Here is a 144,179-nt window from a genome sequence, read left to right on the forward strand (position 1 = left end):
CACAGTAATCAGACATCTGCCTGGTAATCAGCTGTGCACCTATGTGCTCATCATATGAGTGAATGAGTGTTTGTTGCATCCATTTGCAAATATGAATTGGAAAATATGAATTCTGAGAGCAGATGAATGCATGTGTCTGTATATACTGGATTAAAGTGGTTAAAAACTGTGAAACACATACATGTTAGGTATTCCTGTGTCCGAAATCGCCCGCTCTACAAATCTATAAAAATATTTTTCCTGTACGGTAAACACCGTAGCGGGAAAAATAGTCAAAAGTGCCAAACCGACATTTTTTCACTGTTTTGATTCTGATAAAAATTTGAATAAAAAGTGATCAAAGCAATAGCATTTCCCGAAAATGGTAGAACTAAAAAGTACACCTGGCCCCGCAAAAAAAGACGCCCTACGCATCCCCGTACACTGACAGCTGTACGTGTACGGCTGTCAGAATATGGCGACTTTTAGAAGAAAATTTTTTTAACACAGTTTTGGATTTTTTTTAAGGGGTTAAAATGTAAATAAAACTATATAAATTTGGTATCCCCGGAATTGTACCAAAACACAGAATACAGGGGGCATATAATTTTGGCTGCACAGTGAACGCCGTAAAACCAAAGCCCGTAAGAAAGTCACAGAAATGCATTTTTTCTTCAAATTCACCCCATTCTGATTTTTTTTCCAGATACCTAGTACCGTATTTTTCGGACTATAAGACGCACCTTTTAGAGGTTTTAGAGGAGGAAAATAGGGAAAAAAAAATTTGAAGCAAAAAATGTTAAAATATTTAATATATGGGAGTTGTAGTTTTGCAACAGATGCAAGGCCACATTGACAGGTGACCCTGCAGCTGTACGGGGACGCATAGAGTGTTTTTTTTTGCAGGGCCAGAAGTACTTTTTAGTTATACCATTTTGGGGAATATCTATTTCTTAGATCACCTTTTATTGAAAAAAAACCCGGTGGTTTATGATATATGATTTTCTACTTTTATATATATATTCTAGGGACAGGAGGTGATTTAGAACTTTTATTTATTTCATATTTTTATTATATACTTTTAAAGCTTTTTTTTTTTTTTACTATTTTATTCCCCCCCCCGGGGCTTGAACCTGCGGTCACTTGATTGCAAGTCCCATAGACGGCAATACAACTGTATTGCCGTCTATGGGACATTCTGTCTATTAGTATTACAGCTGGTCATAGAGACCAGCCGCAATACTAATACAGCAGTGACAGGCCTGGGAGCCTCATTAGGCTCCTGGCTGTCACCCGAACAGGTCGGCTCCTGCGATATCGTCGCGTAGGAGCCGGCCTGCAACTTTACAGGTACGGGGCTGGTGGGGACCGGCCCCGGGGGAGAAGGGGCCACCGATACTGACCCGGCATCCGCTGTACTAGAGAGGAGGATGCCGGGGAGGGATAGACGCCGGGGCCTGAGACATCGCTGCCCTGCATGAAGCCAGCGGCGGGGGGACGGAGGAGCGGAATAGCAGCATCACTCCTCCCGCTGCTGGCTTCATGCAGGGCAGAGGAGCGCAGCGATGTCGCAGGCCCCGGCACCTGTAATGGCGTCTATCACTTGCCGGCTTCCGCCTCTCTATTACAGCAGATGCCGGGCGGCCACATTCGGACTATAAGACGCACCCTTCTTTTCCCCAAAAATTTTGGGGAAAAAAAGTGCGTCTTATAGTCCGAAAAATACGGTATATTATACAGAATAATTAATGGTGGCATCATGAAGAAAAATATGTCCCGCAAAGATTAAGACCTCATATGGCTCTGGGAGCGGAGAAATAAAAAAGTTATGGGGTTTAGAAGGAGGGGAGTCAAAAACGAAAATCAAAAAATGCCATTGGCGGGAAGGGGTTCATTTTGGCATATCTTGAGACACTGTTTTTTTTTCCGAACCAACTTTGAACATTCAATCTGTGTTTTTTAATTCTATTGCGTATACACATGATGGTGTGGCCTACGTACTAGAGGGTGCAAGTGCATGTTATCATATAGACAATGTAGTTAGATGAACAGTCAATCTATTTTTTATTGGGAAATTTTCCCCTGTGACCATGCTGTTGACACTTGGTTGATTATGTGCGAAATGCAAACAGCACTTACATCTTGTGCATCCGCACTTAGAACTACCTTGAACATTAGTAATAGCTGTGGTGGCCGTTTTCCCCGAGGGGTCTTAATCTGCTGGGTGCTACTATGTTCCTGATTGTTTGTGCTCTCCTATATGTAATACTTGGTTTTTTGGGGACTGGTTTGCCTAGATGTCTGTCATTAAGCAAAATATGCCAGTGTTTAACCCCTTCCCGACATGCGCAGTACGGCGCATGTCGGGTGTATAACTATGGCAACCGCCTGGGAGCCGGGCGGCCGCCATAGCCGCCGGGTGTCTACTGCTTTAAGCAGTAGACAACCGACTCTAATGCGTCCGATCGGTCCCCGGACCGATCGGAGGCATTAACCCCTCCGGCGCCAGGGTCAAAGGCGCCGGAGGCGCCATTTTCCTGGCGGTGCATGGGCGCCGCCATTTTGCCGGTGATCACCGGCTCCTGGAGCATGCTCCAGGGCCGACGTCACGTTGGCATGACAGCCGGGTGCCTTTACAAGGCTCCCAGGCTTGTCTTCAAATTCTTTTTTTTGCAGGCTGGTCTATGCAGCCTACAAAAGAAGTTATGATTTTTTGCAATGCATTAGCATTGTAATGCATTGCATTAGTGATCAGACCCCCTGGGGTTCAACACCCCTAGGGGTCTAATAAATGCAATAAAAAAAAAATATATAAAAAGTGTTAAAAATTCAAATAGTCAAAATAGTATAGGGAATAGGGAAAAATTGTCAAAAGTGCCAAACCACCGTTTTTTCACTGTTTTGATTCTGATAAAAATTTGAATAAAAAGTGATCAAAGCAATAGCATTTCCCGAAAATGGTAGAACTAAAAAGTACACCCGGCCCCGCAAAAAAAGACAGCCTATGCATCCCCGTACACTGACGTATAAAAAAGTTACGGCTGTCGGAGTATGACGACTTTTAGAAAAAAAAAATTTTAACACAGTTTTGGATTTTTTTTAAGGGGTCAAAATGTAAATAAAACCATATAAATTTGGTATCCCCGGAATTGTACCAAAACACAGAATACAAGGGGCATATAATTTTGGCTGCACAGTGAACGCCGTAAAACCAAAGCCCGTAAGAAAGTCGCAGAAATGCATTTTTTCTTCAAATTCACCCCATTCTGATTTTTTTTCCAGCTTCCTAGTATATTATACAGAATAATTAATGGTGGCATGATGAAGAAAAATTTGTCTCGCAAAAATTAAGACCTCATATGGCTCTGGGAGCTGAGAAATAAAAAAAGTTATGGGGTTTAGAAGGAGGGGAGTCAAAAACAAAAATCAAAAAATGCCATTGGCGGGAAAGGGTTAAGCAAGATCTGACGGATAGAATTACGTGCTGTGTTATATTGTGTGATGAAGTTGTGCCTATATTTTTCCTGGGGTTTGGTAAAAGTTTTGAGAATTAAACATTCTTTCTGGGTAAGTTTTTTAACTCTATCGTGTGCTTCTTTTTTTTTTTTTTTGAATCAACGTTTATTTGGTTTTTACATAACATTTGTAAAAGAACATATCAGAGGTGAATAGGAACCGTAAATAGTACAAGAAATTACGGGAAGACAATCATGTGCACGAGACAAAAGTAGACACATTAGATATTGTGATGCTTCTTGTCAGTTGTGTATAGTGGTACAATGAGGTAATAGTTAGAGATGAGCGAACACTAAAATGTTCGAGGTTGGAAATTCGATTCGAACAGCCGCTCACTGTTCGTGTGTTCGAACGGGTTTCGAACCCCATTATAGTCTATGGGGAACATATACTCGTTAAGGGGGAAACCCAAATCTGTGTCTGGAGGGTCACCAAGTCCACTATGACACCACAGGAAATGATACCAACACCCTGGAATGACACTGGGACAGCAGGGGAAGCATGTCTGGGGGCAGAAAAGTCACTTTATTTCATGGAAATCCCTGTCAGTTTGCGATTTTCGCAAGCTAACTTTTCCCCATAGAAATGCATTGGCCAGCGCTGATTGGCCAGAGTACGGAATTCGACCAATCAGCGCTGGCTCTGCTGGAGGAGGCGGAGTCTAAGATCGCTCCACACCAGTCTCCATTCAGGTCCGACCTTAGACTCCGCCTCCTCCGGCAGAGCCAGCTCTGATTGGCCGAAGGCTGGCCAATGCATTCCTATGCGAATGCAGAGACTTAGCAGTGCTGAGCCAGTTCTGCTCAACTACACATCTGATGCACACTCAGCTCTGCTACATCTGATGCACACTCGGCTCTGCTGCTGCATCAGATGTAGCAGAGCCGAGTGTGCATCAGATGTAGCAGAGCCGAGTGTGCATCAGATGTAGCAGAGCCGAGTGTGCATCAGATGTAGCAGAGCTGAGTGTGCACACTCGGCTCTGCTACATCGGATGTAGCAATCTGATGTAGCAGAGCCGAGGGTGCACTAGAACCCCTGTGCAAACTCAGCTCACGCTAATAGAATGCATTGGCCAGCGCTGATTGGACCTGAATGGAGACTGGTGTGGAACGATCTTAGACTCCGCCTCCTCCAGCAGAGCCAGTGCTGATTGGTCGAATTCCGTACTCTGGCCAATGCATTCTATTAGCCCAATGAAGTAGAGCTGAATGTGTGTGCTTAGCACACACATTCAGCTCTACTTCATCGGGCTAATAGAATGCATTGGCCAATCAGCGCTGGCCAATGCATTCTATTAGCGTGAGCTGAGTTTGCACAGGGGTTCTAGTGCACCCTCGGCTCTGCTACATCAGATTACTACATCTGATGTAGCAGAGCCGAGTGTGCACACTCGGCTCTGCTACATCTGATGCACACTCGGCTCTGCTACATCTGATGCACACTCGGCTCTGCTACATCTGATGCACACTCGGCTCTGCTACATCTGATGCAGCAGCAGAGCCGAGTGTGCATCAGATGTAGCAGAGCCGAGTTTGCATCAGATGTGTAGTTGAGCAGAACTGGCTCAGCACTGCTAAGTCTCTGCATTCGCATAGGAATGCATTGGCCAGCCTTCGGCCAATCAGCTCTGGCTCTGCTGGAGGAGGCGGAGTCTAAGGTCGGACCTGAATGGAGACTGGTGTGGAGCGATCTTAGACTCCGCCTCCTCCAGCAGAGCCAGCGCTGATTGGTCGGGTTCCGTACTCTGGCCAATCAGCGCTGTCCAATGCATTCCTATTGGAAAAAGTTTATGTCACAAAAATCACAATTACACACCCGATAGAGCCCCAAAAAGTTATTTTTAATAACATTCCCCCCTAAATAAAGGTTTTCTCTAGCTATCCCTGCCTGTACAGCTATCCCTGTCTCATAGTCACAAAGTTCACATTCTCATATGACCCGGATTTGAAATCCACTATTCGTCTAAAATGGAGGTCACCTGATTTCGGCAGCCAATGACTTTTTCCAATTTTTTTCGATGCCTCCGGTGTCGTAGTTCCTGTCCCACCTCCCCTGCGCTGTTATTGGTGCAAAAAAAGCGCCAGGGAAGGTGGGAGGGGAATCAAATTTTTTTGGCGTTTGCCACGTGATGTTCGATTCGAATCGAACACATCGAACAGCCTGATATCCGATCGAACATGTGTTCGATAGAACACTGTTCGCTCATCTCTAGTAATAGTCATTAAACATAAACTGTTAGCGATTGAAACCATAAAGTGGCAATAGTCGAACAGTGACACAATTTCCTAGCATGCACTAGAAGAGTACAGTATATTACAGGGCGAAGAGACATAGGAAAAAAAAAAATAGTAGTTGAATAGCAGAAGAAAGGGTAGAAAGGGTAGAAAGGCCAAGGGATAAGGAAGGCGTGCAAAAGGCTTGAGAGTAGGTTGGAGGAACAAAGGCGGAGAAGGATCTAGACTTGCGTAGGAGAGAGGTAGAGGGGAGGAAAAGAAAAAAGAAAAAAAAAAAAAGGGGGGAGGGAGAAAGCGGAGAAAAGGGAAGAAAGGAAAAGAGTAAGGACCCACCAAGAAACATGGAGAAAGAGGTAGGTGAGGAGCAATAATGACAATCAGACAACAGTCTGAGCCTAGCTAATGTTTATGCAGGATCCAGGGAGTCTAAGTCTTCACATATCTATCATGTGAGCGGGTAGACCAACACATCAGTTCGTCGAAGCGTGCCACCTGGTTGACCCTTTCTATCCATAGCGAGATAGGGGGTGCGACAGGGTTTAGCCAGTACAAGGGGATGAGCGACTTCGCTATCGATAGCAGGTGGGTAATCAATCTGTCCTTGCTGGGTTTATAGTCTTCAGATGGCAAAAAAAGAAATATCGTCTCCGGCGTAAGCTGAAAATATGGGTAGCTGACAGCCCGGATAACTTCTTGTATCTTATCCCAAAATTCGCGAATAAGCGGGCAGGTCCACCATATATGCAGGTACGAACCCTCGCCTGACTGACATCTCCAGCAGCGGTCAGAGTCCTGCAATCCTTTGCTGTGCAACCACATCGGTGTCCTATACCATCGGGAGACCAACTTGTAATTGCACTCCTGCAACCTGATGCACGGGGAGAAACCGTGCGAGTGCGACAGAACAGAATCCACCTCTTCCTCAGTGAGCGTATGTTGCAACTCCCTTTCCCAGGCTGCTACAAATAAAGGCTTGTAAGGCCGCGATGGGTCTATGAAGTGAGAGAGAAAATCGTGTGCTTCTTTAATGATTGGAATGGGGTAATTTTTCTGTTTAAATCTTTCAACCATAGTTATGTTCTGTGTGGTAAAGTCCTCTTCTTTCATGCAGTTGTGTGCGAGACAAAAGGTATATTTTTTCTCCACTTGTGATAGTGCAGATTGTTATAGTCTCACAGGCTTTTACAATAGACCTTTTTGTAGTAGGTCTTGGTTGTTACTGTATTATCCTCACCTGTTAGTACTAAATCAAGGTATTCAATCTCTTGTGAATTTATTTTACCCGAGAGTTCTACACCCCAATGGTTACAGTTTAGGTAGGACGTGAACTCCCAGAAGGATTCTGGTGTCCCTTGCCAAATAAAGAGAATGTTGTCTATATATCGTCTGTAGAATCTGATGTTAGAGGACCAGGAGTGAGAACTGAGAATAAATTGTTCCTCATAGCGCCCCATGAATAAATTTGTGAATGAAGGTGCGAATTTTGTCCCCATTGCGGTCCCTTTGGTTTGTATGAATATTTTCTGTTGGAATGAAAATACATTATGTGTAAGTATAAATTCGATACCCTCTAAAATAAAAATGTTTTTGCTTTACAGGCATGATATTTTCTTCATTCAAAAAATATGCTACAGCCCTTAGTCCTTTCTGGTGAGCAATATTCATTATTATTATTGTTTATTTATATAGCGCCATTAATTCCATGGTGCTTTACATTTGGGGGTTACATACAATACAGAGAATATACAGGTAGGTATAATATTAACAATGACGGACTGGCACAATGGGGTAGAGGGCCCTGCCCGCGAGGGCTTACAATCTAAAGAGATGACACATCCAATGTGGCCTAGTGGTAGTTAGATTCCCATTTGAAGGGTAATAGTGTTTCAATAAGACTAATAGAGTCTCTGAGATATGACGGTAATTGGACTACATATTTTTGGAGCTGGATATCGATGTAATGTGAAAAATTCCTTGTGATGGAATTTACCCCAGAAATAAAGGGGCATCCAGGTGGGTGTATTGGATCCTTATGGATCTTAGGCAAATAATAACATAAAGCCATAGTGGGGTTCTTAACCAGGATGTAGTCTCTCTCTCTCTCTCTCTTAGTGAGTATGCCATTTTTATAAGTTTCTAGTATGAGTTTTGTGAAATCTAGGTAATGTTCCTTGTTTGGATCTTCTTTAATTTCTCTGCAATAGGACTGATTCACTAATATTTTGAAGACTTCCACAATATAGGCTGTCCTGTCTTGGATGATTTCCCCCCCCCTCCAACTTCTAATCACTATTTCTTAATTGATTTTAAGGGCAGAGAGGGCCTCTTTTTCTTTGCGTGTAAGACTAGCTGCTGTGTCCAGCTACCCTATATGCCCGAACCACTCCTGAGCAGATTTTGGTCATTTGGTTGTGCGCTCGGTACCCCCTCCCCCCCATCTCGCTACCAGTCTTAGGTCCCAGCTAATCCTGATTCTACATCATGGCCTGTCCTCTGGTAGTTTTTGAAATTGCCACTGGACAATGTCCCCGCTGGACTCATCACAGATGTGGCCCTAAAGACAACAGGAAACTTCTTTGCATTGTGCACTGGGGAGGAAGGATTTGGCTACAAGGGATCCATCTTCCATAGAGTCATTTCAGGCTTTATGTGCCAGGGGGAGACTTCACAAGCCACAACGGAACTGGTGGAAAGTCCTTCTATGAAGCAAAGTTTAAAACAAAAAGGAAGAGACGCCGAGCGCTCTGAGTGTAGTATTATTAGTAATTATAAATAAAATATCTTATCAAATACCAGTAAACCTCTCACCTGGGAAATATGTGTCTTTGTTGTCATATGTGAAGTGAAAATCCAGGTGAGAGTGGCAGCAGAACCAACAGAAACACCGGTGAACCGGAGAAAAAATTGGAATATTGAGAAGCAGGGGTCTGCGCTCACTGGTAGGACTTGAATGACAGCCAGAGAGATGAATAAAGTGGTAAATAATGGATTTATTGAAGATAAAAAGCACGACGCGTTTCGGACCACCCCGGGTCCTTTCTCAAGTGCAAATTCTGCTGAGTCAGCCGGGCTGAATACATGTATTCGGGGTGGTCCGAAACGCGTCGTGCTTTTTATCTTCAATAAATCCATTATTTACCACTTTATTCATCTCTCTGGCTGTCATTCAAGCCCTACCAGTGAGCGCAGACCCCTGCTTCTCAATATTCCAATGAAGCAAAGTTTGCTGATGATGAGAACCTGAAGCACATTGGACCTGGCATCCTGTCTATGGCAAACGCTGAACCTAACACAAATGGCTCCCAATTCTTTATCTGCACTGCTAGAACTGAATGGATGGATGAAAAGTGTGTGGTGTTCAGCAAAGTTATTGAAGGCATGGATGTTGTAAAGAAAATGGAAGATTGTGGCCACAACAGTGGGAAGACAACTAAGCGAGTCATCTTTAAGGAACTCTTCCTCTACACTGGTCTTAACATTGCAAGTATTCCTTTTCCCTTTGACGGCTTCGGATTCATTCAGCTATAAAAATGAGGCTTTGTGGGCTGCGTAACATTACACACTCTAACATCTTTTTGTTTTTGATTATTTTCCATAAGTTCCGTGGTCTGCAGAACATGATCAGACATTCAATAAAAAAAAAAAAAGAAAACTTTTGGGCCCACTAATTCCACTGCAGAGGGCACAGACTGGGTTGTCGCTAAACCAGGTGTGGACACATGCATGGTGGAACTCGTGAGTACAGTCAAGACGAATGATGGTCTCTCCTACCTCATAATCCATGAGGCATATCACACAATTCTGTCTGGTTGTAGTAGAGTCCACAGTGTAGGTGGGCAGGCTATCAACGGCTTGAAGCAGTCTCCGAACAGCCTGTCTAGTTCTCCTGGCTGGAAATGACTGTTGTGGTTGTCTGTCTGGCTGGGTATTCAGAGGAGAGCGGCTTCTCCCTCTGCTTGCTTGTTACACAGCTGGTGCCTGTCTCTGCCTCTGCTCTTGAGGTCTATTTCGTGAAGGAAAGCCTCTCGTACGAGCAGCACCACAATCAGGTGGCTGCTCTCTTGGGGGGGCGACCTCTTGTATGGGCAGCATTACTGCCTAGGGGCACCCGAGGTGCCTCAGGTGATCTGGAAAGTCTTCCTCTTCTATTTCCTGTTTTAAATAAATCACAACAATTAAAAAAAAATGTAAATATAAAAAGGCCTACATGAATTTTTTTGTAGATTTCATTCCACCTTTCCAAATGATATAGACCTGTTGTAATAACATTGAAAACAATGTTGCACTTGATCAATTCTAAAAGGGTTTGTCCAGGATAGCCTGTTTTTAACAAGGAGGCGGGGGAAGGTGAAAAAAACCCCAAAAAGAAAACATACTACCCAGTGCTCAGGTGCCTCCCACTCGGTTGTGCTGCTTCAGGGTCTTGTTTTGGCAGAAGTCCGCACCATAAGTGACCCCTGTGGCCAAACATCAGCCTCAGGAAAGGACATGTGACATTTACTTAGGCTGCTGAGGACACTGATTGACCTCAGAGGTCATGTGCGGTGGGAACATCCACCAAAACAAGATTATTGGATAGATTTATTGAACTATCGACCACAGCAACCAATCACAGCATGGATTTCATTTTTAAGAAAAATGAAACACTATAATAAAAGTTTGTACCCCCTCTCCCATAATGCCTCCATTCATTGGTATTACCATGTGAATATATTATTCTACTTAATATAAAGTATATTCTACATTCTATCACCAATATCACTTATCAATTAGTGAAGAATTTTCTCTCCAGTCCATATCTATTATTGCTTTTGCTCAGAAAGTTCAGAATTCTATGATATCTGCAAAGGTTTTGGGGTAATTGCTGATCTGCTCCTCTATCCAGAACAGTGGTAGCACAACTACATGGAGATTCTGCTGCTGAGATTTTTTATAGGACTTCTGCTTGATGTTGTCATAATGGACATGGAATCAAGTAATGTGTCAGGTCAAGTGATGATGAAGAGACCCCAGTGTATAATAATTTCCATTCCAGTTCTATTTGAACAAATTTGGACTGAAATGGGTGTCTGCTTTGTCTGAACACAGGACGAAACAAATGGTCCGGGGTTCGCCCATCTGTAGCCCATACTGACTGGCTGGGACTTTGCATATGTGCCAGATATGGACTGTTGGCAGACAACTTTATATTAGAAATATTCTACCCTGAGGGCATTGTCCCATGAGGGATCATTGTATCTGTTTACTATTAAGTTCTGTGTATGAACAGTATACAGTAAGCTTATAAGCTCCCCCTAGTGGTGGCCAGAGACAGGCAGAACTGTATCTTCCATATCTTGGGCTACATGCACACGACAATACAGACTTGTTGACCTATTTAAATTAGAGATGTGTCACATGACAACCAAAATGACATAATGGGGTTTGCTGGGTTCCAACAGGGTGTCCATCATTTTACAAAAAAAAAAAAAATAGGTGACTAAATCTGTGAATGAGACTTCTGAGCGCAGTCCCTTTAACATTACTGGACTGTTAAATGAAGAAATATCATGTTTACTGCATTTGCCTTGGAGCAATAATTTTATGGACAGTTATAGGGCTCAGTAACAGAATATGGAAAGTGAGTATTAAAGTTAGAAAAATTGATCTATCCAGTCCTAGGACAGTTCTCTCTCAGAATAGAGTGGAGCAATTCAGTATTAGACAGTCGTCCCAATTAGCAGAAAGTCATAAGTAAAGAGAGCAACTAGAGAATTTTTTACAATCTTGTTCATTTGCTAGATCAAAAATTTCTAAGCAGATAAATAAAATATATTTATATGAGTTGTGTTTGTATGAATGTAGTATACAGTTGTCTCCACTAGGGGCATACATGACATGATTTTAATCTTTCCCATTGGGTCTCTAGTGATGAACATCCATGGACTGCCTATGTGCTGAGAATGATCTTAGTTCCCAGGTCACATCTGCATTGAAGCCTCTGATGTAAATTAGTTAAAAAATACTGAACAAGATAGCGCAGCATGCTACACTATGTAATGGGATAAAATTCTGGATCCCATGATGGAAATCTGACAGACTCCATTATAGTTAGTGGGATCTGGTAATTCAATTACTTTCATTGCTCTGTTCCTCTATTTACATAGATTGGATTTTCTGCAGGTAATCAATCCAGGCTCCATGTGGAATTTTACCAGAAAATCTGCACCAAACTGCTAATTTTGGCACAGATTTCCTGCAGCAGATTCCAACAGTTTACAGGGTGCCTGTAATGTCTCTGCCTGTTCGGGCCTCTGCAACACCCTCCGCTCACACGCTGCGGCACAGGAGGTGTGTTCAGTCTGATTCTTTGCTTAAGAGTTTTTTGTTGCTCTGTGTGAACACTGCTCTATTACATCTATTGCTGTCTGTAATAGATTTTCCACCACAGCCATCTCCTGCACCTCACTTCCCTCTGTTCTTCAGTCTACAAATCAAGCATAGGACAGGTCCTGGGCTTCATATATCAGCCCACACAGGTTTGATGGTTATTGTGACTCTCTCCTTAGAATATGTCCCTGCTAAGTTCCTCTCTCAACCACTATGGTATTACTGACCTCTGATCTTTGGCTTCCCCTATGACTACTTTCGGATTACGATTTTGTACTGCTTTGTCTCTGTGGCTTTGACCTTTGGCTTGCTAAGGGCTAGTTCACATGGGGCCATAGTGGCGGATTTTGACAGCGGAATCCACGTCATAATCCGCCCCTTTACAATGGTGGTCTATGGAGACCACTAGCATTCTTTTTTCCACTATCGGCAACTGCCGATAGCGGAAAAAAAAACAAACGAGCTGCCCTTTCTTCAGGCGGATTCCGACTGGCAGCCGTAACCTCCGGCGTTGGCCCATTCATTTTAGCCAACTCTGGGGTGTGGGGGAAGCTGCGACCGTGACATCGTGGCAGGCGGGTTTTGACCATATTTAGACTTGGCTCCCCGAGTCAAAATATGGTCAAAATCTGCCCCACTGCCCCCCGTGTGAACGAGCCCTAACAGCTCTATCTTGTCTTGTCTGTTTACACTTATTGAGGGAAGGAAACGTAGCCAAGTTGCTCCTGTCATTAGGACAGTGTGGCAAGTAAGTAGGAACAGGGGCTGGGTCAAGTTTAGGGCTCTCAGTCTCTGTCTTTCCTTTCTTCCATTGTTCCTGTAGCAGCACTAGGGAATTGCCCGACAAGTAATTCCCTTACAGTACCTGAGTTTTCTTTGCAAGTTGAGATATTTGTGGGGTCTTGCTGGGCTATGTCTATATAAACCTTCATATATGGTGTCCTATCAGTTTTTCTTTTGCTAATAGTGCCATTATGACTGCAGCACATTTTGCATTTCTCCCTAAGGCAGAGGATATATAGAGAAATAACTGTAAAATAGCAAACTATATCTGAAAAGCCCAAATAAACAAACATTAGAAAATTCAAGGACACTTTGACAATCTATTGTATATGGGGTTATCCCCAGTGGCAGATTTGAACAAGAACAATCCTTTGGTCTTATGGGAAATAAACTGCCATCAGAAGTTCTTCTCCCTATTGATATCCCATACAATATGCATTCAAGCTGAGTATGCATGTATATAGGGGTTTGGCTGACAGCTATATCCTCAATTCTCCCATTTAAGGGTTAATATGCAATAAATATTGAGCAAATTTTGCAAGTTCTTTCATTCAGCATTTTTGTTACTGGAATGGCTGTTATTATTCTCCGGGGTCTCTTCAGACTCTGGACCATAATAATGGAAAGCTCAGGGGAGGTGCAGAAACTTAACAGACAGTCCTACTCACTTCTCTTGGGCTCCCAATCACAGTCCTTAGGCATACCCAGCGCAATGTTACTTACATCTCCTGGGCTCCGGCATACTCCTCACTGATGTCAGCCAACTTCAATGGTGTACGGGACATCATGTGAGCTTGCGTCGCATAAGGACACAAGCCCAGCTCACGTAACGTCTGGGACGTCACCCAAGTAGGCCCGAAGCCTTCCAGAGCCAGAAGTGGTAAGTAACAGTATTTTTTAATAGTATTTTGGAAATGTATGGTTAAGCTGGTGTTGGGCTGGGTTGGTCATAGTGCTGCAGCCATGAGATATTCTGCAGCCGGGAGATCCCTAATCACTAAAGAATTGTGTGCAAGAAACATGTGTGAGGGGAACGTTAAAATGACCCCTGCCTGTAGTCTCTGGTCAGACAGGGCATCCATTTTGGATTTGCTATTAGATTCCTGTTCTTCCATACTATAACCTGTCCTTACAGAGCAGTGATGAGGTGAGCGAGATCTCCTTCTACAGATAGTCTGTGTATATCTTCTCTTTTCCTGTCAGTGGTACTATAGAATAGGGGGTCAAGGTTCCAGGAGGAAAATAGAAGATGCGCACAGGCTGTGTGAGAGGAGGAGATACCGCCTGGAACTGTGACTCCTATTCTATGTTTCCAGTGGGAAGAGAACACAAGATGCGCATAGGCTGTGTGTAAGAGGAGGCCCCGCCCACCCCATCAGGGCTCTGTAAGTAATGTATAAATAAACAGAGCTATATATATGGAATGGTATGATGGGGACTAGTGGCTGACTATTACAGTAATAGTGCCCCCCACAGGTAACAGCATTACTTATGTGGGGAGGGGCTACTACTAATGGAGGGAGGTACTATTACATGTGGGGTGGTCCTCAAACCTAAATCCCGCCCCCAACCAGCAGATCAGTGGCCTCTGCGGTCACAGATAAAGACCTGTGACATCATCAGTGACGTATGCGAGTGACATCCCAGGTCCTTTCCTGTGACCACTGAGGCCAGCAAGGACTTCTGCCAGAACAAGACCCCAGGTGACACTGGACACAGGTGAATAGAGATGAGCCGTTTCAAATCGCACGCACCCATAGCAATCAATGGACGCAGCCGTCATTCATTCCTATGGGAGCGGCTATTTGAAATGGCCATTTCGAATAGTACTCACGCATCTCTACAGGTGAATTTTTTTTGTGTGTGTGTGTGTGTTTCTCCTTACCCGGTTCTGTATTTTCTGGACAACCCCTTTAAAGGGATTCTAGCATTAAAACTTTTTTTTTTTGTGGATAAGACGTCGGAATAGCCTTTAGAAAGGCTATTCGTCTCTTACCTTTAGACGTCGTCTCCGCCATGCCGTTCCTTAGAAATACCGGTTTCTACCGATATGCAAATGAGTTCTTCTGCAGCGATGGGGGCGGGCCCCAGCACTCAAACAGCAATGAGGGCATCCCCACCGCTGCCAGAGAAGTGTCTCCAAGCGCCGCCTCCTTCTTCGTCCACTGCGTCATCTTCAATGTCTTCCGGCGCAGGCTCGTAACTTCTAGCAGAGCAGACTGCACAGGCACACAGGTCACGGGAAAATGGCCACATGCACAGTATTGTTATCGGCCATTTTCCCGTGGCCTGTGCGCCTGCGCAGTCTGCTCTGCTCGGTTACGAGCCTGCGCCGGAAGAAGACATTGAACATGACGTGGCGGACGAAGAAGGAGGCGGCACTTGGGGACACTTTTCTGGCAGCGGTGGGGACGCCCTCATTGCTGTTTGAGCGCTGTGGCCCGCCCCCATCGCTGCGAGAGAACTCATTTGCATACCGGTAAAAAACAGTATTACTGAGGAACGGCGCAGCGGAGACCACGTCTAAAGGTAAGAGACGAATAGCCTTTCTAAAGGAGTTCCGCTGAAGCTTGATTGTGAGTCTCGAGACTGCTGACCACTGAGGCCAATCAATCCCACTACTCCTCCTCTCGTGCCACTCCCAATTTAGGATGATGGGGGTTACAGTAGGGCAAGGAGTCCTGACAGTGATGTGGTTACCTGGAGACTAGGCCCAAATGAGTTTCTCCTGTCATTTCCTCCATTGCTCCTCCTGACACGGCTGACAAATGTCTTCTCAGAGATGCAGAAATAAATTACCTGTCTGAGGGCTGTCTCTGGATGAGCCTGGGGCAATAAGTAGTCCTCCAAGGGCTGTAATGGACGATCCTTGGCCCAGAATCCAGCTGGGGTGAAGGTAAGCTCTGCACATAATCAACTCCAGCACTCAATTGCAAACTATGGACCAGGGATCACCATGGAGACAGGTCTCCTACAACCCCGCCCAATGGCCTGTGATTGGCCAGGGCTGAACCAAGGCACTGGATGAACTGCATAGGGGGAACATAACAGGGAAAACTGCAATAACATGACACATAACATAAAGGACGGGACATACCACAGAGCCCCGAAGCACAAGAGACAAACACAGGAATAGCCAGATCCTTCTGGGATGTTGCATACATATTGCTGTACTGTAGAGAGTGGTGATTGGCTGCAGCAGCCCAACACTATATACTGCTGTACTATACAGAGTGGTGATCGGCTGCAGCAGCCCAACACTATATACTGCTGTACTATACAGAGTGGTGATCGGCTGCAGCAGCCCAACACTATATACTGCTGTACTATACAGAGTGGTGATCGGCTGCAGCAGCCCAACACTATATACTGCTGTACTATACAGAGTGGTGATCGGCTGCAGCAGCCCAACACTATATACTGCTGTACTATACAGAGTGGTGATCGGCTGCAGCAGCCCAACACTATATACTGCTGTACTGTAGAGAGCGGTGATTGGCTGCAGCAGCCCAACACTATATACTGCTGTACTATACAGAGTGGTGATCGGCTGCAGCAGCCCAACACTATATACTGCTGTACTATACAGAGTGGTGATCGGCTGCAGCAGCCCAACACTATATACTGCTGTACTATACAGAGTGGTGATCGGCTGCAGCAGCCCAACACTATATACTGCTGTACTATACAGAGTGGTGATCGGCTGCAGCAGCCCAACACTATATACTGCTGTACTATACAGAGTGGTGATCGGCTGCAGCAGCCCAACACTATATACTGCTGTACTATACAGAGTGGTGATCGGCTGCAGCAGCCCAACACTATATACTGCTGTACTATACAGAGTGGTGATCGGCTGCAGCAGCCCAACACTATATACTGCTGTACTATACAGAGTGGTGATCGGCTGCAGCAGCCCAACACTATATACTGCTGTACTGTAGAGAGCGGTGATCGGCTACAGCGATCTTGTCAATTTGACCAGTGGCGAAACTACTGCCATAGCAGCAGAGGCAGCTGCCACTAGGCCCGGGACATTAGGGGCCCGGTGGCAGCCGCTGCCGCTGCTATCATTATACTCGGGGGTCTTTTCGGATCACGAGTATAATGATCCGCCGAGAGGTAAGAAACATAAAAAACACTGTTACTTACCTCTCCACGATCCTGCCAGGCCTCCTTCCTAGTTGTCTGACGTCTCTGACGTCACATGAACCCGGCCTGCGTCCCGGGTCATGTGATGTCCGACGTCATTGAACAAGGACGGCAGCAGAGGCCGACAGCGTAGGAGCTGGGGGACAGGTAAGTAACAGTAATTTTTTATGTTTTTATTCCCCCGGGTCTCCGATTATTATACTCTGGGGTCTGAAAAGATCCCAGAGTATAATAATTGTTTATGGGTGTCCACAGTGGGACATAATACTGTGTGCAGGAGCCACTATGGGGGATAATACTGTGTGAAGGGGCCACTAAGAGACATAATACTGTGTGCGGGGGCCACTAAGGGACATAATACTGTGTGCAGGGGCCACTATGGGGGATAATACTGTGTGCAGGGGCCACTAAGAGACATAATACTGTGTGCGGGGGCCACTAAGGGACATAATACTGTGTGCGGGGGCCACTAAGGGACATAATACTGTGTGCAGGGGCCACTATGGGGGATAATACTGTGTGCAGGGGCCACTAAGAGACATAATACTGTGTGCAGGGGCCACTAAGGGACATAATACTGTGTGCAGGGGCCACTATGGGGGATAATACTGTGTGCAGGGGCCACTAAGGGACATAATACTGTGTGTAGGGGCCACTATTGGGGATAATACTGTTTGCAGGGGCCACTATGGGGGGATAATACTGTGTGCAGGGGCCACTAAGGGACATAATACTGTGTGCAGGGGCCACTATGGGGGATAATACTGTGTGCAGGGGCCACTATTGGGGATAATACTGTTTGCAGGGCCCACTATGGGACATAATACTGTGTGCAGGGGCCACTATGGGGGATAATACTGTGTGCAGGAGCCACTATGGGGGATAATACTGTGTGCAGGAGCCACTATGGGGGATAATACTGTGTGCAGGAGCCACTATGGGGGGATAATACTGTGTGCAGGGGCCACTATGGGGTATAATGCTGTGTGCAGGAGCCACTATGGGGGGATAATACTGTGTGCAGGGGCCACTAAGGGACATAATACTGTGTGCAGGGGCCACTATGGGGGATAATACTGTGTGCAGGGGCCACTATTGGGGATAATACTGTTTGCAGGGCCCACTATGGGACATAATACTGTGTGCAGGGGCCACTATGGGGGATAATACTGTGTGCAGGAGCCACTATGGGGGATAATACTGTGTGCAGGAGCCACTATGGGGGATAATACTGTGTGCAGGAGCCACTATGGGGGATAATACTGTGTGAAGGGGCCACTATGGGGCATAATAGAGCACACAGGAATGCGTAGGAGGGGGTTGGTTGAGGTCTTCGGTGTCGGTCGGGGGGGGGGGCATGTTAAAAGTTCGCCACGGGGCCCCGCCATTCCTAGTTACGCCACTGAACTTGACATCAGTCCTGCAGCTGCTCCGTGCACAAAGAGTGCAGTGAAGGTGATGGTATGCCCAGGGCAGGGTGCAGAGGGGGGCTGCACGTAAGTGTCAGTGCATTTTTATTTATAACCCTGTCCTGCTGCCTGCATTAATATTTCTGATCCTGAATAGTGTTGAGCGAATAGTATTCGTCGAATACCTCGCCGACATAGGAATGCGTGTAATCGGCCGAACACCAAGGGGTTAAACGCTTTGAAGATTCGATGTGTGATGCACAGGGCCCAGGATGCTGCTGGAACAAGAGAGGCGCGAGCAGGAGCAGGGTGAGGTAAGAGATGCAGCCAGGTTCCCCCTAGTTTTGCAATCCAATAACCTTATTCATATTATGTGCCTCAGACATTGTGCGGACTCATATCAAACAGCAGGTGTAGAGTACAGACAGAATAAGATGAAGATGAGAGAAATGAGGTGTGGATGGGTTACATATCAGCATGTGGCAGTATCTATATAGAAACAATGCAATTGGTGGGTTTTAGTGAAAATGACCTCATTGGTCTGTATAATTGTAACAAAGTATACACTTCATTGTAACTAGGTCACTGTCTGCCTAGTACTGCGGAATGAACCATTGTATATATTAGAAAAGATCATGCTTCATGAATGATGAATCTATTAACACTCATGTCAGTAGATATGATATACGAGGGCACATAATATATCCACGGTAATCAATGATATATTCAGCTTTCTGTGTTATTTAAGCTTATGCTTGATTCAGGCCGCTCATGGTGATGTTCTGGACAATGATCGGCAGAAGATGAATATTATACATCATTTGTCCGCATTCGCATACTTACCGCCGTAGTCTTCAATACATGGCCTCAGAGGAGGGGACGGAGACCTAGTGATAGGAGGTGGACCAAGTTTCACTCAGTCAGAAGGAGGTGTGGAACTCTGATTGGTCCGAGCTCTAGTAGCCACGCCCCCTGATGGGCGGATCTATGGATCAGCACTTGGCTATTTCAAGCGCAGCTCTGGCGGCCGCATTCTGCGGTCACACTAGTACCGAACCAGACAGTAGGCAGATGGCACTGGATGGTGGTCGCCTGCTGTCTGTCTTGACAAACAAACCTTTTTTGTAACAACCCCTGATGAGCTGATCAATGATAGTCAGCGAAACGCGAGGGAATAGTTAAGGCAGTTATGGTTAGGAAGTTATAGACAGGAATGTTACCTGCTAGACAGCGTCTCGGGGACCCTGTAAATATAGGAGCAAACAGCTGATAATAGGAGGATATACCAGCCGATACTCGGCATATCGGCATCTGAGGTTGTTTTGTTATATGTAGGTGCACTTTTGTGTACCAAGGTGGTTGCTCCACAGGTTACAGCCAGTGGGAACAGCTGACGCTAGGTTCACACCAGCGTTCTTCTTTCCGTTCTGAGCTTTCCGTCTTCTGCATGCCAGAAGTCGGAAAGCTCAGACTGGGTCCGGCCGTGAGCGGCGGTGAGCGTTTTATGCTCTCCGCCGCGAAACCGGATTTTTTTATCCAGACACAGAGTACTGCATGTCCGACTCTGTGTCCGGATTATAAAACCCGGTTTCGCGGCGGAGAGCATAAAACGCTCACCGCCGCTCACGGCCGGACATCTCTCTCACCCATTCAAATGAATGGGTGAGAGAGACTCCTGCAGGTTTCCGTCTCCTGCCTCTGTTTTAGGCAGGAAACGGAAACCTGAACTACGGAGTTCACAACGCAGATGTGAATGAGCCCTGAGTAACAAAAATCTTTTTTTTTTCTCTAATAATCAAGTGCTGATTCTTAGTGGTTTTAATAGTTGTTACTATAACACAGCCTCCATCACTGCCCACACAATATTATGACCCCATCACTGTTCCCCATACAGTATGGGGGGGCCATAAATTTTTTTTGGCTCAAATAACCCCTTTAAAGAGGTTGTCCATAAATTGGAGTGATCACTGTGGTGGGCGCCAGGGAGGTGTAAATTTTATTTTATTTTTTTTAAAAAGCATACTCATCTGTCCGCAGCAGCCCATTGTCCCATGCCTGTATCTGTTCGGTCTCATGGCCTCATTTCTGGAAATCCTGAACCTAATTGGTCTCAGCGGTCAATTGAGGTGCAGGACTCCCAGCAAGAAGGCGCCAACATGACACTGAATGGACACTGGTAGTGGACAATAGAGCGCTGGGGACAGGTGAGTATGCTTTTTTAATTTTTTTAAATATTATTTTACACCTTCTGCTCACCACATGGGTGGCTCCAATTCCCGGACAACCTCTTTAAAGGATTTATCTATCTTTCTAATATTGATTGTCTTTAGGATAGAGCATCAATATTACATCTGCGGGGGTCCGACAGCCAGGACCTCCGCAGATCAGCTATTCCAGGACAAATGCAGCAGCTACAGGTAAAGGTAACAATTCTAGGAGCCATGCTGTTCACTTGCCATACAGAGCCTAGCTTAGTTTAGTTTAGCTGTAGTTTAGATAGTGTAATGGTGCACATCATATGGCGGGTGAGCAGCATGACTCCCGACATCTTATTTCTTTTAGCCGCCCTGTCTCGGTACAGCTGATCTGCAGGGGTCTTCGCGACAGGCCCCTAGAAACAATTCCACTGGTGAGCCCTAGACACCCCAGTCCGACAGTGGCAGTTCAGATGGAGGAGATGAGAAATGTGAACGATTACAGTCAGAGATGTCACCTGTAAGTCACAACATTTTCCTGTACTGTATTACTGTGTACTTAAACTGTATGCAGAGCCTTATGTACAGCCAGTATATCCCCATTTAGATATATTTGTCCCCCTGTGCCAAACCCCTAGCAAACGCTATTCTTAATCAGTAAGACAATGAGCTATCCGTAGTTGAAACATTTTTAACGTCTGTGAAAACATATTTTTTTAATTTTCTTTTGTATATTTGATATGTCTCTGCATCTATGAAAATGGATGACACATTCTTTTCACTGACCCAGTGCTATTTAAATAACCTCATTGACATGAATGGGTACGTATGGCATCCACGAAAACTGCAGACACCACATGCACATGAACTGTGTAACCGTGATCCTTATGGATCAAACAAGTTGCAAAGTAAGTGACGTCACTATATTGTGACCACTGCTCATAAGACACCAGGAGAAGAGGCAGGAGCCATATAGTGAAGCAGGTAATCGTCCATTGCATTAAAGGGGTTGTCCAGGATAGAATAAAAATGAACCCCTAAACTAAAACCCCTCTCCATCTAAATTCTAATTTATTTTGTATAATTACCCAGATCGCCAGGGCAGTCATATGACCGCCCCATACACACTTTCTAATTGTCCAGTAATGTTCCATTTCCGAAATGGAACATTACCAATATTCCCCCCCCCCCCCCCTTACCACTCAAACTCTACTGTGTAGGTGTCAGAGGCACTTCCGGTCTGTGCATGCACCATCAGAAATGCCATCTCTCCTACGCAGGCGGCTCGATCCAGCACACAGCCAGGAGAGTGAAAGAAAAGGAGGAGCTGTTCTAGAAGGAACGAGAAAGACACGTAAATGTGATGGGATGAAGGGGTGGGCTGAGTTAGTTAGATGGGAATGGCTATTAGTGGGTGGGATAGCTAGGGAGACAGAGATGTGAGATGGAGGTAGTGTGGAAGCTGCACAACAGAAAGCTTCACCTTGTAAACAATTGCAGAGGATGCCAAGAGCCCCCAGAGACACCAATAAATCACTCCAAACACTGTTAAAGATATTTAGATGAACTTATTAACCCATTAATAACAGTATCAGACCCTTTTTTAAAATAAGATTTTTTTGCCGAGAAACCTCTTTAAACTTAAAGGGGTTTTCTGGGCAAAAAATGTTTTAGGTTTATTTTTTTTAAAATGTCTATTGGTGCTATTAATGGGTTAATAAATGTACCAATATACTTTTTAGTGTGTTTTCAGTGATTTCTGGGTGTCTCTGAGGGCCCCTAGGGTCTCCCACTTTTGTTTACTTCTTTCTGCTTCCTGCTATGTAACTTCCTAACCCCTCTCACTTCTCTCCCCCTCCTTCCTCACTTTTCTGCCTACCATACGCCCCCTCCCTGACCCCCTCCCTGACTACCTATCCTTTCTATCCTATATGTCCTAGCCTACTTACTAAGCCCAACCGCCGACCCATATTATATACTTACCCTCCATTGCTTCTTGTTGTGAGACGGCATATTCTACTCCTGTACTGTGTCCACCGTCACCTCTACTGTGCATGCATAAATACGCAGTAGAGAGGATTTACTGGCAGCAGTGCACACACAGTGCCAGAACAGGAAGAGGACCCATCTCGTCGGAAGAAGCCATGGATGGGTAAGTATGAATGAAGTGGATAGGGGGAGTAGTAGTGACAATCCATTTCAAGAAATGGGGAAAATGATCGTCATTGGATTATCAGAAAATGTTTCTGGGGTGGTCACATGACAGCCTGAGGGATATGGGTAAATATACATTTTTTATTAGTAATGTTACTTAGAAAGTAGGGTGTTTAAATTAGGTGTAATCAAATTTTATTGAAAGATTTTTTAACAAGAAATAAGAAACAAATAAATCAAGCAAATAATGAGGATAGGAGAACCCCAAAATGAAACAGGGGGCCACGCAGGGCCCCAGGGTAAAGTATACGCAAGGGGGAACGTCCTCTCAAGAAGGACACAGTCTTCCTAAAAATAACAAACCAAACAAAAACAAGGGAAGAAGACGGAAAGAAGAAAGAAGAGAGAAAGGAGGAAGGAAGGAAACAAGAGAACGGCAAGTCCACGCACTAGGGACCAGAAGAGGAGGGGGGGGGGAGATACCAGACAACCGCATAAAGCGATGGGGAATGACAAAAACCAGGAACCACCACAGGAAGACAGACAGCAAAGACCGGGGAAGAGACACAGTGGGGAGATCAGGCAAACAGGGCAGAGAAGTCTAAGGATTCCTGGAACTCCACCCACGGCCGCCAGAGGGCATCAAACTTTAAGGAATCTGGTAGATCCATCGCCACTAAGTACTCCATCCTACGTATAAGGACAAATTCCTGCAACCATTCCAACAGCGAGGGAGGGGTGGTGCTTCGCCAGTGGCGGGGGATAACCATCCTGGTGGCCGTAAGGAAGTAGCGCAGGAGATCACCTTTAACACTGGAAAGTTTGCCTGGGATAAGTGAAAGGAGGGCTACCTGCGGGGAGAGTGTCAGAGAACGGCCAGAGACCTTCTTGTACAGGGAGAACACAGACTTCCAAAAGGGTTGAATTTCCCCACACTCCCACCAAATATGCAAGAGAGAACCCTCCGCAGTACCAGAGCACCAACACCGGTCAGAGACCATAGGGTAAATTTTATGGAAGAGGGTGAGGCACCGATTAGGGTGTTTAAATTAGTATAGGGATTTCCATGTATCCCAGATAACCCCTTTAAGTGTGTCCAGAATCTGTGACAGTCCAGCCAATGGCGTAACTAGGAATGGTGGGGTCCCAAGGTGAACATTTGACATGGACCGCCCCCGACTGACCAAACACGCCCCTCCATCCCGACCGACCCACCAACCCAAACCACCCTGAAACGACACCCCGAGTATAATAATAGTGGGGTTTGCGGGCCTGCAGCCTTAATTACTGATCCACGTCTTGATCACAGCCTCCGCAGAAGGGGAAGTGCTGGTAGCCGTGAGCAGGAGCAAGGATCAGTAAGTAAATAGGGCCCATTACCTGCTGGGGTTCTCCAGGCCCTCTAATATCCTGGGCCCTGTGGCTACCACTGCTGCCCTGGTAGTTACTTCCCTGTGTCCACCTGAATCTGGGACGGATGGGAGGTATACTATACACTATCATTCCATCAATCATGGCATATGAGGTTGTGGGGAACTGCATCAGAGAGCTATTGTGCTCTTTATAAGACAATGAAACAGAACAGCATTCGTTGCTGACTTGAGGACGTAAACATTGCTGCCACATTCTGGCTGAATGTACATAGTGCAGTAACAATGACCATTTTGTCCACTAGGTGGTAGCATAGCAGTAGATGTAAAGTATCTATAAGCGATATCTGCAAAATAATCACAGTATTGTAACATCAACATATAAACATAAATCTCACATATTTTTCACAGAGTAAACCGAGGGGATCCTTCACTCCTTTCATAGTTATGGCATATTTATTCACAGAGGCTTTTCAATAGGCTTCTCTATAGGATATATAAAATCCATCAAAATCCATATATAAAAATACTTAAAAATGAAACAAATTCATGACGTTTGTACAAGTCTTGTAAGATGAGGACATTACTGCAGGATATGTATGTACCTTAAATATTGCCAAACTTAAATGAATTCTCCATGAGACCAAACTGTGTGGAAAATTGTAAAATAATATCTAAGCATCATTATATGATTTACTCCCCTCATTAAATCAAGTTTATGGGCTGTCATTTGTCTGATAGATTTTGATTGTGCTGCATAGGGAGGGGACAATGGGCTGTCTGTTATTCATGGGTCACTTATTAATTAAGGCTTTTAATTACACACCCATGCCATATTTTATTACAAAGGGTCATTATGTAGAGCAGCAATTACTTTAACAACAACACAATTATATCAGCGTGGCAGCATGCAAAGAAAAGGCTTTTGGGTGTCTGCACCTATTTGGCTTCACAATCCAATTTGTTGCTGGTATGTTGAATCTGTTCATAGAACGAGTGATTATGAAGATAATCTTGTTTCCCTTAGTCCTAACAGCGGCACAATGTGGGGTATTTCTGCCCCTGTGTGCTGGTAGGACAGGCGGATATTTAATTAGCCAATCAAATGCGTGGCAGGCCCTATAAGAGGGCACAAGAACCTCCCCTCTGCGTGTAAATACAAAAGTACCTCCATTACATTTATATACAGTTTTATACATAAGATATGATTCCCAGGGTGGGAAATCTTGTGCCGCTGTTAGGACTAAGGGAAACAAGATTATCTTCATAATCACTCGTTCCCTGTCGTCCTCAACAGCGGCACAATGTGGGGATATAGCAAGCAGGTCCCCAAGATGGGTGGGACAAACCCATGACCGAACTTAAACTGGTCTGGGCAAAGGCAGTGGAATCTGCCACTTGGTCCTTCAGGCGGTAATGCCAAATGAAGGTGGATTCAGATGCCCAAGAGGCAGCTGCATATATTTGGTCCACAGACAAAGCACTTCTTTCTGCCCGTGAAGTGGACACTGCCCTGGTTGAATGGGCATGAAGGAAAGATGGAGCCGACAGCCCTTGGGCGGTATAGGCGACTCTAATAGTCTCGGTAACCCACCGGGATATTGTAGCTTTGGCGGCTTTGGCGCCCTTGTTTTTCCCCGTGTAGCTGACCAACAGGTTTTCAGTCCACCTAAAGGGGCGAGTGCGCTGCAAGTAGATCTGCAGGCATCTAACCACATCCAGCTTGTGCCATCTTTCTTCTTCAGCAGAAGAAGGGAACGGAAAAAATACTGGAAGGGAAATCAGTTGGTTCCTGTTTACAGCAGATGGCACCTTGGGACGAAACCCAGGGAGGAACCTAAGCTGTACATGGTCAGAGAAAAAGGTGGTATATGGCTCCTCAGCGGACAAAGCTTGTAGTTCACTAACGCGTTTGGCAGGTGTGACTGCCAATAGCAGCGCCATTTTGCCGGTTAGCGACTTGAGGGAGACCTCTTCCAGAGGTTCAAATGGCTGGCCACATAGGGCGTTCAGGACCGGAATAAGGTCCCATTGGTGGACAGGGGTGTTTACCACCGGTCTCAGCCTAGTTGCCCCTTTAATAAAGGTGCTCACTAAAGGATCCTGAGACAAACGCCTCCCCAGATAGGCGGACAGGGCCGCTACGTGTACCTTGAGTGTGGCCGCAGCAAGACCTCTGTCTAGTCCGTCTTGAAGGAAGTCCAGGATCGCCTCCGTAGGGGGATCGGTGGAGTCCACTTGATGCTGCAGACACCACGCATTAAAGATGTTACCTATTCGACGGTAGTTCCTGTTAGTCGAATCTGCTCTGGCGCTGGATAGGGTCTTCAAGACGGCTTGTGACAGTCCTCTATTTCTCAATAGGGACTGGTCAACCTCCAGGCTGTCAGGTTGAGTCTCCTCAGATCCTGGCATCTCAGCTCTCCTTGGGTTACCAGGTCTGGGAGTGGGGGAAGCCTCCAATATATGCCCTGACTCATTTGTATGAGCTGAGCAAACCAAGCCCTTTTTGGCCAGAACGGGATTATGGCTATTCCCGAGGCTTGGTCCTGTCTTATTTTTATCAATACCTTCGGTATGATTGGAATTGGAGGGAATATGTAAAACAGCCTGAACCTCCATGGGATGGACAGGGCATCCACCGCCAAGGGATTGTCCTCCTGGTACAGAGAGCAGAAGGTCCCCACCTTGGCGTTGAGTCAGGTAGCCATAAGATCGACCTCCGGGAGACCCCATCTCTGGACGATCTGTTGAAATACGTCTGGATTGAGAGACCATTCTCCTGATACGGTAATACCCTGACTCAGCTGATCCGCTACTATGTTCAGGGAGCCCTTTATGTGAACAGCGGATAACTGGACCAGATTCTTCTCCGCCTAGGCAAATATGAGATTCGTCTCTCTCAGCAAGGTTGGTGACCTGGTGCCCCCTTGTTTGTTTATATAGACTACCACCGTCATATTGTCTGACCGGTTTTTGACAGACTTGCCTTTCAATTCTGGGGCAAAGTGTACTAGGGCCAGGTACACTGCTCTGAGTTCCTTGAGATTGGATGACCCCAGCTCCGGACATCTCCATCGTCCTTGTACAGTTTTGTCTTGACAATGGGCTCCCCATCCCCACTGGGATGCATCTGTTGTCAACAGGGTCCACACTGTCGGGACCGTGGACCTTCCGTCTTTCAGGTGTATCCACCATCTGAGGGAAAGACGGGTAGCGGGAGAAAGGCAGATCTTCTTGTGCAATCCCCGTGGAGACCTGTTCCAGGTTCTCAACACTTCCATCTGCAGGGGACGCAAATGCCATAAAGTCCAAGGCACCGCCCTGGCCGAGGATGACATCAGGCCCAGGACTCTCATGGCGGTCCGGATGGTTACCTGCCAAGTGCGCAATAGGAATCGTGCACTGGCTTGGATTCTTTCCTTCCTTGGACTGGAGAGGAAGATCTGCATCGCTTCTGAATCCACTATAAATCCGAGGAATTTTCTTCAGGTGGATGGAACGATTTCGGACTTCTCCCAATTGATAATCCTAACTCCTGTAGGAAGTTGATGGCAAGGTTGAGCTGCTGGAGGAGGGCAGCAGGAGACTGAGCTTTCAGTAGCCAGTCGTCTAGATAAGGGACGATGAAAAGACCCTGAAGTCTGAGGGCCGCGGCGACCGGAGAAATCACCTTGGTGAATACCAGTGGGGCGGATGTGATGCCGAATGGCAGAGCTGTGAATTGATAGTGCTCCCTGTGGCCGGCCATAGCGACGGCAATCCTGAGGAACTTCCTGTGGAAATGAGCAATGGGGACATGTAGATAGGCGTCCCTCAAATCGAGGGTAACCATCACCTCTCCTGGCTGAAGAAACACAGCCACGGAATCCACGGTTTCCATTCGAAATGACCTCTTCCTGATAAACCGATTGAGGTACCTCAGGTCTATTATCATCCTCCAGCCCCCGGTGAACTTGGGGACCAGAAAGACGGGGGAGTAGACTCCCAGACCGAGGTCTGAGGCTGGTACCTTCTCCAGGGCGCCCTTGGTAACATATTCGGCAACCAAGGCTTCTAGACTGGCCTGCTGAGAAGGTGGAAGAGTTTGGGTGGAAACGAACCGATCTGGAGGTGGAAGATGAAAGTCGATGTGATACCCGTGTTGTATGATCTTCAACACCCATGGGTCTTGGATATGGGTGAACCATGCTCTGGAAAAGGAGGAAAGACGTCCTCCCAGGAAGGGGGGCCACAGGGAGCTGCCCCACGTCAAAACTCAGGCTTCCTCTTGGTGTCCTCCTTGGAAGCGCCACGACCAGCTCCCCTAGGGCGATATCTAAAACGCCGTTGTTGGGAAGGGCGTCTATAATTAGAGGAAGAACCTCTGCCTCTAGAGGGAGCACGTCTGCCCCTGGATGCTTGAGGTAGGGACCTTCCCCTACCTTCAGCTAATCCCTCCATAATGGCGTCTAAGCTTTGGCCAGACACCCTTCCCGGCTCAAAGGGGAGAGCACAGAGTGCTGCTTTAGACGCAAAATCTGCCCGCCAAGGCTTTAGCCAAAGGGGTCTACGGGCCGCAGTAGACAACGCCATAGATTTGGCGGAGATTTTTAATTGATGGCAGGAGGATTCCGCCAAATAATCTGCAGCCCTATGAACTCTTTTCATAGAGGCCAGAATCTCATCTCTGTCTATGCCCAAGTCTATATCCCGCTCCAAGGCGGCTAAGCGGTTGCGCAAAAAGTCACCAACCATAGAGGAGGCTATGGCCACAGAGGCTTGCGCGGAGGAAGCTGAGTAGACCTTCTTCAGAACGGAGTCCGCCCTACGATCCAGAGGGTCCTGAAGATTTGAACCATCTTCCAAGGGCACCAGGGTTCTGCGGGACAGCTTTGCTACGGCCAAATCCACCTTCGGGGGAGGCCCCCAGGAATCCCACTGGGTAGTGTTAATAGGAAACAAACTCTTGAAGATCCTGGAAAGCGAATGTCCTTTCTCTGGCTGTTTCCACTGCTGCGCCATAAGGTCGGTCAGCGTGGCGTCCGCATGGAAGGCAATATGTCCCCCAGAGGCAGACGTGGAGGCTTCCCCGTCAACATCTCGGCCCACTGTAGACCGGATGGACTTCAGCAGCCTGCCCGTTTGTTCATAATGGAACGCAGTTCTGCTGGAATAACTGAGTCGTCCTCGGAGGAATCATCCTCTGCCACCCGCAGGTGTTACAAGGGGGGGGGGAGAGACGAGGAACGGAGCTCAGAGCATGGTCTCCTGGTGAGCTGAGACAAGGTGCAATGGATCCCTTTGAGGGAATCATCCTGCAAAACAAAAAGGAGAGTACAAGCAAGGGAAAAACTATTTACCCAAGCGATGCCCAAACTCACCATCTCCTTGACCCAGGCCATCATATCTCTGGGAGAGGGCTCCACAGGTGGAGGACCTCTGCACCCGCGACAACGGGCCCACTCATAGCCTGAAAATAGGCAAGTTATAGGACCAGTAGTACCCCGCAGGGCACAACCTTTCAAGCCGCTACCTACCATCAGGGAGCGGTGTGTCGCAATCGAAGCAGGAAAGATGTTTCCTCTTGGAAGAGGTTTTCCTCCTACCATCCCCAGGAGGGGTAGTAGAGGATGACATATCCTACAGAGAGAGATAATAGACCATGCAACACTGTCACCATGACATCATACCAGCTTTTAAAAAAAGGGTAAATCTTACCAGGTCCAGTAGACCGGACAGCGAGGTGACTTGGCGCCCAACGTGCGACTCGAACCCATGACCTTGAGATTAAGAGTCTCATGCTCTACCGACTGAGCTAGCCGGGCTGGCGCTGTGAACAGGATCTGAACCTGTGCGGGGAGACCCCATTGGATTTCGAGTCCAAAACCTTAACCACTCGGCCATCACAGCCGGTTCCCAATAAAGTTTGCAAACTGGAAAAGAGTTCAAGATCAATGAACACCACAATCGCACGCCTTCAGCAGATACTGCAGGAAGGTCTCTGACACCAGGCCAGCCAGCCTCTTAATTCTGGCCGGCTGGAAGTGGGCGGAGCCACAATCAAAGCAGGTGAGGCAACCTGCCCAGACAACTAACCCTGTAATCAGGGGTCTGCAAAGATATACATTCCCCCCCACCAAGAGGCCCTTAACACGGGCACTTACCCCCACATCTCCCCGTCTTTTCCGGCCTTTAATAAGGCCTGAATCTTCCCTGAGTGAGCGGCCGCCAGCGCCAGGCCGTTGCCATGGCGCTATGATACTTCCGGCGAAACCGGAAGTGCGCGCTTACAGCGGCCGGTGGGGAACAGGATACACAACAGTGTGGTTCCACCCGCCGGCAGTCCGTGCGGCCACCAGAGGCGGCATGCGGAGTCCCCGGACTCTCACCAAAATGTCAGGTAAGTCACAAGGAGCAGGGGAAGCGGAGGAGAGGGGGGGCAGGGGGGATAGAGGGGGGTAGCCACACATGGCTAACAAGCACCTTCTCCCCGCAGGGCACAGAAGGTGACAAGAAGAAAACAACCGCTCAGGAGGTGAGTGATCCTGCTGAGCTTCTCAAAGAGGACACAAGTCCTCCCACCTGTCCTCTGTCCACACAGGACAGAAAAAAACACGCAGAGGGGAGGTTCTTGTGCCCTCTTATAGGGCCTGCCACGCATTTGATTGGCTAATTAAATATCCGCCTGTCCTACCAGCACACAGGGGCAGAAATACCCCACATTGTGCCGCTGTTGAGGACGACAGGGAAAGTAGGATTATTATAAGCAAATCCAGTCATTTGCAGGGAGAGTTGACAAAATTCCAACGTCAGTGAATGCCAGCAGAGCCCTCCAATTCTCCATTCTTAGGATAATGAATGCCCATTTTTTTTGCAGGACAAGCTCCATACATTCCATATACATCTGTGTGGTCCAGGATCAAGATACAGAGGAAACAAGTTAAAGCATTCTGGATACGATTACAAAATATTAACAAATTTGTTATAATTTTTGCACTGCTCAAAGTACAACGTTTGCATGCTATGGCTTGATACCTTGTAGCAATGCCAGATAGGAAAGTGTCCTTTAAATGGGGCTTTCCTATGCCTTTCAGGCTTCTGTCTGGAGCTCCATTTCCAACTTTTACAGACACTCATCAGTGCAGAGAGTCTGTGTCAGTTCTGGGCTTTGTCACAAACCTAGGCAAGCACCTGGGTGAACAAGCAGATTGCTGGGTGTTGTCATGTAGCTGCTCCTTACACCCTGTGAGAAAGTTGCTGAGCGACCACTAGACCACGAGAAGCTGCTATGTTTTTTCTTGTATTCCAGTAACTGGTTTTAACTCCTTCTGTGTCCGAGCAATTTCTGTTAACTTCTACTATAAAGCACCAATGATAATGAGACCTGCAAGTAGCGTGCGTTTTTTTCTTTGGCTTACTTTAGCAAGCACCAGAGTAAGTGGGAACCCAGCTGCCCTGTCCTTGGGTAGGAGCAGTGGCGTAACTACCGTGGTAGCAGCAGTAGCAGCTGCCACAGGGCCCGGGACATTAGGGGGCCTGGTGACAGCCGCTACCGCTGCGTTTTTTGTTTTTTTTAATAGGCCGTTACCGGCTGGAATTACTCCAGCCGGTAACGGGCCCCATATACTTACTGATCCTGGCAGGGGCCGGGATCGGTAAGTGACACCGCGGGCCCCTCAAGCACTGTTATACTCGGGGGTCTTTTCGGACCCCCGATTATAACGATCAGAGGCCCGGAGAGGTAAGAAACATAAAAAACACTGTTACTTACCTCTCCAGGCTCCGCGCAGGCTTCGGCCTACTTGCGTGACGTCATATGACCCGTGACGCAGGGCCCTGTCACATGACGTCCCGGAAAATGGCCGACGGAGAGGAGGGGAGTCGGGTGAAAGGTAAGTAAGAGAGTTTTTTATGTTTGTATCCCCCCCTTGGGTCTCCGATTATTATACTCTGGGGTCTGAAAAGACCCCAGAGTATAATAATTGTTCATGGGTGTCCACTATAGGGACATAATACTGTGTGCAGGGGCCACTATAGGGACATAATACTGTGTACTGAGGCCACTATGGGGCATAATACTGTGTGCAGGGGCCACTATGGGGCATAATACTGTGTGCAGGGGCCACTATGGGACATAATACTGTGTGCAGGGGCCACTATGGGGACATAATACTGTGTGCAGGGGCCACTATGGGGATACAATACTGTGTGCAGGGGCCAATATAGTGTGTGCAGAAATGCGCGGGGGGGGGGGGGGGCTGGCGGCGGTGGTAGGGGTCAGTTGGTCGAGGTCTTCAGCGTCGGTCGGGGGGTCGGGGGGGCCATGTCAAAAGTTCGCCACGGGGCCCTGCCATTCCTAGTTACGCCACTGGGTAGGACAATGTACTGAGGAAACTGTATTCATGTGTCGATGACGACAGGCAAGTTCATAATTCGCTACAACTGTCTTGCATCTAAGTAATCCAGAATTCATTACTGGATCTACAATAAAAACTTTTTGCTTTTTCCAAAACAATATTGGGGCTAGAGTTAGGTTTGTCCTTGAAAACCTAGGTCTTAAAAAAAAAAGATTTCCGGAACAAAGGCGTAGAAGTACTATTCCTACTGCTCCAAAAATTGGACTCAAGAAAAAAAACAAAAAACAAAAAAATAAATAAATATATATATATATATATATATATATATATATATATATATATTTGTTTTTTATACAAAAGGCATGCACACTATAAAGGAAGTCCTTCTATATCTCCCTACTGCTTAATCCAGTCCTGGCTTTGGCTTCAAACTGCTGAAAAATCTGCAACAAAAATCAGTTTATCTGCAGGGTGTAAGCCTTTGGTTAGTTTCACACTTTCTTCCAGGAGAATGCAGCAGTTTTTGGGACAGTGTGTCGTGCAGTTCTTTGAGCCAACGCCAGAAGTGGAGTCAAAAAATGTAAAATAAAAAGATATGACGTATACTTCTTGCTGGATCAATTCTGGCTTTGGCTCAAAACCTGCATCAAAAGTAGCAGTTGCTTTGTACAAAAACACAGAGACTGTGCAGCCTGAATACAAATAAGCCGCACATACATACACACATACATACATACTGTAGATACACACTGTGTTCCCCCGCAATAACATATAATAATTATTAGCCACACTATGTCCTTGAGTATTAAATTAATGACTATTTTTTTAATTTTAATGGATCATATTCTATTTTTATCTGTTTTCAGGGATCCCTCAGTGCACTCAACTGTATAAGGAATCTGTGAAAACATGTATATTTTTCAAAGCTGCTTTGGCATGACTGAGGTAGTGCAGGAGAACTGTGCTGCTCACTTGCCATACAAACTATAGCGGCTGGGCTAGGAACTGCAGTGCTGCACCATGGACCTAAGCGAAATAGTGCTGCAGTACTTACACTCGCTGCTACAGTATGAACAGTGAGTGAGCAGCATGGCTCTCCCGTGCTGCTTTGGTACTATTGATGTGCTGGGGTCCAGATCTAGTATTATTGGCCTATCCTAAGGATAGGTCATGAATCTTAGAAACTGATAATCCCTTTAACCCATGTACTGCTGCTAGGTAATTCAAATGTAATTTGCAGGTCATTGATTCCTATAACCTGTATTTTCATGTAAAAACGCAAATTTGTCTGCTATGGTTGTCAATCAGCTCCAAAAATTTGTTTTTCCCTACTTGACATACAACCATGCATGTTACGTCCTAAGTTTAATAGACACAATAAGCTTAAGGCCCCATGCAGCGGGCTGCAGATAAAAAGCGTTGCAGAAATGCATTGAGGTTTTTCACAGAAAGTCTGCAGTTTTCCTCTGCAGACATTCTACCTCAATGAGAATTTTCGTAGGTATATTTGACATGCAACTATTTTTAAAAGCGCAACAGTTTTGGAGAACTCAGCATTTCTATTGTGGTTATTTTTCTGCAATGGGACTGTGAAATGCAACTAAGGCCCAGGCCGGCACAGGAAATTCCCAGCAGCCTCCTCTCTTCTATTATCTCCTATGTGTGTGTACAAACAGGAAGCTGAGTCATCAGCAGCAGCAGCAGCCGCCTGTGCTGTATACACCCATAGGAAACAATAGCAAAGGGGGTGCACAATGCATCGTGCACCAGTCTATTTAGCATATGAATAAAAACGGACTTATTCAGAAACCACTGAGGCAATTTACATACTAAAGGTAGGTGTGGAATAGACTTTCTAAAGGCTACGCAAGGATGTGATTAGTTAAAAATGACTTTTTCCAATGATAGAGCCCCTTTAAGGCGAACATTGCTATGAAGTCTCCAGTGTAAATGTGAACATAGCCTAAGCCTACATTACCACAATAGAAGTGTAAAATGACAGTGTAAAAGGTCAATTTTTTACAGCTGTTTTGTACCTGAGGGGTTACCATTTTTCTTGATACATATATGTATATGGTTGAATAAAAACGGACAAAGTAGAGCATGAACTATAGTTTATGGGCCCGTTCACAGGGGCACAGAGGGGGCGGCTTACGGCGCGGAATCCACGTCATAATCCGCCCTCTCACAATTGTGGTCTATAGAGACCGCTAGCGTTGATTTTTCCACTAGTGTTTTTTTCCACTAGCGGAAAAAAGAAACGTCATGGCCTTTCTTGGGGATGTCAGGAAGTCAGTAGAAGTGAATGGGAGGCGGAAACCGTGACCAAAAACCGCGACGCGTTTTTTTACGGTCCATTCACTGTCCGGGAGGGAAAAACCGCCTGGTGTTTTCTGAAGCGGTTTTTACCAAAACCCGTTCCAGAAAAACGCTCTAAAAAATGCCTTAAGGTCCAAAAACCGCTTCCTAATTAGGAAGCCTTTTTTTCCAGACCAAATTACGCCACACGGTATACACGTGTGAACTAAACCTAACAGTCCAAAATGGGCAAAATATCTGTCATGGTGACCAGCCACTATTCAGAGATAGCGAAAGTAATGCGACCGCGTGACAGCTGTTAACATGACCATTGTTGATGTTCATGTGAATGTAGGCTGAGAGACAGTGGCGTAACTAGGAATGGCGGGGCCCCCGTGGCAAACTTTTGACATGGGCCCCCCCCCTGACCTCAATCGACGCTGAAGACCTCGACTGACCCCCTCCTACGCATTCCTGCGTGTTCTATTATGCCCCATAGTGTCCCTTTCACACAGTATTATCCCCCATAGTGTCCCCTGCACACAGTATTATGTCCCTTAGTGGCCCCTGCACACAGTATTATCCCCCATAGTGGCCCCTGCACACAGTATTATGTCCCTTAGTGGCCCCTGCACACAGTATTATCCCCCATAGTGGCCCGTGCACACAGTATTATGTCCCATAGTGGCCCCTGCACACAGTATTATGCCCCATAGTGTCCCCTGCACACAGTATTATGTCCCTTAGTGGCCCCTGCACACAGTATTATGTCCCTTAGTGGCCCCTGCACACAGTATTATGTCCCCTAGTGGCCCCTGCAAACAGTATTATCCCCAATAGTGGCCCTGCACACAGTATTATCCCCCATAGTGGCCTCTGCGCACAGTATTATGCCCCATAGTGGCCCCTGCACACAGTATTATCTCCCATAGTGGCCCCTGCACACAGTATTATCCCCCATAGTGGCCCCTGCGCACAGTATTATCTCCCATAGTGGCCCTTGCACACAATATTATGCTCATAGTGGTCCCTGCACACAGTATTATCCCCCATAGTGGCCCCTGTACACAGTGTTATCCCCCATAGTGGCCCCTGCACACAGTATTATGCCCCATAGTGGTCCCTGCACACAGTATTATCCCCCATAGTGGCTCCTGCACACAGTATTATCCCCCATAGTGGCCCCTGCACACAGTATTATGTCCCATAGTGGCCCCTGCACACAGTATTATGTCCCATAGTGGCCCCTGCACACAGTATTATGTCCCACTGTGGACACCCATAAACAATTATTATACTCTAGGGTCTTTTCAGACCCCAGAGTATAATAATCGGAGACCCGGGGGAATAAAAACATAAAAAACTACTGTTTCTTACCTGTCCCCCGGCTCCTATGCGGTCTTCTACGCTGCCTTCTCCGCTGCTGTCCTTGTTCAATGACGTCGGACGTCACATGAGCCGGGAAGCAGGCCGGGTTCATGTGACGTCAGAGACGTCAGAAAGGACGTCAGGAAGGAGGCCTGGCAGGATCATGGAGAGGTAAGTAACATGTTTTTTACGTTTCTTACCTCTCCCGGTCCGCCAATCATTATACTCAGGGGTCCAAAAAGACCCCCAAGGATAATGATAGCAGCGGTAGTAGCTGTCACCTAATGTCCCGGGCCCTGTGGCAGCTGCCTCCGCTTCTATGGTGGTAGTTACGCCACTGCTGAGAGAGGAAACTTGAATGCTCATGGTGATGCAGAAATGCCATATTTTCATAGTGACAAATCCATTGTAAGATCTCGATTCAGTGTTAGGAACCCTGGTAAAAAAAAAAAAAAAACCAGCTGGTGAATAATGTAAGTGACAATAATGAAGTCTCCAGGTGTCACCTCTTTATTTAGTTGCATACATGTTCAATAATGTGAATAATAGATGATATGTGGCGTAGTACTTTAAAGCTATTTGGAATACCATAATCTTTGCTTTAATTGCAGCACATAGCTTATATTGGATGAAGTATGGGGATAATTATGGTTTCTTATGGAATAGATTACAGCTGCAAAAATTGGCTTATACTACATTTTAACCACAATCCATCTTTGCCTAATTTTACAGAATCTGAAGGAGAGAGGGAGCGTATTCCCTTAGCTCTTTATTGGCTCTGCTATAACATGCGTTTACATTGACATTCTTTGAATGTACCCCAAGAAAAGGGTTCATTGTGCACTTCAGCTATGAGATTACTACAATATGTTTGGTAATCTCACAGTATCTCTGTAAGTATACATATAAAATGCATATATTATTTTCAGATTTTAATTTAGGATTTTTATAGGTAAAGTGCCAAAAATGTTGTTCAATTCCATCCATAACATAAACACATAAACTAGAATATTTAGAACACATTTATATTGTGTCTATGAGAACTCCTGTGCTTGCTGCTCTGTATTCCTCTATTTGGTTACCTACGTAAGACTTCGCTGAAGTTCCAACCCATAATGCAATAAACTTCACTGACTGAAAGATTGAAAAAAAAGTAACTTTTTACTAAAAACTAATGGCTCACACTAAAGATTATATACAATGTGATCCACTTATAGTCACACGTCTAAAAAAAAAAAAATACTGCTTAATATTATGCACAAATCCAGTGTCTTTATTGCACATTAAATAGCACTAATGTTTCCTCCAAATATATCAGGAGAGTGGATGCTGCTCACTAATAGTTGGTGTATCCATGTCAAACAAACACAGTAGAGCAGAGGTTCTTAACCTACCCACTATTCCCACAACGAGAGCCACCCCTACCATAATAGTAGTTTGTGAGGTTAACCACCCACAAACTACTATTATACTCTGGGGTCTCTTCAGACCCGCAGAATATGATTATCGCCGGCTTAGGGGGAGGTGAGTAAACATAATAAACAGTGTTACTCACCTTACCTGGACTACAGTGCAAGTATCAGTTCTCTTCTGGCCTCCTGAGTTTCGCCAGAGACCGCTGAAGTGATTGGACTTCTGTGGTCTTGTGGGTCACAAAGCGTAATGATCCACGTGACCACTGAAGCCCAATCACAGGCCGCAGTGGTCCCAGACGAACCCAAAATTGTTATAAAATCTTAATAAAATAGGGGCCACTCTGAGACATTATACTGTGTGGAGGGCCACCATCGGACATTATATTATGTGGAGGGTCCTCTATAGGACATTATACTATGTAGAGGGCTGCTATGGGACATCATACTGTGCGGGGGCTGATATATTCTGTTAACAACATCTATCAACATTTTGAAGTATTCGCTACATTGAGGGTACTCGATGCAAAGTTTTTCACTTGAAAAGGTTGAGAAATCCAGCTGCATTCAAAATAAACTAAAGTAAAATGGCCTCTGCCAACTAGGCACACAGCCACAAATTTGTTTCCCAAATAACAACAAGTCTGTAGCACTTACAGGTCAGGCTATGTTCACATATGCTCCAAAGTCTCCGTCGCAATATTCACCTGAAAATCGGTAGAGGTAAAAGCTTTGCACGATCAGTTTTAAAACGACAGACACCCGATTGACCCCATAATAGTCATTTGGGTCCATTGAACTCCATATGTTACCGCTATTTTAGCGGGTTGCCTATCCTCTGGTGGACCAGAACAATGGAGAGGAGATGCTAGTGTGAACTGAGCATCATCAAAAACTAATTTCACCTATGTTTTTGTTATAGTGTTAGAAATCGGATAGATTGGATGGCTTCCTAGGAGCCATAACAGTGTTTTACATTATGTTTTAAGCCAATTTAAGCCTTGGTTCATACCAAACTTGTTCTAAACAAATTTTGGTCCCAAACCACCCCAAACTAAACAAAACGTGAGATGTTCGCCCATTTCTAATGCTTAGCAATTGTTCTAAGTTAAGCACTGATCAACACAGAATTTTAAGACTGTAGTCATACTATATAGCATCCATATGAAACAGACACTATAGAGCATTGACACTCAACAGACAGATCGGGGTCTGAACCCTTCTGCCTCCTAGCCATTTTATTAGGACAGTGGTCAGAAGAAATACTCATACATGACCACTGTCACCCTAAACCCTAGTGTGCAAGGGGTAGGGATGATTGCCAATCTCTGCTGCTGCTTTTGTAAGGTTTCATGGCTTAAGGCAATATTCGGCACAGGAGACATAGTAGGTAAGACATTCTGCTATCTTCAAAGATTCCTGAGTAAGGTGTTACTGTGTATTAAAAATCCTGTAAATTCTCCTATATGCTTGGTAGGGTGTGGGTTTATCATGTTATGTGTATACCATACAGTGTTGTGTATGTCTGTGTACATGAAGTGTTATGCAGATACTCTATTGTGTCTGTTTCATATTTTGTTTTTTATTCATATGGATTATGGGTTTCTACTACAACTAGTGGTGACCAGCATCCACTTTCCTGATGAACCCAGTATATTTAGGGGAAACACATAAAAAATAGCACTGCTGTCTAATGTGCAGTCAGGACACTGATTCATGCAGAATTATATCCAAGCCATTAGTTGTTGGGTGGTCTGAATTTAAGTTGGGCACATTGCATTTGATATCTTTTCCACCTTAGGCTGGTCTTACACGGCCGTAATGTAAGTCCGCAAATGGTCTGCAATTGAGGGTTATTATATTCAATGTGGCCTCTTACACCACCAGATATTTTATCTGTGGTGTGGCTGGGTCGCAACCATGGTCCACAATTTATAGAACATGTCCATAATGGCCGTGAATTGCGGCAGGACACGGACGTCTGCGGAGTCTATGTTGCCAATCAGCAGCTAGTGTTGCTGATCAGCAACTTGCGGACCGTACATTCAATATGGTCGTGTAAGACCAGCCTTAGTCAGTGGAGTTTGTTAATTACCTGGGTTAAGAAGCTCCCAGGTCCTGTTGGATACTACACTGGAAATAGTCTAATAACTATACTGTCCTACAATGTCTCTGATATACACCAGTGATTCTAGATACACGACTGACTTCTAGAGGCAGAAAAGAAAAATTTACATGTCTTTACCGATGCAGATGAAAAACTTTCTATTTGCATCTGTGATCATTTTCCTCTACTGTTAAAAAACAGGGAAGCTTCTTCCATCTGTGTTGAGTTTATTTTTTCAATGGAAGACTTCCATTTAAAACAATAACAAATAACATGAAAAAAATCCTCCATCTTTTTTAACATCTTTCAGGCTGATTCTCTGATCCTATGATGGATTAGAACAACAGACAGATCGACAGCAGTATGGGCATAGCCTTACTTGTGCTGAAATTAGGTCATTTCAGCCAAGCAGGAACATTTCTAGCAAAGACTGGGCCCAAAGAAAACTTTTGACTTGTTCCCCTTCACCCCACATGGCATAGTGCCCACTTTCCTGGTCCTCTTACAGTATTATGCCTCATTTACACACTGTAATGTCCCAAAGTGGCCTTCAGACAGTGTAATATCTCATAGCGGCCCCTCCACACAGTATAATGTCCCATAGTGGCCCCTCCACACACTATAATGTACTGTAGTGGCCCCTCCACACAGTATAATGTCCCATAGTGGCCTCTGTACAAAGTATAATGTCCCATAGTGGCCTCTGTACACAGTATAATGTCCCATAGCAGCCTCTCCACACTGTATGATGTCCCATAGCGGCCCCTCCACACAGTATAATGTCCCATAGCAGCCTCTCCACACAGTATAATGTCCCATAGTGGCCCCTGCACACAGTATTATGCTCCATAGTGGTCCCTGCACACAGTATAATGTCCCATAGTGGCCTCTGCACACAGTATAATGTCCCATAGTGGCCCCTGCACACAGTATTATGCTCCATAGTGGCCCCTGCACACAGTATAATGTCCCATAGTGGCCTCTGCACACAGTATTATGCTCCATAGTGGTCCCTGCACACAGTATAATGTCCCATAGTGGCCTCTGCACACAGTATAATGTCCCATAGTGGCCCCTGCACACAGTATTATGCTCCATAGTGGCCCCTGCACACAGTATAATGTCCCATAGTGGCCTCTGCACACAGTATAATGTCCCATAGCAGCTCCTCCATACTGCATTATGTCACATAGTGGCCCCTTCACAGAGTATTATGTCCTATAGTGGCTCCTACAGTGTTTGTTGCAAATATTGCAAAAATTTGGATTTGGTAGAAGAAACAGAGGCTGTGGTGAGTAGGAACAGGGACTGGTAAGTAAATAGGGCCTGATACTTGCTGGGGTTACTCTAGCAGGTAACAGTCTTTTTATAACCTAGAGGAAGTACTATAGGAGGTCCCGGTACTTATTGAAGAGAACTTAGTATATATATTATCTCATCCCATGATAGCTGTACTAACAAGTGATAGACCCTGAAGCAGCCGTTTGCAGATAGATTACTGTATTGGAACAGTCTCTGCTTAGGCCAATTTGTATATTATTATACATGGAGCATTATATGTAAATAACTCTCTTTCCAACCACTGGATCTTTTCAATGAGAACTAGTACCCTCCCTGACAATATGAGACTGGGCTGCCAAGTGCTCACCAGTTACATTTATTCTGGGATTCATTTTCAGCTTCCTGTCAACTATTGCCAGTTGGCAAATTCCTACAACTGCTCCAACACATATATTTCTTTCCAGTAGTAACCTGCTACCTAGTTCTTGGACTGTTTCTGTCGTGTCAGTCCTTTCAGTAGGCTGCTGATGGTACTTTGACTAGGGTCACTCTTACCTTGGTAAGCTGGGGATACCTATTCCCTGTCTTCATACAGCAGCACAATGTGGGGTATTTCTGCCCCTGTGTGCTGGTAGGACAGGAGGAATATTTTAATCAGCAATTAAATATGCACGACTAGGCCCTATAAGAGGGCGTTGAGACCTCCCGCCATGTGTTTTTTTTCTGTCCTGAGCTCCGGTTCAGCAGTAGGACCTGGGGACGGTCCTGTTGGGTCTTTGCGACTCCCCTTTTCAGCCGCTAGATCAGGTAGATCTGAAATTCCTGGCCTACAAGACGACCTTCTTGCTTGCGATTACCTCAGCCAAGAGAGTGGGAGAGCTTCAGGCGCTCTCTTCTGTGGAACCCTATACCTCTTTCTTTGAGGACAGGGTACAGTTACAGTTTTTGCTGAAATTCAGACCCAAAGTCCCTTCACTGGCAAATCTAAATCAGCTTATTTCTTTGCCAGTCTTTTTCCTGCTCCCTCCTTGCCTGAGGAGGTAAGGCTTCATTCACTTGATTTGGGTAGGTCCTTGTGCAGCTACCTAGTACACACGGAAGCTTTCAGGAGATCTGAAAATCTCCTGATTAATTTAGCAGGGAAATCGAGGGGCCTGAAGGCCTCCAAACCTTCGATTTCACGATTTCAGGTTGGCTTTCTCCTCCCAGGGTGTTTCTCATCCAGATTTTCTAAGAGCTCACTCTACGAGGGCTGTCGCAACTACATGGGCGGAGAAGAAGACAGTTCCGCTGGAACAGATTTGCTCGGCAGCTTCATGGTCATCTCACAATACCTTCGTGAAGCACTATAGGCTGAGCTAACGTGCTTCCGACGCGACGGCCTTTGGCCATGCTGTCTTGAGCTCCGTAAGTTGAGGAAATCCTCCCTAAGGGGATTACTTGACATCTCCCCACATTGTGCTGCTCTATGACGACAGGGAATGGTGGTTTATGAAGATAAACTGTTCTCCCTTAGTCATAACTGCAGCACAAGGCTTCCCTCCCTATTGCATTATTCTTATTAGTCTTGTATTAACACGTGGGGGGGGGGGGGGGAGATCTCTACGCCCTCTTATAGGGCCTAGTCGTGCATATTTAATTGCTGATTAAAATATTCCGCCTGTGCTACCAGCACACAGGGGCAGAAATACCCCACATTGTGCTGCTGTTATGACTAAGGGAAAACAGATTATCTTAATAAACCACCATTATTGTAGCTGAAGACCTTGAACAGCAGCAATATAATTGGAGACTGGTACTCCACAGCAATGTCTAGAAGGTGGGGCCCAGGAAGGAGGACACTAGTCAGTCTATCTCTGTGCCTAGATGTCATCTCGGTCATCTGATTTGTCTACATAACAATAAATTTGGTAGTATAAATAATCTACCCAGTTTATTACATGGACACACATAGACTAACTGAGATGCCGTACTCTGCTAATTTGTATGTATGTACTGATCTGTGTACCGGATGCCCAAACTGACTCAAGCTCCCACCAGGAGATTCATCTGCATTCTTGTGGGCCTGTGCGTCTGGTCGCTGAGTTTATGTTTGTGGATATGTGAAATGACCTTGTAAATTCTTGCTTAAGAAGCCCTTGCTCTGTTTCAACTGGTTTGAGTATGCAAAGTTTTGCTTCCTTTTTTGGTTCAGCCTAAACTCTAATAATGCCCTTCTTCTGTCTAGTTTTGTGTTAGGGTCCCCTGAGACTTGCAGAAAGTTTAGAGATTACCTTTGACCCTGGGATCTCCATCACATAATTCAAAGAAACTGCATTTTTTCTTTTTACTTATCTGATAACAGTGGCAAAAAGTGAATCCTGACGTTATCCTGACGTCTTGCAGGGACAACCCTCAGTCTTCTATAAATAACGGCCGGCCAGCAAGCAAATATCATACTTTGGCATTGTACAGAATAAGAATCTATTGCAGCTCAGATATTTACGTAACATAAGTTTTACTATGAATGATTAATTTCGATGTACAATCCATTAACCACTATTAAATCTTGTGACTCACTTCATGGCTGGCTGATGTTAAGTGAGCCGTCACAGTGCCAGACACACATAATAAAGCAAATGGGATCAGTTTTGATAATTGGTCACATACAACTCTTTAGTCTATGTCTGCCTTCCCTCTTCTCATTCCTGGGCCAAGATTCTGCATCCTGTTTTCATTTATAAAGCAACCTTTGACCCGATGAAATCCATCATCCCATCTTTGGTGGTCACTTATTCATTTAAGTATAGTGCATTGGGTTACTGAACTCAACAACAACTGTTTTCCCCCCGATGTCTATAGTGAATCAAATCCCTGAACCTACATATGTTGTAAGCACGTACTGATTGTACTCTGTACATTTGCTAGTTTGGCCTGCTCTATACAACTGAGTCATATTTCATTCTTACTTGTCATTACAGCTTTTCTTTATGATTTCGATGTTCCCATATGTTTTGTAGGTGTCTGTTGATGTGTACATGCTGATCCAAGTTAAACAATTGTAGTGATGTTCTTCCTCACTCTTAACATCTGTAGATCAATTGTACCCATATGTAGGCATACGAAAAAAAACTTTTAATACACTCATAGGCATTATAGAAAAGTCAGCTGAAACCTCTGATTTCCGGACTGGTTTACTATTTAATGTGTATGGGGGAGGGGGTTGATGTCTCCCAACCCTCCCTCACTAGATGATATGGGGTAAAACATTGTTCGCCCTGGCCGTTGACTGGCAGCAAATTATTCCAGTATCACCTTCTGAAACAAATACGCCCTCGGTCACATATGTGTATAGGGTTGTTGGGATCAATACCTGACACCTGAACAAGTCGTCTGAAAGCTATTGAAGGTGTATGGACATCTCCAGGACACTTAGAAGATTCTTTCATACCTATAGTTACAGTTACCGTCAAACAGAAAACAAATGAGTATTGTGAGAAGGTGAAAGGCAAAGTACTGTAGTCCTCCTATGTCAGCCACAGATTCCTGACTTGTGTGGTCCAGTGCGAGTCTGGAATAGCTTTCTGCTCCAGGTGTGGGTCCATGAGTCTTGTTACTGGCCCATAAAAGGTTGCAGAGCCTGCACTTCAGGACAGATCCAGAAGATGAGGAGGTGGCTGGGTCAGGTGAAATCAATTTGTGCTTGCGTTTTTTGTGTGGCTGGTAGAAAGCCACACATATAGTTATGTTATTACTTCTGTTTAGTTATTTGCTCGGACGAGCAGGAATTTGTTTTATTGTTTCTGATGTTAAGGCTGTATTTTGTTTTGCTCATTTGTACCTGAAGTGAAGGTTTATTTATTCTCCTGTTTTTTTCCTCCAAAATAAATCTGTTTTCTGCATAGTTTGTGTCCCTGTCTCGACTGTTTGAGTCCACACCACTGCTTCTACCGAGCTACCTTCCCCACATAATGTATAAGAAGCCATTCTAGAAACTAGCCTGATATACAAGAGATAGACTTCCCACTGACATAGCAAAAAGAAGAGCTTAATGAGTAGACTTAACTCGCAGATGTCTGTAACATTATTTTCCACAAACATTTAGGGACAATTATGCGACCAATGATGTCCTCACCATCACTTTCATAGTGCAGTTTTGGAAATAAAAGCAAACATCTGGTTGTTGTAGGGATCACCGCAATTATTCTTGGCTTTCACAGATATCCACAGCCATTGTGAAGTAGTATCAGATCAAACATATCACTAAGCTGCACATAGACATGAAATAATTGTCAGCCAAAAGAAAGAATTACAACAGTATCTGCCGACTTCCATTCATTTGATCCTGTGCATTTGCTCCGGATCCTAACAAATGATAATCTGCCATATTGTTTTCAATGCGTTTGTGATTTTTACAGGTGAAACACATTTATTATACATGTTTGGCCTTTCTTTGATTTTTTTAAAATTAGTTTTATACATTTTTTTTGATCTTGAGAAATTTTTATATAGTTGATAGTAGAGAAAACTATAATCTATAACTTACATTTTAAAGGGGCTCTATCATTTGGAAATCGTCATTTGAGATAGTAATATGCCTAAATAGTCTTTAAAAAGGCTATTCAGGTGCTGCTGCTAGATTTTGAAAAGACCCCCTATTTTTTTTTTTTAACATATCGGTAAAACCAATATGCAAATGAACCTCTCCACTCTGGGCGTTTCCCAAGCCATCGTGCACCCCCCTGCATCAAACCTGTGTAACGCCTCCTCCTTTGCTTGTGCTCCTGTAATGCCCTCCTCCTCCGTAGGTTTAACTGCCTCCATTCTCTGTAGTCTCGATCCTGCGCTTTGAAATCTCGGGCATGCGCAGTAACGCTCCCTCTGAGCACTACTGCACATGCCCGAGCACCATTTTCTTGTGGACAATGGAGGAAAGCGCACAAGAAAATGGCGCTCTGGCATGTGCAGTAGCGCTCAGAAGGGATCGTTACTGCGCATGTCTGAGATTTCAAAGCGCAGGATTGAGACTTGACAACTTGAAGTTTTATTTCTATATACAGGGGCATAGCTATAGGGGCAACAGAGGAGCCCAGTAGGCCCAAAGGTCCAGGAGATTCAAGTTACACTTCTGCTATAGATGGTAATTTTTAGAGATGAGTGAGTAGTGTTCGATCGAGTAGGTGTTCGATCGAATACTACGGTATTTGAAATACTCGTACTCGATCGAACACTACTAGCTGTTCGAAGTTTAAGGTTCGATGCAGAACCAGCGTCGACTGGCAGAATGCTATACATTCTGCCAATCAACGCTGGTTCTTCTCCTACCTTTAGAAGTCTTGTCTGTGCAGCGTCCCCGCGGCGTCTTCCGGCTGGAATTCACTCTGCCTAGGCATCCGGCCTAGGCAGAGCCGACTGCACATGCGCAGGCATGCGCAGTCGGCTCTGCTCAGGTGTCGGGCCGGGCAGAGCCGACCACGCATGCGTAGTCGGCTCTGCCTAGGCCGGATGCCTAGGCAGAGTGAATTCCAGCCGGAAGAAGACACGGGGGCGCTGCGCCGGGAGAAGACTTCAAGGAGAATCCAGCCCGACCGTCACTCGTGGACTTGGTAAGTATAATTTTATCGAATTTTGCCTACCCCTGAAACGAGCATTTCCCCCCATAGACTATAATGGGGTTCGAAATCCGTTCGAACAGTCGAACAGTGTGCGGCTGTTCGAATCGGATTTCGAACCTCGGACATTTTAGTGTTCGCTCATCTTTAATAATTTTATTTAAAAAAAAATTAAGTTTACCACAACACAGTAAAAAAAAAAAAAAAAAAAATCAATCCGTAATATTTTACTAATTCTTTTGGTATAAGATTCACATTTCAGACATTTAACTCTACTGAACCATGATATATTATAAAATTTTGATCTTAAAGTGAATTAACCCTTATTGTCTTTCACAAAGTATTATTCCACAGTACCATATATGTCTATTTACAGTATGTAATGGTGAACACATATTGAGAGGCACTCTTCTTTATCAGAGGGTATCTTCCACATAGTATCTTGGTAAATAAATTGCTGTGATTCTCGCGGTCATGTAGTCCTCAAAAGTTCATTGGAGTTTCACAGTCTTGTTTAGAACCTCAACAGGAATATTCACTTTGAAGTGTGAGTGTGTCTGAACTGAGATCCTTAGAAGATGCCAGGAGTCATGGGTAAAGTGCTGGCTGCCTGTTTGGGTTCGGAGACTATTATAGGAGCTGTGTCGGAGGTGGTATCCTCCACTTCACTGTCCTGCTCGTCTAGGATGCCTTCCTCCACAGGGATGATTTTGATCACTTTCTCTTCAAAATGCACTTGCTTTCTCTTGGAAGATACATCGATAGAAATATCCCCATGACCTTTGTCAAGTCCTTGGCTCTTGGGTGGAGGATGATCCTTTTTTACTTTAAGAATGCTTCTCATCTGCGTAAGAAGAGATTCCCTTTTTTCTTTAAGATTTCCAGTGAAGGTGTATGTTTGTTCTGTATCTCCAGCTCTTGTTAGGGCAACAGCAGTGGTGGATGGGTCAGTATAATAATCTACCTGTGAAACACCCTCTTTATCTTTATTCTTCTTCCGCTTACTCAAGACAAGATAAGCAATGCCCGTAACAACTAGCATGGTTCCTATGAAAGGATAGAAAAAAAGATCAGTACTGGGTATAACATACTTATCTGTATGACCTAGCTATCTGTTAAACAGCAAAATATTACAATCCTATTCCAAGCAATATTGTAGCAATATCCACCTTTGTAGTGAAAGTACACAACTTTGTCCGGCCACCTAACCTCTATGAATCGCATACTGGTGACAAACTCCATTTGGGTCTGGAAAACCCTTTTAATATAATAAGCTAGCTATGCGTCACAATATAAAAAATGCCAGCTAGGATAATGTGCTGCCGAGTCTATGCTGTATGTATGCTGATCAAGCTGCTATCATAGAGCCCAGAACTCTTCAATCTGCTTCCACACTACCACTCATTTTTGGCAATGCATCTTAAAAAGTTAAGGAAATAAAGAGATTTGATTAGTGTGTGTGCGTATATATATCGAGTATAAGCCACATTTTTCAGCACATTTTTTGTGCTGAAAAAGCCCCCCTCAGCTTATACTCGAGTCAGTGTCTATGACCAGCCACAATGTCAATGTACAAAATCTCCCATGAAATGGTGCAAAAAAAAAAAAAAAAATTAAAAAAAATAAAAGTTCTAAATCACTTCTTTCCCTACAATACACACAAAAGTAGAAAATTACTGTGAGACACATTAGGTATCCTGTGTCTGAAAGTTCCCTGTCTACTGAATATAGGGGATCTGCAGTGCTCCTGTTCCGTTAGGAAGGGGTTAATAGGAGCACTGCAGATACGCTATATTCAGCCAGGCTGAATTCCAAGTGGGGGGGGGGGGGGAATAGTCCTCAAGCTCAGGGAAGGGGCAGACAGACAACCAAAACACCCCCTCCCCTTCCCCAGCATCTACTGCACCCAAAAACTCCGACCATTTTAATTTTTGAAATTTTCCAGTAGCCGCTGCATTCCCCCCCCCCCCAGGCTTATACTCAAGTCAATAAGTTTTCACAGTTTTTTGTAGTAAAATTAGGGGCCTGGGCTTATATTCGGGTCGGCTTATACTCGAGTATATACGGGTAGCTATGCACCACAATATAAAAAATGCCAGATAGGATAATGTGCTGCCGAGTCTATGCTGTATGTATCCTGCTCTGATCAAGCAGCTATCATAGAGCCCAGAACTCTTCAATCTACTTCCACACTACCACTCATTTTTGTCAATGCATTTTAAAAAGTTAAGGAAATAAAGAGAATTGATGAGTGTGTGTGTATATATATATATATATATATATATATATATATATATATATATATATACATACTGGGCCAGTTCCAATGACTGACCTATGCTGGATGTATTATTTTCATGGGAAACCAGTTAGTTTACCTATAAGGGTGAATGAGTGTTACCCAGAAATCAATATAAGAAGGGTATGCTGAAAACTAGATGTTGCTATATCATTTATACATGTTGCTCATATAAAAAAAAAAGAAAAAAAAAAAGATAGTTATGCCATCCACCAAAGGCATTTTGGAGATGAACAGAATTTTGTACCAGCGTGCCTTGATGTTTTGCCCAATACACTTATATTTAGCGCTTGAGGGGAGCTCCTGCAAAGAAAAAGTAAACCCAGATGTGCAGAAAAAGACAAAAAATGCAAGAATTACATTGGGGAAAGCATGTGACTGAAGCTGATTTGTATCCTCAGAATGTATTTTGGTGAAGGCAACATTATGTAGTTGTTGATCCAACTTGGACTGAGTCTTTAGAGCAATGATTTCTGGGAATAGCATGTAAAATAGCTCTCCCCCTGAGGAGAGAAAAATATGTTTCAAGATAGCCACCTATAGGTCTCATATAGCTTTCTCTAACCTGGAAGCAGGGCCGCTTTTACCATAGGGCCAATGGTGCACTTGCACTCTGCCCTATTGTAGTGGGGGCCTCCTTTAGGGCTAGTTCACACGTGAGTATAAGAGGAGGTTTTTGACAGCGGATTTCGCATCCAAAACCTCCCCTTATAATGGTGGTCTGTGGAGACCGCCGGGCTTCTGTTCTCCGCTAGCGGCAAGCTGCTGCTAGCGGAGAAAAGAAAGGACATGTCCTTTCTTCAGGCGGAAGCCGCGCAGGCTCAGCCGCGCGGCATCCGCCCCCGGCAGCTCCCTCCTATGTCGGCTCATTCATTTGAGCCGACAGCAGAGGGTTAAGCCGCGACAGCGATGGTCGCGGCGGGCGGGTTTTGACAAGAGAGAGACGCGGCTCGCCGCGTCTCTCTCTGTGTCAAAACCCGCGCGGGCAGTTCACGTGTGAACTAGCCCTTAGACAGTGGGCAGTTCTGCATTATCTGTCCCACTGTCCAGGGCAGCTGGTCCAGGCTGTATCAACTCATGAGTGTCTGGGACGTTGATAAGTTGCAGACAGTAATGAAGTAGGGAGCCGTCCGCTCCCTACTTCACCAACCAGCCACTGTTTTTGCTGCCAGTGTCCTGGGAGCAGGAGGAGCGATGTAGTGACGTCACTTACACCACGCCTGTTACATCTTAAAGACTCTGGGACCAGAGACAAGAGTGAAGGGGGAAATGATGAAAGGTGAGTATTTAGGTCTGTTTTTTTTTTTTCCCCCCTTTTATTATATACAGTGGGGGACATGAAACTGTGGAGGGGACCTGTGGGGTGTTGGGACATGACACTGTAAGGGACATATTGTAGGGAACATACTGTGAATGGACATGATATTGTGGGGGCAACCTAGATAGGAACATGACAGTGTAGGAGGACATGATATTTTGGTAGCAACCTGGGGGGTCATGATACTGTGGGGGCAACCTTAGGAGAACATAACACTGTGAAGGCAACCTGAGGGGAAAATGACACTGTGGGGGCAACCTAGGGCGTACATGACAGTATGAGGGCAACTTGGGGGTGGGAGGGGATACATGACAATGTGGGGGCAAACAGGGGGTTGGGGGGTATGAATTTGTGAGAGGGAAATTAAAATGAGGGGGCAACCTGGAAAAGGACATTATGAGGGGTATTATGGGGCCACTAAGGGGCATTATAGTATACGGAGGTGATCGGGAGGTATTAGAATTTGTGCAGGTTAGGTATTTCTAGGTGGTGGTGACACTAGCACAGGGCCCACCAATGTGTTAAAATGGCCCTGCTTGGAAACCAGCTATTTAATTATCTGTCAGGCGATTACGGTTCTGATTTTGTCTTTATTTTGTGTTCTTTTCTTCCTCCATTAAAGGGGTTGTACAGAGTTTCAGATTGCAGCTGCTCAGCTTCTTTGAAATAAATATATAAGTATGGGCTGTAATATATGTAAAATTCCAGCTCCAACCGAATCACGAATCATCCAATTCCATGTGGCATAAAAACTTTGTCTTTATTAAATATCCAATAAAAAAGTAATATTTCAGCTTATAACGACAAGCTTGTTGCAAATATAAATATGGGCATCTTCAGTTAGATCAGTTAGATTGAACAGTGTCGGCATTTTAGTTGTTTATATTCAAGATACAGTTATATAATTAATATGAGATCAATTGGAGGAAAGGCTTAGGAATTACAGCTCTGGAATATGTAGCTGCCTCTTTTTCAGGGAACCAAAAAGGAATTGGACAATTATCTCAAAAGCTATTTAAAGGGGTATTCCCACCTCACATACTCAGCAGTCTTCACTCTTGTAAAATCTTCTTTCTTCCTGATTTCTTGCATCATTTGGTGGGCGGGGTTTCACAGGCAACCTGCCGTTTAGCTCCGCCCCCAAATTCATGTGTAGCTCCGCCCACCCACATTGGACTATGAAGTACAGGCAGCAGCAACTCCATTCTGTGTTACATACAGAGACTGCCTGTCTCTGCCATAATGAACACAACGGAATTAGCTAGCCTGATAACTGGGAGAACAGAAGAAATGAAAGCAGCTCCTCTATCTGAGTGCAGGACCTAGGTCATGTGGTGTAGACACAGGAATAGCTAGATACACAGGCTCGCTCCCGTGCACTTAGCCACTCCTCCCTCCCCCCTGAGAGCAGCAAATACATCACTTGACTCAGGAGCAGCCAGGTCAGGGCTGTGGCCACAAAAAATTTAATAAAGTAAGATAGTGGACAAACAAAGCAGTTTTGCTGAAGCAATGTATTTAGGAAAAGTCTTACATCCACATTAACAAGCAGTATAGATAGGATCCTTGTGATGGGACAACCCCTTTAAAGGGCTGCTTGGGCTACTCCTTTGTTAATCCATCATCAATTAAGCAGGTAAAAGATCTGGAGTTGTTTCTAGATTTGGCATTTGCATTTGGAAGCTGTTGCTGTGAAACCAAAGTATACGATCAAAGCAGCTCTGAGCTGTTTGTGTCTTTTAAGTAGCAGAGCTTCTCAGAGAACTCCAGGATTTCTGAGCTCTTATCAGTCGGTTTAATTGAATTTGGCTGATAAGGGCTGAGATAGGGACTCTGTTACCTCTATATGTAATGCATACTGAATCAGCTTCACACTGTGGTAATTCATTTACAACCAATCAAGTGAAACCCCACCCACCAATATGCCGAAAAAAGCAGGAAGTGAAGAGAGCACAAGAGGTTGCAGGTTAGTGAACAAGCGTCATGGGAAAACCCCTTTAAGCAGTTGCAGTAAGGGTGCCTTCACACGGAGTTACGCTCTGTGCATTTTGTCCGTTTTACATGTGTAAAATGTAGTAAGCCATTGAGTTCAATGGCTTACACGCGTATTTTGCACGCAAAAATACGAGCTCAAAAATACGCACATAAGCCATTGAACTCAATGGCTTACTACATTTTACACATGTATTTTTACATGTGTAAAATGGACAAAATTCACGGAGCATAACTCTGTGTGAAAGCACTCTAAAATGTACGACACTCCCATCAGTTCTAAGGTACGCTGATAGGGTTGCACCTAAGACTCCCATTGATTTCAATGACATTTTTTTTACACGTGTAAAAAACATGTCAAAATACACGTGTAAAATGTCATTGAAGTCAATGGGAGTCTTATTTTTACACGTGCATTCTTTACATGTGTATTTTGCCAAAATTAGCGCATTTACTCTGTGTGAAGGGACCCTTAGGCCCACTGGGTGGAAACACAGCATTTTTGGGCATTGCGGAAACGCAGTGGAAAAAAACACTGAGCTTTACAGTTACCAGCACAGTGAATGCAATTTTATCTAATCTTAGCTCCACACTGCGGGAAAAAAAAACACTGTGGAAAAGCTGCATTTTTCAAAAACGTTCACGTTTGCATGTATGCCGCTAAATCACAGGCACAAAATATTGCGGCGTATACGCTCCTAACTCCCACTGAAATGAATGGGAGCATTTTGAGCGCGTCATCTGCCGGCACATGTATACGTGCCAGATTGCGCTCCACGTTACATCGTGTGAACGCACCCTCACTCTGCCTATGCATCTACCATGATGCTAGCCGACAGTGTTCATCATAACCACTGACGGAAGAATGCCTGTCTAATGGAGGAAGGGAAGAGGCTAAAATACTTAAAAATGTGTTTGTCTACCTGTCCATGCTACTGCTGCCTCTAGTCACAGCTGTGATCCTTTAGATGTGTCAAGCAGGTGCTGGCTGTTCTGGTGGTCATGACCAGCCCCCACCCTCTCCTGGCTGCTCTGATGTAAGAGGGTGAAACAGCCCCTGTGTAGTGAATGTGCAATGTGTAATTGAGTTGATGTTTTCATAACCTGACATTTTGTTGTTTGACCACGAGAGGTCGCTGTTGCAAGATAACAAGTAAAAGGAAAAAGGCTGTATGCCCCTGGAAGATTGATGTGGAGACCCTGATCGTTGTAGGAAGGTTCTAGGAGCCATTTTGAGTCAGAGTGTGCTGGACTCTAGAGGAGAAGAGAGAGCTGTGGAGACATCACTGTGCAGAGAGGGTCCTTGGAGGGAGAAGCCACAGCAAGAATAGCTGAGGATTTGAGACTTTCAGAGTCTGTCCAGACACCATCCTAAGGAGAAGATTACTGTCAGAGACTTGGCTGAGAAGTGAGACTGTCAGTGAGACCGCATGCTGTCCGAGGAGCTCCTCTTCACCCTGATGCTAACAGAGACTAAAAGGTACCCAACAGAAGTAAGCGTGCACGCACCACACTGCAAGTTTGGCACCATATTGCTGGGACTGAGTAAAAAGCCTGTAGTTAGTTAGTTAGGTATAATCATCACCCCAGGCTGCAATACTGGTGACCTATCCACCTGTCTGGTAAAAGGACTAAGTCACAGAGGATATCTACAGAGTTATATCTCCCAGAGAGGGACTTGTAAGGAAGTCTGGGAGCAACATTTAGTTTAACTTTACACTGTTTGGCTTGCAAGCTAACTAACCATTATACTTGCTTAGTTGTACTTGGTTTGGGGGGAATTTAGTAGTATTGTGATAAGATTGTAAACCCTGGTGTTACACCGCCGGATGCCTGTGTCACACACACTGAATTGTTCCTGTGTAATAGGGTAATAACAGGTAACAGGCAGCTGCATAGGCGCAGCCTACAGGTAGGTAAAAGCTTGGAGTATATTGAAGGCCACACTAGTGGGCACCGTGCTGTATAACACCAGGGTCCCAGCCTCTAGGCTGTGTAAATGTAATACCTGGGAGTGTTCTTTTGGACAAAAGAGGTTAACTAAACTAAGTAAAGTCCTATCTTGGTTAAATTGAATTGGACTCACTTCCTTTGTTCGTGACTTCGCTGTATCCTGGGGAGCCCACCTCGGTACACGGCTTACACTGATAGTCGATAAAGTTTAGCCAAATACTATTACATCATCAATGACATCACATTCCTGGTGGCTGTGTCTAGCAAGTGAAGTCATATACACAATGAACGGCACATAAGGACGGCAGTAAGGAAGAGATTTTAACAGACGGTATTGCTCACATAGTGCAAAAGGCTAGGAAATTTTTTGTATGGTCTCAATTAGAAAAATCTCAGGCTGGACCATAAAGTAACAAACAACTGTACATATGGTTAAATATCGGTATAGAATGTGCTAACTACGTACATCAACAAAACTACTATTCATACCATTGCTGTATCAATGTAATTTATGTGTATAAGACCTACCTGGAATTGTGACATGCCACACTAGGACAGGGTGAAGGAAACATGCCACAGAGAGGAGTCCATAGGCTACAAACTTTTGGAATCCTCCCATCCGGGCTGTTTTCCCTAAGCACACATATAGGCGAGGCTCCTTTTGACATCTTAAAGTGATAAAACAAGATATGAAACATTGATGGTTATTACAATGCAGTGTAATGTCTGCTTTATTGTCTGCCCTACAATCAGGGTCTCGCCCACTATGGAGCTTACATGGAGATTGAGATAGTTATAAGTCATTTAGTAGATATATAAAAGAATCTCCCCCATGTTAAAATATATACGGTACTATAAAATGACACAGCACACAGACAGTACAGCGCAAAAGATTACCTGAAGCAGCGTGTTAAGAATAAGTGCAGGAAGAAAGATCCTTCACAGATGGCCACTGCTACTGAAGAGAATCTGAAGATCACAACAAGGAAAAACATTATAAAAGTATACTATTGTACTAACAGTATTATATATATACTACACAACGTATGGAACTGTTCTAGTTCTGCTGTACCATAGACTCCTCAATCAGCTGATCTGTGGGGGTGCCAGGAGTCAGAACCTCATCTGATATTGATGATCTAACCTATGCATAGGCTATCAATGTTAGTCCTAGAATACCATCTTAGGCCCCGTTCCCACGGAGTAACGCGCCGCTCATTCTGACACGTAAACACGTGTCAGAGTTAGTGCTATAAAACAGAATCCCATTGACTTCAATGGGTGCCGTCTTACAAGCGCTACACATTGAAATCAATGGGTTAAAAAGCCTCCCATTGATTTCAACGTGTAGCGCGTGTAAGACAGCACCCATTGAAGTCAATGGGATTCTGTTTTACAGCGCTCACTCTGACACGTGTTTACGTGTCAGAATGAGCGGAGTGTTACTCCATGAGAACAGAGCCTTAGTATATATTTTCTGGTATTTTGAAGGGTTCTTATAGTAAAGTGTTCTTCTAGCATGTTTGTAAGGATGTTTGGATCTAACAGTAAATGAGGTTGGATGGAGACACAGGTCCATCAAATAAAATCTACTACAACATATTACACATACACTTTCAGTCACATTTACGGGTGTATCCTCTGGAACTATAATCTGAAAAATGTTTTCATATTACACTTGAACTTCCAAGGTATATCCATGTATGTGTAAATGAATACTAACATATACTATTCTATATAGAGGTATCCAGTAAAATCTTTTCTAAGTTATTGACAACTAGCTTTTACCCGCAACTCCGTCCACGGAACCCCGACCCCCTGTGGGACCCACCTGGAGCGGTGCGCAGCCTTGTTCCTTTACCTTGTGTCCACAGCGGGCCCTTCCTATACCTGTGGGTCCATGGACCCTCGGGGCCCACCCTGTGGCCCGCTGGAACTGTTTATCTCCTCTCCCTCCCACCCCCCTTTCTCCCTACCCGCTTCCCCATGTGGTCACTCTTTCCTCCTACCCTTGCCCCTTTGCCCCCCAGGAACGTGCCCCCTTCCCCCCTAACCCCATGCCCCCTTCTCCCGTGTTACCTACTCCGTGCCCCCTTTTCCCCCCTACCCCATGCCCCCTTCTTACCTACCCCGTTGCCCCCCACCCTGCTGGAACTCTTTAGCTGGTCTCCCTCCTGGCGCCCGCAACCCTCCTTTGTCCCTACCCGCTTCCCCATGTGGTCACTCCTTCCTCCTACCCAATGCCCCCTTCCCCTGTCTTACCTACCCCGTGCCCCCTTTTCCCACCACCAGACCCTGCCGACCGTGTGTCCCCTTTCCCCCTACCAACCTGTGGTCCCGTCCTCACCACACTCTGGGCTTCCTGTGCACTGATGTTCCGACTTGTAGTGTCCAGAGATGGCAGACGCTGCAGGACAGCTGGCCGAACCGGCGTTCCAGAGCGCGGCGCAGGCAACCCCCTGTCCGGCCAGAGTACTGCAGTCCCGTGGTGAATGCCACACAGGTGGGGTAGTGTATGGACTTGTTGCTGCCCCAGAGTAGAGGCCCTTGTGCAGGACACTCCGGACCTCTCAGAGACGCCATCTTGGTGTGGACGGCGGCCGGACGATAACTCCGCCCACATAGAGAAGCGGCACCCAATCAGGTGAGCTGCTGAAAGGGCTGGGATGACATCATCCCAGGTCCTGCAGCGAATTGAACCGTGAGAAGCACCGGGCACGGGAGTGAATTGTGGTGGTGTACGGGAATTCCATGTAGCCTATCGTTCAACCCGGGACCCTGGTATGTATGTGCGCATTTCAGACAAATCTGGTCGCCGGTGTAGGTGTGATTGAGGAACAAACAGCCAAACATCCAAACACACAAACATCCAAACACACATACTTTCACCTTTATAATATTAGTAGGATGAAACCCTATAGGCTTCATATGAAACGCTTTGCCTCTTTGGTGTCATATGTTGAAGCCTTATTTCATAAGTATACATTGAGAAACACTCTGTTACTTACCATACACTGCTATTATGGATTCTCTATAAAGAAGAAGATCTTAGAATTCAATATATTGTCCACATATCATAGTACAACCAATACTCACAATAAATAATAGGCCAGACTTGGAAATTGTCCTTGTTGCAGAGTTTCAATTCCAACCCCTATAAGTACTAAAAGAAATGTAAGAAGGTCAGTAAAGATAAGGTAAAGTATACAGGTTAGTATTCGTGCTATAGGAAATGATTTGCAGGTAGTAAAAGGTACCATTGTAACACTGTTCTATTACTATAATAATTCATGTAGTAATATATTGTAGACAGCAGGTGGCGCTATAAGACCATACAATTCAGTTCCATAAACCTGATAAACCATATAACCATTGCTGCATTTGTAACTCAACCATAGACAATAACATAGACTAAACTTGTTTGACACTGACTATACAGATTATATTGTGCTCAGTCTGAAGCAGTGTAAAATTGCGGCAGGTGAATGCCAAAATGTTTTGACTCAGGCGCAAACTTTTACATCAAGTGATGTCTGTAAAAACATAATGGATAGCTGTCAAACCCTGTTATAGACAATAGGGTCCCTGTGGGTCCTTTGTTGTGAACTTAAAGGGGATGCCCAGACAAAAATGGACAGCCCTCTTAAAGGGGCTCTATCAGCAAAATTTTGCTGTATGAGCCCCACATATGCGTGAATAGCCTTTAAAAAGGCCATTCAGGCACCGCTAATCTTATTTTAAACCCCGCTTCCGTTTTAAAATAAAACTATAAAAACATATATGTAATTCATACCTTTGCATGCATAGGAGGCGGTCGTGCAAGATCCGACGTCATCTTCGGTCCCGCCTTCCTCTACTTTCTACTTGCAACAATATCCTCCTGTCTTGGCTCTTCTCCGCCTTCATCTTCTGTTCTTCCGGAATGAAGACGTTCGCAAGCGTATTGCGCATGCTCACATAGTTCTAAGGGATACTTAGAACTACAACAAAAATGACGCCGGCGCGTGCACAGTAGCGCTCCGGAGGGAGCGCTACTGCGCACGCGCGGGATTTGAATGACACCCGCCAGAAGAACAGAAGATGAAGGCAGAGAAGAGCCAGGACAGGAGGACATCGCTGGAAGAAGAAAGCGGAGGAAGGTGGGACCGAAGATGACGTCGGATTGTGCTCAACCGCCCCCTGTGCATGCAGAGGTATGAATTATATATATGTTTTTATAGTTTTATACTAAAACAGGAACGGGGTTTAAAATAAGATTAGCGGTGCCTGAATAGCCTTAGATGTCAATTACATCTATGGAAACTCCGGCGGCCCTCCCGTAGACATATTTGTAACAGAAAGTCCGCGGAAGAAAACTCTGTGAACTTTCTGTTTAAAGCGCTTCGGGAAGAACAGCGATGCGTTCCTGCTGCGTTTTTTTTCCCACATCACTTTAGTGCTGTGAATTGTCCCATGGGGCCTTAGCCTTAAAGAGTCCAGGAAAGGTGGAAAAAAAACAAACAAAAAAACCTGTCCCTGCGGCTCTGCTGTCTCCCATCATGGTCCCATCTTGCTGCTCCTGTGACACAGTGATGTCCCGTGTCCTTTCCTGAGGCCACTGATTGGAAGGGGACATGGGACGTCCACTGATTGGAAGAAAATACTGGAGCAGCAGGACCACATCCGGGGACAGGTGAGTATGTTTTTTTAAAAAAAAATATTTTACCTTCCTTGGACTAATATAAAAAAAAATGGTTATCATGGACAACAGCTTTTCAGGTGATCTTCAGTGACTGTTGAAGGCTGCTGTAGAAACCGCCAAAAATTGGTGTATGCAAGACTTTTCTCTCCTCTGGCGGTCAATCGCTGTTTTGGTGCCTCAGAACTGCACAGATCCCAACGCAGATGTGAACCTAGCCTAAGTATGTTATTTACTAACTACCTGACTGACTGCCTAAACAACATTGTATGTAATTAGTTCAACATCAAGAACAACCTCATTAATTTTACGGGATAAAGTTGTTATTATGACATCGACATGTGACTTAATTGTCTGAGATAATAGCAGATAACAGAGTGGAACTACTGACCGAATCTCTACATGAGTGATGAATGGTAGTAAAGCTATACTAGGAATTAACAAAAACTACAACAACAACAACCAGTCAACACAGGAAAAAGGTGATATTACACCAGTTCCTTAGACAATTGATTAATACCCATGGTGAATGAATGGCTTCTTATCATTCTGTATTTGAACAGACAAGGAAACCTGACAGTCAGCAGCAGATGTACATTTAGCTGGATTTGTGGCAGATAAACAGAGTAAAAAGCAAAATGGCATGGATATGATTCTGTGTTCCCTAAGCCTACACTCTCATAGATCCCTCATACATTGCAGTATATAGCACAAATAAAGCAAAAATAGCACAAGACCTATATTTTGTGACATCAGATCAATAACATATAAGTCATGTGGTTAGTTCCAATTCAAAAATAATAAAAGTAATGCAGCCCTTTATGACGTTCAAGTCAATGGAGGTTTAGCTATATTCTAAGAATATTTGATGGGTGTTACTAATGAGAAATTCTATATAGATAGAATTTGATCTTATTTGATCTTTTACCTTTTTTTTAACTGTTCTTTAACCCTTTCCCGCCGATGGCATTTTTTGATTTTCGTTTTTCGTTTTTGACTCCCCTCCTTCTAAACCCCATAACTTTTTTATTTCTCCGCTCCCAGAGCCATATGAGGTCTTAATTTTTGCGGGACAAATTTTTCTTCATGATGCCACCATTAATTATTCTGTATAATGTACTGGGAAGCAGGGAAAAAAATTCAGAATGGGGTGGATTTGAAGAAAAAATGCATTTCTGCAACATTCTTACGGGCTTCGGTTTTACGGCATTCACTGTGCAGCCAAAATGACATGTCCCCTGTATTCTGTATTTCGGTATGGTTCCAGGGATACCAAATTTTTTTTTTTTTTTTTAAATGTAGATTGTGTGCCCCACATAGGGTTCACAATGTACATTTTCCCCTATCAGTATGTCTTTTTGGAATATGGGATGGAAATCCATGCAAACACGGGGAGAACATACAAACTCCTTGCAGATGGTTTTTTGCCCTTGGCAGGATTTGAACACCAGGACTCCAGTGCTGCAAGGCTGCAGTGCTAACCACTGAGCCACCGTGTGGCCCCCTAGGGATACCAAATTTATATGGTTTTATTTACATTTTGACCCCTTAAAAAAATCCAAAACTGTGTTAAAAATTTCTTTTTCTAAAAGTCGCCATATTCCAACAGCCGCAACATTTTTATACGTCTGTGTACAGGGATACATAGGGCATCTTTTTTTTGCGGGGCCAGGTGTACTTTTTAGTTCTACCATTTTCGGGAAATGCTATTGCTTTGATCACTTTTTATTATAGATGAGCGAACACTAAAATGTTCGAGGTTCGAAATTCGAATCGAACAGCCGCTCACTGTTCGTGTGTTCGAACGGGTTTCGAACCCCATTATAGTCTATGGGGAACATATACTCGTTAAGGGGGAAACCCAAATCCGTGTCTGGAGGGTCACCAAGTCCACTATGACACCCCAGGAAATGATACCAACACCCTGGAATGACACTGGGACAGCAGGGGAAGCATGTCTGGGGGCATAAAAGTCACTTTATTTCATGGAAATCCCTGTCAGCTTGCGATTTTCGCAAGCTAACTTTTCCCTATAGAAATGCATTGGCCAGCGCTGATTGGCCAGAGTACGGAACTCGACCAATCAGCGCTGGCTCTGCTGGAGGAGGCGGAGTCTAAGATCGCTCCACACCAGTCTCCATTCAGGTCCGACCATAGACTCCGCCTCCTCCGGCAGAGCCAGCGCTGATTGGTCGAATTCCGTACTCTGGCCAATCAGCGCTGGCCAATGCATTCCTATGGATTCCTATGTTCACACTCGGCTCTGCTACATCACACACTCGGCTCTGCTATATCAGATGGGCTGACCGGGACATCAGATGTAGCAGAGCCGAGTGTGCACACTCGGCTCTGCTACATCACACACTCGGCTCTGCTATATCAGATGGGCTGACCGGGACATCAGATGTAGCAGAGCCGAGTGTGCACACTCGGCTCTGCTATATCAGATGGGCTGACCGGCACATCAGATGTAGCAGAGCCGAGTGTTCACACTCGGCTCTGCTACATCACACACTTGGCTCTGCTATATCAGATGGGCTGATTGCATGGAAATCCCTGTCATCCCTGTCATTGCATTGGCCAGTGCTGATTGGCCAGAGTACGGAATTCGACCAATCAGTGCTGGCTCTGCTGGAGGAGGCGGAGTCTAAGATCGCTCCACACCAGTCTCCATTCAGGTCCGACCTTAGACTCCGCCTCCTCTGGCAGAGCCAGCGCTGATTGGCCGAAGGCTGGCCAATGCATTCCTATTGGTAGCAGTGTTGAGCCAGTTCTGCTGAACTACACCGTGTGCCGGTCAGCCCATCTGATGTAGCAGAGCCGAGTGTGTTCCTATGAGAAAAAGTCAGCTCCTGCATAACCGAAAGCTGCCAGCTCTCCCAACTAGCAAAGAAGAGCCTGTTGATTTGCCGAATGCTGGTTCTGCAGGACGAGTAGATTCACATTAGCGTTTGCCTCCCATCTGGGAGTAGTCCGCAGGAGGACCCCCCCCCAAAAGGAATATCAGCGCAACTGCAAGCGCTGTGCAGTTAAAGCGCACGGACCCGTTATAGTCTATGGGGTACGTGTGCTTTAAAGGTGTATTCCCATAACCCTTGTTCACCAACCTGCACTCTGTTCACTTCCTGTTTTTTTGGCACATTGGTGGGCGGAGTTTCACTTGCTCTGCTATCTGCTATGCTTGCAGTCAGTAATGAGGGATTGGTTGTAAATGCATTACCACAGTATGAAGCTGATGGGCGTTTTTTTTTTTTTCCCCTCACAACCAGCGCAAGGAGAGCTGCCGCTCTTCTTACGCTGGTTCAGACATCTACGTATCAGCATAGGTGGCGTCATCACGCCACCTACACTGATACCCAGATATCCTGTGAGAGAAGAGGATGCGGCAGCGGGAGAAGCAGCGCGCAGTCGGTCGGTAAGTATAATAACTCTTTTTTTGGTTTATAATAGGCCACTGCCTGCTGGAGTATCTACCAGCAGGCAGCGGCCTATTTACCAACCCGGACCTGCTCACTGCCGCCCCCGCTTCCCCTTGTACTTTAGGCCGCGGCGGGCGGTAGTGAATAGGCAGGGCCAGGCCGCAATCCCACTGCCGCTATTATTATATTCGGGGGTCTTTTGAGACCCCCGAGTATAATAATCGGAGCCCCAGGGGAGGTGAGAGAACATAATAAACACTGATACTCACCTCTCGGGATCCGGTGTTACTCCTAGCTGGCTTCGGGGCTATATGGTAATGTGTCAGACATCACATGGTCTGGGATACTACCATATAGGCCCGAAGCCTGTGCTAGTAGTAATAGCCTGTTACTGCTAGCACAGGCTTTGGGCCTATATGTTACTGCTAGCACAGGCTTTGGGCCTATATGGTAATATCCCAGACCACGTGACGTCTGACACATTACCATATAGGACCGAAGCCTGCTAGGAGTAACACCGGATCCCGAGAGGTGAGTATCAGTGTTTATTATGTTCCCTCACCTCCCCTGGGGCTCCGATTATTATACTCAGGGTCTGAAAAGACCCCTGAGTATAATAATAGTTCATGGGTTTGCAACTGTGGCGCATAATAGAGCTTGAAGGGTCCACTGTGGCCCCTGTAACCTCTATTATGCCCCACAGTGACCCCCCTGCAACCTCTATTAAGCCCCACAGTCTATTGTGCCACTGTATAATATAGGCTGCAGGGGCTGCTGTGGGATATATATAGTGTATATATATATATATATATATATATATATATATATATAGGGGTTGGATGTGTGGAGAAGTGAGGAGTCAAAGATGTCTGTGTTTCAAACTTTACAGAGTCAAGTCACAGCTGGAAGAAGTGGTCATGGCGGTCCAAAGGGAAATGTGGGAAGACGTCTCCGGTGAGTATTACTGCACAAAATATCACATTGCATGTAATGTAATTCATTGTAATGGTACTGCTAGCACCCCCAATCCCCCCGGCGGACGATCAAAAGATGAACAAGCCCCCCCCCCTCCCCCCCAACTCAATACGGGGGGGGGGGGGGGCGTCTTTTGATCGTCGGCCTCAGGCAGCAGAGAGGCTAGGTTCACCACTGGTAGAAGCTGATGTGGCAGAGCTGGATTTGAGTCAGTTTGTAATACATACAGAGGTACGGGACTCCTTATCTCAGCCCTTATCAGTCAAATTCAATTAAACCGGCTGATAAGTGGAAGAGCAGGAGATAAAAAGTTAAAAAATCTCAGAGCTCTCATCTCCCCCCCTCCCCTATCTGAGGAGCTCTGTTGTCTGTGGCAGAGACATACACAGCTCAGAGCTGCTGCTGAGCACTCAGCCCATCCCTCCTCCTCTGAGAGCAGGCAGCTACATCACTGAGGGATTGAGCAGATAAGCCCGTGGTCCGGGGCCCGTGGTCATAGAAACGCATGTAAAAAATGAAGTGAATAAATTAAGATAGCGGCCAAACAAAGCAGTTTTCATAAAGCAATGTATTTAGAAAAAGTCTTAAATCCACATAAGCTAGCAGTATAGATAGGATCCTTGCTACGGGACAACCCCTTTAACTGCACAGTGCTCCTCCTGCTACTCGTGGACTTGGTGACTCTCCTTTAGTCGAATACTGGTTTCCACTGATATGAGCATTTTTTCCCATAGACTGTAATGGGATTCGATATTCGATCGAGTAGTCGAATATTGAGGCTCTACTCGAAACGAATATCGAATCTCGAATATTTCACTACTCGCTCATCTCTAGTAATATCAATTAAGGGCAACGCAGATAGGTACCACAAAACATGGTTTTACTGGATCATGTTTATCTCATCTGCAAAGAATAGTATGTCATAATAAGGGTGTCTTCACACTATCACTAGTGAAGGTCATTGCTCTTATCCCTGAATTAGACAACTGGACGCAAACACTGATGAGCTCCTTTCACATCTTCTGGTACCTGTGGTTTTATATACCGCTGGAAAGCTGACAGCTGAATTCAGCACACTGTCAGCTTTCCCAATGTGCGCCTGGGTCGATATTGGTGCCATTAATTTTGGCACTGATATCCCTTCACCGTCAGAAGGGTTGGCCTTACTGCATCATTGTTGGGTGGTAAGGATCGCCCCCTCTGACAGTAGAGGGCTATGTACTGTGTGGAGGGGGCAGTAAGGCCCGCACTTCTGATGGTGGAGAGATAACTAATGTCTCCAATATTTCTGGCACTTGGGCACACACTGTCTGCTTTCCAGCGGGTGCCAGAAGACGTGAAAGGTTCTCTTTAAGTCCACTGCTCTAATACATTGTGTTTAACGGCTCTATGATGGATGAGAGAAATAAACTTCTATAATAGTCATGTGAACCTCTCCTAATTATGCTGCTGCATATGAGATATCCAGAACTCAGCTAGAGCTACTTGAGTCCAACATCTATGATCAGAACCACTTTTAACTGCATTTTAATTGTAATACAATCAGACATAACTTCAATAAGGTCTTAGAGGTTTTTTAGGAATCAAAACAGTAATTAATGTTAGTGGCAAGTAATTGGCTTCCAATCCAGATTGAAGTGGCCTTGGTAAACCTTTCATTTTCATTATTGTTTTGAATCTCTGTAGCATCTTGTACTCTGGTGGACCCATCCACCCCGGGGATAAAAATGGAATAGCTGCTACTACATAGACCGACAGATGTTTCAGGCCTATATTTGTGTTAGAATCTGTATCCATGTTACAATCTTTTGATAGCCTTGTGGGAACATTGAAAGAGAGGCTCCTTAAAGGAATTGTTCTTCCATAATAGAAATAGTTTTTAATGTCTCTGAAATTGACGGCTGTAATGAATGAAATTTCCATCAAAAGATGGCAGCATGCATACCATAATTGTGACCGCATAAATGGGGGAGTGCAAAAAAAAGGTATGCAAGTTAGTTCACATTGCTATGAAAAGGAATAATGAACATCTACTGCCACTTTAAGGGGTCCAGCTCACACTATGGGGGTCGGCAATGACACAGTTCAGACAGGCAGTGGATTTCAAATCCAGGGGTGTTTTATTCAGTAATTTCTGCACAAAAACACAGTACAAACGGGGGCCACATGATGTCTCAGTGGTTGGCACTGCAGCTTTGCAGCGCTGGAGTCCTTGGTTGGAATCCTGCCAAGGGCAAAAAAACATCTGCAAGGAGTTTGTATGTTCTCCCCGTGTTTGCGTGGATTTCCATCCCATACTCCAAAGACATACTGATAGGAGAAAAATGTACATTGTGGGCTCTATGTGGGGCTCACAATCTACATAAAGAAAAAACACAGTGCAAACAAAACAAAAGAGAACCTGAGCCTAACCGGCTCTAACTATACACCAGCATACTTCACTAAACTAGAGCAGGTCAAACAAGCACGTCACCAAATGTAGCAACCAAACTGTACAAACTATTCCAAGAATGCTTTCTCCAACTCTGGCTGCAAACCTGTCAGTTCTCCCTTTTTACCAGGCTTCCTTTCCTTCCTGTGAGCACCTGGGACTAGGGAATAAACTTGTATTGGACTACGAGTGTGGACTGGAAGACTCCCACTGCCAACCTGTTCTCCAGCCCATGTAACTTTAATAAAGAGCCTTAGCACACTACATTCTGCTAGAGCCGCATTTATCCTTCCGGATTTCTGTCACCTCGCCTGGCTGAGGAAACCAGGTGAGATATACACCCCCTCGACCTCTTTACCATACACTTTACTACACCACCTATTGGATGGTAGCAACCCAACAAGTCCAACTTTAAAGGAAACCTTTTATTGTTCTTTGGAATATAAGCCAAGCCATACTGGCCCATGTCAATGGCTCCTTATCTAGCCAACCTGTATTCTGTTTTGCTCTGATGAGGGACAAGAACCCCAAAATAGATATCCACAGATGGGTGTCTTTTTCCTTTTAGAAGAAATTTTTTGGCTTGGCTTATATTCCAAATAACATTACAAAGTTTCCTTAAAAGTTGGGTTGTTACCATCCAATAGGTGGCAATAAAAGACACCCATCTATTTATGGGTTCTTGTTCCCCATCAGTGCAGAACAGAATATAGATTGGCTAGCTAAGGAGCCAATGACATGGACCAGTAGGGGTTCATTGTATACCTACAAAAAGACATAGAACCCCCAAACGACAGCCAACTGTTACCCTGCTCTGCATTGATAAGGGGTTTGAACCCCATACTGCTGTCAGCAGCTGGGTATGTTTTTCTTTTATGGTTTCTCTTATATACCAAATCATGGACGTTGACCTACAGGGTTGCCTCAATTCTGCAGGTGGTGCTGGAGGTCCAGGTCTCTTTAGTCCAGTAAGGAGAACTCATTTTTTTATACACCTTTTTCAAACATAAATGGGTGATTTTACAATTCAAAAGAGACAGCAGGGCAAAGGTAACCTGTACTATTAGATAATACTCAGCCCATCTGCAAAAATAAACCTGAGGCCAAGCCGAATAGGCTTTTAATGGACATACACAAATTTATGCTGGAAGGCAAAAGGTCAAAGGTTGCATTCAGCAATTCACAATTGAGATCCTAGTCAAATTTCTCTCATCACACTCCAATTAACACCGCAGCACTAAAACCTCAAATAAGAGACAATTAGGTAATCTGCAATGGAGTGATGATGGCATTACATTGTGTTACCTCTCAATGACACAAGTGGCCTCGAATCCTGTAGAGATTAACACATTTCCTGGTGTTTTCTAATGACCTGTCAATCTAAGACTGTAATGTATTCTTTGCCATTCAGCCTTTACATTTCCAGTTCATGACACAATGTTTCATTTGTGCAATGAAATGTATTGAAGCACGGTAGGCATAATGTTACACTATGTTCTATATATTTGTACTGTATACTCTTTCCATGTATGTGACGAGAATGCAGGTGACAGCCAAACTACACATTCACCACTAAAAACTGATTTAAATGATTATCGTATTTCAATGTTGCAGGAAACTATAATGGTTTATCATGAAATTCAAAAGACAAGCGTAAAAAATGAACGCTAGAAATGTCAACTTTACTCATACAAGAAGTGAAGCTTGAAATATTGGAGGCAAGATGGTTGGGCATTGGCGTATCTGGGGGATCTAAAGCTTTTCTGACAGTAGCTGTGAGACACCTTATAATATATATATATATATATATATATATATATATATATATATATATATACAGTTAGGGCCAGAAATATTTGGACAGTGACACAATTTTCGCGAGTTGGGTTCTGCATGCCACCACATTGGTTTTGAAATGAAACCTCTACAACAGAATTCAAGTGCAGATTGTAACATTTAATTTGAAGGGTTGAACAAAAATTTCTGATAGAAAATGTAGGAATTGTACACATTTCTTTACAAACACTCCACATTTTAGGAGCTCAAAAGTAATTGGACAAATAAACATAACCCAAACAAAATATTTTTATTTTTAATATTTTGTTGCGAATCCTTTGGAGGCAATCACTGCCTTAAGTCTGGAACCCATGGACATCACCAAACACTGGGTTTCCTCCTTCTTAATGCTTTGCCAGGCCTTTACAGCCGCAGCCTTCAGGTCTTGCTTGTTTGTGGGTCTTTCTGCCTTAAGTCTGGATTTGAGCAAGTGAAATGCATGCTCAATTGGGTTAAGATCTGGTGATTGACTTGGCCATTGCAGAATGTTCCACTTTTTTGCACTCATGAACTCCTGGGTAGCTTTGGCTGTATGCTTGGGGTCATTGTCCATCTGTACTATGAAGCGCCGTCCGATCAACTTGGCAGCATTTGGCTGAATCTGGGCTGAAAGTATATCCCGGTACACTTCAGAATTCATCCGGCTACTCTTGTCTGCTGTTATGTCATCAATAAACACAAGTGACCCAGTGCCATTGAAAGCCATGCATGCCCATGCCATCACGTTGCCTCCACCATGTTTTACAGAGGATGTGGTGTGCCTTGGATCATGTGCCGTTCCCTTTCTTCTCCAAACTTTTTTCTTCCCATCATTCTGGTACAGGTTGATCTTTGTCTCATCTGTCCATAGAATACTTTTCCAGAACTGAGCTGGCTTCTTGAGGTATTTTTCAGCAAATTTAACTCTGGCCTGTCTATTTTTGGAATTGATGAATGGTTTGCATCTAGATGTGAACCCTTTGTATTTACTTTCATGGAGTCTTCTCTTTACTGTTGACTTAGAGACAGATACACCTACTTCACTGAGAGTGTTCTGGACTTCAGTTGATGTTGTGAACGGGTTCTTCTTGACCAAAGAAAGTATGCGGCGATCATCCACCACTGTTGTCATCCGTGGACGCCCAGGCCTTTTTGAGTTCCCAAGCTCACCAGTCAATTCCTTTTTTCTTAGAATGTACCCGACTGTTGATTTTGCTACTCCAAGCATGTCTGCTATCTCTCTGATGGATTTTTTCTTTTTTTTCAGCCTCAGGATGTTCTGCTTCACCTCAATTGAGAGTTCCTTTGACCGCATGTTGTCTGGTCACAGCAACAGCTTCCAAATGCAAAACCACACACCTGGAATCAACCCCAGACCTTTTAACTACTTCATTGATTACAGGTTTACGAGGGAGATGCCTTCAGAGTTAATTGCAGCCCTTAGAGTCCATTGTCCAATTACTTTTGGTCCCTTGAAAAAGAGGAGGCTATGCATTACAGAGCTATGATTCCTAAACCCTTTCTCCGATTTGGATGTGGAAACTCTCATATTGCAGCTGGGAGTGTTCACTTTCAGCCAATATTATATATATACAGTCCTATGAAAAAGTTTGGGCACCCCTATTAATCTTAATCATTTTTAGTTCTAAATATTTTGGTATTTGCAACAGCCATTTCAGTTTGATATATCTAATAACTGATGGACACAGTAATATTTCAGGATTGAAATGAGGTTTATTGTACTAACAGAAAATGTGCAATATGCATTAAACCAAAATTTGACCGGTGCAAAAGTATGGGCACCTCAACAGAAAAGTGACATTTATATTTAGTAGATCCTCCTTTTGCAAAGATAACAGCCTCTAGTCGCTTCCTGTAGCTTTTAATCAGTTCCTGGATCCTGGATAAAGGTATTTTGGACAAACAATTCAAGTTCAGTTAAGTTAGATGGTCGCCGAGCATGGACAGCCCGCTTCAAATCATCCCACAGATGTTCAATGATATTCAGGTCTGGGGACTGGGATGGCCATTCCAGAACATTGTAATTGTTCCTCTGCATGAATGCCTGAGGATTTGGAGCGGTGTTTTGGATCATTGTCTTGCTGAAATATCCATCCCCGGCGTAACTTCAACTTCGTCACTGATTCTTGAACATTATTCTCAAGAAACTGCTGATACTGAGTGGAATCCATGCGACTTTCAACTTTAACAAGATTCCTGATGCCGGCATTGGCCACACAGCCCCAAAGCATGATGGAACCTCCACCAAATTTTACAGTGGGTAGCATGTGTTTTTCTTGGAATGCTGTTTCTTTTTGGACGCCATGCATAACGCCTTTTTTTATAACCAAACAACTCAATTTTTGTTTCCAAAATGAAGCTGCCTTGTCCAAATGTGCTTTTTCATACCTCAGGCAACTCTATTTGTGGCGTACGTGCAGAAACGGCTTCTTTCTCATCACTCTCCCATACAGCTTCTATTTGTGCAAAGTGCACTGTATAGTTGACCGATGCACAGTGACACCATCTGCAGCAAGATGATGCTGCAGCTCTTTGGAGGTGGTCTGTGGATTGTCCTTGACTGTTCTCACCATTCTTCTTCTCTGCCTTTCTGATATTTTTCTTGGCCTGCCACTTCTGGGCTTAACAAGAACTGTCCCTGTGGTCTTCCATTTCCTTACTATGTTCCTCACAGTGGAAACTGACAGGTTAAATCTCTGAGACAACGTTTTGTATCCTTCCCCTGAACAACTATGTTGAACAATCTTTGTTTTCAGATCATTTGAGAGCAGGCTGTCCATGTTCGGCGACCATCAAACTTAACTGAACTTGAATTGTTTTGTAGAAAGAAATGGTCCAAAATACCTTCATCCAGGATCCAGGAACTGATTAAAAGCTACAGGAAGCAACTAGAGGCTGTTATCTTTGCAAAAGGAGGATGTACTAAATATTAATGTCACTTTTCTGTTGAGGTGCCCATATTTTTGCACCGGTCAAATTTTGGTTTAATGCATATTGCGCATTTTCTGTTAGTACAATAAACCTCATTTCAATCCTGAAATATTACTGTGTCCATCAGTTATTAGATATATCAAACTGAAATGGCTGTTGCAAACACCAAAATATTTAGAACTAAAAATGATTAAGATTAATAGGGGTGCCCAAACTTTTTCATAGGACTGTATAATTGTATTTCTGAACATGTTTTAGTAAACAGCTAAAATAACAAAACTTGAGTCACTGTCCAAATACTTCTGGCCCTAACTGTATATATATACTTCGCCACTAGGTAGATGATGTATAGACAATAGGGTTGAGCGATCGTGTTCGGAAAAGATCGGATTCTGATCGGCGATCGAGAAAATTTCACGATCGCCATCGGAATTCCGAACACGATCTTTTTAGGTGGGATCGAGATCGGTGAGTATTTCCCACAATGCTTTGCTACTGGCCAAGCATTGTGGGAAAAGCTAACAATTTTAGCCTTCACACTGAGTATACGCTCCACTCATTCTAAGCGGAGTGTATACTCAGTGTGAAGGCTTCGCTGTGGTTCCATAGGAATGAATGGAACACAGCCTTAACCCCCTGCGCGCCGGCTGTGTCCATTCATTCTAATGGGAGACTAGCTAACATCTCTAGTAGCTACTTACCTGCAGAGATGGCTGGTCCGGTGCCCGGTGTTCTCATTCTTCTTCGCCTCGCTGGCCCATCTCCCAGGTTAGTGTTTAAAGAGCTAGGAAGAAGGCGGGGCTAGTGGTTTAGGAGAGTGTGGGCGGGTACAGGGTGTGGAGATGTGACGTCTCCCCTCCCAGTACCCGCCCACTCTCTCCTAACCTGGGAGGCAGGGGGCAGCGAGGTGAAGACGAACGAGAACACCAGGCACCAGACCAGCCATCTCTGCAGGTAAGTGGACACCAGGGGGGACTAAGTAGCCAGAGAATTAATAAAAAATCCTCTGGCTACTTAGTGATTAAAAAAAATCACTACACAGCGTGGATTCTAACAATTAAAGCATTCAATTGTTAGATTCCATGCTGTATAGTGAATAGGATTGTTTTTAAAATCCGATCTCCGATTAGTAAAAAATTGACTTACATTGGGATCGGAATTGGGATCGAGATCGGGTTCGAATGAAAAATGATCAGAAATCGGATTTTAAAATCGATCCTGAAAAGTCAAGATCGGCTCAACCTTAGTAGACAAGTAAGAGGCTGCAGTGCTCCTGTCTTCAAACTGCTAATTCTTATCAAAAGCCTGAACTCTACTGATCTGATATTGATGGCCTACCCTACGGATGGATCATCAATTTTGTGAACCCTCAAACCACGTAAAAGAAAAAAAAGCACAAATCTTCCTTTGTCTAATGAAGTAGGTCTTTATTTAACATTTCCACAAGCCATTTTATCTCATACTAAAAGTAAAGATTCAGTCATATGTGGGAGAGACAGAGAAAAGAGACATTGAATTATGTGCTGAGATTGATGTAATCTCGGTAAAGCCACCTATGAACTAACACTAACTTAATACTACCTTACAGTCACTGAGCTACTAAGGCCATTTTATTTTACACACATCATTTTATTTTTACATTTCTCTTCAACACCCCATAGTGTTCATAAACTCCAGTAATGGATTGCTGAAGCAAAGTTTGCGTGTTTCCTCCATCTATTTACATAGAGAATACCTATGTCAAATCAGGGAAACAGCGTAATATACAGATAAAGCACCGGACATTAGACATAGTATGTAATTCACAAATACAATCAACACTCTTAGAGTCAAGAACCTTGTGGTGTTTATTACACTCATAAATGAGTAACACATGTACCTCTATGGTTCTCAAAGAAAGCTAAGATCTTTGTTTCTCCGGAGGCCAAGCTAAACTGCGCTGTATCACCACAAAATGCCTTCATTGCCAAATGCTGGCGCTACAGTTTCACCCCAAGGCTCAAAATTTAGAAGAAAAATATCCATTTTGCACATGTTTCTTATCACTTGTGGTTACTGAATTGTTTTTCATTCTATGTGTTACATAGGTGTAAGAAAAATTTCCAGAACAAATTGGAGATATTTAAAAAGCCTCAAGGTAACGTAAAATAAAACAGGAAAATGTCACGCCAATTGGAGATAACCATTAATATGGGAATTGTATTCTACTACAGTGGATAGAAGGTTTGCATATACTGAAAGATCTTAGTTTTACGCAGATATATCTCTCTATATTATAAAAATGAGTCTCTGTCTGTCTGTTCTTTATGCGCGACCAAACGACTGGACCAATCTTCACCAAATTTGGCACGCAGATACTTTCGGTGTCCAGGAAGGTTTAAGACTGGGCCTCAACTCACTCAGAGATACCTTTCCAGAGATACAGTATTCCCAAAACAAATACAAACCTACAAGTCTTTCACTCATATTCCAACTGCAATACACATGGCTACTCCACATGCACAATCCAACACTGTTATCCAAACTGAGATACACGCATAAGAGGATTATATACACAGGTCAGCACATAGTTCCACACACCAGAACATTAGATACATGTGTCAGTACACAGTACCACACGCTGGAGAATTAGATACGCACCTCTGCACTCAGTACCACACGACGGAGGATTATATTGCACGCCAGCACACAGTTCCACACGCTGGAGGATTAGATACGTGCGTCAGCACACACAGTTCCACACGCCAGAGGATTAGAAACGCGCGTCAACACACAGTACCACATGCTGGAGGATTAGATACGTGCGTCTGCACACAGTACCACACACTGGAGGATTAGATTCATCCTTCTGCACACAATACCACACGCCGGAGGAATAGATACGTGCGTCTGCACACAATACCACACACTGGAGGATTAGATACACGCCTCCGCACACAGTACCACATCCTGGAGGATTATATATACACCTCCGCACACAGTACCACACGCCGGAGGATTAGATATACACCTCAGTACACAGTACCACACGCCGGAGGATTAAATATGCACCACAGTACCACACGCCGGAGGACTAGATACGTGGCTCTGCACAGAAAACCACACATCCGAGCTTCACTCCAGATTTCCATAGCAACCCAGCCATTTTTCGGCACTGCTGTATGTCAACTTTAAAGGGGTAGGGTGCTGTGGATGACACTGTTACACAAAGTCATATCACACAGCTTTACTCCAGTTATCCATAACAACCAATCACAGGTTTTTCACTGGTATCCAAAATGAAATACACATGATCACATGACACTTATGGACACACACACACAAACGACATACAAAATATACCGCTGCAAAACAGGACAATTCTTATGGGGCTACTACACAAACAAAAAATTAAATATACCCGTGCGAAGCCAGGTACTCCTGCTAGTATACATATATAGATATATATATTATTGCACACTTCTTTATATTCACGCTACCCAAAGAAGACTCGTCACTGAAGACTCCTCACTCACTACAAGGGTGAAGTAGTCCTTGATGCTGATCCAGCCATCTCTTCACCTCCTTTGGTTGTTCTAAGTAGCACTAAGGCTGGATTCACACCTGCGTTGGAGTTGTTGGAGACTCTACCACAGAATCTGCTTAAAATCGGGGGAGAGGAAAGTCTTGCAAAGATGACTTTTCTCTCCACTGGTTTCAGTATCAAATTTTTAATGAAGTTGCTACATGGTGTTCAATTGGAATCGAACGTCTCGAACAGCCTGATATCCGATCGAACATGTACTTGGTCGAACGCTGTTCGCTCATCTCTAATTATTAGGTCATAAAAGTGATTTTCAAGATCATCCTGCTTGGCTTCTACAGCCTCCAGTTCTTTGGCATGGTTGCCCATATCTTGTTTGACTGGAATGATCACAGTCTCCACATTACTAACCTGGCCAGAAGTTCTTTCAGAGATCTTCTTTATGTCTTGGTAGAGTACAAATATGTCCTCTCTAAGAACCCCAACCTGGAAGGCTATTGACTTGTGGCATTGGCTTATGGACTTCATCACATCAGTTAGGGTGGGTTCATCGGGGTGTGTATTTATGTTTTTTCCTTTATTCAGTCGCAGTAAGTTTGGTTTATGTATTTAGCTTGATTCTAATGCTCTAGCTACATTCTATTTTTGTACTTGGGGTTTGACAGAAAGCTATGAAACTGCTGCATATGCAGTGTTACCCCTCGTTCACATCTGCGTTTGGTATCCTGTTTGGGGAGTCGGCATGGGGATCCCCCAAACGGAATACCAAACACATTTGCAAGCGCTGTGCAGTGAAAGCACACGGACCCCATAGACTATAATGGGGTCCGTGTGCTTGCCGCACGCTACCCGCATGAATCATGCAGGCAGGAAAGTAGATTGTGAACTAATTTCCTGTCCGCATGTTCCCTGCGGAGATCTGGCAGCAAGCACACGGACTCCATTATAGTCTATGGGGATCCGTGTGCTTTTACTGCACACCGCTTGCAAATGGGTTTGGTATTCTGTTCGGGGAGTCCCTATGCGGACTCCCCCGAATGGAATACAAACGCGGATGTGAATGAGGGGTCACCTTCCGCAAGTGCACAGTCTAACTAAACTGGCTGCACATACTTGTGACAATAAATAAAGAATGATATTGCCACAAATCAATGAAGAGACAGTCATGCTTTTATGGATATGCAAGAGAACCAGGGGCAGGCCTGAATTGCAATATATTCCTTTAGATAGTGTAAGCCGATGGCTGGTCAGGTAATGGAGGGGATGTACATCTCACCCAGACTACTCAGGTGGGTGAGATGAGAAAAAGTCCAGAAGTAGTTGTTATCAGCAGACAACGTTTGTCTGCTGAGCATTTTGTTAAGTGCTGTGTATTTGGCTGGATTTTTTTTAGGAATGGCAGGTAGGTTGGTAGTGGGACCTGTCATTCCATCCCCCTCCAGTCCACACCTTTTGGACGCTCCTGCTGCTTCTCGCCTGTTGAGGGTTGCTCTCATTAGTGAGGCTTAAGTAGTCTGCTGAAAGAGCAGGCTTGAGGAGAGCTTGGAAGGAAAGCTACTAAGAAGGTCGTGCTGCTGGAGCTGTGTCCTATGTATGTGAACTTGCTATTATAGGTGAGGCCACCTGCACTTCATGTTTTAGTTAGAGCCTAGATGGGCAAGTACTTATCTTGTATTGTATTCTTTGCTGCTGCATTTTTTTTTTTGATGGAGTGAATAAAACTCTACCTTTTTACTGACATTTTGGAGCCTTTTGTGTCTGTGCCAACTGCCTAGCAACCCCAGACCCTGACAATAGCTAAAAGTACTTTGACCTTGTTCTGAATTCACATCCTAACACTGCCCCTTTTGCAGTGAGTGACATTTGCTGCCTCTGTCTGTGCCACAGCTATCGCAGATAAGTATAGTCAATCGGTCCATAAAACCCTATTAATATTATAAAGGTGAAAATTTGTTTTTTGGATGTTTATGGGTTTGTGTGTTTGGACGTTTGTTCCTCAATCAAACCCGAATGGCTGAATGGATTGCTTTGAAATTTCACACACACCTATATATTGGCCAGGAAGGATACATAGGCTACTTTGAAAGTGTCTCACTCACCCCAAATCGCCACCGCGACCCTCAAAAGTTGGCTCCGGCTCCGCTGTAGGCCCTGCCATGACATCAGCGCAGGTAGTGACACGCAGCTCCGATTGGTGCATGGTGGTGTGGGGGCGGGATAGGGATACAGCACAGCGGACCCATAGGTTACCGCCAAAATGTGGGCGTGGCCAGTGCGCAAGGACACTTACCTGAACATGGCGGCTGCCCGCATGTTCCCAACAATACTCACATGCCGACCGCCTACACATCACCTAATGGTGGCATTACATGCAGCAGCACAAGCAGGCCGCAACCACACAGTCGCCTGTACCCACTGTTACCAACACTGCTGACAGGCCGGCCACACATTGCCTCCTGCCGGCATAATATGCAGCAGCGCGACCAGGCCTCAAGCCCACAGCCGCTCGTACCAGCGTACTGTGCGGCCGGGAACAGACAGCACTCATGCTGTCTCATGTCATGGTCACTACACACAGACCTCCCCAGCATATACAAGGTGAATGCTGGGGGGTTCCGTGATCGCCAGTTTCCTTAGTAAAGGGGGGTTGTTACAAGAGTTGGTGTGTAGGGGGCTGGGGGGGGGGGGAGACGTGGTGGGTAGGGGGCAGAGGGGGGGGGGTTGGTGGTTTGGATGAAGCGCTGGTGCTGGGGTTAGGTAGGGGGCCTGGGGGGGTTGTTTGGTGGGGGGGTTTGGGACCAGAGGGCCGAGGGTGAGTAGGAGGGAGGCCGATTGCACAGATTGAAGGGGGAGGTGGGAGGGTGACTGGGGTCACAGGTGGGTGGTGGTGGGGGCAGGGGGGAGATGTGGAAGGTCACTGTAGGCTCTAAAGGGGGGGGGGCGCAGGTGGGAGGTAAGGGGAGAGCCGGAGGCGTGGGTGGCTGCTAGGGGGCGAGCCGGATCCCGCCACACGAGGGTGTGGGAGGGACCTGTGGTGGCAACAAGAAAAGGGGGGGGCCAACGGGCCTTGCTGCACATGGTTCGCGCAAGGATGGGGGGTTCACGGACGAAGTCGCAGGTACAGCTAGTATGTCCATAAAAAGACATTTATCTCATTGAATTATCAGTTTGCGACCACAAAGGTATGTTTTTGCTCCTATTGATGGCCCCTAAACCACACAATTATTGGATTGGGAGGCATTTTGGACCCAACACATGACATAAATACAGTATTATATATGGAAGAAAAGGGGCCCTTAGCAAGTATCAAAATATGCCAAGTATAATAAATAAATATACGGTATTGTCTCATATCGTTAGTTTATGTTTTTTCAATGAATTTACTTTTTTTCACCATGCCCATGTAATAATAACCAAATGAGAAGGCTATTCACAAATGTGACCCCCTCCTAAGTCTGGTCCCGCAGTTATGCCGAGTATGTACATTTCCGAACGTACAGACAAACCCTCCTCTAAACCAACTTACAAGGGTGACTGATCTACATGCAAAGCTTTTGTCCTGCTCCGGGTAAAGAGTCTGGATAGTTCAAACTGAAGGATTAAAGGATAAACTTGTCGCTTTCTGCTTCTACTTAAATGTTCACATGTATCCTTTAAACCCTTTCATCGTTAATCAAACATTGACCACATTATTGTCATATTTTTGTTATGGTTATGGTAGGGCTTGTAATGAAATCCGGGAAAATAGCTGTGACATTGTGAGTTTTAATCTCACAGCAGGTATGAAACATTTAAAGGTCATTCAGGAACCAAGGATTAATATTATGTAATATAATTTAAAGGGGTTGTCTGGCCCCATGTTTTTCATAGTGATGGCCTATCCACGGGATAAGCACAGATCAGGTGTTCCAGTAGTAGTGCAGGCTCTGCTATACAAGTAATAGGAGCAGCTCCTTCACTTCATTGGAACCACAGAAGAGCCACTGCTATATCTTCTGCCGGTAACCAGACGCTGCAAGAACAGCTGATCTGTGTGGGTTCCCTATAGATCATATACTTATATTCATCAGGATGAAAAATCAATCTGGGGCCAGACAACCCCTCTAAGGCTGAGACTTTTTGTAGCACAAATTTTAATTGAATATTTTTTCTTAATAATTACTGATGTTAGATATTGAGTGCCGTCTATAAGAATGTATGACACTCATTTGAGGAGATTTATGTTTTCCTCTGAGAACTATCTGCCTCTTTTATGTCTATATGGAAAACGCCAGCATTTCCATAGGTATAACTGACATGCTGCGATTTACAAAAAACACAGCGGTTTTTGAAATTGTAGCATTTTTTCTGCAGATTTTTTTCTGCAATGTGTGGATAGGATTATGCCAAATCCCATCCACTACTAATATGCTGTTTTTGCACCATGGGGCTCCGGCCTAACTTGGACACCAGTGCAAAATCTGCAATGCCCCAAAAAGTATTACGTTATTCAAACCTCTGATGTTCTCTGATGTGGTGGTTGAGAAAGCGACCTGACACTCAATTCAGTGTCTATGGGGCTGACAAAACCAGCCAAATGCTATATTCAGCCATTGTCATCAATCCTATAGACTATGAATGGTCCAGCACTGCACATTCTGCGCCAATGCTCTATTCAGACTGTGAATAAATGATCAGTGCCAATTGTGGGAAAATCCTTTTGTTTATCAAGACTAGTTCAACAATTTTACACATGCTCAGTGGTGTAACTACCGGAGTAGCAGGGGTAGCGGCTGTCACAGGGCCAGGGACATTAGGGGCCTGGGGACAGCCGCTACCACTGCGTTTTTTACATTTTTTATTAACAGGCCGTTACCGGCTGGAGTAACTCTAGCCAGTAATGAGCCATATTTATTTACCGATCCTGGAAGGGGCCGGGATTGGTAAGTGATACCACGGACCCCACAAACACTATTACTATACTCAGGAGTCTTTTCAGACCACCGAGTATAATGATCAGAGACCCAAGAGAGGTAAGGGAACATAAAAAAAACACAGTTACTTACCTCTCCCCACTCCATTTGTCCTAGGTCATGTGACGCCCTGATGTCATTGAAGATGACCGACACCACCGAGGACTGCAGCGGTGATGGAGATAGGTAAGTGACAGTGTTTTTTATGGCGTTGGTGTTGGTCAAAGGGGGGCCCCATGACAAAAGTTCGCCACGGAGCCCCGCCATTGCTAGTTACACCGCATAGTACATGCTTATAGTACTATTTTGATTAAGCTTGTCCTTCATTGCCTGAAGTTTTGTTCCTAGTGTGGGGAAGTTAGCTCAGTAGAAGCAGTGGTGTGGATCCAAACAGTCAAGACAGAGACACAAAATATGCAACAAACTGGTTTATTTAGAAAAAAAACAGGGAAATAAATAAACCTTCACTTCAGGCACTAAATGAGCAAAACACAATATAGCCTTAACTTCAGGCAAAAACAAAAAAAACCTGCTCGTCTGAGCAACTAAATAAACAGAAATGTTAACCTAACTATAAGTGTTGCTTACAATCAGCCACATGAACAGAACAGGCACAATATTGCCTCTCTCAGGATTACAGGACCACACACCTCTTTCATCCCATGGAACTGCACCGGAATGCAAGAGCTGCAGTCTTTTCTGGCCCAGTAATGAGCCAAGGATCTGCACCTGGGCTGAGACCTACTCCAGATCTGCCCTGGACCACACATACGTCAGAAACCTGGGGCTGATATACCTGGACTCCAGCACTTTGCCTGTCGCCTTCTCACACTAGGAAGCCGTGCAACATATGAGAATTCAGTAAAAGCACACCTCTTATGAATCTTATATGTGTTACCCACTTGTATATTTTCTACTTTCTCTGCTCCCTAGATTTACTGAGCAAATGCTGAAAACTAAAACACTGTTAGGACGGGGCCCCACGTGGGGAAAAGGTCGTGGAAAAAATTGCAGTGTTTTACAGTCAGAGCAAAGTGGATGTGATTCTAGTGAATCCCATGCCCCCTTTGCAGTAAGATCTGCAAGTCGGACACACGGCGATTTCCAAGAACATTGCGATTTTGGAAATTGTAGCATGTAATTTATATGTAATTGAAACAGAAAGTCTGCAGAGGAAGCCTTTGTAAACTTTCTGTCTAAAGCACTGCGGGAAGAATCACAATGTGTTGCCACCGCGGTTTTTCCCGCAGTGCTTTTTTGCTGTGGGACCAGTGGTTAAATTGGGCCAGAAAATGCTGGAATTTGGACAATTCTAAGTGCTCTTTCACAAAGTGGAATCTAGTGATGTTTTTCAGGGGGATGTCGACTCAGAATCAGCAACAGATTCCGACCCAGCTTTTGTGAGATCGAAGCAAGACACCAATAAACTAAGGGAGCCTTCACATGGAGTATACGCTCCGCTCATTCTGAATGTAAAAGTTGTTCAGAATGAGTGCGTAAAAAACAGCTCCCATTGACTTGAATGGGTGCCGGCATACGCGCGTATCACATTGAAAGCAATAGGGAAAAAAGCCTCCCATTGATTTCAATGGGCAGCGCTCGAATGCCGGCACCCATTCAAGTCAATGGGAGCTGGTTTTTACGCACTCATTCTGAACGACTTTTACGTTCAGAATGAGCGGAGTGTATACTTTGTGTGAAGGCTCCCTAAGTCTGACCAAATTCCTGACTAAAATACTCTGTGTGAACTCAGCCTTAAGAGGTATCATTCTAATGAATCAGGCACACCTAGCCAGCTTTGCTCTCCGCTCTGCTTTTATCCTCACCCCATTCAGTCTCCTTTTTAGCTGCAGCAGCTTCTCTGGGCTTATTTTATTGCTTTTAACTCACTCTCCTCCTTCTCTCCTCTCTACTGACTTCTATGGGCAGCATATAACCTGATCTCTCCCTAAGATGACAGTCTATCACATCTTATATACCGTATATACTTAAGTATAAGCCGACCCGAATATAAGCCGAAGCCCCTAATTTTACCACAAAAACTGAGCAAACTTATTGACTCGAGTATAAGCCTGGGGGGGAGAAGGAATGCAGCAGCTACTAGAAAAGTTCAAAAATTAAAATAGATACTACTGAAATTACATTAACTGATCACAGATCTTTACATTAAAAATGAATTGATAGGGCTACAAATGCAGACACATATAGGATAGGTATAGGACACATATAGCTGCTCCATAAGTTGCAGCTCATCAATTTGGCCCGGACACACAGCCGCAAAAGCGACGGCATCTATGTGTACGGGCTCATCGAAATGCAATAGTCCATAATTTTATCCACCATTGCAGATAAAAAGTCTGGTCATGTGTATTACAGTTTAGTAACTCCATGTGCCTCATAGTAATAGCAGTTAACCCCATCATGTCCCTCACATGGAGGTAATAATTACTACATTAAAGATTATTAAGGCACTTTATTATTACCTCCATATATCTCACATATTAGTAATCCTTATATGGGACACACAGGGATTAATGTGAGGGACATGATGCGGTTAACTGCTATTAATGTAAGGCACATGGAGTTACTAACACTAAATTAATAACCTGCAAATGTCTGACATTAATAGGCATAGTAATTCCAGCAGGTACCTGTGTGTTTTACTTTCACTTCACTCTCCTCTTCCTCTCCTCGATGCAGACACAGGAGCACAGGACTGCAAGGACCTGCATAAATTAAGTGAAGGGGGAGTGTCCCATATCATTACCGTAGCAACCACTGTAGGACACTCCCCCTTCACTTAATTTATGCAGGTCCTTGCAGTCTTGTGCTGCCTGACTCAAGTATAAGTCGAGGGGGGCTTTTCCAGCATAAAAACTGTGCTGAAAAGGTCGGCTTATACTCGAGTATATACGGTATGTATCAAAAAAGAGGAAACCAATATAGGAACTCACCGACCGATGCAAGGTGCACGACCTATTTCTTCTGGACTCAGGGAAGAAAAAGGATCCAAATGTAAATGAGAGACTTGAGGTCCGCAGCTCTTGCTCGTAAATAAAAAGTATATTTTATTCCATTATTTAAAATCTGGCAAAGAACACCATGACAAAAAAGTGAGAAAGAGAGAAAATACAAAAAGTGAAAATAAAAACGCTAAATATCACATCTCTGGCTTGGCTGACGCGTTTCAAAACCGCAAGGGTTTCTTAATCATAGCCTGATGGTTGCCATATGACAACCATCAGGCTATGATTAAGAAACCCTTGCGGTTTTGAAACGCGTCAGCCAAGCCAGAGATGTGATATTTAGCGTTTTTATTTTCACTTTTTGTATTTTCTCTCTTTCTCACTTTTTTGTCATGGTGTTCTTTGCCAGATTTTAAATAATGGAATAAAATATACTTTTTATTTACGAGCAAGAGCTGCGGACCTCAACTCTCTCATTTACATTTATATACGGTATGTGTTTATACAGTAGGAGGATACCAGAGGAAAAGAGACTGATAAAATATATTACAAAGTAAAACGTTGATGAAGAATTGAGACCGAGTTGAAAGAAATTTAGATATTTTCATTCCTTGATTTTTAGCTGTGCCCTTTTCCAGCAATGCCATTATGGCCACATTATGTGATGAGTACTTGTACTTTAATTATACACAAGATGAATAATTATATACATGAGAAAGTTTGTTTATTTTGAAAACTCTGATACAAGGTGAGTCTTGTCATTTAATGTTATATATTATTTTCTGCATATAGTTATTATTGAATAATGACTGGCAGGAGGGTTGTACAGAGACTCATAAGAGGATTAAAAAGAGCCACTGACCTCCTGGTTATAGTGCATGTCATCACTGGTGAAGGTACTAGTGCTGGCCATACACATGAGGGAACCTTCACATGGAGTAAATGCTCGCTCATTCTGAACGTAAACTCGTTCAGAGTGAGCGGCGTTAAAACAGATCCCATTGATTTCTATGGGTGACAGCATACACGTGCTCCCTATTGAAATCAATGGGAGGCTTTTTTACCTATTGCTTTCAATGTGATACGCGCGTATGCCAGCACCCATTAAAGTCAATGGGATCTGTTTTTTACGCCGCTCACTCTGAACGAGTTTACGTTCAGAATGAGCGGAGCGTAAACTCCGTGTGAAGGCTCCCTTAGATACCTGCCAGCTGAACAATGTTTCTCAATTGGCACACCCAATTTCCCCATATACAAACCTGCTACAGTAGTGGATGGCGAGAGGGAAGAAAAGGAGAGAGACTCTACTGGTAACTTATATCCCCAAAATCTAAATTGGACTTTTGAATCATATACATATTAGATGGTAAGCCAGTTCCACCAAAATCAGCAGACTTAGGCTAGGTTCACATCTGTGTTTGGGTTTCCGTTCGGGGTGTTTGCTTAAAAAAGCAGTTACCGTCAGAAACCCCATGAGCTCCGATGGGTTTCCATGCAAGCTGCGCTTTTTCTCAGCATTTTTCAAGCGGAATGTGGAACGGGATCCCCAGGCGGAGACCTGGCGCAGACCGTTGTGAAATGTCCATGGATATCAAAAAAATGCTATCAAATCTCTTTGAGTCATTTTTGGTACAGGCTCAGTGCATCCTATTTTGGTAAACAGTTTATTCATTTCATTATATATTGTTATTTAAGGCATCACTTCAATTCTAACCACATTTGTAGCATGCAGGGTCCCTGTCTCTAGCTTATAAAGACAATACTGACATGACACCAAGCATAAAGCAATATAATATAGCTATGTGTCATACTGTACGCATTGTACGTCCGTAGGTCTTAGGAGGTAAGAATGAAAATAATAAATTACAGAATATAATGCCTTGCAAAATCCTCAAAGATGTAGCATCATTATAAATGCATTATTTATCATCAGACTAGTAGGATCCTGATCCAGCCAGATGTTCTCATTATAATTTAAAGAGAAATCATTGCCATTTATTCTCATCCATACAAAAGTATGCAAAGCAAATAATAATCCAATATTCCGTAATGTATCCAATGGAAGCATTATTCACTACTGGACTAACTAACCTTACCCAGTATCTACCTATGGTATAGAATGTAGGACAATGAAGCATGTACGGAACACCCTAAGGCTAAAGCCCCTTGTTGCAGAAAACACAACTTTTTGTTGCAAATTTTGCTGCTTTTTTTAGCCAATAGGAATGGAAATATGTAGGAAGCTCTTCTACCTTCTCAATCCATTCCTGGCTTTGGCTTAAAAACACGCAGCAATATCTGCAACAACAAAAAAGCTGGGTTTTGCAACGTGGGTCCTCAGCCTAAGGCCAGTTTCATACAAAAGTAAATCTAATAATGGACACATTTTATGCATTGGTGTTATCTGTATGTTCACAGTCAAGCAGATGGCAGATGTGTACTGAATGGGAATAAAAATGGACCAAATGATATAGCAGTTGAAATCTCACTGTTTGATCTGCATTTCCTAATTACATCATGGAAGTCAGATTTGCATATTCTTCCCATGTTCCTTTGCACAGTGGAGGGCTCATAGCTTAATAAGACTCCACACACCTAAATGGTGGTTCTCTCCCTATGGAGTGACGATATCCCCTCAACCCTGTCTAAGCCTCTCACCTCTGCCAGGTCAGTCCTCTCTGCACCAAGCTGATGAGATGCAACACATTGAAACAGCTGTCCTTGGCTGAGAGACTGTATGTGGTATAAGCCCAACAGCATTGCAAACAAAGTCCTCTGAGAAGGTCGGCATGATGTTAAAGGGAGCGCCCTCTATTGGTTGCTTGACTGAGACTCTGTCTTCCTAATTACATCATGGAAGATAGACCTGCACATTCTCAGTGAGCGCCCTCTATTGGTGTGCATTCTTGAGGCACTGGCATCCTAATTACATCATGGAAGTCAGATTTGCATATTCTTCCCATGTTCCTTTGCACAGTGGAGCGCTCATGGCTTAATATGACTCCACAAACCGAAATGGTGGTTCTCTCCATATGGAGTGACGATATCCCTTCAAGACTTCATTCTGGACATAGTCACTGCCCTTTTGTATATTACCATGGGCCTTTCTTTTGACATGGGTATTAAACGTACTGTTCATGCCCCTTTTTGGAAACGCCATGCTCATAAAGTGCTCAAGTCACATATAAATTGATTCCTGCCCTGGCAGCCTGGGAGATTTGCCTGCTCTTTCTGGAGGCCAGGAGGTCACCCCCTTTTACAGGGAGCCTCCACAAGCTTCAAGGACAGTTGGCAAGTACGGGATAACATGTACTAATAATCAGCCATATTTCCTTATAGTGCATGGAAACTCTACTATTAACCAAATATCAAATATTGCCCACTAAATCTATACTCATACTTCTATGAACCAAAGCTTTCCTTGAACTGCACTATTTCAGAATATAAGGCTAAAAGCACATGATTGTATATGTACAGACTTGTAAAAAAATTGAATCAACGTTTCATAGATGGCATCCGTATGACAATGGGATTTTCCATGGACCCATACATTTCAATGTATGAAGCCAGACCGCAAAACAGACTTTTAGGCTAAGGCCCCACAAACGAAATACGCTGTGGAAAAGGCCATGGTGGAATTGCATTGCGTTCCTTTGCAGACGTTCTGTCTCTATTATATCTATACGGAAACTGCCAGCAGTTCTGAAGAATAATCGACCTGCTGTGATTTACAAGAAAGTGGCTTTTTAAATGTAGATTGTGAGCCCCATATAGGGATCACAATGTGCATTTTTTGTTTCCTATCAGTATGTCTTTGTAGAATGGGAGGAAATCCACACAAACACAGAGAGAATATACAAAGTCCTTGCACATGTTGTTCCTGGTGGGATTTGAACCCAGGACTCCAGCACAGCAAGGGTGCAGTGCTAACCACTGAGCCACTATGTTGCCCAAAATTGCAGCATTTCCATCCACACTGAATGTACTGTAATACACAATGTTTTTTGCCAAAATGCTGTGTGTTCGCAACTTAAGGCCCCGGCTTTGAAGGTCATGTACTGAGTTTATGTGGCCCGGGCTCACACCTCCCCATATACACCTCTAGTATATGATGTTAAGGTAACCGCACAGAGCAAAATATATGGTTGTTACATTTGGTCTACTTTTGTTTTATTACAAGTGAAGGTGCAGTTTAGACATGCTTTGACTTGCAATTTTACAGGTTCTTGGCTCACAGAGGCCTAATATGTCTAATATGTCTGAAGATGGTTACAGCAGGTTTTTCATAAGTCAGATATGAATATTGGGCACATTTCCTAATACTTTGTACTTGTTTAGTTCATCACTACTCATCTTTATAGAAAACTGTCAGATCTTTAGTAACTCTGGCACAAATAGTACAACGTAATAGCCATTCCCCCTTTTCTATATGAATACAAAAATGTAATAGGTAACATACAAAAATGTACAGGAGGATTATTAAATATGTGGCACTATTATGAATACAGATTTGCAAACTATGTCGACACGTAATAACCTCACAGCTACAGTGTTCTATGCAGTGCCAATATATTTAGAGGTTCACATCTAAAATCCCCCCTTTAAGTAAGGTCAATAAGAAGTGCGATGCTTCTTACCTGCAGTTGTAGACACCCCTAGGAACCTACAGATAACTTCAATCACCACCCAGCCTGCTTGGCACTGCATTGTATCCACAGGTTAGAAACACAGCACTGCCATGAACTTTGGCATCCCAGGCACTACGGCTTCGTGCTGAGGGAAGTTGTACTTGGGATGTTTTGAAAACAAGATTTCCAGAGGCTATATGACTTTGGAGTAACAAGCTGTGTCCACACACATCCAGTCTCCACTGCTACTTTCACCTCCTCAATACATTCCATGACTCCAGCCCCCCTGTGTGTGCTGGCTGGTGGCATTGTTCTGTTTAATAATTACCTGCACCAGGCTGTAGGGAGGGCACCCGCGCCCTCATTCACTGCACTAGGCTAGAAATCTGATTAAGGAATCTAAACCCCTTGAGGCTGGAACGCTTAATCTCTCTATGTTCAAGGCCTTAATTGTATTTATTTTCAGTCTTTGGTCTCGGTTAACCTTTTCTGCGTTAGGGCACTTTTATGTTTCGAGATATATGACCAATTTCGGACCTATTTTTTGCCCATAGCGAGCACGGATCTATGATATTAGCAAGTTGATTCTGTTTACATGTAACAATGTTTATGACCGAAAATACGATTATTCATTCACGTACAGTTTTGTTATTGTTGGCTTGCATGTATGCACGGCTAACAAATGAAGCGTTTAATATCCGCATATGATATGTGATTATCAAAGAAAGGAGCATTTGTGATGTGACTAAGTTAAGACAACTATGTCTCCTGACTTGCTTATACACATGCACACTCAGCCCATCCGAACAGTTCAAAAAGACAGAAAAGCAAAAAGGATGGGCTGTTATAATCCAGCTGCCAGATCCTGAACTTCCCCACTTTCTGCTGTAGGAGGTAAATTGTGGTACCCCTACACATTGAAGATTGGGCTGATTTCAGTTGTAAGCATATTTCTTTCAATCTTTGCCATTGGTATAATGATCATGGTCGCAGGGGGTGCGACTGCGACTAGGCCCGGCAGGGTACGGGGCCAGCAGCCATTTGGAGATGACCGGGCCCCAGACCACTATGATAACAGTAAGGGAAAGCCTGGTTCCCCAACTTCTATTCAAACAGTTATTGTAAAGGGGCTCTGGCATATCACTAGGCCTCTTTCCAATATATGGCAGTCCAGGAGAGGTGACTGAAAATAATAAATACATATACTCACCTCTCCTGGCTTCAGCATCACTTTGGTCACATGGGGCACAGCAGTGTAATGACATCAGAGCGCCCCCACATGCCCACTAAGGCCCAATCACAGGCCTCAGCAGGTACGTCCGAAGATGGCTGAAGTTTCTGAAGCTAGCCTGAGTAAACCAGGAAAGGTGAGGCAAGGTGAGTATTAGTGTTTACTATTTTTATTCACCTTCCCTGGGACTCTGATTATTATACTCTAGGGTCTGAGGAGACCCCAGAATATAATAATAGCACCGGAGCAGAGTGGGGCTGTTGGGAGCATATAGTACTATGTGGGGGCCACTGCTGGGCTTATAATACTGTGTAAGGGTCACTGTAAGCATATAATACTGTGTTTGGACCACTGCTGGGCATATAATACTGTGTGGGGGCCACTGTGGAGTGTATAAACTAGTGTGGGGACCACTGCTGAGTATATAATAATGCGTGGAGGCCACTGCTGAGCATATAATACTGTGTGGGGGTCACTGATAGGCATATAATACCGTGGGACCACTGTGCAGTATAAAATACTGTGTAGGGGCCACTTTGCAGTGTATATTACTGTGTAGGGGCCACTGTGCATCATATAATCCTGTGTGGGTGACACTGCTGAGCATATAATACTATGTGAGGGCCATTGGTGGGCATATATTACTGTGTTATGTAAATAGGGAAGGGGTCACGGTGCTCACAAAAGCATCACTACTTCACAGAATTAATCAGCAAGAGCCCCAGGTGTTGGACACCCACTGATGTTTATATCTCTTAGACTGTTAGGACCCTGCAGATCAGCTGTTTCCCAATCTTAATAACTGCAGTTGTGTGTACTACAACTGTATCCCTTTCAGGTATCTGAGATCATGCAGCAGCACCTGTAACTGTCACTGTCAAAAATTTGCTGCAGGAAGGGGGTAGGGGGCCCTGGACAAAAGTTTGCACCCGGGCCCACAAGACTTTTGTTATGCCACTATAAAAATATAAAATGTGTCTTACCAGGTATATAAATCTGTATCAGAAATGTTGTGTTGTAAGTAACATTTTTTAATATTTGTTCTTGGCTCCATGCCTAACAAACCCCATAACTTTTAGTTCTCTACAGCCGTCTCTTGCTTTCCCATTGACTGGGCTACAAAACTCATGTAATCCATTGTGGCCCCAGAGGATGAACCCCCATCGATCTCCAATTTACTGCTTATCCTCTTGACCTCTTTGAATTTTATGGTTTTTATCTATCAGGACATGATAAAAAAAAAATCTGCAAACAAACCTCAGACACGTGTCAAAGTACATTGTGTCATTATTTAACTGTAACTAAATCTTCAAACAATTTTTTATTTTCTGACAACATTTGTGACTTTAATAAATATTATAATATACTTCATTAAATTATTCTGCGTTCTTTCCATGAAATGCTGGGCTGAAATTCACTTCCGTCCTTTCTATATTCTTTTCCTTGTTTTTTCCCACTGACTTTCATGTGTGCACAAGTGTACTGCTGTAATAAAGGAGTCTGGGGTGGGGGTCACTTTATACAGTTATCACAGGCATTATAAAATGTAGAGAAGTGCTTTAGGTGTCATATATAAAAGGGGGTAAAGGACAGCAATATAGCCTGCCAGTGCATTCCCTGCACTGTTTAAAGAGGACCTTTCATGTCTTCATCAATGTGCGGTATTATATACCACTAGAAAGCCGACAGTGCGCTGAATTCAGTACGCTGTCAGCACACTGTAACGTTCCTGATATGTGCCCCAGTGCTGGAGATATCGTGTTGTTAATTTCGGCACCAATATCTCCCCATTGTCAGTATGATGGGCCTTTCAGCCTAGCATCAGCCTAGCTCCTAATCATTAGCAAGTGTGATTACCTTTATTGTATCTAATTTTTAATATGATTTTTAATATAAAGTGAAAATGATAAAAAAAATAAAATAAAAAAAAAACACTTTCCCTGGCCTCATGTTGGCATGGCAGAGACCAAGGCAGGCCAGTGGTCTGATAAACGTATTGTAGCATAATCTTTGCCAGTTCCTGACTAATAGATTTTCATTCTGTTGCACAGGAAAGTTCCTGTATGGTTAAGAGGACAGAGTTAGGGTCCGTGTGCGTTTACTCCGTGTGCACGGGCCCTTACTTGATAAATCAGGTGCAATTAGATCCAGTTCAGGACCTCATTAAGATTGGTGTACAGAATGCCAGTCTTAATAAATTTCCACATTGTCCTTTGGACATATGATATCAAAGTGGAGATGTTGAGCCATAATGTATAATGTTATGTTTGGTGAAAACAAAAGAATCAAGGTGTTCCATGGGCTCAGTCAAAGTCCCCATCTCAACCCAATTGAAATACTGTGGATTTTTTGGATTATGTTCTGATAAATAAAACCATAGTGTTCACAGAGAATGAACTTTGTTCTATTCATGACTATATGTCTGAGTTTACATATAGTGGATTGCTGTATTACTACATATAAAAAGTATCTGGACAACAATGCAGTTATTTTTGTACCCAATTTTAATAAACTATACGTTATAATAAAGAAACTTAATAACGGGGAAAAATGAAGAACAACATAGTAATCTCTAAACAGCGATGCTGCCATTCTCACTTTGTCACTTATCTGTGTAGGAGTGGATGTAAACTTACCATTTCATTTCCTTTGCTCAATGTTAAATAACGTCTTACACTTATCATGATGTCAGGACAATGCAGCCAGGTAATAGCCAGCTGTAACTAATAGGACAATCAATGGATATAGCTGGCTATGCACACAAGATTGCTGGCAGCTCACCTCCCCTAAACTACCCATAAACATTCTTACAAAGGGGGTGGAAAGCAGACAAGACCCTGTCAGAAACTTCTGAGAGCTTAAGCTGTACAATATCTAGTACTAAGGAATAGAGATGAGCGAACAGTAAAATGTTCGAGATTCGATATTCGTTTCGAGTAGCCCCTCAATATTCGACTACTCGAATTGAATATCGAACCCTATTATAGTCTATGGGGGGAAAATGCTCGTTTCAAGGGTAGGCGACGTTCGATCAAATTGAACTTACCAAGTCCACGAGTGAGGGTCGGGCTAGATCCTCCGAGAAGTCTTCTCCATGCAGCGTCCCTGCGGCATCTTCTGGCTCTGAATTCACTCTGCCAGGCATCGGGCCTGGGCAGAGCCGACTGCGCATGTCTGCACTACAAGCGGACATGCGCAGTCGGCTCTGCCCAGGCCCGATGCCTGGCAGAGTGAATGAAGAGCCGGAAGACGCCGCGGGGACACTGCACGGAGAAGACTTCTAAAGGTAGGAGAAGAACCAGCGTTGATTGGCGGAATGTATAGCATTCGGCCAATCAATGCTGGTTCTGCATCGAACTTTTACATTCGAACAGCGAGTGGTACTCAATCGAGTACGAGTATTTTGAATACCGTAGTATTCGATCGAATACCTACTCGATCGAGTACTACTCGCTCATCTCTCCTAAGGAAGTTAAAATCACATCTTTATTATCCAGAGTTAAAACCAGATGCATATCTAAATGAGACCCACGCATTTCAGACCAAAAATAGGTATTTACTCATGGTTTAAAGGGGTTGCCTGGGATAGTTTGATATTTCTAAGCTAAACCCCCCCCCCTCCAATTCCTACCTTCTAAATTACTTAATGTACCAAAAATCTATTTTTACCTAGATTGCTGGGGAATTACCTATACTAATGGCTCTATTGCGCAGCCCAGAAGAAGTGATGTCTAGTGCCCAGGTCTGGATTGGACGACAGTATGATGGGGTGGGAAGTTGAGTTAGTAAGGGCTAGTAGTGGGAGGACTAGCTACGGAAACAGGGAGGTGGTGTGAGTGAGATAGAAGGGGTGTGAGAAAGGGAGGGGGAGGGAGTGAGAGAGGGAGGTGTTGTGAGTCAGCTTTTAGAGAAGCCCAAGGCATCATGGCAGTTGTAGGTTAACACAGAACAGGAAGCTACCCATGTAAACAAGTGTAAAAGATGCCAGAAGCTTGCAGAGTAATCCAGAAATCATTCATAACACTGCTCTAGGTATTTGGGTGCACGTATTAACCTATTAATAGTACTAACAGACTTTTTTTTTACCTGGTAAACCCCTTTAATCTCTGACATTGAGGATACATTCACATTCTTCTTCGTCTTCCACTGTCCTGATCAGCAGGGAGTCACAATCTAGCAGGATGCTGATGTTTTTAGTATATCTACAATCTCTGTCTTCCGTTAAAAACAATGAGAAGATGAGTTGAGGCAGAATCTGCAGCATATGGCAGCGAAATCGGCCTCCAAATCTGCAGCAGATTTCTATGTGTGAACGTTCCCTCAGTGTATGGAACTACATGCTAACAATCTCAGCTGAAATGCTGACAAATCTAATGAATGGGCGAACACCAGATAATGAAAACGTGTTACTATGTAATAAAGTATTAAATGAAAGAGCTAAACAGAGAAGTATTCCTGTCCATATATGATTTTAGTAATGTACATAAATATTGGAAATTATAGTTTGTAATTGGACTGAAAACCGGCTAAAAGATTGTATCCAGAGAGTTGTGGTTACTGGCAGCTCAAACTGGTCTTCTTATATAAGTGGTGTACCCGGGGGTTCTGGGTGGTGTCCACTGTTACTTAACTTAGTTATTGATGATATAGAAGATAGAATTAATGGCACTGTCTTTATTTTTGCAGATGGCACCAAGCTATGTAGTACGCTGCAGTCTATGGAGCATGTACACTCACCGGCCACTTTATTAGGTACACCATGCCAGTAACGGGTTGAACCCCCTTTTTGCCTTCAGAACTGCCTCAATTCTTCGTGGCATAGATTCAACAAGGTGCTGGAAGCATTCCTCAGAGATTTTGGTCCATATTGACATGATGGCATCACACAGTTGCCGCAGATTTGTCGGCTGCACATCCATGATGCGAATCTCCAGTTCCACCACATCCCAAAGATGCTCTATTGGATTGAGATCTGGTGACTGTGGAGGCCATTGGAGTACAGTGAACTCATTGTCATGTTCAAGAAACCAGTCTGAGATGATTCCAGCTTTATGACATGGCGCATTATCCTGCTGAAAGTAGCCATCAGATGTTGGGTACATTGTGGTCATAAAGGGATGGACATGGTCAGCAACAATACTCAGGTAGGCTTTGGCGTTGCAACGATGCTCAATTGGTACCAAGGGGCCCAAAGAGTGCCAAGAAAATATTCCCCACACCATGACACCACCACCACCAGCCTGAACCGTTGATACAAGGCAGGATGGATCCATGCTTTCATGTTGTTGACGCCAAATTCTGACCCTACCATCCGAATGTCACAGCAGAAATCGAGACTCATCAGACCAGGCAATGTTTTTCCAATCTTCAATTGTCCAATTTCGATGAGCTTGTGCAAATTGTAGCCTCAGTTTCCTGTTCTTAGCTGAAAGGAGTGTCACCCGGTGTGGTCTTCTGCTGCTGTAGCCCATCTGCCTCAAAGTTCGACGTACTGTGCGTTCAGAGATGCTCTTCTGGCTACCTTGGTTGTAACGGGTGGCTATTTGAGTCACTGTTGCCTTTCTATCAGCTCGAACCAGTCTGGCCATTCTCCTCTGACCTCTGGCATCAACAACGCATTTCCGCCCACAGAACTGCCGCTCACTGGATGTTTTTTCTTTTTCGGACCATTCTCTGTAAACCCTAGAGATGGTTGTGCGTGAAAATCCCAGTAGATCAGCAGTTTCTGAAATACTCAGACCAGCCCTTCTGGCACCAACAACCATGCCACGTTCAAAGGCACTCAAATCACCTTTCTTCCCCATACTGATGCTCGGTTTGAACTGCAGGAGATTGTCTTGACCATGTCTACATGCCTAAATGCACTGAGTTGCCGCCATGTGATTGGCTGATTAGAAATTAAGTGTTAACGAGCAGTTGGACAGGTGTACCTAATAAAGTGGCCGGTGAGTGTATATAGCTTACAAGCAGACATGGACAGACTGAGTATTTGGGCATCCACATGGCAAATGAGGTTCAACATAGATAAATGTAAAGTTAGGCATCTGGGTAAAAATAATCCACATGCAACATATGTCCTAGGGGGAATAAAACTGGGAGAGTCACTAGTGGTGAAGTACCTGGATGGCCAGCAGGACACTGTCTTGTATTAAAAGGGGTATGGACTCATGGGACAGGCATGTGATATTACCTATTACCACTTTCTAAATCAATGAGCGGCCCCTTCTCGACTATGCAGTGCAGTTCTGGGCACCAATACATAGAAAGGATGTCCTAGAGTTGGAAAATGTTTGACAGAGGGCCACAAAACTGATAAGGAGCATGGAGGGCCTCAGTTATGAGGAAAGGTTAAAGAAGTTAAATTATTTTAGTCTGGAGAAAAGGTGTTTTAGGGGATATATGATAAATATATATAAATGGCACATACAAGAAATATGGGGAAAAACTGGTCCATGTAAAATCCCCTCAAAAGGGGGCACTCCCTCCATCTGGAGGTAAAAAAGGACTACATCCCTGTGCACTTTTTTAATGTGGCATGTCCCTGCTTTTTTGGCACTTGGGTGATAGATGGCATGATCTCGGGCTTTCAAAAAAAAAAAAAGAAAAAATAGGTGTCTGCAGATGGGTTTCTTTTAATTTTGAAAAAGATGGCACTTCACGCCGGATTATGCCAAAATGAATGGGCCTAGTCGGGAGGGAGTGTCTTCAGACGGACTTCAGCAGCTGAACCGCCTGTAGAATGAGCATGTCGCTTCTTTTGTTCACGAGCAGGAACAAACCGCTTACGGAAAAAAAGAAATGACTGGCACCCATTGATTTCAATGGGAGGCGATATTTGGTCAGGATTTTGATGCGGACCAAAAAAAACCCGTCTGAACTCAGATTGCAAGACACAAAGCAATATAGGAACACAAAGTATATATAACAATAAATTCATGAGTTCCATTGTTTGTTGTAAGCCCTATAGAAACATGTCCTTACCAACTAGACATGAACAACAACCACAAAAAAAGAGGTACGGTAAGTATGACATCAAATATAAGTATGTAACAACAAGATGTATGCAACGTACTAATAAAAATCTCAAAAAATCTTTATTGTTAATAATTTACCATATACTAAAGATAGGACAATGTTAAAGAAAAAATGTACATATACAAAAATGGATGTAGTGGGATGCCACAGCCAATTGCAGTCCCTGTAGATACTGCTAGTTTTCCTTACAAAACATCAATAGTACAAAACATATACTCATATCATGTATTTAAACTTACATAAGTGAGTGTTACTGCCCATCAAGTACAACCGTATAGGACCTAATTGTGAACCCTAATGTTTGTGTTCATCCATTGAAATGGACAATGAATATTATGATATCAAAATTTGTAGGTCCTGTTTAAATGTATCTTACTTCCTATATACAAAGAGGGGCACAAACATTGCCCTCAAAGGTCCAGTAACCAACACAAATTAGGAAATGGACACGTTATACATTCAGACATAGTAATGTGAGCACTCACCCATAAGGAAATTTGTAAGCAGATCACCAGGGACGGGCACCCACCACTCAAACCCCGACGCACGTTTCGGCGCAGAGAGCCTCCTGACGAAAAAAAAATTGTGCATTTTCAGACTACTTAATTGTACATTGGGTAACTAATAGTAAATGTGGCTGGCATTGCAAAGGGATACACCGTGGCACTCAATGAATTGCACATGGCTTTATATGAGACCATTTTGACTTGTTCTCACACCCCAGTTACTGTAAAGTCTCATTTTAAAGACATTAGTCAGAGATCTCTGAAGTTTGTAAGTATAAGAGGTTATACTTGATTGACCTAAGATGGCCATACACTTTACATAGCGGACATCTGTTTTTCCTCAGGGCTCGTTCACATCTGCGCCCGGTCTCCGTTCTGCAGGTTTCCGTTTCCTGCACAACATAGAGCAGAAGACGGAAACCTGCAGGACTCTTTCATACCCATTCATTTGAATGGGTATGAAAGATGTCCGGCCGTGAGCGGCGGTGAGCGTTTTATGCTCTCCGCCGCAAAACCGTTTTTTTTTTAAATTGGACACGGAGTCGGACATGCAGTACTCTGTGTCCGGTTTAAAAAAAAAATGGTTTTGCAGCGGAGAGCATACAACGCTCACCGCCGCTCATGGCCGGACCCGGTCTGACAGGTTTCCGTCTTCTGCATGCAGAAGACGGAAACCACAGAACAGAGCTCAAACGCTAGTGTGAACCGAGTGTAACTTGGCCATACACATGCATACTCAGTTCAGCTTAGTGCATGTGTACAAAACTAGGAAAATGAAGAAAGTCACTGCCAAATAACTCTGCCATAGTATCATATCCTCAAGAACTATAGGATTGGGCAGGTGAAGTCCAAATCTATTGTTCCCAACATCTGCTGTTGGGGGAGAGACAAGAGGCCCACATACTTTTTGGAATGTGGCCAGTGCTGTTGAAATCAGTGGATTCAGCCAGCTCACATATAATATGTATATATAGCATTTCCTCAACCCACAAACTATGTAGTTATGATTTATATCTAACTTCAGCTTCCTCTTCAAATCATGGTTTTGCTGGAGATCATCTCAGTAATGTCTATTGTACAATATATTTAATGAATATCATTTTATGCACTAATAACAGCTTCACACAAGTACAATGTTATTGCCTTATATACTTGAGTATAAGACGACCCGAATATAAGCCGAGGCCCCTAATTTTACCACAAAAAAACTGAGAAAACGTATTGACTCAAGTATAAACCAGGGAAGGGGGGGGGGGGGGGGGGTTGGAGTTTTTGGGTGCAGTCGTTTCTGGGTGCTGGGAAGGGGAGGGGGTGTTTTGGTTGTCTGTCTGCCCCTTCCCAGAGCTTGAGGACTGAGGTTTTTTTCGCCCACTTGGAATTCAGCCTGGCTGTATATAGGGTATCTGCAGTGCTCCTATTAACCCCTTCCCGACGGAGCAGGAGCAGTGCAGATCCCCTATATTCAGTAGACTGGGCACTGTCAGACACAGGGATACCTAATGTGTTTATGTTTCACAGTAATTTTCTACTTTTGTATGTATTCTAGGGAAAGGAGTGATTTACAACTTCTTTTTTTTTTTAAAGCTTCTTTTTTTTCTACACTATTTTATGGGAGATTCTATACATTGATATTGCGGCTGGTCATAGACCCCCCCCCCAAAAAAAAAACAAAAAAAAAACAACTGTGCTGAAAATTTGGCTTATACTCGAGTATATACAGTACATTTTATTGTCATATTATACCTGTAAATCTAGCCCGGGCCATTGTTCTACTGACCTGAAATTAACAGCATCATAAATAACCAAAAAGGTTCTAATACCCCCAGTGATACCACCACCACCATTTCTGGTAATAATAACCATAACCAGGTAGGCAGAGAGCTAAACACTGGCTTTAATGAGTAACAGACATAGGCAATAATGATCAATAATGATCCTAAATAAGAATTGAAGGCAAAAAGGATATGGCTCTATCCACACTGCATCCCAACACGATTTATGGTGGATATATTTATATAGTGCACCTGAATGTACGTTCCAGAGACACCTGCCGTTGTCTTACATTTTTAATAAATTTATATTTTTGGATGACCCAAAGTTAATATGGTTCAGGCTATTGACCTTACATTAGGGTGAGCCTTCAGATCTTCCCACACATACATGCAGGCTCAGACTGATCCACAGGGAAAAAAGTGAATCCTAGGGTGGGCGCCTGAGCTGGGTAATCCACCAATCCGCATCCCATTCATGCACATTGCCCAGCATACTACTCTCACTGTACTACATACAGATTAATCTATATAATCTCAACCAGTCTATAGTAAATTAGAAGATTATATAACAAAATAAGATAATAGTATGGTAGATGTCAGGAAAGGATTAGGGTTGAGCCGATCTTGAGATTTCAGGATTGTTTTTAAAATCCGATTTCCGATCATTTTCCATCTGAACCTGATCCCAATTCCGATCCTAATGCAAGTCAATGGGATTTTTTTAATGATCGCAGATCTGATTTTAAAAACAATCCTATTCACTAGACAGCATGGAGTTCAAAAATTGAATGCTTCAATTTTTGGAGTCCACGCTGTGTAGTGATTAAAAAATCCCCCGGCTACTTAGTCCCCCCTGGTGTCTGCATACAGAGCCGCTGCCCGTTCTTCTCGGTCCAGTTCTCTCTCATTTACAGGACTTCAGAATGCCGTGTGCACCCCCGCCTCCCAGACTAGTGTTACTGATGCTGGGAGTAGGCGGGGATTGTTGTGGCTTACGAGAGTGTGGGTGGGTACAGGGCAGGGAGACGTGAGTCCATCACTCATGTCTCCCCTCCCAGTGCCCACCCACACTCTCCTAAGCCACAAGCCCCGCCTTCTTCCTAGGTCTGTAACACTAGCCTGGGAGGCGGGAGCACACACGGCACTCTGAAGGCCTGTAAATGAGAGAGAACCGGACCAAGAAGAATGGAGAGCAACAGAGGCAGCGGATCTGTGCAGGAAAGTTGAGCAGTCGGGATCGGAATTCTGTTCCCGATCTATTTTAGGTAGGATCAGAGCTCGATCGCGATCGTGAAATTTACTCGATCGCCAATCGGGACCCAATCTTTTCCAATCCCGATCGCTCAACCGTAGAAAGAATACTAATAGTTCATCAATAAGAGTAGGACTTCCAAAGGATAAGTCATAAGTAATACATTGCAAGAAAATAACTTTAATAGTAAATGGGGAAAATTAAAATTGACCAATGTATACAAGCAGCCTTCTTACTGCTGCTTTCCTTCAGCTAAGATGGAAACTGTTTGAAGTGTATGAGTATGATAAATGAACAGATAGATCTACAATGTTTTAGTATGTTCAGTACCTGAACGGACCCATCACTTTCTCCATTCAGTATAAGGGTTAAGGTTAGCACAAGAATGCAGGCACTGGGGTGTGAGGATTCTGGGAACTCTGTTTTTTATCTACTTTCCCCTTTTGCCTTTGTTCCCTCCTCAATGTAAATACACAGACAGTGTGATACATCTCTTATTCCAGGGTCACACTCTTTTGGAAGAACATCCTCTATATTTCACACATATAACAACGTTACACAAAGCAAGTGAGGAGGAAGCGGCAAAAGGTCTCACTTTTGCATATGAACATGGTTTCCATCACTTATTTTTGGATTCCTTCAGATTTTTTCTATGCAGCAACCCTTAATATGTTATATACGCTTTAAATACATGAGCACAATTATGGTGTTTGAAGAATTGACAATACAATGAAAACTATTGTAGATTTATGTATCAATTACATTCAATTTTACCCAGTCCAGGCCTTCTTATATAATGTACCAACCTTTTATGTAGGACAATATCAAATGCTTTTGAAAAATCAAGATATCAAGTATTACATCTAACAATTTACTCCATTCCAGTCCAAAACTTCTCCTTGTAGAAACTTTACAGATGAGTTTGACATGCTCAGTCTCTTATGAACCCATGCTGATGTAAAGTTATATGTTCTCATTGATATACTCTAGTATAGAATCTCTTAGAAAATATTTAAAGAGAATGGACCTATTTTATTTTTATATTGGACCTTACATGTCCTCCGGGCTAGTAAGCCGTCAGTGCGCTGAATTCAGAGGCTCAGCGTCATCCCTGGGAGTTTAGCCACAGTGCCATGGGCTTTAAACTTATTGATGACACTGCGCACGGTAGACACAGGAACATTCAGGTCTTTGGAGATGGACTTGTAGCCTTGAGATTGCTCATGCTTCCTCGCAATTTGGCTTTTCAAGTCCTCAGACAGTTCTTTGGTCTTCTTTCTTTTCTCCATGCTCAATGTGGTACACACAAGGACACAGGACAGAGGTTGAGTCAACTTTAATCCATTTCAACTGGCTGCAAGTGTGATTTAGTTATTGCCACCACCTGTTAGGTGCCTCAGGTAAGTAACAGGTGCTGTTAATTACACAAATTAGAGAAGCATCACATGATTTTTCAAACTGCCAATACTTTTGTCCACCCCTTTTTTATGTTCGGTGTGGAATTCTATCCAATTTAGCTTTTTGACAATTCTTTTTGTGGTTTTCCATTGAAGAAAAATTAAATGAAGAAAATAATACCAAAGAATTTGTGATTGCAATCATTTTCTGGAAGAAAATGAGTATTATCTGACAGAATTGCAGGGGTGCCAATACTTTTGGCCAACACTGTAGTTTCAACCTAAAGGCAGACATTTTCTTCAATGAGTTCCAAGACTTGTATAATTTATGTATGTCACTCTTGTGACAAATACTGTACATTGATATCCCTGAATAATATGAGGGTGTGTTATACCCTGCTATTCCTCATTATTACCACAAGCTAAGTGCTTTATAACAAATTACCAAATCGCTTGTCAAGTCTTATAGTGAAGGTATAAAAGAGCTGCTGTGGATTGATAGTACATGCCAACAGCTGGGAGAGAAAAAAGCTTTCAATCTTAAAATCGGATGAGCAAGAAGATTAATGTCAGAGCTCCATTTCCATGATCAGATCAATGGGGCTGTTTCATGATTTAACAATAAGTGGATTGAGCAGAATCAGGGAGGAGGAAAAAGCAGAGACAGAAAGGCAGAGGAGGCTGGAGGTCAGAAGACGGAGCACATAAACATTGTGTTAACATTCTTCATGAATGAACATGCCAGGACTCTCAGGATGTATAAAATGTATGAATGCACTTTATGCTCATGTGAGATCCCTCTCCTTTACTGAGCAAAGCAACTTATTGATGTGTTATGGAGACCCTAGAATTGTGTTTGTTCCTTTTATAGGTGATGTGTCAAACCTCCCAAGAGTCTCTCTTCTGGAGGGACTGTCCCTATTTTTGTTTCTAGTCTCTGTGTCCCTCTTTGTTCCTTAAATGTCCCTTTTTGATAACGGAAACAAGTGTGTATATTAATAAACATGACTATATTGCTTCATAAGCTATCTCTTTGTATATCATCAAAGTTATCCTACAGAAAACTCTTTTTAAGGGTGTACAGGTCGAGGGATAAAACAGGGTAAAAAAAAAAACAACTTTGTTCACCGATGACCGAGATATGAGGCACAAAGCATTCATTTGGTATTCCAAGTACAGTGTGAGAGACCAGGGCCTTCCTTTTACAATTAAACTTCTCCACTAGGTATGACTGCAAGGCAGCAGTCTGTAGTGTGCATAGGTTGTACAAGAGATGTTGCAGAAAGGACAGTTGCCCACGGCACAATCACTTGGTTGCCCATTTGGTTAGAATCATTGTGCTGCTCTCTTTCCATAAGGTACTAGATTGAAAAGGGCATAATGATACAACGGCAAATACAGTTATATTGATATTGTTGTGCTGGGTTCCCACTAGTATTTGTCTTTCAGTCATTTGGGACCCCATGCAGCCATCTGCTAAAAAAACGGTTATCCATGGGTGCCATAGACTATAAGGGCAGGACCTTTTTCTCCTCTGATTTTAGGCAGAATCTGTTGCAGAGTCGGAGACTCCAATGCAGATATGAACCTAGCCTTACATCAGTGCAATAACTCATCAGACTGCTCAGCAAGGATGGAGAAGCAAGGCCTGTTTATTGCAGAGTCCCATCTATGTATGGTACTCTGATCACATGTATACACAAGGCTCCAACTGACTGCGAGGCTCCTGCTGAAATGACTAAATTCAGCGATAGCACTAATTGACCTTAACCTTTTAATTGCTGTGGTCACATCTGCATTCGGTGTTCTGTTTGGGAAGTCCACTTGGGACCACCTGAATGGAATGCCAAACACATTAAAGAGTGGTGAACAATGAAAACATGGACGCCAAAGACTATAATGGGGTCTGTGTGTTTTCCTTGTGGTGTCCACACAAACCATGTGGAGACTAAAGTGCTGCTTGAAGTACATTTGTCTCTGCGTGATTCATGTGGACACCGTACCGAAAACACATGGACCCCCATTATAGTCTATGGGGTCCATGTGTTTTCATTGCTCACCACTTTTTAAAGCATTTGGTATTCCATTCAGGGGGGTCCTAAGAGGACTCCTTGAATGGAACATTGAACGTAGATGTAAACTGGGCCTCAGAGTCTCGGATACCCCTCAGACAACCATATCAGTCCTGACATGATTGCTCATGGGGCCCATAGCTGCCATCTTATTACACCTACTGTGCTTAACCAGAGGCAGTTCCTAATAGACTTCAAAGAAACATTGTCATCAAAAGCAATACATTTGTATTGTAAAGCGTTATATGAGTGACATAGCAGACTAGATTAAAATAAAATATAATTATAATAATAAAATGTTCCTAAATGTTTAGATAACATTTTAGAAATTGTAAGCATAATTGGTATCACTGCATGAATCTTGACCCAAACTATTTTCTTCCTATACTATTTAACCCATATTGTTGAGGCTGTAAAAACTAAAATAAAAAAATGACAAAACTGGTGTTTTTTTTCAACCTATTTCCCAAAATAACACAATAAAACAAATTGAAAAATCGTATGCACACAAAGAAGTACCCATAAAAATATAAACTTATTCTGCAAAATTCATGTTTGGACTCCCAGAATTTAGCAACACAAAAAAATGATTTTTTTTTTTTTTTGAAAAAGGGTTTTCTGTGCAAAAAAAAACAAAAAAACCTATGCGGAATGAGTGTTGCTATAATCGTACTGATCCACATTATACGGTTAACTGTATTGTGAGTGCCCAAAACACAATGGAATGTAAAAAAAGAAAAAAGGGCACGGTCATTAAAGCCAATATAAGCCTAGCTTTAAAGGGTTAACTAGTAGAGGGAAAAGAACCTTTAACATGCAGGTACACATGCCAGTTGTATCTAATATATATCTATATATGCCAATAGAATGATTACAATAGAAATCTAATGATAGGTAGAGACCAATGCTCCCTCCGGGTAAGTCTATACACAATAGACAAGCTGACAACAATCCAGCTATTGTTTATATCTTAGATCAATGATTTGTTACATTCTTTTACTGACATTTATGGCATAATACAAGCCTGATAAGAACAGCCACGTTGTCACTCTCTGTATATACTAAATAAGCCCACATATCTGACGTGTTTGCCAATAAATACCTTTATCCTATGCTAAAGATTTACATTTCTATCAACAAGACTGTTGATAAAATAAAAGCTAGCGAAACCCAGATCGCAACACTGGAACTATTGTGATGGTAACAAAATGTCAAATAACGATCAGCAACTTGTTTTGAACACTGAAAAACTTACATTTTTAAATGACTTTTTACATCCTGCGCTTTAATTTTTTATAAAGTTACATGGTGCGACAAAGCTTGCGACTCTCGTATGTTAGTGAATGGAGTTGAGTTGTGACTCGGAGAGGTATAAAAGCAGTGTCAAGTGTCCAGAACTTTCAGAAAACAGCTGATTGGTGGGGGTCTCAGATGCTGGCCCCCTACTGATCTCATATTATTATTATTATGCAGTCTTGAAGATGCAAACCTTTAATGTGCGCCAATGTTAAAGTGTAACATTTCAGATTTTCTGGGTTTTCAGTGGATCGTAGATGAACTGAGACTGGAGGTCACTGGAAAATAGAACTGGTCTTCACCTTATTTAACCATTGACTTCTGGTATCTTTGGCACATCCTGTAAATAGAGATGAATGATAGCACTATCTCTCCCCAAACCTTTGCCTCTTTGATTTAGAATAATTCTCTTTGCAAATTGTCAATGGGAAAGCTTATTATCTTGGCTCAGGTAATACAATAGACCTATCATCCTGACTAGCAAACACTTAGTATGGTGTAATCTAAGGTTTTCTTCAGCACTCTTCTTGTTTTAGTCTGTTAACTAGCTGACACTAGTTGGCCAAAGTTGCAATGTTATTTAAAAACTGCCAAAAACATAAAAAATGGAGTGATTGATTGTAAGTATGCTCTTGGCCACTGTGCATCAGAATACTGTGCAGAGTCCAAGATATAGCATCTTTTTTTATATTCATGAAAGAAATTTTGATAAATGATGCATGCGTCTCGGTGTCTAGTAGCTATAGGGGATGTCACTGCCAAATGAAGATCAGGACACGATGTAGATGTAAATCCAAGTTTCACATTCTAGAAACTTCTGTTTTATTTACAGCTTTCATAGTTTTTGTCATTAATACAAATAAATCAAGAACATATTACAAATTAATTTTGCATGGCCAAAGCATCATACACTTTCCAAAACATAAAGGGGCTCTATCACTGGGAAAAGTCATTCTTAACTAATCACATCCTTGCATAGCCTTTAGAAAGTCTATGACACACCTACCTTTAGTATGTAGATTGCCTCAGTGGTTTCTGAATAAGTCCGGTTTTACTCATATGCTAATTAGCTTCTTGGTGCACCATCGTGCAATCCTCTTTGCTATTGTTTCCTATGGGTGTATACAGCACAGGCTGCTGCTGATGACTTTATGCTTGCACACACAGATAGGAGAGAATAGCAGAGAGGAGGCTGCTGGGAACTTCCTGTGCTGGCTGGAAGCTCATTAGCATATGAATAAAAACAGACTTATTCAAAAACCACTGCGGCAATCTACATACTATAGGTAGGTGTGGAATAGACTTTCTAAAGACTATGCAAAGATGTGATTAGTTAAAAATGACTTTTCCCAATTATAGAGCCCCTTTAAGCAAAATTTTGCAAAATCCCTCACCCCATTATATATGTACACAATATTTTGCAACTTTGTGTAGAGCTGTTACAATTTTTTTTAAATGGTTGACATATAAAGACGAAATGTAATGACTCGCCAGAAAAATATGCCATGTCATTATTAATGCAAAATGAACGCCTTAGGGAGCCTGCACACGGAGTTTACGCTCGCTCATTCTGAATGTAAAACTCATTCAGAGTGAGCGGCGTAAAAAACAGATCCCATTGACTTGAATGGATGCCGGCATTAGGTGAGGCATGCCATTAGCACTCTGTCCTTTCCCGGTTTTTCTATATATCCTTTCCAATTCATACCAAGAGCATAATATTAGGCTCCTACAATCCTCAATTCATCCCAAGAACCAAAACTAAAACTCTGCTGGTTAAAGGCTCAACTCACCCAAAGGGCCAATAACTAAAACTCTGCCGGTACAAGGCTCAACTCACCCAAAAGGCCTAAAACTCTGCTGGTACAAAGCTCAACTCACTTTTTTGATGATACAAGCATTGTATAACCGCTCTACTAAGGCTCAACTCACTTTAAGGGCCTAAAACTCTACTGGTACAATGCTCAACTCACCCCAAGGGCCTGGAAAGTAAATTTTTGTACGGCTCAGCTTAACCTAATTTGGAAGGGCTCATGTGAAGAGCCAGAAAAGTAATTTTTGGAGGTCTCACCACATCACACACATAAACAATGATAGTTAAGGGTAGGGGGTGTTGGATTTCCCATTACCTATGCCATCTGTGGTTGTCATGGGCAATCTCACTATTTATATCACACAGTATCTGTTTTATAGCAGACATGATATTAGTACAGGCTGTAATAACATTTCACGGTCACAATAAAAAAGATCTGTGTGATGTCTATAGTGAACATTAATTGTTTAAAAGTACTAAATGCAGAGACCCCTACCTTTCAGTACAAGCTCTGTAAAGCCCCATTCACATGACTGTAATTTGTGGGTCCGCAATTGTGGAACCGCACAGTAATAATTATCACAGTAATAATTATCACAGTAATAATTATCACTCACGTGATAATTTATTCGGTTTTGGGTTGCAGTTTGGGCACTTGGTCTCAAAAAGGTTCGCCATCACTGCTATGTGCAAACGAAAACTGATTGCTGAAAAAGATGAATTTGCTCCTAGCGCCACCTTTTGGAAGGTAGCAGCCTTCAGATTAATAGCTGGTTTTCAAAGAAACCTAAGGGTGCATTCACACTGAGTAAACGCTAGCTTATTTTGTAGAGTAAAATTACACTTGTAAATTTTGCTATCCCATTGACTTCAATGATATTTTTTTACAAGTGTAAAAATACGCCTGTAAAAAATACGCCTGTAAAAATACGCCTGTAAAAATACGCCTGTAAAATGTCATTGAAGTCAATGGGATAGCAAAATTTACAAGTGTAATTTTACTTTACAAAATAAGCTAGCGTTTACTCAGTGTGAATGCACCCTAAGGGAATAATGTAGGAATAATAACCAAGACTCCACCAAAGGGAAGAGCTTCTCATTCACAGACAGTCATTCATCAGTGCAGAATACGGTAATATTGGCATGTCGGCAGACTAACATAATGATCATATATATGAGATAACATATTAATTTTATATAATTTTATTGCACAGTCATAGTAACATTTTTAGAGCCTCAGTAGCCTGTCTCTTAAAAAAAAAAACTTAGGCTGCATTCACACGGAGTAAACGCTGGCGTTTTTTGTGTGTTTTTTGCACATAGCGCCGCGTTTACGCCGCGTATACGCCGCGTTAACGCCGGGCAACGCCACCGCTAAATAGCGCGGCGTTAACGCGGCGTATACGCGGCGTTAACGCGACGCTACGCGGCGTAAACGCGGCGCTATGTGCAAAAAACACACAAAAAACGCCAGCGTTTACTCCGTGTGAATGCAGCCTTACTGAGTTTCTGTGAGCATGTCAATGATATGGGAAAGCATACATACAAACAGGTCAAGAGCTAAATACTATATGTAAAATAGATTGTAAGCCCTCGCAGGCAGGGACCTGTACCCCACTGTGCCAGTCGGTCACTGTTAATATTATATCTACCTGTATATTTTGTGTATTGTATGTAACCCCAAATGTAAAGCACCATGGAATTAATGGTGCTATATAAATAAATAATAATAATAATAATTAATAATAAAATATGTTAAGCTCTGCAGTAAATGTATTACTTCCCATCCCCCTCTGCAGTTCTCCTTTAACAACCTCTTTGTTTTCATCCCTAGCAGGGCACTAGGATTCATTTTCATAGACACGGCTGTGAAGTTATTAGGTTTGCTGGGCTGGAAAGAATTAAATAAAACACAAGCACTTGTACATGCACCTGGGGGATGTAGAATACATTAGGGTTGCATTAACATGGCATTAACTGGCTCAGTGAGTTTCCTAAACTTCCCGGCCAATCAGCGTACCATGACCTCTGTAGAATCAAAGGCATCTGAAAGGTAGAGATGTGTATCTCATTGGGGTGGGAAGGTTGGTATAGCGCTGCAGCTTCACTTTTTCAGCAATACTTGGCAATCTACTCTCCTTTAATTTACATGGTACCTTTAAAGGGATACACAGATATTTTCCTATTGTAACTGTTTAATGTATATCAAAGGGTTATTTCCATCTTGTCAAAATGCTGCCAAGACAGGTATGACGGCCTGCAAGCTCTGATCACGAAGAAACTTATGGAAATAGCCCAGTGGCGTAGCTCTATGCTGTTTCTGTGACTCTTGTAGAGGTAAATGGTGGTAAAAGAAATACTATAGCTCAGTTGTGTTATTTTTTCTCTAGGTTCAAAGTAACAGAAACAGCATAACTTTATGTGCCACTCTGTTTCCATAGTTCATGTTTATTTCTATGGGAGCTACAGAAACAGCTTAGAGCGGTGCCCCTAGCTTTTTTCTACATGTCACACTCTGGTGGTCTATTCTTGTGGGTTATTATTGGGTTATTATTGGTATTGATATATTCACTTTGCATAGCTCAGTCTTCATACTGCTAATGTAACACAATATTCTGCACCATCACAAGTTCTACCCCTTCCCGGAAGTTGTACACCACTCAGGAGAGAATAATGGAAGCAATAGGAAAGGCATATTCTCACTGCCAGATGGTTTTTGTAATTCTTTCAGTGTAACGTCTTTGAACACAGCCTATACATAACATGGTAAAATATAAATAAAGTAGTGAATAAAGCATATGAACTGACCATAAAATGGAAAGGCTTTCTTAGCTTTCATTGCCTTTAGCTAGTAAAGAACAGCAATCAGTCATAGACTTGTTTTCATTGTATAAAGCTAGATGTCCATGCAGGACCGATAAAAGAATCAATTAGTCCCAGTAAAAACCTATAACTCATCCCTTTAAAAAAAAGCTAAAAAGTTTTTAACAAAAGAAATGAGTGCTGCAACCTGCTGCTAATGTCACTGCAATCCCAGGTACAGCAATGCCCTCACCATGAATTGGTGGGAGTGCCAGATCTTACCCCCACTGACCTGATATTGACGGTCACTAACTTTTCAGACAATTTAGGGGCCATTTACACAGCAGAAAATAAAGAGAAATTCCTCTACATTTTCTGTCGCTATTTTCCAGCTGTTGGCTCCCCATAATGGAATGCTGATACTTTGTGGCCTTAACAATACTAATCCACATAAAAGGAAGAGATAAAACTAAACAACCTACAAATATGTCTGCTCACCTATCAAAAATACTCTAAACGGTTGGTAATTGCATTCCTAATAAATTCCATAAAAAGGCATATTAATAAAGACAATGCATATTTCAAAAACGCGACGCGTTTTTTGTGGCCCATTCACTTTACAAAAAAACACTCCTAAAAAAGCTCCAAAAAGCGCGGCAAGGTCCAAAAAAATGCTTCCTAATTAGGAAGCGTTTTTATTTTTTTTTTCCAGGACCAAAATAAGCCACACGTAATTTACGTGTGAACTAGCCCTAATTGTTGAAACGTACCAAATGCAGAGACCTCTACTTTTCAGTACAAAGTTGTTTGTTTGTATCATTGAAAGTTCTGTGAAGCCCCTTTTAGATGACTGTATTTTGCAGGTCCGTAACTGTCCTCAACTGTGGATCTGCACAGTATTAAGGTTAGCACTTTGTTGGCACTTTGCAATAATTTAGTGGGTTTTGGGTTGCAGTTTGCGCACTCGGTCTCTAAGGGTATGTTTACACAGAGTTTTTTGGAGCGGATTTTGACGCAGAATCCGCCTCAAAATCTGCCTCAAAAAACGGCTCCTATTGACTTCAATGGGAGCCGCTCGCTTTCTTTTCCCACTAGCCTAATCTGGAACGGAATGCCGCGACTGGATGCTGATGCACTGTGTTCACACGCAGAATGCAAATTCCACTGTGGGAACATACCCTTAATGGTTCGTCATCACTGCAATAGCCAGTGCTTTACATAGTGTACATATATATATATATATATATATATATATATACCCATAGTGCCATGCAAAGTTTTCCTGCAGACGCATGTGTTGGCTGTGCCTAGCTCTGAAGGCAATGGTATCCCATTGATACAAATGAGTTACCAAAGGGATAAAATTGATTTTATATATATATATATATATATATATATATATATATATATATATATATAGTAAGCCAATGGCTGGTCAGGTAATGGAGGGGGTGTACATCTCACCCAGACTACTCAGGTGGGTGAGATAAGTAAACTCCGGGAATGTTTGTTCTCAGCAGACAACTTTTGTCTGCTGAGCGTTTTGGTAAATGCTCAGTACTGGGCTGGATTTTTAGGAATGACAGGTAGGATTGGTAGTGGGACCTGTCATTCCTCCCCCTCCAGTCCACACTTTGGGGATGTGGTACTCTGTGCAGAGCAGTGTATCTAATCCTCCGGCGTGTGGTACTGTGTGCTGAGGCACGTATCTAATCCTACGGCTTGTGGTACTGTGTGCAGAGGCACATATCTAATCCTCCCTGTGTGGTATTGTGTGAAGAGCCGCGTATCTAATCCTCCGGCGTGTGGAACTATGTGCAGATGCGCGGATATAATCCTTTCCCATGTAGTACTGTATGTAGATGCGCATATCTAATCCTCTGGTGTGTGGTATTGTGTGAAGACGCACGTATCTAATCCTCTGGCGTGTTGTACTGTGTGCAGATGCGCATATCTAATCCTTTCCTGTGTAGTACTGTGTGTAGATGCAAGTATCTAATCCTTGTTGGTGTGGTACTGTGTGCAGATGTGCATATATAATCCTCTGGCGTGTGGTACTGTGTGCATATGTGGGTATCTAATCCTCCCCTGTGTGGTATTGTGTGAAGAGGTGCGTATCTAATCCTCCAGCAAGTGAAACTGTGTGCGGATGTGCGTATTTAATCTTATGGCATGTGATACTGTGTGCATGCGCGCGTATTTAATTCTCTGGCGTGTGAAACTGTGTGCAGACATGTTTATCTAATCTTCTGGGGTGTGATACTGTGTGCAGAGATGCATATCTAATTCTCCTGGGTGTGGTATTGTGTGCAGAGGCATGTATCTAATCTTCCCCTTTGCGGTATTGTGTGCAGTGGCGCGTATCTAATCCTCCGACATGTGGAATTGTGTGTAGAGGCACGTATCTAATCCTCCCCCGTGTGTTATTGTGTGAAGACGCATGTATCCAATCCCCCGGTGTGTGGTAATGTGTGCAGATGTGTGTATCTAATCCTACGGCATGTGGTACTGTGTGCAGATGTGCGTATCTAATCCTCTGGTGTGTGGAACTGTGTTCAGATGCACATATCCAATCCTCTGCATGTGGTACTGTGTGCAGACGCACATATCTAATCCTCCCCCGTGTGGTACTGTGTGTAGACGTGCGTATCTAATCCTAACCTGTGTGGTATTGTGTGAAGAGGTGCATATTTAATCCTCTTCTGTGTGGTACTTTGTACAGACACACGTATTTAATCCGTCAGCGTGTGGAACTGTGTGCAGACGCGCATATCTAATCATCGATCCTGTCGTACTGTGTGCAGATGCACGTATATAATTCTCCCCTATGTGGTATTGTGTGAAAAGGCGTGTATTTAATCCTACGGCGTGTGGAACTAACTGTGTGTAGACGCGCATATCTAATCCTACAGCATGTGGTACTGTGTGCAGATGTGCGTATCTAATCCTCTGGTGTGTAGAACTGTGTGCAGATGCGTATAGCCAATCCTCTAACATGTGATACTGTGTGTAGACGCATGTATCCAATCCCCGGCGTGTGTTACTGTGTGCAGACATGCGTATCTAACCCTCTCCCGTGTGGTACTGTGTGTAGACATGCGTATCTAATCCTCTGGCAGTGGTACTATGTGAAGACGTGCGTATCTATTCCTCTGATGTGTTGAGCTGTGTGCAGACGTGCGTATTTAATTCTCCCGTGTGGTATTGTGTGAACAGGTGCGTATCTAAACCTCCCCTGTGTGGTACTTTGTGCAGACACACGTATCTAATCCCTCAGCGTGTGGAACTGTGTGCAGACACGCATATTTAATCCTCAGTCCTTTGGTACTGTTTGCAGACGCACATATCTAATCCTCCCCTATGTGGTATTGTATGAAGAGGCATGTATCTAATCCTACGGTGTTGTGGTATTGTGTGTAGAGGCATGTATCTAATGCTCTGGCGTGTGGTAATGTGTGCAGAGGCACATATCTAATCCTCCCCCGTGTGGTATTGTGTGAAGACACATGTATCCAATCCCCCGGTATGTGGTACTGTGTGCAGACATGTGTATCTAATCCTTCGGCGTGTGATACTGTGTGCAGATGCACGTATGTAATCCTACGGCATGTGGTACTGTGTGTAGACGTGCATTTCTAATCCTGTGACGTGTGGAACTGTGTGAAGATGTGCGCATCCAATCCTCTGGTGTGTGGTACTGTTTGTAGATGTGCATATCTAATCCTCCCCCGTGTGGTACTGTGTGTAGATATGCATATTTAATCCTACAGCGTGTTGAACTGTGTGCAGACATGCATATCTAATCCTCCCCCGTGTGTTACTATATGCAGACACCCGTATCTAATCCTTCAGCATGTGGAACTGTATGCAGATGTGCGTATCCATTCCTCTGGCATGTGGTACTGTGTGCAGACGCATGTATCCAATCCCCCGGCGTTTGGTACTGTGTGCAGACGTGTGTATCTAATCCTCTGGTGTGTGGAACTGTGTGCAGATGCACGTATCCAATCCTCAGGCATGTGGTACTGTGTGCAGACGCATGTATCCAATCCCTCGGCGTGTGGTACTGCGTGAAGACACACGTATCTAATCCTCTGGCAAGTGGTACTTTGTGAAGACGCATGTATCTAATCCTCCTCCGTGCGGTACTGTGTGCTGAGACGCATATCTAATTATCTGGCGTGTGGTACTGTGTGCAGAGGCATGTACCTAATCCTCACTCATGTGGTATTCTGTGCAGTCTCGTGTATCTAATCCTTCGGTGTGTGGTATTATGTGAAGACGCATGTATCTAATCCTTCAGCGTGTGGAACTCTGTGTAGATGCGCATATCTAATCCTTGGTCGTGTGGTACTGCGTGTAGACATGTGTATCTAATCCTCCGGCGTGTGGTTCTGTGTGCATGTGCGTGTATCTAATCCTTCGGCATGTGGAACTGTGTGCAGACGCATGTATCTAATCCTTCAGTGTGTGGAACTGTGTGCAGAAGCGCGTATTTAATCCTCTGGTGTGTGGGACTGTGTGCAGACGTGCGTATCTAATCCTCTGGCATGTGATACTGTGTGCTGACCTGTGTATCTAATCTTCTGATGCATGTATCTCAGTTTGGATATCAGTGTTGTATTGTACATGTGGAGTGACCGTGTGTATTGCAGTTGGAATATCAGTGAAAGACTTGCAGATTTGTATTGGCTAGGGGGGGGGGGGGCATTGTGTTTGGAATGCTGTATCTCAGCAACGGTATGTCCGAGCGAGTTGGAGTCTTGTCTTAAACTTTCCCGGATACCTGAAGTATCTCTGTACCAAATTTGGTGAAGATCCGTCCAGTCGTTTGGTCGCGCATAGAGAACAGACAGACAGACAGACAAACAGACTGACAAGAATTCATTTTTATAATCTAGAGCGATATATATATGTATTGTGGTATTCTGAAATTGCATGAAAGATACTGGTACATGAATAAGTAATTTATGATATGGACAATACATTGCTTTCCTGTGATGACTGTCAATTTCAATGTGGAAATTTCCATTTTTAAAAATATTTTTTTATGTCTTTTTTTGGGTTTTAATAAAATACAATTATATACAGTTTGGAATATTTTTTGGTAGGTGTACAGACCTATTTGTAGGATAGAGCTTTGTTCTACTTTGTATACAGTGTCTGGCAGTCACCTTTTCCTATCACAACATATACTGTATAAATGTCAAAAGACTTGACTTCTTTTAGCTAGCAGTGAAGACAGATGAGACATTGGAGCACCAAACAAAGAAAAAGATTTTCTGACCCCTATGTCTTACTGCTGGAAGTGGTTAGAAAGCACTTGAGGGAACTGGATGGTAGAGACCCCCTAGGTGGGAAAAGCCTGTTGTTATCCCATAATCAAAAACAGACATAGCAAGAAGCCATTAAAGTGTGATACCCTGGTAGTAGTCAGCACTGCTGGATGATAGAGGATGGTCAAAATGACCTATATGGTAACCACCTAGTGGTAGGTGTTTCATCGACAAAGTATATATACCACATAAATACCCAAGCAAAAGTATTAAGGATTTAGACCCAATAGTACAAATAATCAAAATATACAGTTTGTTATAATGTTATTGAATGTGTCAGTCCTAAGGATCTGTCGAATGATATGGTTATTAAATACAATATTGTAGAACAGAGAATAGTTGGAGGCCCAGTCAATCTTATGTTAGGAGAATGTCAGAAAGAAAGCAGTGACAGCATTGTGTCTCGGGGGTTTCTCCAGCTCTAGTCTTTCAGCTCCATAAATTGTTCTAGGTCAGAGGTTGTTCTAACGTGGCCTTTACATCACACTTACTGGAGTTTGTTAGACACATATATGGTGAAGAGAATTTGGTTGTCACTATAAATGTGGACTTAATCTATGTAACTCAGTAAAGATTGAAGATGATACAGCTACATATTTAACCAATTCCAGTATGCACTAAAAAAATTCACAAAAAAGGGAAAATGCTGAAAGTCAACTTTTTCTTTGGTCACTATTGTGGTTATTAAACTTTTAGACTGCAGATGCAAGGTGACAACCACAAATCATGAATGCACATATAGGGAGGGAGCCTCAAGGCAAAGTTTAAAATGGGCTCGATTTTGGTGACTGACAACCCCTGTCCATATCCTCTATTAATGTCCGTGAACAACAAGGAGGAGGGTCCCTGCTTCTGACCACCTTTTATGAGCTAGATGTTAGAGCTGTTGTGGACAAGGAATTTCCATGTATTACTGCAAGGCTTGCTGGAGCGATCTCCAGGGGTTTGTGAAGCTAGACTCATAGTGATTAGGTGATCATTGGGCCAAAATCAATACAGAAAAGTGTTGAGACAACCCCTATTAGATAATCAATAATCAACTTTACAGATGAGAATTCACATTTTCAGGTAACGGATTAATTTAGAACAGCAGATGTCATGGTTATAACCCACGGTGTTAGTAACAATGTCACTGCTGAATATAAAAGTTTCACCCCCATCCTCATTGAATTACCAACTCTGAGTACTACATATGGAAACCATTCTGAAGCCAAAGACAATAATTCTATGGATAAGGTGAGCACGGGTATGAAGATGAAACAAAGGAAGAAGGAGGCGTGTACAAACATGTTCTTGTGGGATAGAAATCTGAATGGAGGTATTATAGTTTACCCATATGGGATGTGTCTTATTGTTTATATTGAAGGCTATTAAAGTGTTTTTTCTTTTTTTGAAAAAAATAAGAAAAATTAAGGAAAGGAAAATATATAAAATAATACAGGGTGCTCTACTTTGTTGCTATATCATATGTCATTCCAGGTCCACTACTTCGATGCTCCTCGGAGATCTCTGTATACTTGGCACTAAGATGATGTGCTATGTGACTACTACAGTCAGTTAATGCCCGCAGTGGTGAGACTGCTAAGGCCAATGATACTTTAGGAACATCCAGTGGTATAACTAGGAATGGCGGGCCCTGTGGCGAACTTTTGACATGAGCCCCCGACCACCTTTCTCCACCTTCCCGACTGCTTTCCCCCTCCGACCGACCCCTCCCCCTGAACGAAGACCCTGACTGGCCACCCCCCCCCCCCCCCTGCATTTCTGCACGCATTATTTTACCTTATAGTGGACCCAGTGGTGAACCTAGCCCCTCTGCTGCCTGTGGCGGTCGATCAAAAGAGGGGGGGGGGGGGGGTTGGGGGGCGGAGCGTTTAGGCTTTTCTTTTGATTGTCTGCATAACGTAGCGGAAGGGGAAGGTGTGCGTCTATATATATTATGTCCCCCTGAAACCTCTATTATGCCCCACAGTTGCCCACCCAACTCTATTATGCTCCACAGCCGCTGTGGGGGCATAATAGTGGTTGCAGGGGGCCGCTGCTACTCTTTATTATTAAAGGATCCCCCCCCACTGTTTTTATAACATACCAGTAAAACCGATATGTAAATGAGCCTGTCTGTGCACCCTGGAGGCGGTTACAGGGAGAGAGAAAGAGGAATTTTCGGAGCGCAAGCAAGACGGGGCGGATTGAAGGTATGACGCAAGGGGATGCGTATAGGTTTCTGTTTGGGGAGTGTCCAAGCAGACTCCCCAAACGGAAACCTGAATGCAGATGTGAACCGGGCCCTAAACATCACATTATAAAATACAATTTTAGTATGTATAATGGTAGACATGTACAGAAGCAAATACAGATAGATAGATAGATAGATAGATAGATAGGAGATAGATAGATAGATAGATAGATAGATAGATAGATAGATAGATAGATAGGAGAGAGATAAATGAGAGAGAGAGATAGATAGATAGATAGATAGATAGATAGATAGATAGATAGATAGATAGATAGATAGATAGATAGTAGAAAAAAATGTAGAAGCAGCACAGCATACAAACCGGGTGCAAAGCCAAACTAGAAGATGGCTAATCTTCAACTTTCTAGATGTTGGAGTGCTGCCATTTTTTCCACTTCATAGATAGATAGATAGATAGATAGATAGATAGATAGATAGATAGATAGATAGATATAGAAAGGAGGTAAATAGATAGATAGATAGATAGATAGATAGATAGATAGATAGATAGACATACAGTCATATACAACATACACACACACACACACACACACTTATCTACACACATACAGGACTCATACAGTATATAAGACACATAATGTAAACACTGCACACCGTATCATCCCCTATAGTGTCCCCTGCACACTATGGGGGACACTATCCCCTATTCCACCAACAGGGGGCCCCGATTATTATACTCGGGGGTCCGAAAAGACCTCCGAGAATAATGATAGCAGCGGTAGCAGCTGTCACCGGGACCCTAATGTCCCGGGCCCTATGGCAGCTGCCTCTGCTGCCTCCGTGGTAGTTATGCCACTGTGCCCCATAGTTGCACCTGCACACAGTATTGTGCCCTATAGTGACCCCTGCACACAGTATTATTCCCCATAGTGGCCCCTGCACACAGTATTATGCCCCATTGTGGACCACCAATGAACAATCATTATACTCTGGAGTCTTTTCAGACCTCAGAGTATAATAATCGGAGAACCAGGGGAGGATGCAAACATAAATATCATGCTTTAGCCGGGGCTTGTGTTGCGATGCCTAAGGAGGCAAGCCCTGACCCCGTGATGTCTGGGGTAGGCCTGACGCCAAGAGAGGTAAGTAATAGAGATGAGCGAACAGTAAAATGTTCAATATTCGATATTCGTTTCGAATATCCGCTCAATATTCGACTATTCGAACGAATATCGAACCCCATTATAGTCTATGGGAGAAAATGCTTCGCTACAGGGGATCCCACCATTCGACTCAGGAGAGTCACCATGTCCACTGAGACACCCCAGGAAATGATGCCAACACCTCTGGAATGCAACTGGGACAGCAGGGGAAGCATGCCTGGGGGCATCAAGTACCTTTATTATGTTGGGATCCCTGTCAGCTTGCAATATGCCGGTGCTGACTTTTTCCCATAGGAATGCATTGACCAGCGTTGATTGACCAGTGTACATTCGGCCAATCAACGCTGGTTCTGCCGGAGGAGGTGGAGTCTAAAATCGGTCCACAGCAGTTTCCATTCTGGTCCGAATTTAGACTTCACCTCCTCCGGCAGAACCAGCGTTGATTGGTCGAATGCTGTACACTGGCCAATTTACACTGGTCAATGCATTCCTATGGCGAGATGAAGCAGAGCTAGCCGTGCGGTTAGCTCGGCTACTCCGTACACCTGAGATAAAGCAGAGCTCAGCTCTGCTACACCTAACCATCCCTCCAACTACTCCTCCTGTCACACACACAGCTTTGCACTACTGCCAACCATCCCTCCAGCTACTCCTCCTGTCACACACATCTCTGGTGTAACAGAGCTCAGCACACACTCAGCTCTGCTACATCTCTACTGGCCGTGCGCTCAGCTCAACTACTCCGGAGTAGTTGAGCTGAGTGTGCAGTATCGGACACTACACAGCATGTAGTCCAAAAATTTTTTCAATCTTTGGACCCCACGCTGTGTAGTGATTAACCCCCTCCCCCCACCGGTGTCCACTTACTCTCCTAAGCGCTGCCTTCTCTATAATACTAGTTGTGAGAGGGGCGGGGCTTAGTAGAGTGTGGGCAGGTACTGGGCGGAGAGATGTCTCCCCCGCCTATAATACTAGTTGGGGGAGAGGGGGCAGGGCGCTCTGAAGACCGGACAGAGGACCAGACCAAGAAGAAGAGGGAGCTGCAGGTAAGCAGACACTGTGGGGGGGAGGGGGTTAATCACTACACAGCATGAGGTCCAAAAATTTAAACAATTTTTGGACTACATGCTGTGTAGTGTCCGATACTGCACACTCAGCTCAATTACTCTGGAGTAGTTGAGCTGAGTGTGCAGTATCGTTTGCAGAGTGTAGTTGAGCTGAGTGTGCAGTATCGGACAGTGTGCAGTGGGAACACTGTCCGATACTGCACACTCAGCTCAACTACACACTGCAGACGATACTGCACACTCAGCTCTACTACTCCGGAGTACTTGAGCTGAGCGCACGGCCCAATGTAGCTTTGTTAGACTTTGTCTATTGTGTATTTTGTCTATTTTACCTTCATTGAACAGGGCCAAATTCCATTCCGCACAGCAGCATAGGTGTATTTTATGTCTCCCGTTCATTTAAATGGGAGTTCTCAGGCGGAATCCTCCTGAACAATGTGTGGGACACTTATGTTAGCTGAAAAAATCAGCTAATAATTCCCATGGAAAGAATGGGATCTTTTTGCCTTATTTAGCTTTAATCATGATAGTGTTTTTGGTTTATCTCAAACATTTTCTCTTTCTTTAGGATTAGTAATGTATGGGAAGGTTAGTGGAAAGTGCTTTCCTGGCACAAAATTTATTCTTGATGGCTCAATATATGTCAAGATTAGGTTGCATATTCAACCTGTGTACTTCAATGCACATTACCTACTAGACAGAAGGAGGGTCTGAAAAAATGTCTTATCAGTTTGCCTTTCTTTCACATGCAGTCAAATAAAGTTAGAAACGCAGGAAATAAGACCTAGACCTAGAAACAATTTATATTATCTAGAAGTGTTCCATTCAACTAAATAGTGATAGGAATTTTTATCTGTTTATTTGTAGCTATATATTCAATTACAGTTGTGGGGAAGGTAGCTCGGTAGAAGCAGTGGTGCGGACCCAAGCAGACAAATCTTATAGCACAAACCAGTTTATTTAAAAAACAGCAGAATAAATTAACTTGCGCGTCAGGCACAGGATAAGCAAAATAAAATACAGCCTTAACTTCAGGCAAAAAGATAAAACAAAACCTGCTCGTCTGAGCACTAACTAAACAGAATATACTAACTGTTCATGTGGCTTACTACCAGCCACACAAATCAACCAAAACAACACTGTACCATAGCTCAAGGCTCTCAGTGTCAGGGCAGACAGCCACTTCCTCTCCCCCAGGTTCTGCCCTGAAGTGCAGGCTCTGCAGCCTTTTATGGCCCAGGAACAAGACTATGACCCACAACTGGACCACAAAATCCACCCTGGACCACACATGTCAGGAATCTGGGGGAGATATACTGTGACTCCAGCACTCTGCCTGTTAACTTCTCACACAGTGTAGCCATCTAGCGTAGGCTACATTACTGTCATTATGGTTATCATCATTATCAGTTACAATACCAAGAAAGTTCTGTCATCTTTATACCAGGGTCATTTTAATAATTTGGTGGGCCCAGAACAAGGGTTTTATATGTGGACCTCCCCACCACACAAAAACATACAAACAAGATGACACTCTCAGTACACTGCTGCTATTTTTTTTGTGTTAATCCATATCCCTAACCCCTCCCTTTGTCCCTCTTGACACTGATTCCTGCCAACCCTTCAATGTATATCACGCAGTGATGATGTCAGCTTAGTTGCCATGTATTAAAATGTCCCCAAGTGGTCCCACATATTATTATGCCACCTGCACAGTAAAATGTCACCTTACTGGCTCCACTCAGTCTAATGTCCCCTCAGTGGCTTGTACATAATATAATGTCCCTTCAGTGGCCTCTATGTAAATATGTTCCCTCATTGCCCCCACATAATACACTGTCATCTTAGTTATTTCCACATAATATACTGACCTCTCATTGGTCCCCACATAATATAATGTTCCTCAATTGCCCCCAACATTGTATAATGTCCCCTTATTAGGTCCCCAAAAAATTTCCCCATCCCCAAGGTGATGGCTCAAACAATATAATTAATGAGCTGATAGTTCTGTTCCAATGACTGTATACAGCTTTATCTGCATCTTAAGAAAATCCGGACCCACCGTCCGTAACAGCAGAATAGGGACTATCCTGCTCAATCCAGGAAGGCTGAGGGTCAGTGCATACAGAGTTTTTTTGGCGCAGATTTTGACGCTGAATCCGCCTCAAAATCAGCTTCCAAAAAAAGCCTCCCAATAGAGTTCTACTGGGAGGCTTTTTTTCGGAGGCTGATTTTGAGGTGGATTTAGCATCAAAATCAGCACCAAAAAACTCTGTGTGCACTGACCCTGAGGGAGCCCCCTGCTGACATAGGGCCCTAAGGTTAAAGGGGCTCTATCAGCAAAATTATGTTGTATGAGCCCCACATATGCCTGAATAGCCTTTAAAAATCTTATTTTAAACCCCCACCCATTTTAAAATAATACCCTAAAAACGAATATGCAAATGATACTTACCCGTGCATGGTGGGCAGTTGTGCACTGTCCGACTTCCTCTTCTTTCTTCTTCCAGCGATGTCCTCCTGTCCTGGCTCTTCCATGGCTTGATCTTCTGTTCTTCGCGAATGAAGTGGTTCACGAGCGTACTGCACATACACAGTACACTCGTGTAGTTCTATGGGGAACTAACTACTACAAAAATGGCCCTGGAACACTACTGCGCACATGCGGGATTTGAACCAAACCTGCCGGAAGAACAGAAGATCAAGGCGGGAAGAGCCATGACAGGAGGACATCGCTGGAAGAAGAAAGAAGAGGAAGGCGTAATAGCAAGATGACGTCGGACCGTGCACGACCGTGCACCGTGCACGGTAAGTATAATTTGCATATTCGTTTTTAGGGTATTATTTTAAAATGGGGAAGGGGGGGTTAAAATAAGATTAGTGGTGCCTGAGTAGCCTTTTTAAAGGCTATTCCGGCCTATGTGGGGCTCATACAGCATAATTTTTCTGATAGAACCCCTTTAATATCACCCTTCTTTAGATTGTCACAATAATTGATAATTGCTCCGGACCATATGCTGACTTGTTTCTGTGGCTATTGCTGCATACAGGCATCAAACTCAAGCAAAGGGGGGAAAAAAATCAGCGAAACAAAATATTAAAAGGCATAAAGGCTGATCAAAATGCAGTTACTTTTTGGATTTTCAACACCACATTTAATAATTGGGTGGAGAAGTGGGAGTGGTTTGTCTGTCTAGCTGTTTATATTGTGTTCAGGACTTTGTAGTAAACTTAAAGTTGTAAAAATTTTTGCAATCTCACTTCAGTAGTAGAGGGGGATGAAGGAAGAGGATATCTTAGGACCAGAAAGGCAGATAGATGTGAACAACATTTGATAAATTTGGTGCAGATTCCAGCGAAACTGACTTTAACAACTTTCCTCAAAATAAATTCCCCCCAATACTACATTATTTGAACTCTATCTAATAACACATTTACACAAATTGAATTTTGTGATGGATGAAAGCTTAAGTTGAAACCCTAATGAATGCAAATAGACAAATTGAAGAGAAAACTAGATGATAAAAACAAAGATAAGCATTGCATTAGATCACAAGGAAGAGCATACATCCTTAAATAGGTTGTGAGTAGGGGTCTACTCTGAACTGCACTTATGGGCTGACCTAACACCCCACTATCATTTGCTTCCCATGCTGCTATAGACTAATATTGTCTTACTGTATTATAGTTATTTGTTACCCAAAGATCAGCAGCGGGGGTAGTGATGTACTTCTATTGTAACATTCCATTTTTTGGACTGGTGTCCAATGTTTGGACTGACTTTGAGGACAGAAGACCTAGGCTCATAGCACTTGTAACTATAGTACCAAAAATAGTGAATAAGTAATTGAAGGAACAATACACGTATTAATAAACAGGGTATATATCTGTATTGTCCATCTGATGATCAGGAAAAAAAAACACTAGTAGAAATCTTGCTGAGAACAAAGGTGTTAAACTTCTGCTGATCTACCCCATCTTTGGCTGGAGACCTTCTGTAAGGGCAGGGCTTAGCAATGTGGACAAGGCTTAGCAATATTTAGTACTACTGCACAGCAAGAAGGCACTACAGCCAAATATCCAGACAGATATGGGGAGTGATCTGAGCTCCAGGGACACATGAGATTTCTTTATATATTTCTCAGTTTTAATAGTAATATGAAATAAAATTGGATCAAAGGTAAAAAATATTTAGTAAAAACAGCAGTTGCAAAATGGCAAAAAACGACTGCAGCTGAATGCACGGGCATATAATGATAATGAGGAGACAGACTTTCTGATCTTACAGGACGGGGTGTGATCCCATTTTTGGCTCCTGTTTCTCATCTTTGTATACACACAACATAATATGTTTATTATGTTTCTATATACACTCAGGGGCCAGACAAAACATCAACATGCACTCTTGTGATTCCAGGCATCTTAATAGTTGTCTTTCCACATGTATTTCAACACAATGCCTGATTTGTCTTCATCCTTATTATCCCGGCTCTCTCGGGGTTAGCTCATGGCAGCACTTCACAAAATCCCAGACCTGGTGGTTTTATGGTAATACCTTGTGTAAGAGCAGGGATACGCAAACTTTCTTATGATACACCGAATATTCTTGTTTGGTGAAGTTCAGATTGTGTGTGTCAATATGATGAGCTGTTTTCATGGTCTTATATCAGCAGACGGGCCTAGGCTAAGGACAGTGGCATAACTAGGAATGGCGGGGCCCCATGGTGAACTTTTGACATGGGCCTCCCCGACTGACACTGATGCAGAAGACCTCGACCGACCCCCTCCTACGCATTCATGCGCGCTCTATTATGCCCCATAATGGCCCCTGCACACAGTATTATACCCCATAGTGACCCCTGCACACAATATTATGTCCCTTAGTGGCACCTGCACATACTATTATGTCCCTCAGTGGCCCCTCCACACAGTATTATCTCCCATAGTAACCCCTGCACACAGTATTATGCCCCATAGTGACCCCTGCACACAGTATTATCTCCCATAGTCGCCCCTGCACACAGTATTATCCCCCATAGTGGCCCGTCCACACAGTATTATCCCCCATAGTGGCCCCTGTACACAGTATTGTACTCATAGTGGACACCCATAAGTATAATAATCGGAGACCCAAGGGGAGAAAAACATAAAAAAAAACCTCACCTATCTCCCGGCTCCTACGATGTCGGCCTCCGAAGTAGTCCATCTTCAATTATGTCTGACATCACATGACCCGGGATGCAGGCCAGGGTCATGAGATGTCAGACAACTAGGCCAAAGCCTGCCTGGATCGTGGAGAGGTAAGTAACAGTGTTTTTTATGTTTCTTACCTCTTCCGGGCCACCGATCATTATACTCGGGGGTCCGAAAAGACCCCCGAGTATAATGATAGCAGCGGTAGCGGCTGTCACCGGGCCCCTAATGTCCCAGGTCCTGTGGCAGCTGCCACTGGCTAAGGGTGTCTTCACATGATGTTACACTGCGCTCATTCTGAACCTAAAATTCATTCAGAATGAGAGCATAAAAAGGAGCTCCCATTGATTTGAATGGGTGCTGGCATACGTGCGCTACCCGTTGAAATCAATGGGAGGCTTTTTTCCCTATTGCTTTCAATGTGATACACGCGCATCAGATTGAAAGCAATAGGGAAAAAGCCTCCCATTGATTTCAACAGGTAGCGCACGTATGCTGGCACCCATTCAAATCAATGGGAGCTCCTTTTTACGCTCTCATTCTGAATGAATTTTAGGTTCAGAATGAGCGCAGTGTAACATCGTGAGAAGGCTCCCTAAGGAACCATGAAACAAAGGATTTTGAGCTGCTGTAGAAATGCAGTGAAAAAAACAACTCTGCATTTTACATATACCATCCACACATTGTGGAATAAATAGCTGGGAAAAGATGTGGTTTCGCAAATATGTGTGCTTTTTGAAAAACTTAGGTAAAGCAAAAAGCAAAATACCACACGACGTAGGATTAGCTACACGCCTCTTCACACAATACCACACGGGGAGGATTAGATATATGCCTCTGCACACAGTACCACATGCCAGAGAATTAGATACACATCTCAACACACAGTACCACATGGGGGAGGATTAGATACGCGCATCTGCACACAGTACCACATGCCGTAGGATTAGATATGCACATCTACACACAGTTTCACACACTGTAAGATTAGATACGCACCTCTTCACACAATACCACACAGGGGAGGATTAGATACTTGCATCTGCACACAGTACCGCACGACCGAGGGTTAGATATGCACGTCTGCACACAGTTTCACACGCTGAAGGATTAGATATATGTGTCTGCACAAAGTACCACATGGGGAGGATTAGATACGCACCTCTTCACACAATGCCACACAGGGGAGGATTAGATACGCACATCTGCACACAGTACCACATGGGGCACGATTAGATACAATGCTTACAGAACTTTTCTCTCCACATTTTTCAAGCAGAACCGGAGAACATCAGATACTGGATAAGTTGTTTTCATTCCTCACAATGGAAGTAATTATTTTATTGAGGAAAGTATACCTTTAACAAACAAGTAGGCTCACCAGAATATTTATAATGACACTGCTTAGCGTTATCCAGCAGCATTACTGCAATAGTCATGTTATACCAGAAGAACTACCACTAGTTTTCTATGATTTGTAGTTCATTTCCTTGTGGGAGACCTTCCAACAACCTCATCAACTGGCATAAATCCAGGTGTCAAATAAGCAAGTAACCAGACTAGGAACATAGAGTCAGAAGTTCAAGTACTTAGACTCCTGACATATAACTTCCAGAAGATGAGTGGGAGGTATATACCAAGTTTTTACCTTTAGTGTTCTGATGACAATAGGATCACCATTGCCAAAAGGAAAAATTATTCATGCAACGAAAACAGCTAGTCCACAAAGTGTGTTGTATTGGATAATGACGCCATTCTTTGCTATGTTTGTCGGTCTTCATTTGGTCTGAAAGACTATGGACACCTCTGGCGCCATTTTCAATTAATCACTTTGGTAATTGATTGCTAAAAAAAATATGCACAACTTATTCTGGGTTCCCAACTACACTTGGGCTTCAGTTTTTTTGGTCCCCCAGTGGAATAAAAAAACGGAAACCCATTTGGTTAAAAAGCGCTTCCATGTAGATTATAATGGGGTGCAATGAGTTTCTGCCAGAGAAATGCCATTGACGGTTCGCTGCTCTGGCGTTTCGGCAGTTCTCAAGCTGTACTGCTGCTGATCTTGTTCCTTGCACCGTGCCTGTGATTGTTCCAGCAACTCAGCAGCTCACTGGGACACCATATACTGAGCGTGTTGTTGGCGTCGATGATCCACCTACTTCGGCAGCTCTCAAGCTGGTCTGCCGCTGAACTTGTTCCTTGTGCCGTGCCTATGATTGTTCCGACATCTCAGCAGCTCGCTGTGACGCCATATAATGAGCATGTTGCTGGCATCGATGATCCGCCTGCTCCGGCGTTTCCACAGCTTTAAGAGCCGCTTGACACCTAGCTTGCTCAATCCATCTGGGCTCTGCTTCAGAAGAAGACTGGGACTTCTGGCTACCCCCATAGCTCTCGTGGTTTTAGAATTTTGCAGCAAATTAGATTTTCTTTTTCCCCAATTTGGATTAAAGGGGTTTTCCCATCCAGTGTGTCAGCACCGGAGCAGATCATATAATATGCAAATACTTGTTCACAATGGACTCAGGGTTATCTGTGTGTATACATAGAAAGATAACAGACCTGGCTTTAGCAGTAATCTCCAATTAGCTGAGGGAGTCCTGCTGGTAACAGCAGTATAATATATAGTATATGAACATAAATTGATAACAGTTGTGAAGCCATGTCATTTACTGGGATAAAAAGTAGCCTATGTTTTAATCAACGTTACAAACTATGTGTCAAATTTCATCCAAATCTGTTTGGTTGTTTTTGCGTAAAAGAGTAACAAACAAACATACAAACTTTCACATTTATAATATTAGTAGGATATGCTTGTGTCACTTTAAATGGTGCAGGCCATTGAGCGGTCAGTGTTCTAGGTCTTTCTGGAAGCTGTATCGAATGCTGACTCCTTAGATGTGGAACAAAGTTGTGCCCATGAGTTGACAGTATGAGTATGATGTCAATTATCACCCATATTGCCCAGGGCAGGAATGGCTCCCTATATAAGGTTTCATTCCCACACTTGGAGGGATTGGTCTGGCATAGAGGACAATCTGAGAGCGGAACTGCTTGTGGAAGTGGAATACAGTTTGGAACATAGTGAGCATGGAAGCCGTTTAGCTTGTGGAACAAACTACGCCAAATGGTTTCACAAAATGACAGACATAACAGTCATGAGTAAGAGAATGGGTTCTCTGTCGACAGGCAGTGCATCCCCATTACAGCCAAAGCACGTTGCGTGCCACTGTGGCCCCTGATCGTATGAACTTTGCCTTACATTCTACTGTTGCTTCACAATTCTAAAGCCAATCAGAATATATATCGGTGTGTGTAAGGCTGAGGTCCCACATTGCGGTTTTTGTTGCAGATTTTGATGTGTTATTTTGAGCCAAAGCCATGAGTGGAATGAGCAGAATGTATGAGAGCTTCCTATATATTTGCCATTACTTCTATACCCATTTTTGGCTTTGTACTCAGCCAACCCCCCCTCCCCCCCACCTCAAATTCAAAACGCAAACATAAAATATACAGTGCAATGAAATAAAACCATAAAATAAAATACAATGAAATAAATCCATAACATCCAGGGAAATGTGTGTTGTGGTTGACGCTAACTGCGCCAATATCTTTTGTTACTTTATATGTTTGGCTCACATTACTTGCTGACAGTTAATATGCTGTATAATGTATAGTTAGTAATATAGCTTTTCATTTTCTGAACTCAGATATACAGTCCTATGAAAAAGTTTGGGCACCCCTATTAATCTTAATCATTTTTAGTTCTAAATATTTTGGTGTTTGCAGCAGCCATTTCAGTTTGCTATATCTAATAACTGATGGACACAGTAATATTTCAGGATTGAAATGAGGTTTATTGTACTAACAGAAAATGCGCAATATGCATTAAACCAAAATTTGACTGGTGCAAAAGTATGGGCACCTCAACAGAAAAGTGACATTAATATTTAGTAGATCCTTCTTTTGCAAAGATAACAGCCTCTAGTCGCTTCCTGTAGCTTTTAATCAGTTCCTGGATGAAGGGATTTTGGACCATTCCTCTTTACAAAACAATTCAAGTTCAGTTAAGTTTGATGGTCGCCGAGCATGGACAGCCCGCTCTCAAATGCCCCCAGATTCATGTCCCCCCTCCATCTCTGCCCCCAGATTCATGTACCCCCTCCATCTCTGCCCCCAGATTCATGTCCCCCCTCCATCTCTGCCCCCAGATTCATGTCGCCTCCATCTCTGCCCCCAGATTCATGTCCCCTCCATCTCTGCCCCCAGATTCATGTACCCCCTCCATCTCTGCCCCCAGATTCATGTCCCCCCTCCATCTCTGCCCCCAGATTCATGTCGCCTCCATCTCTGCCCCCAGATTCATGTCCCCTCCATCTCTGCCCCCAGATTCATGTCCCCACATCTCTGCCCCCAGATTCATGTCCCCACATCTCTGCCCCCAGATTCATGTCCCCCCTCCATCTCTGCCCCCAGATTCATGTCCCCCCTCCATCTCTGCCTCCAGATTCATGTCCCCTCCATCTCTGCCCCCAGATTCATGTACCCCCTCCATCTCTGCCCCCAGATTCATGTCCCCACATCTCTGCCCCCAGAGTCATGTCCCCACATCTCTGCCCCCAGATTCATGTCCCCCCTCCATCTCTGCCCCCAGATTCATGTCCCCCCTCCATCTCTGCCCCCAGATTCATGTCCCCCCTCCATCTCTGCCCCCAGATTCATGTCCCCCCTCCATCTCTGCCCCCAGATTCATGTACCCCCTCCATCTCTGCCCCCAGATTCATGTCTCCCCATCTCTGCCCTCTCACAGTACACCAGGCACCTGCTGTTTCTCTATTTTCCTCCACTGATATGATTCTTCTTCATGTGAAGGATCGTGTTTCAAGCACAGACACGCCCCCTCCCCCTGACATGTGACATCTGACATCAGCCAGGTCCTTGCAGGAACATAGTATAAACTTTTCCCCGGAGATAACAGCCGATGGTGATCTAATAAAGTTTATTTATGAAGGCACACATGAGGGGAATAGCGGGACATGTAGTAAGCTGTGCAGGACACCAGTCTGAAATCGTGAATATATATATATATATATATATATATATATATATATATATATATATATATATATAAAACAATAAAACAAGTGTTGCTTTGGGACCATTGATCTCTTAGTGAGAAGGCTACTTTGCGTCCCGGGGAATTACTGCCAAGCAATGTACTTCTTTGGTGACTGAGCAACTACTGTTTTAACAACTAGAACATCTGCTGCCTCAGTAAAAATCAGACCTTTTAGAAGTGTTTTTGTGTTTCTTAAAGGGATCCTATCAGTCACACACAATTTTTTCTAGGTACCACGTCGGAATAGACATAAGAAAGGATATTCTTCTCCTACCTTTCGTCGTCTTATCTGCGCCGCCGTTTGCCTCTTGGTTTCTCTCAGTATGCAAATTAGCTCTCTCACAGCACTGGGGTGGGCCCCAATGCTGCGAGAGAACTCTCTCCAGTACCGCCTCCATCTTCATCAGCAGCGTCCTCTTCATCCTCTTCTTCCAGCGGTGACTTGTAACTTCTAGGCCTCGGGCCTTGGGCAGAGCAGACTGTGAAAAAATTGTGTGTGACTGATAGGATCCCTTTAAATGGACCACAAACCCAAACTGGGCAGGAATTGACTGCCCTTGGGTAGGTCTGGGTAAGGTGGGCACATATTTCAGACGTGTGCCAGTTCAGGATGTCCACCTCACAGATCCATATTATCCATATTAGGGGGGGCCCTACCTTGCACGCTTCTTCCCATGGCCACCTTTACTTCCAATTCATCCTGTAGAAGGGTTTGTTCATCGCAATGGCGTCAGCAGCGTCATGTGGGATGCACAAGACCCCTAGAAGGCTGCAGTAATCCAGCAGGGGGCCCCTAAGGTTGTGGATTGTACAGCTGCTATAGTGGTAGTTCTGCCGCTGGACATCAGAGGGATATCGGGTCCTGTTTATCTTTAGCTGAATGACAAAGCAAGCTTTAGAAGAAAAAAAATCAATTAAATAACATGTTTTTTATATTGTGGTAAATTAGAAGAATGTTAGCGCTTGTAAATCCTGGAAAGCAGATACCTTTATTTTTGTAAGGAGTATTTACTTTGCTCATTCTTTTTTCACTTGTTTGTAGTTGTGAAAATGGTTGAACCCCTGCCAGATTTACCAAGAGAACAAAGTATTGAAGAGAAACACATGCCCAAGTTTTCATGTGGCCTGTTAGTGCCCTCTAGTGGCTATCCAAAAGAAATAACGATGTCCTGATATAGTAAATCAAAACAAGGAAAAAAAAACCCCTTAAATATGGCTGAAAAGGTAGAAGAATACATATAGGGTAGAACATAATCTACACTATCCTTATCAAATACCTTGAGAAGTACAATTTGGAGCGCACTGGCTAAGAAATGACTCTAAGCAGATCTTGCCTTCTATCGAGGAATGGACGTAGGAACCAAAAGAACAGGCCTGTATGTCAGCAAGAGCAGATAGCAGTAGCTGACATGTTGTAATGACATCCATGGACTGGTGAGATGTGTCAGCAGAAATGTAGACACCCTGGGAGCAAAGTTCAACCATATTAGACATTTTTAGGTCACGACAGTCTGAAACCAAAATCTTTTGAACGGTTCTCCTCATGCAAGTGTATTGGGGGTTGGCCGTCACTCTGAAGTGATCATGGCATTGAGCTGTCGCATATCCTCTCCCTTCTTCTAATAGTGATGGTTGTTGCAGTCTCCTGGTTGCACTTACACTTGTGAGCGTGGTAGCTGGAGGAATCAAAGCCAGTTTTTACAGCTATGATTAAAACCATGGCCAACATTACGTTTCACCTCCTGTTCCCATCTAGATCTGTCAGTAGTTTAGCAAGCTGAAAACCGCTGACGGACTCGCTAATATGGAAATGCTCTAATCAGAAGCACAAAAGCTTGGAAATAGAGTTATACATTGACTTGACTGTTAAATCCTACCATATTATAATAAATTGTGTAATATTCATCCTTATGTCAATCTGCACATGGAAGTTGACAACTCCCTCAATAGATATTAAAGGGTGAACCGTTGCATTTGTGAAAGAACAAAAGTAACAAACCATTAGTCAACAACAAGACTGCGATAGAAGAATTTACAACATATGCCGCCATTGTGTATGGATGTTGGAACAGCTGAAAAGATTTGAAAGTACACGTACAACAGATGTGGATCTTGTGCCGGACTCACATCTGGAAATCACTGCAAGTCTACCTGAACGGCAAAACCTCCAGAGTTCAAACAGGGATGTATTGTACTGATCTGACATTACTATGGGTATGCCTTTCTCACCAATATGGAAAAAAAACAGCTATATAAATTTTCTATAGGTACAGTATAGAAAATAATCTCACAGTCAGAACTGGGATGGAAATATATGGAAGGGGTCAAACTATGTCTTCAAGAAGAAACACTGTACTGGGAAGTCACTGCCTGAAAAACTGAAAAAACATATCCAAGTGAATTAGAAACGGATGTGCTTGGCACTACATGCATAAATTTAGTGTTAGAAGAGAATATCATTGTGTATTGGTAATTTGGCTCTAAAAAAGCCCCATTTGTTCATGAACACTGTTCACCTTTGGAAAGGGAGACTGGTGCTTTCTTGTTTCTTACCATTGCTTTCCATGACTTCAGGTAAATTGTACCCACATTTGCTAGCTTTATAGAATCTGAGGAAAAAGGATCCCTGCACAGATTCTCATGATTAGAGATGAGCGAGTAGTACTCGATCGAGTCGGTATTTGATCAAATACTACGGTATTCGAAATACTCGTACTCGATTGAGTACCACTCGCTATTCGAATTTAAAAGTTTGATGCAGAACCAGCATTGATTGGCTGAATGCTATACAGTCGGCCAATCAACGCTGGTTCTTCTCCTACCTTTAGAAGTCTTCTCCGTGCAGCTTCCCCGCAGCGTCTTCCGGCTCTTCATTCACTCTGCCAGGCATCGGGCCTGGGCAGAGCCGACTGTCCGCTTGTAGTGCGGACATGCGCAGTCGGCTCTGCCCGGGCCTGATGTCTGGCAGAGTGAATTCAGAGCCGGAATACACCGCGGGGACGCTGCACGGAGAAGACTTCTCGGAGAATCCAGCCCGACCCTCAACTGTGGACTTGGTAAGTATAATTTGATTGAACGTTGCCTACCCCTGAAACGAGCATTTTCCCCCCATAGACTATAATAGGGTTCGATATTCGATTCGAGTAGTTGAATATTGAGGGGCTATTCGAAACGAATATCGAACCTCAAACATTTTACTGTTCGCTCATCTCTACTCATGATCCATTGAAATAAGGGATGCAGCCAACCTGGACTGGGTCTCATCTTTGATACAACACCCTTCATGTAGAGCTGTATTGAAATATTTAAAGGGATTTAATAAGACTAAAATATTGATAACCTATTGCTAGGATATGGAATCTATATCAGATCGGTGGGGATGATACCCAACCATTAAGTGTTGGCCTGTTCCCTGCTCACCAGGCATGGCACCATACATTGTATAGCCTCTGTGCTTGGTTGGCCATGTGATGAATGTATTTGACGTCACTGGTCAATGGCGCTCACAAGACGGCTGCTGTCACATCAATCAGCTGATCGATGGATTCAGATCCCTACTAATAAGATACTGATGGTCTAAGCTGGACAGGTCATCAATCTAGAAAACCTCTGTAGATAATAATGGAACCTGAATAAGATTTCAGTTTATGAACTTTCAGCTTAGGGATCACATAGTGACATAATGCAAACTGAAAAATAACTTTAGGTTTGCTTTCTTTGAACACAGAATAAGAGAGAGATCTATTTTAGAAGATTTCAGATTTCAATGTATTTCCATGTTATTCAGTCCATTGGCATTAGAGATGAGCGAGTACTGTTCAGATCAGCCGATCCGAACAGCACGCTCGCATAGAAATAAATAGACGTAGCCGGCACGCGGGGGGTTAAGCGGCCGGCCGCCATCAAAGCGGAAGTACCAGGTGCATCCATTCATTTCTATGGAGCGTGCTGTTCGGATCGGCTGATCCGAACAGTACTCGCTCATCTCTAATTGGCATTGAATGAACTACTGTGTAAGAAATACTGCATGGTAGTTTATTCAGTCCTAGAGATTTAGTGTAATTAAGCCTCTTAATCCCAATCTAATAGGGCTGTATTGTAGTCTTTAGAAGGATAAAGATTTCTAACCCTAAGATCTCCAATGTCACAGCAAAGGATTTCCCACTTACCTGCACCGCTTCGACTTAAATCTCATGACCAGACAGAGGTGAAGTATAAACCAGCAAAACTTAAAGGAATGGTTTATTTGTACATTTAATGAAATCTCTCTGTATCTGTTTAACTTCCATGATCCTGGTAATAAGACACCTTCCTGTGTTATGCTTTCAACTGTTTGCTTCTAAGTGTCTAAAACCTCTGTTTTGATGCGTAAGCTCCATAGAATAACATTGAAAGGTGTCTCATGTCAATGTACCTAAGGAATGGGAACCATATGATTAGACAATTCCAAACAATTGGAAATGATACATTATTGATAATTGGTTACTCCAATGAGGACTCACCCGCAATGACCGGCAAACATAGAAAATAACTGGACAAGGGCAAAACTACTTACATATGGTGCAAAATCTGCATTAAAACAAGAATACATTCCCACTAATGTTTGTTTTTTTTCCTTTACAGACCTTCTTGTAGACCGGGTTCTTGCTTTGACATGGACGTCTTTCATACACATTAGATTTTAGATGGCTATGGTTCTTCTGGAACTAATGTTCACCAATCATTTGTACAGGCGACAAACACACAGATGACAATGAATGTCATGATGATATCCAAAAGATCTGGAAAATGTACAGATGAAAGTTGGTCTATAGTAATGAAAAGATGGACACAGGAATTGATGTGCACTTAGTAGGTGTCATGACCTGAAGGCTTTATAAAAATTGCATGTTTTTCTGGTGGGGTTTGGTCGGGGTTTTCATCCGGTGGTCTGGGGTCTTCTGGTGGTTTCCTTGCCATTGGGCCATCTGTTTGGGCATTGAGTATTGGCCTTCAGAACTTACTTGAGGTTTGAGATCGAACCTCAGGTGTTGGTCGTTACCATTGTCCTATGGGACGATTCTGGGGCCTTTATTAGGAGGAGGGCTGGCTTCACTAGTTGCCGGTTTTTATGGTTACCACCTAGAATTCGTGGCTCAGGGAGGAGGATTGTTTTGTGGAATTACAACTGACTTGAAAGTGGTGTGAGTGTTGCTTTGTGTGTGAGTCTGGTTTGTCCCTCCACACTTCTACTCTGCCCTGTCCTTCAGTTCTGTTTGCCTGGCACTATCGTGGTGTTTGTGAGGTTTGGGTTCCAGTTTGTTTTGCCCCAGTCCTGTGTTAACCCTTTCCTCACCTCTCCACTGTTCCTCTCCTCATTCTCTTGTTGTGTATTGTGTTGTGCTGTGTGTCTGTTGTCCAGCACATCCCATCCTGTTTGTTTTGTCTGCAGCTGCACCTTGGTTTCTGTAGGGGTGACCACCTTAGTATCCCCAGTCCCTAACTCTCTGTAGCTCTCGCCCTATCTGTCGGCTAGGCCTTCATGTTAGAGAGCCAGGAGTTGTCGGGGCCAAGGCTAGCTTGGGAATAGCTGACCACCACCTGCAGGCAGGGCCTAGCTAGCCGCTGTAACATCAGGGAAAGTCTCCTTCTCCTGTTCCCTTAGCGGTGCAGTCTGCAGTCCAGATTCTGGGTCTGGGCATAGACACGAACATAACAGTAGTTGTGTGTTAATAGTGTAAACTCATGTCCACAATACGCAAACCATCCACAGGTCTGTCAGTCTGGATCATACACAAATTGTTACAGTGAACATAAGCCGAGAAAATCCTACAAAACTGAATTAGTTTCTCACCAAGGTCAGTTGATAGTTGGCTATGAGTAGATCAGCTGACGGTCAGTATAGATCAAACATTAGTAATCTTCCACATGAGGATTTTTAAACTGAATGTGTATGGTGACCTTAAGTATTTTCTAGTATACCTAAAGGGGTTGTCCAGGATATACAGTTTTCTGCAAGGAGGCAGGGGGAGGTGAAAAAAGAAAACATACCCGTCCACGATGCTCCAGTGCCTGGTACTGATCTTCTTCCAGTGGAAGTCCTCGCCACATATGACTGTTGAGACCAATCAGTGGCCTAAGGAAAGGACATCCTGGTTCCTTTTTTTTAGGCTGCTGAGGCCACGGATAGACCTCAGATGTCACGTGAAGCATAGACTTCTGTTAGAAGAAATTCCAGGAAGCCGCTGGACAGGACAGCAACGTAGGACATCAGAGCACAGGGATAAGGTGAGTATGGGTTTTGGGTTGTTATTCACCGTCCCCGGCATCATTGCAGAAAACTGTATACCCTGGTGAACCCTTTTAAGTCTCAGTTCATCATTTTAATTTCAGGGATTCATTTTCATTCTTTTTCGAAGAAGCATTTTGTTCTAATAAGAATCAGAATCAGGCTTCTAATCATGTTCTTTGCTTTTGATGATGGTGAAGGAATGTGAGACATCTCTTAAATAATGGAAAAATAGAAAGTCATCATGTCTAGAAGTAAAAAGAAGTAGCTGGAAATGGATTACTACACGTACTGAATTTGGGACACATCTGTGGGATTAAGCCCTTTTAGCCCCGGACAAGGAACACAAACATTCATTTTTAACTCTTTGCTTGTTGGAGGTCTGGAAGCATCATGTTCTTAAATGAGCCAGAACTCTGCAGTAAGAGAACTGTCACTGCCTTGGAAACTGCGGCACCTTCAGATTAATGACAGATGTGGGCATGGATCTCTTTCATGTAATAAAGCTGTTGGCCGTCTCTCACTCATGCATCTCAAAGGTTATCTAGTCCCCTTTACATCTTTCAGCAGGTTTCAGACAAATAGACTTATGGAGGAGAGTAAAGGTGGCAGTGATTTATACTGCGACACAATGGTTGATGGAAGTGCCACAGACTTTCAATTGATGAAGTAACTCATTCATTATATTTTAAAGAAAAAAAATTAATGGTATACTTGCTATAAAAGGTTCTCACCGACAGCTCATTAGGAAATCTTTGAAATAATGTACATACGTAAAATGGTATATGCATGGAAAGTCACATCTTACTATAAAGCTACACTTAGCCACGATCTTATATTACATGACAATATAAAGTAATTATAGGGAAGTTGATGTTTGCACTACCGCATTTACTATCATGAGATTGGACAAGCAATGCAACCTTAAAGGGGTCGTCCTAGACCCAGGCATAATGTATACTGTGGACCTATTCACAGTATACATTGTCAGTATCAGATCGGTGTGTGTCTTATATCCAGATGCTGCACAGATCAGCTGATATGGCTGCCAAAGCCATATACAAGGTATACAGCCAGAGGCTACAGTGTAAGGCTTTATATACTATATACAGTTTCTAGCTCTGTACAACAGGGAACTATCCATCGTGCCTGGGTCTCAACAACCCTTTTAATGTTGCACAAATGGGAGAGAGGGGTTGATTTTCGTTCTGTCTGTTGGAGAGTGGAAGATCCCTTATGCTAATACATGACCAAAGTGGGCAAATGAGGGATCAGCTAAATCATATGGCCAAGGAGTCTCCTTATAAATCAGTATGCTGATGGAATATATCTACATATATAACTCAAATTCTGTAGTAGTCTGCTCTATACAAATCCACAGTTCTTGCCCGATTTGGGTGAAATTTGGCACGCCCCCTCTCCACCCACAGGAGCAGAATACTGCGCACGTTACATCTCGCTAATGTCCCCCTGTCATGAGATTGGGGCCCCTAAATTTAGGCCCTATGCATATAATGGGGAAAAGTGAAAGTGCTGAGGGGAAAACAACAGTTGTGACTGACAGGGACGGATTATAGTGACGGCGCCAAAGAGTCACTGCTAAAGGGGCCACACCACCACACACAACCCACAAACATCTCACATACACCATATAAACATCACACAGACAGCACACATACACCAACCCACAAGCACAACACCACACAAATGCCACAACACACCACACATACACCAGAGCACTCTAGACACACACAACACAAACACCACCCCACAAATACCACATGCACACCACACGCACGGACCACAAACACACGCAAAGACTCAGATGGATGCACACTACACACACGGATAACTACCGCATGAACATCCACTTGCTCTGTGCACGCAGAAACACATGGATCACACGCGCACATACAGGCATACATATACATGGACCACACACATGCATGCACACACGCATACATACACATGGATCACACGCATGTACATGCACGCATGCACTGACAAAACATGTCTGGTATCCTTAGTGGCTGCTTGCACACTGCAGTATTCTTCACGGGCCTCCAGGCCATGGATTTGGCGGTTCCATAGACTTCTTTGTGCACAAAGCTGTGAATTTTGCAGGCTCCATAGAAGTCTATGGAGATGTAGAATCCTCGATCCGGAGACTGTAGTGTTACTGTAGTGTGCAAACAGTCTTACTGAGCAGTAATATTAGTCAGGCAAAAACTACTTCATAGTAAGATTGTCATTATTGCTTACTATACAGGAGCTTTCATCACTGAAGCCCTACAATAGATAGTGGTGTAACTGGAAACCAATTTTACTCTTTTGTCCATGAACTACTTAGAGATTACACTGGAGGGGGGGGGGGGCTGCAATATGTTGCTAATTGGGTGTACATCAGTGGCATAACTAGGAATGATGGGGCCCGTGGCGAACTTTTGACATGCCCCCCCCCCCGACTCTGAAGACCCTGATCGACCAACCAACATTCCTGCGCACACTATTATACCCCATAGTGGCCACTGCACACAGTATTATACCCCATAGTGGCCCCTACAGTATTATACCCCATAGTGGCCCCGACACACAGTATTATACCCATAGCGGCCCCGGCACACAGTATTACACCCCATAGCGGCCCCTGCACACAGTATTATCCCCCATAGTGGCCCCTGCACACAGTATTATACCCCATAGTGGCCCCTGTACACAGTATTATACCCATAGCGGCCCCGGCACACAGTATTATACCCATAGCGGCCCCGGCACACAGTATTACACCCCATAGCGGCCCCTGCACACAGTATTATCCCCCATAGTGGCCCCTGCACACAGTATTATACCCCATAGTGGCCCCTGTACACAGTATTATACCCATAGCGGCCCCGGCACACAGTATTATACCCCATAGTGGCCGCTACCAGGATCGGTAAGTAAATAGGGCCTGTTACCCAGCCAGTAACTGCCTATCAAAAAAAAAAACAAAAAAACCTCAGCGGTAGAAGCTGTTGCCAGGCCCCCTAATGTCCCATGCCCTGTGCTGCTATCCCGGTAGTTACACCCTTGGTGTAAATGTTTTGAATATATAAAACACAATAAAAATGTTGAAATGAAAAAAAAAGTTCACATCAATGTTACGACAAATTAGTAAAATGCCAAAATAAAAAAAATTTAAATGGAAAAAAAGATTTACTGTATCTCTGAAAATGTCAATTTCAGTGTGACACTTAAAATTTTACTTTAGCTAGCATAAGCAATAATTTAACCTATTTTCCGTGAGCGAAGCCGCAGGTATTCTACTAGTACTATAATATATATCAGCATCATGTTGTAACAATATTAGTGTGTGCTTAGATGATACCTGCCTGCTGAACAATTATAATGTTCTAACTAATTGTGTGACTATATTGATGAAACATTCCCTCAGTAATTTAAGTATAGACAGTATAAATGCAGACTTATCTCAGCCCCTCACGTGTGTAAGGGAGAGAGATTCTAGGACTAATTATTGCAATTGTTGAGCAAGTAAGTGCAATATAATCCCATAAATAGTCATTAAAATTGTTCAGTAAGGCCCAGTTCACATCTGCGTTCAGTGTTCTATTTGGGGAGCAGGGGCGTAACTACCGCAGAGGCAGCGGAGGCAGCTGCCACACGGCCCGGGCCATTAGGGGACCCGGTGACAGCCGCTACCGCAGCCGTTACGGGCCCTATTCACTTGCTGATCCTGGCTGGGCCGGGATCGGTAAGTTACACCGCGGGCCCCACAAATACTATCATTATACTCAGGGGGTCTGCAAAGACCTCCCGCGGACCGGGAGAGGTAAGGGAACGTAAAAAACACTGTTACTTACCTCTCCATGATCCTGCCAGGCCTCCTTCCTGACGTCTTTTCTGACGTCTCTGACGTCACATGAACCTGGCCTGCGTCCTGGGTCTTTTCAGAAGGACGGCAGCGGAGAAGACAGCGTAAGAGCCGGGGATAGGTAAGAAACAGTAATTTTTTAATGTTTTTATTCCCCCGGGTCTCCGATTATTATACTCTGGGGCCTGAAAAGACCCCAGAGTATAATAATTGTTTATGGGTGTCCACTATGGGCTATAATACTGTGTGCAGGGGCCACTATTGGCAATGATACTGTGTGCAGGGGCCACTATGGGCTATAATACTGTGTGCAGGGGCCACTATGGGGGATAATACTGTGTGCAGGGGCCACTATGGGGGATAATACTGTGTGCAGGGGCCACTATGGAGCATAACACTATGTGCAGGGGCCACTATGGGGGATAATACTGTGTGCAGGGGCCACTAAGGGACATAATACTGTGTGCAGGGGCCACTATGGGGTATAATACTGTGTGCAGGGGCCACTATGGGGCATAATACTGTGTGCAGGGGCCACTAAGGGACATAATAGAGTGTGGAGGAGGGGGCCGGTTGAGGTCTTCGACGTCGGTGTTGGTTGGGGGGTGGGCCCATGTCAAAAGTTTGCCACGGGGCCCCGCCATTCCTAGTTACGCCACTGTTGGGGAGTCTGCATGAGAACCCTCCAAATGGAAGACCGAATGCATTGACAAGCGGTGAGGAATGAAAGCACACGGACTCCATAGGCTATAATGGAAATCAAGTGTTTTCTGTGTGACATCTACACGAGTGATAAAGAGAGGAAAGTAGTTCATGAAGTACTTTTCCCTCTGCATGTTCCGTGCGGACAGCGCGTGGAAATCACACGGACCCCATTATGGTCTATGGGGTCCGTGTTCTTTCAGAAGCTGTCTCTGTCTTGTTTTATTACCTTTTTTTTGAGAAAACCAAACTTATTTTATTCGACTACTAAAGAGGAAAAGATGGATTCCTCTGTCAAACTACATGACATGACACAAAACTGCCAGTATTGTGTGAACAGTTTGTAATGTCTGTAGATGTCATGGCTTTCACACTGTATAAGGCCTTTACATACTGCTAATCCTTATATATCCCGACAGTTGCTCATGGGAGATCAGTGGGAGAACCCATACATATTACATGATCGGCCTGTCTTTACTTGAGGTTCAATATCTGGCCTCTGTCAAATAAAAGCCACAAAATGTAATAAGTGCCTATTTATGAGATACACTGTAATACTGTACAGAATAGGCCTCATCTATGTCCTAGTAGAATGCTTTGGATTTAGTTATGAGTAGTTTCACATGAGCCAATTTTTGCTGACTGCAATGATACCCATTCACAAAATAGAATAATAATAGAAACATACCGGGACAGATTTCCTAAGTTTACTAAGTGTCTAAGTTTTATTGCAACTTTAGACTTTGCACCCTTAAACTATACCAGATTTTTCAGTGCCTGATGCTGTCTGATAAATCTGGCATATTCTTACACTGTCTAGTCTAATATTACACCACTTATTAGTCGGCTTAAATCTTCTTGGTGCATTTTTTGCAAACAGAGTCACAACTTGAACAGTTCTTCGATGCAAATTACGTCAGGATTTTTGCACATTTTTGTTACCAAATCTTTCAAATGTTTTGTCATTAATTTACTCTCTATTTTAGTAGCAGTATTGATAGTGTGGGTAACCTATTAAAGCCAATAGATCGTGAGAAAGGCTTTCTATTTATTCACATCCCCAACTGATCAGTGTTTGTGAGAGAGAAATGCGATAAAAGAGAATAATAAAACAGCAAGAGGACAGCGATAACTATGGACAAAATAATCCACTTTGCTTGTGTTACCCATTAATAAAATAATTACATTGATAAATAATATCATTGATTCAGCAAAATCAAAATTTAATAAAAAATGTTTTGTTTTTTTTTAACAAATTATCTAGACTCCAAGGAGTATTATCACCTACAAAAAGATCTAAGAAGGGTGTAAACGCGTTTCCAGAATACACAAATGTAAGCACAATTCCACTAAACATGCATAATGGATGCTGAAATGTCAATGGCACCTCCGAAACAGGTTAGAAGACCTTGGATATATTTATATAGTTTTTTTTTTTACTACGTACTGTATTAGGGGGCCATCTAAAACTTTGCAAATAGGCAGCACAGCATGGTGTTTTAGAGCTCTACTGGATGCCATTGATGGCAAAGTTAATTCCTTTAAATCAACATAGAAAAACAGAAAATGACTATGATTAACATCAAATATGTAAAATCTGGTTTTCTACTTTGCCATACCCGGAGGTCATGTTTGTCATTTTGACAGCGGGTCTCGTACATAAAATAGTATAATGTGACTGATTATGTTTAAAGCTTGCAGAACAATCATGTAATTCCTGGCTCATGCAGACACCCTACATGGTTATATATTTATGTGTATGGGATTGCTTGTACTTTAGGCTGTTAGTATAAATATGCCAGAAGTAGTAAACCGTATACGCCTATATAGCTGATTAATCAGTAACCTATACTTCATATACATCAAAACATATCTAGAGATCAAAAGCAACCAGGTACACTCACTATGTCATAGAGGCACATTTGCAAAGGCAAGTCGTCTTTTATAGGGGTTGTCTCCTGAAAAGCAAAAATTATGGCAACAGCATCTTCTAGGGGTTCACGTTTATTGTGCCCAGCAAAGCATACAGAATAATAGTAATGTTATGAACTATTACTACAGATGGGCTTATATCAAGCCCAAAGCCATGCAATTGATTCTTGTGTGAAGTTTGTTGCTGTGCCTTTATTTCTATGGAAGAGGAAGACTCCTGTCCCACCAACTCCTCAACCTGCCAACGTCTAATAAATAGAGATGAGCGAGTAGTGTTCGATCAAGTAGGTATTCGATCGAATACTACGGTATTCGAAATACTCGTACTTGATCGAACACTGTTCGAAGTTTAAGGTTCAATGCAGAACCAGCGTTGATTGGCAGAATGCTATACATTCTGCCAATCAACGCTGGTTCTTCTCTTACCTTTAGAAGTCTTCTCCGTGCAGCATCCCCGCGGCGTCTTCCGGCTGGAATTCACTCTGCCTAGGCATCCGGCCTAGGCAGAGCCGACTGCGCATGCACGGGCATGCCCTCGCATGCGCAGTCGGCTCTGCTCAGGCGTCGGGCCGGGCAGAGGCGACCATGCATGCGTAGTCGGCCCTGCCTAGGCCCCGATGCCTAGGCAGAGTGAATTCCAGCCAGAAGACGCTGCGGGGACGCTGCGCCGGGAGAAGACTTCAAGGGGAATCCAGCCCGACCGTCACTCGTGGACTTGGTAAGTATAATGTTATCGAATTTTGTCTACCCCTGAAATGAGCATTTCCCCCCATAGACTATAATGGGGTTCAAAATCCGTTTGAACAGCCGAACAGTGTGCGGCTGTTCGAATCGGATTTCGAACCTCGGACATTTTAGTGTTCGCTCATCTCTACTAATAAAAAATAGTTGTCACTGTCACACAAACTGGGTGAAACTTATTCACTGCTTCTGGACAGCCCATTGACTACATATGTCCAGGCAGGCACTAAACTCTGTACCCATACAACCTTGTAGTCCTAAGAAGTTTATGAAAATTATGCAGCTGTGGCCACATCATGGCAGCTCCCTTAGCTATATAGGGAGGATCTGGCTGCTACAGCCGGAGCTCCTATAGGGAAGGCAGGGATGGTTTATTACCATCCCTGCCTTCCCAATCACAGTGTAGACAGTGCTCAATGAGTGCTTGCTATATAGCCATGGGAGCTGACATGATATGGCCGCACTTCATGTCTCCTGGTCACATAAACACTAGGGTCGGGAAGTGCATGGGTTCTAGAGGACCAAGATCAGCTCGGGAGTGCAGCACAGGAGGGGATGAATGCAAAAGTCCCACTACTCAGCCTACATCCAGGCAGAGATGGAAGAGGTCAGCCGCAAATTAACATGTTGCTGAATTTTGACCAGACTGTGTCAAAGTCAGCCAGAAAATCCTGTAGATTGACAGTGAGAGCACATATATTTCTTCTGTGCTTTCAGCGTTTACTTCTAGTTTTAGTGTTCCTTTAGATATTATGATTAAGGGTGCATGCACACTGAGTAACGCCGGGCGTGTATGAGAGCCGTACACGCCGGCATTACGGCAGACTGCCGAACACTTCCCATTCACTTCAATGGGAGCGCTCGTAACAGCGGCGTTTACGAGCGCTCCCATTGAAGTGAATGGGAAGTGTTCGGCAGCCCTGCTGTAATGCCGGCGTGTACGGCTCTCATACACGCCCGGCGTTACTCAGTGTGCATGCACCCTTACTTTTATTTTTGGATATACAAGCAAATGAACGTTGTTGAAATATTAATAAGAATCTCTCGATAAAAATGTACTTTCTCAGTTGTGTTAGTCCCTTTGCGGGGCAAGAAGGTTACAAACGCATAAGCAATGAAGGGAACATTAATGTTCCATTTAATTGGCTCTGAACTGGAATGTAGTCACTACTGCCAGAAAAAAATACTTCTAAATGAATACATATTACATGCACGCTATTACTATGGAATAAATACCATCTAGGAGCAAGCTGATGAAGTTTGGCATGTAATTCAACAATCATGGCTTTGGCAAACAGTTTGATATTCAGAGTTGAGAGTCAAACGATAGTGTTTCTGATGTGTGGAATATTTCCATATACATTTATATAGTGAATGATTCATTAACACTCACTGGATAGATGTTACAGAAATGTTTCTTCCATATTGGGCTATGATTGCCTTAAGATGAACCCCATTAATCTTTGCTCCTTTGGATCTGTCACAAGTAATCAGTAGCTTATAGTTGTAACACGTAAGATTTGGCAGGGGTCCTCCAATAAACTGGGAATAACATTTGAGAAATGTAGACCTAAATCTCATTAAGATGAGCTTTAGAAGGAATGTAATTATATAATGGAATTGATTTTATGTTATATAAGTTCACATTTTGAACATGTTTACACATTGCTGTAATTTACAGAAAGTTCAGTAACTTTACAAATACTTTAGTTATCTTGTACTGATTTGAAACAAAATATAACACTGTGCTCTCCCCCTGTACTCCTGTTTCTTTGCTGCTCTGCACTTGCCGTCTGTGTGCTGTAACCCTGTTCTCTTCTCTTCCTATGTGTGGCATACCTGTTTCAGCTCTCCATAGTTATTAATCCCTTTGCCGAGTTGCACATGTGAACACCTTTTGGTTTCTTAAGGGAAATGTGTCGTCAGAAAAATTATCTTTCGAGAAATGCGTTTCTTTCAATCAAATTGTACGTTATACACACACATATAGATAGATAGATAGATAGATAGGTAGATAGATAGATAGATAGATATTTGAAATGGAAATTTAAAAAAAAATAAATCCATGTTATTATCTTAATTAAAAAAAAAAAAGTCACAAAGTCCTGTAGTTCTGACTCAGGCCACTAAGCCAAATAATATGCAAACACTTCCTGTTTTATGTAGGAGATTTCTTTGCATCAGTTACATAGCTGATCAGTATATCTACATACAGTATATGTAGATATGACACAGAATCATCCAGTCGCAAATGGTTATTTCACAACTTATCTCCTCTACAAGGCCTACATGCATATATATCAATGCTTTCTTTCCTTTTTAGTCAAGTTTACTACAACACCTCCTTTGCTGTAGTTCTAGGAGTGTGCTGATAGAACATCAAGGATACTGTCCTATCCTGAAGACATCCCAGTGTCTGAGCTGTCATTCCATCATTGAATTCAAGAAAGATGGATGTCTTCAAACACCATCTTAATAAAATAGGTGATTTCATATCTGCCCACACATAACCTCAGATCCTCTAATGACCTCCTAATTTGCTACTCACACGACCATCTCCAAGATTTCTCCCATGCATCCGCCATACTCTGGAACTCCTTACCAAGACACATAAGATTGACCCCCACAATCACAGGCTTCAAGAAGGCCCTGAAGACTCACCTATTCAGGAAGGCCTACAACCTGCTATAACACCACTGCCGCCACACCACCATCTGAACTGTCTCCCCCTCTCCTTCTGTCTCTATCCCCCTTCCCTCATAGATTGCAAGCCCTCGTGGGCAGGGCCCTCTACCCCACTGTGCCAGTCGGTCATTGTTAGTATTATATCTACCTGTATATTCTGTGTATTGTATGTAACCCCCAAATGTAAAGCACCATGGAATTAATGGTGCTATATAAATAATAATAATAATAATAATAATAATAATAATAATCATCATCATCATCATCA

The 144,179-nt window shown here is 43.6% G+C and overlaps 1 protein-coding gene and 1 non-coding gene across 2 annotated transcripts; both read right to left on the reverse strand.

The window, feature by feature from the left end:
- Positions 1 to 29,974: 29,974 nt before the first annotated feature.
- Positions 29,975 to 30,056, reverse strand: TRNAS-CGA (transfer RNA serine (anticodon CGA)). Its single transcript has one exon. It is a non-coding gene; the product is annotated as a tRNA-Ser (tRNA).
- Positions 30,057 to 46,984: 16,928 nt separating this feature from the next.
- TMEM72 (transmembrane protein 72) lies at positions 46,985 to 86,763 on the reverse strand. The gene is made up of 5 exons (XM_075257810.1): positions 86,471 to 86,763; positions 57,219 to 57,285; positions 55,020 to 55,091; positions 54,651 to 54,790; positions 46,985 to 47,607 (listed from the first exon to the last, which is right to left on the reverse strand). Exons 1-5 carry the CDS (start codon positions 86,538 to 86,540, stop codon positions 47,132 to 47,134), a joined length of 825 nt encoding a protein of 274 aa, XP_075113911.1. The 5' UTR covers positions 86,541 to 86,763; the 3' UTR covers positions 46,985 to 47,131.
- Between the last annotated feature and the right edge of the window lie 57,416 nt (positions 86,764 to 144,179).

The sequence above is a fragment of the Leptodactylus fuscus genome, chromosome 10 (genome assembly GCF_031893055.1).
Source record: "Leptodactylus fuscus isolate aLepFus1 chromosome 10, aLepFus1.hap2, whole genome shotgun sequence".
NCBI lineage: Eukaryota > Metazoa > Chordata > Amphibia > Anura > Leptodactylidae > Leptodactylus > Leptodactylus fuscus.

Coding starts and splice junctions, on each gene's coding strand:
- TMEM72 (XM_075257810.1), bottom strand. CDS start 86,540: ATGCAGTGCCAAGCAGGCTGGGTGGTGATTGAAGTTATCTGTAGGTTC. Junction 55,092..57,218: donor AGTCTGGCCTATTATTTATT/GTGAGTATTGGT, acceptor TGTGATCTTCAG/ATTCTCTTCAGTAGCAGTGG. Junction 54,791..55,019: donor TTCTTAACACGCTGCTTCAG/GTAATCTTTTGC, acceptor TATCACTTTAAG/ATGTCAAAAGGAGCCTCGCC.